We start from the raw sequence: 141,874 nt of genomic DNA, 5'->3' as shown, positions 1-141,874 counted from the left end.
TGAATGATTTGCAGCTGATAGTAGCTGAGTTGATTATATTTTAATAGTCTGTAGAGTACAAATCAGTTTCTACTTATTTGGGGCCTTGAGTGTGAAATAGTATAATCCACACCTGATCCTGTCCAAGTACTAGATGAGGGTACTGTCATTAAATGGCATTTACATAGTATTTGCTTCCAGGGAAGGCATGAGTTTTTATGGTGGGGGAAAAAGTTTTCCTGTTGGTTAGAAGATAACTACCTTTTTTGTGTTAGTAATTTATTTATTTAAGTCAACTAGATCTCCTTTAGGTTTGTTTTTTGTTGTTGTTCTTGTTTTTTTCAGTTTGTTTGTAAATGATATCCTTTAAAGATCTAGGAGGAGTAGACTTGGCTGGTAGGGTAAGAAATGTAATGTCTTAAAAACTTTCTTACCCTAACCTTATAAATAGTTACACTTAAGTTATTTTATCTCAATTAATTCTTACAGGTAAGTGATAGTGTCCCTGTTTTATAAATGAGGAAATGAAAGAGAAATGAAGTCACTTGTCTAAAACCACACAACTAATAAGTGGCAAAGCAGGACTCAGCCTCAAAGCCCACGTTTTTAACCCATAGATGATATCGCACCCAACCCCGTACCGCCAATGATGGCGATGCTTTTCAAGAGTTCTAACACTGAAGAACCACAGAGTAGTTTTTACATAGTTGGAGTGGTGGAAGATTGAGCCCTCACAAATTATTTTTACAGTTTGGAAACAGCGTAGAGGAGATTTCTGTCCTGCCTGAAGTATCATCTGTGAAAAAGACATGCAAGGCTCTGTGCCATAAATGTAATGTGGGGGAATCGCGCTCCACGGTTAATAAAGAGCCGCCCAGGTGACACTTCCACCACATCATTCTCTGAAGCAAGGACCTGGGTCATGAAGGGGCACCCTGGAGCAGGGAGCGTTGAGGCCACTGAAAGTGTTTGCCAGACCACGTAGAGGACAGAGCTTTTACAGATTTAAATGAAAATGTGATCGTATTTTTGTTCTCTTTCTCCATTTTCAGGGGAAAAACTTTCTTCTTTTTATCTTTTCAGGTCTGCCCAGAACAATATGACAAAGGCAGTAGATGCATTTAGTAAGTATTTTCTGTATCTGAAATGCAGGAACTGTTCAGGAACAACTTCAACATTTGCCTTTCCCCCTTTCCCTGGTAACTTCGGATTGACAATACCCCAGTATTTTCATGTTTCCAGGTGTGCCGCTCTGAAATATGCTAGTCTTCTCAATAAGTATCTCTGTAACGTGGGGGGTGTGAGGGATAGAGGATAATTCCGTGCCCTACCTGAGCACGTGTGTGAGGGGGGCCTGAGGAGGAGGAGGCAGAGGGTTAGGAGTTTACCCGAGGAAGTGAGGACACAGACCATTTTTTCATGCATCGCTTGTCACTCCTCAGAGCAACGCAGGAGCTGGGGTGACCCAGTAGCGCATAAGGCCAATCACGCTCATCTGTTGAGGGTTCTTCCTGACTAAACCTCTCGATGTGCTTTATTTTCTTTTGTTCTCACGACAATTCTGTGAGTATCATGTAACACACACGTATTATTATCTCCATTTTATAGAAGAGAAAACTGAGGCTTAGAGAAATCGTTTACCCAAGGTCAAACAGGGCATTCCTTTCTTGTTATCAGAGGCCTAGAAAGCCACGTTGGCTTCTTTGGTGAACATGGAGTCAGGCAGAGGGAGGCTGATGAGCTTCAGGCTTGTGGGATGGTTCGTCCAGCCTTGGTGAGGCTTGATGCAGCCCCCCTGCTCTATTACTGAACCCCTCTCTGGATGTCTCTTGATATTAGCCAGACTCAGGATGTCCTTCCTAGGCAGTTGTACAAACTTTGCCTCAACTTCTCTGTAAAATGAGACACTAACGCAGTTAGGGCCTCATGCCTTTTATCACGGAGCTGGTTGGTTACTTGGTGTAGGGTTCAGTAGTAACAAGAAACTGGGCTGTCAGGTTTGAATGGGGAGAAAGAAGGCAGCGGCCAAAGAAGACAAGGCATATGAGGTGCTATAGGGCAAGAAAATTTAAGTTTAGGTGATGGTTCCTGGCAGCTAGGGAGCAACGTGACGTTATGAGGCGGCAAGGAAGCCGAAGGCAAAGAGAGGAAGGAAGAAGACTGTCCAAGCGTTCTAGCCTGTGAGCCGGTGGTTCATTTATTAATTAATCACGACGTTCCTTGGGTTGGTACCATAGTAGGCATTGTACAGAAAGGGTCTTGCTCATGTAAAAGGCACTGAGTCCCTCAGCTGGGTGCATATGTTTAATGCGATTCTGGAAAATTTCAATAAAACTTTCTTAAATTTATTTTTCGGTCCTGATGAAAGGTTCCTAAAGTTCATCTGGAAGAATAAACGTCTGTCAGTAGCCAATATAATTTTTTAAAAGAACATTCCCTAATAAATATCAAAACCTGTTGTGAATCCATTTGAAAACATTGGAATACAAAGAGCAGTGGAACTGAAGTCTAGACCCACAGTGGGATATGGAATACAGTAAAATAGTCTTAAAAAGCAAGGCCAGACAGCTGACTGCCTGGAAAAGAATGTAGTCTTACACTAAAATTCCAGGTAGATTAAATGAAACTGTAATAGTAACTGTAAGAAATTAATTTGGTAGAGGAAAGCCTTTCACGCAGGTTTGTCAAACAGTAAGGGAAAAGAATGCTCTTTGGGGGACTTCCCTGGTGGCGCAGTGGTTAAGAATCCACCTGCCAATGCAGGGGACACGGGTTCGAGCCCTGGTCTGGGAAGATCCCACATGCCGCGGAGCAACTAAGCCCGTGCGCCACAACTACTGAGCCTGTGCTCTAGAGCCCGTGAGCCACAACTACTGAAGCCTGCGCGCCTAGAGCCCGTGTTCTGCAACAAGAGAAGCCACTGCAATGAGAAGCCTGCACACCACAATGAAGAGTAGCCCGCACTCGCCGCAACTAGAGAAAGCCTGTGCACAGCAACAAAGACCCAATGCAGCCAAAGATAAATAAATTTAAAAAATAATGTTAAATTTAAAAAAAAGAAAGCTCTTTGGTTACCTAAAATATAAAATTTCAGTTTCTCAAAATCTAATGAGTTAAAATGGCAGGGAAAATATTTACAGTATATGATAGTTATGAACCAGTAAGAAAAGCATAAACACTCCAGTAGAAAATAGTTATTTTATAAACAAAGAATTATTATAAGCTAAGTATAAGAAATGCAAATTAAGTTTTCTATCAAATTTCAAAAGATAAATAATTCCTAGTATATGGGGCATAGGTACATGCCTAAGACCACAACGCTAAAAATATACACTTGTATTACTTTTTTTTTTTTTTAAATTAATTTATTTATTTATGGCTGTGTTGGGTCTTCGTTTCTGTGCGAGGGCTTTCTCCAGTTGCCGCAAGCGGGGACCACTCTTCATCGCGGTGCGCGGGCCTCTCACTATCGCGGCCTCTCTTGTTGCGGAGCACAGGCTCCAGACGCGCAGGCTCAGTAGTTGTGTCTCACGGGCCTAGTTGCTCCACGGCATGTGGGATCTTCCCAGACCAGGGCTCAAACCCGTGTCCCCTGCATTGGCAGGCAGATTCTCAACCACTGCGCCACCAGGGAAGCCCTTGTATTACTTTCTGAAGAATGATTTGTCAGTAAGTATCAAAAGCCTTAAAAATGTTTATACCTTTACCCCAGCAATTCCACTAATAGGATTATCTTCAGGAAATAATTAAGAATTTTGGCCAAGATTTAACTACTGTTTATATTAGTGAGAAATGGAAATAATTTAAATATTCAGCTACAAGCCCTATCCAATAGATTACTGTAGCCATTAAAATGATCACTACGAATATTAGAAAATGTTTGTTATGTGAAAATAAATTATAAAATACTATAAATAGTGGAATTTCTTTTTAATAAAAAAAAGCATAGAGAAAGTCTGGGAAGAGACCCATTAAGGTGTTAGATTATAGTTATTTTCCTTAATAGAATAACTTTATTGAGATGTGGTTCATAGTATACAGTTCACCCATTTAAAGTATATAATTCAGTGGTTTTTAGTATATTCACAGAGTTGTGCAACTGTCACCACAATCAATTTTAGAACCTATTCAGGGAGTTCCCTGGTGGTCTAGTGGTTAGGATTTGGTGCTTTCACTGCCATGGCCCAGGTTCAGTCCCTGTGTGTGTGGCCAAAATTAAGTTAAAAAAATAATTATTATTATTAGTTTGGCCACGCCATGCTGCTCGTGGGATCTTAGTTCCCCGACTTTGGGTTGATTTTTCATTTTCTTGATGGTATCTTTTGAATCACAGAAGTTTTAAATTTTTGATGAAGTCTGATTTAGCTATTTTATCTTTTGTTGTGTGTGCTTTTGGTGTCCTAGAAGGCTTTGCCTAACTCCAGGTCACAAAGATTTACTCCTGTATTTTTTTCTAAGACTTCTTTAGTTTTAGCTTTTACATTTTGGTCTGTGATCCATTTTGAGTTAATTTTTATGGATGTTGGGATGTAGGAGTCCAACTTCATTCTTTTGCACGTGGAGATCAGTTGTCCTAGCACCATTTGCTGGAAAGACTATTCTTTCTCCCATTGAATTGTGTTGGCACCCTTGTTGAAAATCAATTGACTGTGAATGTAAGAGTTTATTTCTAGATATATGCCTATCCTTATGCCAGTACAATGCTGTGTTGATTATTGTAAATTTGGAAATTGGAAAGCATGAATTTTCAGCTTTGTTCTTTTTCAGGATTGTTTTGGCTATTATTGGTCCCTTGAATTTGCATATGAATTTTAGGATCAGTTTGTTGATTTCTGCAAATAGATTATATTGGGTTTCTTTTTTTTTTTTTTTGATAAACGATTTTTTAGAGAAGTTTTAGGTTCACAGCAAAATTGAGAAGAAGATACAGAGATTTCCCATATATGCCCTGCCCTCACCCACGCATAACCTTCCCCATTATCATTGTCCCCCACCATAGTGGTACATTTGTTACAATCAGCGGACCTACAGTGACACATCATTATCTCCTAGAGTCCATAGATTACATACATTAGGGTCCACTCTTGGTGTTGTCCATTTTATGGGTTTGGACAAATGTATAATGACATGAATTCACCAGTATAGGATCATACTAGATTATGTTTTAAAATTTCTTTTTATTAGCTAAATCTTCTGATTAGTCAAAAGCAGATACGCTTTGCTAATGTAATGTTTTTAATTAAAAATATTGTTTTAAACTTTTTGATCATGTTTTTTTTCTGGAAGTATGTGAAAATGATTGGTGAAAATATCTTATTGCTTTTAGTTTCACTTTATTTTAGTGAAATTAGAGAAGAAAAAAAAAACTATCCTCTTTTGTATATGGAGAAATTCAGGACAGAGTGTTTGTGATTTATGTGAGTTTCCTAGTCATCCGTTGAATAGGAACTAGAATCTGGATCCTCAGGCCAAGCATGAGCTGTAGGGGCTACACCACCGCCTCCAGGGCTGAACTGAGGCCTGAGCGCTCCTGCTGCAGAGCTGGCCGCACCAAATAATGTCTCTGTTTGACTGGAGAACTTTCATTTATTTCCAGGCTGGTTCTGATTTGGGGTGGATTTTGGTTTTGTTCCCCCCCCCCCGCCACCTTTTTAAAAAATCTGGATCCGCTATTAGTTTAGGATCCTAGATAAGTGGCCTTAAATTATGAAATGTGAGCAGGTTCAAAAAAGTTAAAATGTGCAGTTTTTAGAAACGCATTTTCCATTGCAGATTTCAACTAAGTTGAACAACATAAAAATAAACATTAAGGGGATCAGAAACAAATAGGCAGAACTGAAGTTTCAGTCCTCAGATCCAGAGAGAGAATCTCAGGAAGCGGCATCTCAGCTTCTGGTGGTCAAAGAGCTCCGCTGCTGATTCTGACCTAGAGTCCAGTGTTAAAGCTGCCCTGTGACCGTTCCTTAGGGAAGTCAGCACTTTGCCAACTGCTGACTCTTAATAGCCTAGCCTTTAATCAAGTCTGTTGGAATATTCTGTTGTTTTGTTTGGTTCTATTTCTTTTCTCTGTTTCATGTTTTGTTTGTTTTCATGAGAGCTGAAGAATGTGTTAGAGAAAACACAACTCTAGACTATATTTACATAGTTGAAATCAACATTTTTTTTATAGGGCAGATTTAGTTCATACCTTAACCATTTTAATCTGAATCATTAACCTCTGTCCCAATGTATTTGTTTATTGGCATTATTGACAAGAGGTGTTTTGGTTGAATGAATATTTTAGAATTTTTGTTGGATTGATTAAAATCTAGTTAAGTACTCCTAAATTTTTTTTTCCCTTTTTTATAGAAAGGTCTCTTAAGTTATGTGTCACCAAGGAGATGCTCCTTCTTAGCGTTACAACTGCTTATACAGGTAATGGGATTAATTATGGTTTTGGTTTTCTGTGGCTGCATAATTACAGCAAGGGTTGAAAACAGCAACTGTGTTACTTTCTCACAATTCTGTGCATTGACTGGTCTCAGCTAAATGGTTTTTCTGAGGGTCTCGTTGGGGTCTCTTGTGGCTGCTGTTAAAGGGTGGCTGAGGCTAAAACTTCCAAGGAAGTTTCATTTGCGTGTCTGAAGGGGTCTGATGCTAGCTGGGTCTCAGATTTCTCCTTGTGTCTCAGCAGCTTTGTGACCCCCCCTCCCACATTGGTGAAAGCAAATCATAGGGCCAGCCCAAATTCAGTGTGGGAGGATTCTACACAAGAGTTTGAAAACTGGGAGGCCTGGTTCATCCCAACCAGTGATTTTAGGGCAAAATAGAACACCACAGAAAATAATCATGAGTAAATCTGTGTAACTTGGCATGAATTAAGATAATTTTTAATGAAATGGAATGAGTTCTGTGGCTTACAGTGATAATGTGATGTGATAATAGGTGGAATACTCTTAGATCTTAAGGAAATCTGTTTCCTTGTAAAAATTGCTCTAATGTGCCAATTATTACTTTTGCCTTTACACTTGACCCTTGAACAACGAAGGGACGGATTAGGGGTGCTGACCTCCCCCGCAGTTAAAATCTTCATACAACTTTAGTCAGCCCTTCGTGTCCGTGCTTCCTCATCTGCAGATTGAACCAGCTGTGGATCCTGTAGTGTGTATGGACCCACACAGTTCAAACCCGTGTTGTCCAAGGTTCAACTGTATGTGCCTCATCGGTATAAACGTCTTATTTTTAGGTCAAACAGAATAAATATTAAACATCCTCAAAATTCAGTTAAGGTTTTGTAGCATTAAGGAATCAGGTCTTCTACTCATTTGCTCTCAATTTTCTACCCGAATTTTTTGAATTTCTTTTGCTAGGACAATGTGTTTAATTAAAACTTTTGACTTTAAGCAAAAGTGGATAGTAGGTATTGGTCTTACAAATGTATATCCCTGTTCCCTTGGGAAGCTATTAATAAGGATAATGGACACTTTAGTTTCGCTGTTACAAGTTTATGTTAATTATGTTCTCTGTTCATCCCCTGTCTGCGCAGAGTGACCATTTTTAACATAAGGATGTCTTCACTTATTTGAGTTGTATGCTTTTATCTGAAATATGTGACAACTGCCATCTTGTGGCTAATTCCATGTCATCAGTTATGTCACGTAAAATTATGCTGTGCTTGGGGAGTAACATTTCAGCCTGTGTGAATTTTGTTTTATGCATGTATAGCTCAAATACTACTAGACATGAAGGAAAACCAGGAAAGGGAGACTGTGCATTTTTTTCAATACTAAATCCAGTGCTTCCCAATCCATGGTTGGTTGAATCTGAGGCTGCAGAGTCTTGGATATGGAGGGCTGACTATGGGACTTGAGCATCTATGGATTTTGATACCTAGGGACAACTGTAATTTAAATCTCATTTTTTTCTAAAGGTCTGGAATTGACTTTCTTCTCTGGTGTATATGGAACCTGTATCGGCGCTATAAATAAATTTGGAACAGAAGAGAAAAGCCTCATTGGACTTTCTGGCATTTTCATCGGCATTGGAGAAATTTTAGGTTGGTTTAAAAAAAAAAAAGTTTTTGCACTAAATCAGTTTGTTATAGAAATTTTAAATGTACTTCACCTCTCTGTCCTTGAATTTCTGTTTCCTTGTTTTTTAAAAAAAAATTTTTATTTATTTATTTATTTATTTATGGCTGTGTTGCGTCTTCGTTTCTGTGCAAGGGCTTTCTCTAGTTGCGGCAGGCGGGGGCCACTCTTCATCGCGGTGCGCGGGCCTCTCACTATCGCGGCCTCTCTTGTTGTGCAGCACAGGCTCCAGACGCGCAGGCTCAGTAGTTGTGGCTCACGGGTCTAGTTGCTCCACGGCATGTGGGATCTTCCCAGACCAGGGCTCGAACCCGTGTCCCCTGCATTGGCAGGCAGATTCTCAACCACTGTGCCACCAGGGAAGCCCTGTTTCCTTGCTTTTATACAAATGGGTATGTCTTTTTTTTTTTTTTATTATCACTGTTCTAAAACTAAATTACAAAACATTTGCCAAATAATTCAAGACAAAACCATAAGTAAGAAAACATATGGTCTCTCCCAGCTTTTCCTCTTAAAATACTTAGGGAAGGTGTATTAGAATTCCTGAATTTTTTTTTTTTTTTTTAGTGTGTTAGTTTCTGCTTTATAACAAAGTGAATCAGCTATACATATATCCCCATATCTCCTCCCTCTTGCGTCTCCCTCCCACCCTCCCTATCCCACCCCTCTAGGTGGTCACAAAGCACTGAGCTGATCTCCCTGTGCTATGCGGCTGCTTCCCACTAGCTATCTGTTTTACATTGGGTAGTGTATATGTCCATGCCACCCTCTCACTTCGTCCCGGCTTACCCTTCCCACTCCCCGTGTCCTCAGGTCCATTCTCTACATCTGTATCTTTAGAATTCCTGAATTTCTTATTCTCTGAATCTCTGACACCAGTTGGATGTGCAACAATACAGTTCAATTCTGACACTCCTGGAGTTAGCATCGGACTCCGCAGGTTCAAGGGTGCAGTCCTGCAAGACCAACCTTACTTGAGACATTAGTCGTTAAGTCCTGGGTCCCAGGCTGCCTTCCCTTCTGTCCAGCTTGGCTACACATTCAAGGGTTCCCACAACACCCCTGGAAAATGCTATACTTACTGTTAAAGTTTATTATAAAAGATGCAAATGAACAGCCGGATGAAGAGGTACATAGGGCAAAGTCCAGAAGGGCCCCTAGTGTAGGAAGCTCTGTCCCCATGGAGTCTGGGCGTGGCACCCTCCCATCGTGTGGATGCAGTCATCACCAGGAAGCTCTCCCTAACCTGTTTTGTAGGGATTTATGGAGATCTCATTATGTCACATGGTTGATTAAATCATCCACCATTGGTGATTGGACTCAGTTTCTACCCCCTCTCCCCTCCCCTGAGATTGGGGGGTGGGGCTGAAAGTTCCAACCCTCTAATCAAGGCTGGGTCCTTCTGACAGCTAGCCCCCATCCTGACTATCTAGGGCCACCTCCAGACCCCCTCAAGGATCACCTCATCATCATAAACTCTGGTGTCGTTGGAAGGGATTAGTTAAGATAACTAGAGACATTCCTTTCACTGAGAAATTCCTAGGGTTTTAAGAGCTCCATGCCAGAAAGTGGAGAGGAGAAGAGGACAAGGCAAAGAGTAAATCTCTTTTTATTATACCGCCAGGTATTCCTTATTCAGCAATGATCCGTTCAATACTTGCAGTATATTGGGTGTTGTGTCACATATGAGGAACTTACCAATTCAACAAATATTTGTTGTGAATCCATTGTATGAACAAAACATGGAGCTTATATTCTTGGGGAAGAACACAGACGATAAAAAACATCAGAAACTTAGAATGTCAGACAGTGATAAACACTATGGAGAAAGCAGACTTTGGTGTATTTTTGTTCCTTAATTCAGCGGTCCCCAACCTTTTTGGCACCAAGAACCAGTTTCGTGGAAGACAATTTTTCCATGGATGGGGGGGTGGGGGGATGGTTTCGGGATAATTCAAGCACATTACATTTACTGTGCACTTTATTTCTATTATTATCACATTGTAATATATAATGAAATAATTATACAACTCACCATAATGCAGAATCAGTGGGAGCCCTGAGCTTGTTTTCCTGCAACTCGATGGTCCCATTGGGGGTGATGGGAGACAGTGGCACCTGACGTGTGTTGCTTATGTCCAGTCTACTCCGTAAGATGCAGCTTAATTGTCACGTGCCACTCACTGATGGGGTTTTGATATTGAGTCTTCAAGCAACTGATTTATTATGGTCTCTGTGCAGACAGACCTCTCTGCTGATGATAATCTGTATTTGTAGCCGCTCCCCAGTGCTGGCATCACCGCCTCATCTCCACCTCAGATCATCAGGCATTAGATTCTCATAAGGAGCGCACAACCCAGATCCCTCACATGCACAGTTCACAGTAGGGCTCATGCTCCTATGAGAATCTAATGCTGCCGCTGACCTGACAAGAGGCAGAGCTCAGGCAGTAATGCGAGCTGTGGGGAGCGGCTGTAAATACAGATGAAGCGGCCAGCCTGCTGCTCCCCTCCTGCTGTGGGGCCCGGTTCCTAACAGGGCACCGCTACCCCTACCCTAATTTATGGCCAACACCTGGCGTGTGTGTGTGTGTGTGTGTGTGTGTGTTTGAGCATGTTAATACAGTTACAGTAATTATTTTAATGTCTTTGCTCATTCTGACGTCTGCAACTGTTCTGGGGTAGTGTTGTTGTTTTTTTTTCTTTACAACTTTATCGAGATATAATTCACATGACGTATAGTTCACCCATTTAAAGTATACAGATCAGTGTTTTTTAGTATATTCACAGGGTTGTACAGCCATCACTGTAATCTAATTATAGAACATTTTCATCACCCTTCTCCAGGAAACTGCTAATCTACTTTCTCTATAGATTTGTTTATTCTGGACATCTTGTGTAAATGGAATCATACAATATATATGGTCTCTTGTGTCTGGCTTCTTTCACTTAGCACAGTGTTTTCAAGATTTTTCCATGGTGTAGCATGTATCAGTACTTCATTTCTTTTTCTTTTTCTTTCTTTATTTTTTACTTCATTCCTTTTTATTACCAAATAATATTTAGTTGTATGGATCTACTACATTTTATTTATCCATTTATCGTGTCACAGACGTTGGGGTGGTTTTCGCTTTTTGGCCGTTACGAATAATGCTGCTGTGAACATTTGTGTATACTTTTTGTGTGAGCTTATGTTTTCATTTCTCTTGTATGTAAACCCAGCACTAGAATTGCTGGGTCATGTGATAACTCTGTGTTTGACTGATTTGTCTACTTATGATGGGTCCTATTTTCCTGTTTCTTTGCATGCCTGGTTATGTTGTGGATACTAGCCATTGTGAACTGTACCTTGTTGGGTGCAGGATGTTTTTTGTATTCCTGTTAATGTTCTTGAGCTTTGTTCTTGGATGTGGTTCATTTACTTGGAAACAGTATGATTTTTTTTAGGTCTTGCTTTTAAAATTTGTTGGACGGGATCAGAGTAGTGCTCAGACTAGGGCTAATTATCTCTCACCCCTGAGGGAAGACCCTTCTGTGTACACCCAGTGCCCGTGAATAATAAGATTTCCAGTCTGGCTGGTGGGACCAGGCACTCTTCCCTGCCCAGGGCAGGGCACTAATACCTCTAATCCTCTTGGAAGTTTCTTTCCAGGCCTCTGCTAATTTACTCATGTCCTGTGCTGATCAGCTGTCCTTTCTTATACTCTGTCTTGGGAACTCAGGCACCTTATCTCTCCAGACTCTCAGCTCTGTCTCCTCAACTCAGGGAGGCTGCGGGCCTCCACCTGCCTTCCCTCCTCTTCTCCCTTTCCCTCCCTGCAGCCCACAGCCTCTCAGTCAGCTGGGGCAGGTGTGGGCCTCACCTCATTTGTTTCCTGTCTCTCAAAGATCACTGCCCTTTGTCGCCTGATAATCTGCATCTTCAAAACCATTGTGTCATATTTTTGGTACTTTTCTTTGGCGGGGGTGGGGGGGTGTGGGTCACCTGTGTGCATTTTGTGATCTGTTTTGTCTTGTCTATTTTTAGTCCATTTGCGCAGCCATGGCATTTTTCTGCAGTAACTACCTTCTCCTTCATTGGCAGCTCCTGGTCATGGTGATGTTTGGGTTTTTTGGAACTGTTTCTTTCTTCACTGTGGAGTGGGAAGCTGCTGCCATTGTAGCCCGGGGCTCTGTTAATAACTCTGTTTCAACAGTTATTTCTTATTTTCTATATTTGTGCCTTCTTTCTTTCTTTCTTTTTTGATTAAATTAGCTATTGGTTTGTCCGTTTAATTTATTTTTTCAAAGAACTAAGATTTTGATAATATTAACTTGGCCTTGGGTTTTTCTGTTCTCTACTTCATTGATTTTATAGGTGGAAGCCTCTTTGGCCTGCTGAGCAAGAATAATCGTTTTGGTAGGAATCCGGTTGTGCTGTTGGGCATCCTGGTGCATTTTATAGCTTTTTATTTAATATTTCTCAACATGCCTGGGGATGCCCCTATTGCTCCTGTTGAAGGAACTGATAGCAGTGCTTACATCAAACCCAGGTACAGTGACTCTCCTTTTTCTAGTAATTGAAGGAAGGGCGGGAGGTAGAGGATGGCTAGGAATTTAGAATGGAGCAGTTACTCCTTTTCTGCAAGTCTGTTATCTTTATAAGGTCATCTGTCAAGTGTTAATGGAGCCAGAATGAGTTTAGATAGGAATCCATAGAGAATCCCAAGTTATGTTTCTAATTGCTGGTTTTAACCTTTCTCCCCACTAAATCTTTTTCTTGATCTGTGAAGGAGCACATAAGTATCTGATTTGAACTTTATATCTCTGCCTTTCAACCAGTGAAATCTCTAGAAGTTTGGGCCCCGAGGAAGAGCAAGCAGGAGCAAGGGGTGATCTGCCTGCTGGGCCGGCCACCCAGTTCTCTCACAGTGTCCACAGGAGTTTTGAGGGTGTCATTTTATTGCACTCAACTCTCAAAAGTCATTGTAGATGTGAGTGTTTATGTCTAGATCCACAGTCCAAGAGCAGCTCTGCCCCGCACACAGTGTTTGCTTCCCCAATAGTTAGTAGACCAGAGTTTGCTAGACTGCGAAGGTGAGTGCGTTTGAGCGTAAATTCTGACTTTGTAAATTCCAATATTTATTCATACTTGTTTCATAGTGTTTAAAATTTGAAAGTAAAATGCTTTTGTGGGTGAGTTGTTTTTACATTTTAATCAACTCTAACAAATATTGTTAATGCTCACTCTAAATTAATTTTGTTTTATTCAGCAAAGAAGTTGCCATCTTCTGCAGCTTCCTGTTGGGTCTTGGAGACAGCTGCTTCAATACCCAGCTGCTTAGTATTCTAGGTTTTCTCTATTCTGAAGACAGTGCACCAGCCTTTGCAGTCTTTAAATTTGTGCAGGTAACCTCTTCTTCAGATTGTGTTTAAAGCAGGGTCTATTTTTTTTAGTGCTTTAACTTTGTTTTCTTAATGTTTCTTAAATGAAAGTCAAGGACAACCTTTAAAAGGATTTGTGGGACTTCCCTGGAGGTCCAGTGGTTAAGACTCTGCACTTCCAATGCAGGGGGTGCAGGTTTGATCCCTGGTCAAGGAACTAAGGTCCCACATGGTGCATGGTGTGGCCAAAAAAAAAAAAAAAAAAAAAAAAAAGGATTTGTGATTAGAGTTAGGAAGCAATGAGTAGTGTGATCTTTTTTGCCCTGTGACTTGTATAAGAGATTTTATGTTCTGGTCTCTCTGTGGCTCAGACTTCCTTAGATACCAGAATTCATAGTATACACATATAACAAGAGTGTTTCTCACTGTTCATGCACATTATTTTATAACTCCTGTTTTTTACAAAATACTATTTTAAATAATAGCTTACTTGATTGTTCCCAGCTCTCAGCAGGAGTTTGTGGTGCATGTTTGTGAGCTAGTGACCAAGGAACTGCCATCTAGATGCAGAAAGAGCAAGGAGCAGTGCAAGGCACAGGAAGCCTGGGGTCAGAGAGCGGTGGGGCTCTTTGTGGAGCGGCTGGGTCACCTGTGTGCATTTTGTGATCTGTTTTGTCTTGTTTATTTTTAGTCCATTTGCGCAGCCGTGGCATTTTTCTACAGTAACTACCTTCTCCTTCAATGGCAACTCCTGGTCATGGTGATGTTTGGGTTTTTTGGAACTGTTTCCTTCTTCACTGTGGAGTGGGAAGCTGCTGCCATTGTAGCCCGGGGCTCTGACTACCGAAGTATTTGATGAAGGGTGCCCACGAGAGGAGGCTGCCTCCTCAGACAGCTCGGCTGGGCGGTAGGGCTCGGTGCAGGAGGCCCGCTCTCGTCTTCACAGTACATTGGAGGATGTTTAGGATGGAAAATCAGAGATTTAAGACTGCTAAATCTGCCAGAGTTGGTATTCAAGTTTACAGATGTTAGTTGTTTAAAACTGGTGGAATAAGGGAGACTTGTACTGTTGATTATGATTGTTCAAAGATGTTGTTTTTCACTTCGTCTGTCTCGCGTTCCTTGTGATCATGTTATAAATGTGTAAGTGTTTTCTTCTCCCCCTGTTCTCTGAACGATCATGCTTTGATTGAAACTACTAGGCCAAAAACAAAAAAAAAAAAAAAAAGAAACTACTAGGCCATATGTCATATAAAGACTCTTGCTGGGTATGGCGTATGTGTTACTATGTAATAAAAGGGAGCATATGCCACCCCACGCGTGTCTGGGAATGACATTTAAATAAATCGTGATGCTGAAATGGAATCTTTGAAAAGATTTGCACATTCTTTCTCTTTAAATGTTTTTGTTTGATAAAGTTTTTTTACCTTGTAGTTCATAGCAAGGGGGGGGCGCTAATCAAGTATTATGAAATGAGGTAAAAATTGTCTTAAGTTTTAAAAACAGGAATCTAATATTTGTAAATGAACAAAAACACATTTACTGGGGGAGGATTTTGCTAGTAATTTTCCTGGAGGATGCAATGCATTAAAAAAAACAAACAAACCCCAAAACATGTAGTGAGGTCTAAGCTATGGTGGCAGGCTGCCGTCACTTACGTATCTTCTTACAGCAAACACCATTCCATAAGCATGTCTGGGAATAGAATGTAACTATTTGGGGAGATGTTTAAATGGAAATGTTAACTTTAATCCATAAGAGCTTAAAACAATAATTTTAATTGAGGTATAATTCAGACACCATAAAATTCACCATTGTAAAGTATACAATTTAGTGTCTTTTTAGTACATTCACAAGGTTGTACAACTGTCACCATTATCTTTTCCGAACATTTTCATCATCCCAAAAAGAAGCCCCATGCCTGTTACTAGTCATTCCCCATTCTCTGGCCTGGCACTCACTAATCTACTTTCTATCTCTATGGATTTGCCTGTCCTGGACATTTCATATAAATGGGAAAGCTCACTTTTAAAAGTCATGCCTAACTGTACAAATGAAGGCTTTTATGGCAAAGTAAATTTAACCAAGAAGACAGACAATATTTTGTTTTCCATTGTTTTTAAAAAGCTGCTTAGAAATTTACAAATTTTATGGAGTGTGATTTTCAGACTTGATGGCAATTGTGGGGAGTCGGAAAACTCTGTAGTTAGCTGGAACCCTTAGAGAAATTTCATTTGTATGGAACACTAAACTCTTTTGCCCCAAGTTGTAAAGTTTTGGTTTTCTTTCTTGAAGTTGAGATAAACTCAGTTGTTAGTTGATTTTATATAAATAATTTGTAAATGCTATTTCAGAATTAATAACAAATGATTTTATTATCTCCTTAAGCACATTATTGTGTACCCAGCTGTGTTAGTTTTCTATCACCACCATATGACAAATCACCCCAAAACTTAGCCACTTAAAACAGCACCTATGTATTTTCTCACAGTTTCTGTGGGTCTGGAATCTGGGCGTGGCTGAGCCAAGTCCTCCAGCTCAGGGTCTGTCACGAGGCTGAGGTCAAGGTGTTGGCTGTGTTCCCCCGGGGGGGGGGAGGACCTGCTTCTCAGCTCACTCGTGTGGTCCTGGACAGGAGGCAGTTCCTCCCTCGCAGCCTGTTGGACTAAGGGTCTTAGTTTCTCATGGCTGTCCTCAGGCAGCTGTCCTCAACAAAGAAAGCAAGTGAGAAAAGCCAAAGGCAAGTGCCAGCAAGTCAGAAGTCACCATCTTTTATAACTTAATCTTGAAAGTGACATCTCATCACTTTTGCTGTATTCTCTTTACTAGATGCAAGTCACTAGTTCCTGGCTGCACTCAAGGGAGGGGGCGGGGGTTACACCAGGGAGTGAGTAGGACCAGTAGTGGATCCCCAGCACCATCTCACAAGGCTGCCCGTCTCACGTGTCGGCTGGGAACTGGGTCCTGCACTCCCATGTTGCTCATTCTCCCAGGCTCGGGCTCCCTTTGCTCATGATGGATCTGCAAATCTAGGCAGCAGAGGTTAAATAGCCTCTGTCAATGCCACTGAGTACATTCACCCAGGGCAGCTGTAGCCTCTTACCACCACTGGTAGGATTCCTGGTAACTTGTCAAAAGGGAAATGAAATGGAGTGAGGTGAGTCTGTCAGGAACACAACTTCCAGACTGCCTCCCTCCCATTGCTGTGTGTGATGGTATTCACTGTAAGTTCTGTACTCACATTTTGTGTTTTGAGGGTTTTGTTTTTTACTCAGTTTTTGTGTCTATAAATAGTGTTGACCTTGGTGAGCTCTTTATTTGACTGGTAACAGTAAGCTCATCTTTTAAATTTGTATCATTATTTGAGTTTAAAATGAAATATGAAATAAAGAGTTTAATTTTTATGTTCATCTTATGTACTCTGTCAAATAATTTATCTTCATGCCTCTAGGTAAGTAAAAGTCTTCACTTTGTCTCACATGGGTGTGTGTGTGTGTGTGTGTAAATATGGGTGTGCTGCTCTTTTACTGCAGATTTCATATGGTATGTATTGAAATTTGGCTTAGCCCTTGAGCAACCTTTATTGAGTCACAGATGTTTTTCTCTGTGTGAAGAGGTTTCCCTCCCATCCCCTATTTTATTCCCGTACCCAAAGGCTTGAAAACCTTAAAACCTAGGCTTTGGCTGTTTATACCGAGGGTTTCTTTCCTCTGGGAGTTTTGGCTGGTTGTTTGGTTGTTGATTTATAATACAGAAATATCCCTTGGAAATTTTTAAGTTCTCAAAATACAGAAAAGTTGCCAATTAAACAGAAAAAAGGTGTTGGTGAGGATATAGAGAAATTGGAATCCTTGGTAGGTAGGAATATAAAATGGTGCAGCCTTTATGGAAAACAGCATAGTAGTTCCTCAAAAAACTAAAACTAGAATCACCATACGATCCATCAGTTCCACGTTTGGGTATATACCCCAAAGAATGAAAACAGGGACTTGAAGAGATATTTGTACAATCATGCTTGTAGCAGCATTATTCACAATGGCCAAAAGGAGGAAACAACCCAAGTGTCCATCAGTAGATGAATGGGTAAACAAGGTGTGGTCCATACATACAATAGTCTGCTGCATGCTACTTAATAGGGGCAGAGCCGGCGCACACTTAGCACGCGGCAGTTAGCGCGAGACCCTGAGTGCGAGACCAGGGTTAGAGGTCCCGCTCAGTCAGCCTTGTTGGGGTCCTCAAGCAGAGAGTACGATGAGAGCTGATGGAGGCCTTCTCCCTGGGGCCGTCCGGCCTTGGGATGGGCGGGTGAGGTGGGGGCCCGAGGACAGGCTGAGGGCTGGGTCCCACAGAGCTCCAGAGCCCTCCCCTCAGCTGCCTGCTGGCTGGGACCAGGCCTTGAGGCAGCAGCGAACCTCTCCCCCATCCCTACCTTGGCAACCTGACGGTGGCGGCAGTCTCCATGGGTCACAGACCATGGAGGCCTCAGCACCTGGAGTATATGGACATTGCCATTAAGGTAACAGCTTCAGGGAATTCCCTGGTGGTCCAGTGGTTAGGACTTGGCGCTTTCAATGCGGTGACCCAGGTTGGATCCCTGGTTGGGGAACTAAGATCCCGCAAGCCGCGCTGTGCGGCCAGAAAAAAAAAAAAGGTAACAGCTTCAACCAGCTTCAGCCTCTCAGTTCAAGTTTCAAAAATTGGTCCAGCTTAGATCCGATGTCTCCCGCTAGGAGGTGGCCAGAGGTCAGGGTTAAGTTGCAAGGACACTGCACATCATTACTTCAGGTCCACCTCTGTGGCTGGGGCTATTCTCAAAGAAGGGCGATTGTTTGTGAGCTGGGACTTCACCTGATGGGTATTTGCTACAACATGTATTCCTATCGATCCTATACAACTGATTCCCTCCAGTTTAAATGAGAAGCCTGAGTCCGGCTGGGTCCTGGGCCCCTGGCTCCCTCAGTGATGATGGCTGGGCAGGGTCTGGGGACCTGGTCCTGAGGGCACTGCCAGATCTGCCTCCTCAGCCAGGCCTGGGCACTGGGGGGAGGACCCAGACTGGGATGCTGGACGAACGCTCCCAGGCAGGGTGACCGGCCTGCACAGGGACCCCCTCCTCTCAGCCAGGGCCTGGACCTCAGAGGGTGAAAGTTGAGCCTTGGGACCGTGCCCTTTCTTGTCAGGACAGAGAATAACATTTGTTTTGGTGAAGAGTTACAGGAACATCGTGATCTGACCATGACCTGACCTCAAGAGCAAAGGATCTGACACCAAGAAGTCTGCAACAACTAACCACGCCCCTCCCTCACCTTTCCTATAAAAAGGCTTTGCTGAAAGCTTTTGGGGAGTTGGGGTGGTTCTTTGTTTGTTTTTGCCCGCCCCGCACGGCTTGCAACGTCTTAGTTCCTTGACCAGGGATCCAACCTGGGCCACCGCAGTGAAAGCGCCAAGTCCTAACCACTGGACTGCCAGGGAACTCCCAAGTTGGGAGTTTTTTTTAAGGCATGATTCACCCGTCTCCTTTCTCTGCTCCAAACTCCAGCGTTTTCGTATTGTTTGGCCTCACGGTGCATCAGGCACACGGACTTGGTTCGATAACACTACAACATGGATGAGCCTTGAGGACATTATGCTAAGTGAAATCAGCCAGTCACAAAAGGACAAATACTGTATGATTTCACTTATGTGAGATCCCTAGAAGAGCCAGACTCATAGAGACAGAAAGTAGAATGGTGGTTGCCGGGGCCTGGGGGGCTGGGGGGAAAGAGGTATTGTTTAGTGGGAGTAGAGGGTCAGTTTTGGAAGATGAAAGAGTTCTGGAGATGGATGGTGGTGATGGTTGCACAACAATGCGAATGTACTTAATGCCACTGAACCATACACTTAAAAATGGTTAAGATGGTAAATTTTATGGATAAAATTTTCATGTATTTTTTTTTAAGAATGATTTTACAATTCTTTTTTATTTATTTATTTATTTATTTATTTATGGCTGTGTTGGGTCTTCATTTCTGTGCCAGGGCTCTCTCTAGTTGCGGCAAGTGGGGGCCACTCTTCATCGCCGTGCGCGGGCCTCCCACTATCGCGGCCTCTCTTGTTGCGTAGCACAGGCTTCAGACGCGCAGGCTCAGTAATTGTGGCTCATGGGCCTAGTTGCTCCGCGGCATGTGGGATCTTCCCAGACCAGGGCTCGAACCCGTGTCCCCCGCATTGGCAGGCAGATTCCCAACCACTGCGCCACCAGGGAAGCCCTCTTTTCTTTTTTTTAAAAGAGCATCTTAGAAAGCTCTGAGAACAGTTCTGCCTGTTAGAAGTCAAGGCACAGGTATATGAGTTTTTTGAGAAAGAGAGCTGTACATTTAATGACATATTGTTGACAGTTTACACAATCCAGATCTGAGTGTCATCATGGCGGGTGGGTCATGTGGCCTCTTACAAGATAAAGATGGAATGTTATCTTTTAAGGAATTGCCTTGTTGATGCTAGGAGAATGCTGCTTTTTTTGATTGAGCAGGTATTTCTGCTGCTGGGGGAGGTTTGCTCGATGCCTAATGCAGATACACAATGCACAGTAGTGGGGAAAGAGGAGGCCCAAGGGCAGAGGAAATTTTTTATGTTTAAATTTTTCTTGTCTTGCCATAAAATATGAATTTTATTTCACGGTTGCATTTCCTTGATGACATATGACGTGGAGCATCTTTTTATGTGCTTATTTGCCGTCTGTATACCTTCATTGGTGAGGTGTCTGTTAAATTCCTTATTCTTTTTATATTTTGGATAACAGTCCTTTATCAGATGTACCTTTTGCAAATATTTTCTCCCAGCCCATGGCTTATCTTGTCACTCTCTTGAGTGTGATTTCTTTTTGTTGATCCATAGTATACTAAATTTTAATTACTAAGTACATTACGCAGTATATTTTTGTTAATCTGGTAAGCCAAGAAACTACATTTCATAGTGGCTTTCAAACTTGAGACTATTTTCAACTTTGTGTACAAATGGTCTGAATATGCCATCAGCTCTTCCCTGGTGCATCTGGTTGTGACCGTTGGTTTTCTGAACTGCTATTGAATCTGGAAGGTTTGTTGTTTTTTTTTTTTTTTTTTTAATGAGGATCTTGAATCAGATGCGTATGTTTGATTGATTGATTGATTTTGGCTGTGTTGGGTCTTCGTTTCTGTGCGAGGGCTTTCTCCAGTTGTGGCAAGCGGGGGCCACTCTTCATCGCGATGCGCGGGCCTCTCTCGTTGCGGAGCACAGGCTCCAGACGCGCAGGCTCAGCAGTTGTGGCTCACGGGCCCAGCCGCTCTGCGGCATGTGGGATCTTCCCAGGCCAGGGCTCGAACCCGTGTCCCCTGCATTAGCAGGCAGATTCTCAACCACTGCGCCACCAGGGAAGCCCCGGTTTGTTGTTTTCATCACGAGTAGTTCTGCCCTAATTATGTGTGAACTGAGATGGATAATTTAAAGGAAAACCTGATCGCCATTTTAGAGACGTCACATCCAAAAGAGGCTCATTTGGGCATTTCTTTTTTGACTTCATTTCAATGCATTGGTCTTCCTTTTTTCTTTTCTTCCGTAAAACATTGTCGGATATTCCCAATTCTTCAATCTTCTTTGTTTATATTCTAAGCCTGTTTGACTTCTTTTTAAAATTGGTTTTGTTCTATTTTACATTTTAAAAGGGATCTTTTGGGGTAACTGTCACATGAACTGAAAAGCAAAGTCTTTGGATGACGCATCTCGCAGACACTGGGAGGGAAAAAGCAGATTTTTTTTTCCTCTACTTATTTTGTGTGGTTACAACCATTCAAATAAGAGAGGAGCCAGTAAATCTTTTCAGTCAGTGTGTTGGGTAAGGGGACTGTCGTACAGATGCTACTGTCAGAGAGAGCTGCGCTGGGGGTCTGGGCTGGGTCTCCTCCTGCAGGTGGGTCTCCTCCTGCAGGTGGTTGCACCTATAACTACGCTGTGTGTGCCCAACTCTGCAGGAAATTTGTTTTGTGTCCAGAACTTTATTTTTTAAATTCATTCATTTTTGGCTGCGTTGGGTCTTCGTTGCTGCGCGAGGGCTTTCTCTGGTTGCAGCGAGCAGGGGCTACTCTTCGTTGCGGTGCGTGGGCTTCTCATTGCGGTGGCTTCTCTCGTTGCAGAGCACGGGCTCTAGGCCGCAGGCTTCAGTAATTGTGGCGTGCGAGCTTCAGTAGTTGTGGCTGGCGGGCTCTAGAGCGCAGGCTCAGTAGTTGTGGTGCACGGGCTTAGTTGCTCCGCGGCATGTGGGATCTTCCCGGACCAGGGCTTGAACCCGTGTCCCCTGCATTGGCAGGCGGATTCTTAGCCACTGTGCCCACCAGGGAAACCCCTGAGCTATTGTTTCTTGACTGCTTTTCCTTTATTCCTGCATTTCTTCACTTCCCTAATTAGTAAATGCTTGAATCTGCTCTTTGGAACTCGGGAAAGGCCCAGGAGACTAAAGCCTTTTTCTACAAATAAGAAACGGGGGACACAGAAAGGCCTTTGTACCCAGAAGGGCCCTGCAGGGTCCCGCTCCATTTCACTTTGACTTAGTGTTGACTGAAAAAGAAATGTACAACCTAAAAGTTGAGAATTATGTTTTATTTGGTGGACTTACTCAGGTCTTAATCCTGGGATGCAGCCTCTCAGAACTGAGGGACGGTTATGAAGAGGTCAGGGAGGAGCCAGGATACATAGGAGTTTTTGCAAAAAAACGCAGGTTGTCAGAACATCAAAAGATGACTGTTAATTAAAGAGAACCAGACATCTCAAGTTAATGAATTTAGCACTTTTCTATATATGGGAAGATGCGAGAGTCTGGGCTTATTGCAATTTTTCCTTTGATATACACCTTAACTATCTGGGCCAGTATCCTGTTTATCTCCATCCTGAGCTCCCCTCAGGGTGCACCATGGGGTGCCTGCCGTGGCTGATGGGTTGATGGCCACATTCTTTGTCCATTTTTTTTGGCTTGTCCCATAATTTTGGAGGATAAGGTAGATTGTGTTTGGTATACAGTCAGTTTTCCTTCCCGAGAGATCAGCTCTATCATCTTATTCCTTTCTGGATCAGTGTAATCATTGAAACTAGCAAAAAAGTGAAGAGCCCAATACAGGGCATGATTATTATTACTTTTTAAAAAATTTTTTTTTCTATTTCTTTATTTTATTTATTTTTTGGCTGTGTTGGGTCTACGTTGCTGCATGCGGGCTTCCACCAGGGAAGCCCTATATTTCTTATTATGTCACAGCCAGTATAGGTCTGAGCTACATGGTGACCCTTGGGAAGTAGGTAGCAAGTAAATAATTATTGCTCTGTTATGATTTTGAAAATATGAAAACATAATAGATTCAGACTGGCAGCCCTGAGATCTTAAGGTTTGGACATGGAAGGAACCTCAGAGAATATTTAAAACCTAGAACACGGATACAGAATATAAAAGTCTTCATCATTTCCAATTAGAGCACAGAACCACACCTCTGTGTCCTAAATTTTGGTGTAAACTTATCCCACCTCAAACCTGTCTGTCCAAAGCTTAAAAATCACCAAAATCTTCCCCCATGATTTTTCTTGCTTTCCTTCTTGCTTTTCTAGCCACTCCTGTAGCCTTACGTTTTGTTTTCTCTTTTTAATAAATATCTGACTAAAAGGCTTTTCTTGGAGTCAAAGTACTGAGGTAGTATCCTTAAAGGAGGTAAAAAGTTCAAAAGCTGGCTTATGTGTCCAGTAAGACATCACTTATTCTGGCATAGAGAGGGAAGAATTGCCTTAATAATGCCATAAATGCCATAAATGGTCTTTACGAAATTCTCTCCAATTAAACAGCCTTTTCCTCTGTGCTGTGGTCTTTAAATTGGCCAGGTCATTCATCTGTGGGTAATAGCCAGCTCGCAATGGACTGTTGCTGCTATTAATCTTTTTTTTTAAGAAAGAAAATCACACGCATAATAACCTGTTTGAAAAAGCCCCTTACTGGGACATCATTATTTGTTTTCTGGCCGCAGAACAATGGATGCAGTGCACAGCTGTCTGTATGCTTCCCTTAACGCTACCGGACAGATTGGCTGCAGTGAAAGAACCTGAGATGTGTTCTATGCGTCAGAGCAGAAGGTACTCATACTTAGAATCTCCTGCATTTGTGCCTGTATAAATACCATCCCCACCTCTAATGTATGATAGGATGATGGGTATGATCATGCTGTGCAACGACCAATGAGAATTATGAGTTTAAATTTAGTGGTGAGCAAGAATAAATAAGGAAATATTGCCTCTTCCAACATTAAATACATTCCATATTGGTGAAAGTTAACCTGAAAAGGAAGAGAATTAAACTGCTCAGGTGAAAATGACAGGAAGACACTGTTCTAGGAAGACATTGAAACTGACTCAAGAAGAAATAGGAAATCTGGAAAGACCTATAACAAATAAAAAATTTAATTAGTAATTTAAAATCTTCCCTCCCCCCACAAACAAATCCAGGCCCAAATGGCTTCACTGGTGAATTTTATCAAATATTTAAAGAAGAAATAATACTTATCCTTCACAAATTCTTTCAGAAAATAGAGAAGGAGAGAAACACTTTCCAACTCATTCCATTAGGCCAGTATGACTCTGATACCAAAGTCAAAGACATCACAGAAAAGAAAACCACAGTCAACATAGAGGCCAAAATATTAGGAAACTGAATCCAGAGAAAACAAACATATAAAAAGGATGATACACCATGACCCAGCAGGATTTATCCCAGGAATGGGATCAGTTTTGTCAACCAAAAAATTATGCAGGAGGCTGCAAATAAGAAAATAGTTTGGGCTTCCCTGGTGGCGCAGTGGTTGAGAATCTGCCTGCCAATGCAGGGGACACGGGTTCGAGCCCTGGTCTGGGAAGATCCCACATGCCACAGAGCAACTGGGCCCGTGAGCCACAATTACTGAGCCTGCGCGTCTGGAGCCTGTGCTCCGCAACAAGAGAGGCCGTGATGGTGAGAGGCCCGCGCACTGCGATGAAGAGTGGTCCCCACTTGCCGCAACTAGAGAAAGCCCTCGCACAGAAACGAAGACTCAACACAGTCATAAATAAATAAATAAAAGAACGTGAATTTCTTTAAAAAAAAAAAAAAAAGCAAACTGGGCTATTCATTTCAAAAAAAAAAAAGAAAATAGTTTATTTGGGGGAGGGGGTCTTAAGAATTGTAGTTCGGGGGCTTTCCTGGTGGCTCAGTGGTTAAGAATCTGCCTGCCAATGCAAGGGACATGGGTTCGAGCCCTGGTCCAGGAAGATCCCACATGCCATGGAGCAACTGGGCCCGTGTGCCACAACTACTGAGCCTGCGCTCTAGAGCCCGCGAGCCACAACTACTGAAGCCCATTAGCCTAGAGCCCATGCTCTGCAACGAGAGAAACCACCGCAATGAGAAGCCCATGCACTGCAACAAAGAGTAGCCCCTGCTCGCCACAACTAGAGAAAGCCCACACGCAGCAATGAAGGCCCAAAGCAGCCAAAAATAAAATAATTTATTAAAAAAAAAAAGAATTGCAGTTCAGGAGACACAGATTCGGGTAATCCGGAAAGAGTGTTCAGGGAACAGAAGGAGTCAGGGACTTATGAAGACAAAAAGCCATGAAGCTGTTAAAAGTTGCCTGGCGAGAATTGTGATTCACTCTGACCAAGTCAGAAAATATTTGTCCTTAAGGAATCACAAGTTGTTTTAGGGTAGGGGTCTAATTAGTAGATATGCTGTCATGAGTTATTTTAGGGTAAGTGTCCGATAAGTATTTTGAGTTTCTGGCAGGCATTCTGGATGACTCCATCAGGTCAAAGGTTAGATTCCATCCAGCCTGAGACGTGCATAAGTCACACTTCCTTAATAGTCTCCCGGCTCCATTTGAGAGTGCTCTCTTAGCAATACCAACTGAATTTTGATTTTCCTTTCACAGTTTAACGTCCATTTTCCTTTCACAGTTTCAGTTAATGTAATTGTGTCATTTTCCAGCACCAGTAACTCTTCAACACCCACTGGTTGTCCTACAAGTAAATTCAATTCTGACACTAATTACCCAGAGTTAGCACAGACCCCTTAATTTGAAGGCTGTCTCACAAGACAGCCCTCAGTTCTGTTGCCAGCCACAAATCTCGGCTCTCCCCAAGGCTCTGGCACTTCTGACTGGCTGACCACAAATTCAGGGGCTCCCACATTCCTCCTTCAGATTTGATAATTCTCTGGAACAACTCACAGAATCAGAAAAGCACTATACATACTTTAGCAGCTTTATTATAAAGGATGCAACTCAGGAACAGCCAAATGGAAGAGATGCACAGGGCAAGGTGGGGTGGGGCACAGAGCTTCCATGTCCCATCCGAATATGCCACTCTCCCAGCACACTGAGATGTTCACCACCATGGAAGCTCCCTGAACCCTGTTCAAGAGTTTTTATCAAGATTTAGTTATGTAGGACTTCCCTCGTGGTGCAGTGGTTAAGAATCCGCCTGCCAATGCAGGGGACACGGGTTTGAGCCCTGGTCCGGGAAGATCCCACATGCCGCGGAGCAGCTAAGCCCGCGAGCCACAACTACTGAGCCCACGTGCCACAACTGCTGAAGCCCGCGTGCCTAGAGCCTGTGTGCCACAACAAGAGAAGCCACTGCAATGAGAAGCCTGCACACTGTGATGAAGAGCAGCCCCCGCTCGCCGCAACTAGAAAAAGCCTGTGGGCAGCAACGAAGACCCAACGCAGCCAAAAATAAATAAATAAATAAATTTTTTTAAAAAAGAAAAGATTTAGTTATGTAAGCATGGTTGATTAAATCACTGGCATTAGTGATTGATTCAATTTCCAGTTCCTCACCCCTCCCGGAGCGGGGGCTGAAATTCTAACTGTCTAATTACATGCTTCGTTCCTCTGGAAACCAGCCCCCATCCTGAAGCTATTTAGGGGCCCCAAGAATCACCTCATTAGCATAAACTCAGGTAGGGTCCAAAGGGACTCATTAAGAATAAAGACACTCCTAGCACTCAGGAAATTCCAAGGATTTTTAGGAGCTCTGTGCCAGGAATCCAGGACAAAGACCAGGTGTGTGTATATATATTATTATACCGCAGTAATGCATCATATTAATGGAATAAAGGACAAAGCTATATGATCACTCACGTCGCAGAAAAAGCCCCTGACAAAATCCAACACCATTCATGATTGAAAACAAACAGAATTCCCTGGTGGTCCAGTGGTTAGGACTCTGTGCTTTCACTGCAGGGACCTCGGGTTCGATCCCTGGTTGGGGAACTAAGATCCCGCAAGCCGAGTGGTAAGGCCAAAAAAAAAAAAAAAAAAAGAAAAAGAAAAAACAAACAAACAAAAATATAAACACCTCTCATTAAAGTAGGAACAGAGAACTTCTTCAATGTAACAGGAGCATCTATGGAAAAGCCCACAGCTAACATGCTTAGTGGTGAAAAAATGAATGTTCTTTCCCTCAGATCAGGAGCAAAAGAAAGGCAAAACGTACACTTTCGCCACTTCTGTAGTAAGACAAAAAAAAAAAAAAGTCATCCAGATTGATAAAAAATAAAACTGTCAATCACAGATGACATAATCTTGTATGTAAATAATCCCAAGAATACACACACAAACCTACTAGAACTAACAGGTTAAGCAAAGTGGCAAGACACAAGCTCAACATACAGAAATCAATTGTATTTCTATATACTAGTACTGAGCAATCTGCAAATAAAATTAATACAATTCCATTCACAATAGCATCAAAGGAATAAAATATTTAGTAATAGACTTAACCAAAAAATGTAATTTTTGTTTGCTGGAAACTACAAAGCGTTGCTGAGAGAAATTAAAGTTCTAAATAAATGGAGGGAAGTTCCATGGTCATGGATTGGAAGACTCAGTATTGTCAAGATGGCAATTCTCACCTCATTGATTAGAAAATCAATGCAATCGCTATCAAAATCCCAGCTGGGTTTTTTTGTGTATGGGGAAATCGACAAGTTGACTTTAAAATCTATAGGGAAATACAAAGGACCTGGAATTGGCAAAACAATTTTGAAAAAGAAAAAGCTGGAGGTACTTTCACTTTTTTATTTCAAACTTACTGTGATGAAACAGTCATCAAGACGGAGACTGTTGGCATGAGGCTAGATCAATGGAAAGTAATTGAGAGTCCAGAAATCCTTACATTTTTATGGTCATCAGATTTTTGACAAAGGTACCAAGACAGTTCAATAGTCTTTTCAACAAGTGGTGCTGGGACAATTGGATATCCATGTGCAAAAGAAATGAACTTAGATACTTTGAGATACTTCTCACGATTGCCTCGGATAGACTGCTCTGCACAAGTACTCATCTGTCCTTTTGGTTAGAATATTTATGGGAAATGGGATTCAGGGCACCGAGAGAAGATCTGTTTCAAAGAGCACAGTGGGGAGTGAATGAACACGGTATCTATTGATGCAATTCGTGCTGGGCCATTAAGTATTTATCTCAGTATGCAGATCGGATTTGTTTTCAAGATCTTGGGTCTCTCCTGCCTTTGTTGATATCTTCAGGCTTATTTTCCTTTCTTCGGCCAGGCCTGTAAGCATGCATCAATTCCTGATCTAAACCAAGAGTAACCTGGGGAAAACTTGGGCGTCAAGTCTGACTCAGGTCGACACTGGCAATGAAGGGATACTTAGGCAGTGCTCACATTTACAGAGCGAGCCTCACACACCCACAGGACGGGGTCAAGCAGGACTTTTAACTAGGTCAGATCTGAGGGATGTACATTGACACAGTGTTTCATCCTTGCTGAAGCTCAACGTGCCTCACCCCAACTGCAAGGAGCAAATCTTATTCCTGTTATCATGTGTGGATGCAAATACTCAACCGGGTCAAGAGCCAGTCAGCAAAATTGCAGTTAGGACTCAGGCCAGCTCTGTCAAGTTCAGGTGTGGGCTATATCCTTTCCCTCGAATTCTCTGTGGGTCAGGCCCTGAAGCCGTTTCTGTTGCCTGTGCTTTTTTGTGTGTTTGTTTTTGTTTTTTTGGCCGCGCCTCACAGCTTGTGGGATCTTAGTTCTCCAGCCAGGGATTGAACCCCGGGCCCGCTACAGTAGAATCGTGGAGTTTTAACCCCTGGACCGCCAGGGAGTTCCCACTGCCTGTGCTTTTGAATGAAAATAATTCTCCTGCAGCCTTACCTCTAGAATAAGACTTCACATTTATATAACCTGATTTTGCAGAGCCCTTGCAAGGACTTCTTTTATTTATTTAGCTATTAAAAACTTTTTAAAAATTGAGGTATACTTGATTCACAATGTTGTGTTAGTTTCTGCTGTATAGCAAAGTGATTCAGTTATACATATGTATACATTCTTTTTTATATTCTTCTCCATTTTTTATCACAGGATATTGAATATAGTTCCCTGTGCTATACAGCAGGACCTTGTTGTTTATTCATCCTATGTATAATAGTTTGCATCTGCTAATCCCAAAGTCCTATTCCATCCCTCCCCCACCCCACCCTCCTTGGCAACCACAAGTCTGTTCTTTATGTCTGTGAGTCTGTTTCTCTTTTGTTGATAAGTTCATTTATATCATTTTTTTAGATTCCACCTATAAGTGATATATGATATTTGTCTTTCTCCGTCTGACTTCACTTAGTATGATAATCTCTAAGTTCATCAAGTACTTCTTAATGGAGACTCCCAAGAACTCAGTACAGAAGTTAGGAGAGAGGGGTCAACATCCCCATATTGTGGCTTACAACTGAGCTCAGAACTGCCCTCCCAGGAGGACAGGGAGGTGGCATGGCCAGCTCAGAACAGGCTTCTTACAACTGCACTTGACCCCACTGCCTCTCAACAGAGCCTTTGCCCAGTTGCTCACTAAATTCTAGTTGTGTTAGGGGAACCATTGCCCTGGCCAGGTACCATAGTAACCACTTGCATGAGTTATCTTAAAAAGGAGGTCCTGGTAAGGAACACGGAACTAACAAGCTACCACCAACCAGAAGAATTCAGGAAAGGTCAAAAGGAGAGAGGAGACTCCAGTCCATATGTCCTACCAACCTCCCAGAATCCTTCTCGCTGGAATCCATCTTGGCTGAGCGATGCATATGCCACCAGGAAGGACCCTGAGTCAGACTATGGGCCAAGCAAGATGATTGGCCAGAGACAACCCGGAAACTAACCCCATTACCATAAAACCCGAGACTGTGAGCCACGTGGCAGAGCAGTTCTCCTGGGTTCCCTTACCCTCCTGCTCTTTGCCTGGGCGCCCCTTCCCAATAAAGTCTCTTGCTTTGTCAGCACGTGTGTCTCCTCGCACAATTCATTTCCGAGCGTTAGACAAGAACCCACTCTCGGTCCCTGGAAGGGGTCCCTCTTCCTGTAACAGTTGGATTAACTAGAATTCTACAAACTGAATTAAGAGCATATGGCATCTTTTTTCTTTGATCCAGTCTAAGAGAATTTAGTTAGTGCATCGGAGCAGCTTGTGGAAGCATTGCTTAATCAGGACATGGGGAATAATATGCCCCATTGTGCAGCCTGGGTTTATTGAAGTTCCAGTAGTGTTTGGGATATTTATTACCAGGTGAGGAGAGTGGGTTAGGAAGATCTCAGAAGCCTCTAGGAGGGAGTAAATTGTTTAAATATCCCATGTGCCTCTGAAATTGAAGCACAGGGCTGAGATGCTAAGTGGGTAAAGTGGGCCTGCGGGTCCCAGCTCTTGCTGACTGTCTCATTTGTCTCTCTCTCCAATATTATGCTCCTCTGTGCAGATTTCTCACCACTTGTCTCTCTGTGTTATTGGAAACGGCAAGGTATCCACAGTAAAGCCAATTTAAACCCAGTAGAGTCTGCAAGCATTAACACTTATGCTCGAAAATGGGGAAAATGATAGAGCCTGCTGCAGGAAGGTCTCATCGCACTGTTTACCAGTGTCACTGGGGGTGAAGAGATGAAAAATGGCCTGGGGGGGTGGCAGAGTGAATTTCATTCCATGCAAAGAAAAACGAGATTAAAAATATTTCAAGGCAATAAAGTACCTTCAAGTGCCTGCACTGGGCAAATAAACCAGAGTCACAGGTATTGGGAAAAATCACAGAATGGAACAGGGTCTGTGCAATGTGGAGGACTTCAGTGACCGGCCATTTGTGAGGTGGGAGTCATAGGGATTCACTGTCTTCCGGGTGGGGGAGGGGGGAGTGCCTCCGAGTCGCCGGGGGCCTCAGCCCTGTCGCCATGGTTTCCAGTCTCCTGGGTGATCTGAAAGCATGTCTCTTTTATTCTGCCTAGTTCCCTCTTTTGTGGCCCAGCTTGCTCTCGACCTTACCCTTTTTTAGATTTCTAGAGTGGGTTTCTTAGCCCTGACCCCTTTGACATTTGGGCCCAGTCATTTCTCTCGTGGGGTGTCCTGAGCATGACACAATGTTGAGCTTCTGTGGCCTCTACCCCCAGGGTGCCCGCAGCACTCCCCTCCTCCAGTTCTGCCAACCAAAAATATCTCCAGGACTTCCCTGGCGGTCCAGTGGTTAAGACCCCGAGCTTCCACTGCAGGGGGTGAAGGTTCGATCCCTGGTCAGGGAACTAAGATACCCCATGCCATCCTGTGCGGCGCAGCCAAAACAAACAAACAAACAAACAACAAAACAAATCTCCAGACATTGCCAAATGTCCCCGAGGGGGCAAAATCATCCCCACCCACTCCTGTAGAGAATCTCTATTCTAGGAGGTGGCAAAAATTAGCTGAGTCTGAAGACTACTGAGGCATTGAAAGGGACTGCCTTGCTCAGAATGGGTCAAATCGACCTCTTGGAGTAAAATCATCTCCATATAAATGACCACTTAATGGTGTGGTTGTTGCGGTAGACAGAATAATGGCCACTCAAAGATGTCCCCATCCTAATCCCCCGAATTTGTGAAAATGTCACCTCGCACAGCAAAAGGGATTCTGCAGCTGTAATGAAGTTAAGGATCTTGAGATGGGAGATTTCCCCCCATGCTCTGTGTGGCTCCCGGGTAATCACAGGGTCCTTGCGAGCGGGAGGCAGGAGCTTCAGAGACAGGGAAGGAGAGGTGATGTCAGAAGCAGAGGTGGGAGAGAGATTGAAGACGCTGGCCTTGAAGGTGCAGGAAGGGGCCACGAGCCAAGACATGCCTCTAGAAACCGGAAAAGGCAAGGAAATGGACTCTCCCCAGAGCCTCCAGAAGGAGCGCAACCCTGTTACTGACTCGGGTCCTTGGACTCTTTTTTTTTTTTTTTAAATTTTTATTTATTTATTTATTTATTTATTTATTTATTTATTTTATTTTTGGCTGTGCTGGGTCTTCGGTTCGTGCGAGGGCTTTCTCTAGCTGCGGCAAGTGGGGGCCACTCTTCATCGCGGCGCGGGGACCGCTCTTCATCGCGGTGCGCGGGCCTTTCACTATCGCGGCCCCTCCCGCTGCGGGGCACAGGCTCCAGACGCGCAGGCTCAGTACTCGTGGCTCACGGGCTTAGTTGCTCCGCGGCATGTGGGATCTTCCCAGACCAGGGCTCGAACCCGTGTCCCCTGCATTGGCAGGCAGATTCTCAACCACTGCGCCACCAGGGAAGCCCTTTGGACTCTTTAATGAATAGAAACTGATAAGAAACCTGACAAGGAATTCAGGCAAAGCTTTACTGGGACTTGTGCTGCAGTGCGAGGGAGTGAAAACAAGTAACAGGTGCCCTTGCGTGCTCCTGAGGGTGGGTGAGCTGGTCCCTTAAATGGGGTGAGGGCAGGGGTGGATCGGTGGGTCGGGCTGGAGGGGGGCTTAGGTGGCCTGTCCGTCCCCTTGGTGGTGTCGTATGCAGGGATCACGCAGAGGACCCTGCTTTTGCACCCGGCACCTCAGAAATGGCAGTGGGTTCGTGGCCTTTTTGTATCTTATTGTTCCTAATTGCCCCAACTGCACATGCACTGCAGTTGTTTTTAGCCCCTTGTAGTTTCTTTGTATTCTGTTGTTGCGGAGACGTTTGTTCAGGTGTAAGCAATGCAGCCAAGGGTCTCGGGGTCCCAGCCTGTCTCAGCCCTGTTGACACGCAGCGAGACCCGTTTCGGACTTCTGACCTCCAGAGCTGTAAAATAATAAACGTAGGGTGTTTGAAGGGACTAAGAAACGAACGCAGCGGGCATTGGTTGTTTTTCCTCAGCTAGACAAGGCTCCAGAGAGGGGGAGCCGCGCCCCGTTTCCTGCACTCCCACAGCACAGTGCTGTTTGCTGGCGAGGGGAAGTTGGAAGCAGTGTTTTCCATAAACTTTGAGATGAGGTGAAGCCCTCCTCTTTCCTGCAGGGGCTCACGGGAGCGGATGGCCTGGGCATCGAGGCAACCCCTAACGCATCAGCGGGGATGACTGCCTGCTGGAAGTCAAGCTGGGAGGTAGTGCAGACCCGGCCGACCCGGGAAGTCCGTCTTGAACCCTCAGCTCTCCGTGGCGCCTCAGTCACGCACATCCATCAGCCAGCGTCCCGCTGGGAGCCCCGCGGACTTTTCTTCTTGAGGGTTGGCACCCGGGGGGTGTCTGTGAAATGCAGGTTGGACAGTGCAAATTTGGGGGTCTTTTTTCCCATTTACCGTGGGGAGTCGGGTTGTGCAAAAACTGACTGATTTCATACATTCATTGTTTCACTTAGCAATTTTTTTTTAAAGATTTTTTTAATAGACCTAATTTTGTAGAGCAGTTTTAGCTGACAGCAAAATTGAGTGGCAAGTACAGAGATTTCCCGTATACCCTCTGCCTCTTCACACGTACAACCTTCCTCACCATCAGCATCCCCACCAGAGTGGGACATTTGTTACAGTTAATGAACCGACGCTGACACATCATTATCCCCCAAAGTCCACGGTTTACATCAGGGTTCACTCTTGGTGGTGTACCTTCTATGGATTTGGACAAATGTACAGTGGCGTGTGTCCACCACTATAGTAACACACAGAGGAGTTCTGCGGTTTTCCTTTTAATGCAGATCGCAGACCATGGGAAATACTTTGCGTGTCAGGATCAGCTTGCTCAGTAGAGGCTCGGTGTAATCCCCATGTAGCTTCACTGGGCACTTATAACTTTGGCCAGTTATCTATTAAACGTATATTGTTTGTTATGAGGAAGAGCAGGTGAGAGAGTGCTGCCAGGTCAGTGTAAAATCCTCCCAACTGCATGGAAAATGTTTAAGTCATGCTCGCTTACTGAGATACATTCAGCAAACACCAAGCACCCACTACCATACATTAGGGAGCAAAAGCCACAGAGCTTGGTCCTCCTACAGTTTCCAGCCTACACAGGGTTGTTTAGGGAGCTTGGCAAATCTGTTAACTACAGATGAGGAATAAGACAGGATTTGCCCAGATAATACAACAGAACTTTCTTAGGAAAGGATGGAGTTGGCTTGTAGGTCCTAGCGGGTCCTACAACAAGCCAGTCCAGGCAAAGCTTCAGACGTCAGACCACGGGGTAAATGACCCCTCCCAAACTTCCTTCTGTCCCTCCTGGGATTTTTGCTCACTCCTATGGGTGGGTGAGGAAGTTGACAAATGAGAAACCCAGGTTCTGGTCCCTGCTGTGGGTCTTTCAGTTGGCCATGGGCTCTCTCAAATTGAGTTTGCTCATCTGAAAAGGAAGGTTTGGACACGATGGCCTCTGGGATTTCTATTAGCCAGGACAGACTGATTCTCACGTGGATGGGGGCCCTGCTAGACCAGGTCCACCTCTGTTTGTTTCCATGTCCTGGTCAGTCAGATACCACCAATCCTCAGCTAGAGCTTCAGATGAATTCCAAATGCTTGGGCAGAAGTTTCAGCCACGGCCCTGTGGTCCTCTAGTCCTGCACTGCTTGCCAGATCAAGTTCCAGGTGTAATGCATCTCTTTCTAGCCAGGGGGTGAGTAGGAATTACTGTGCTGGTTTTGGAGTCTTGCAGGAAAGAAACGTCCAGGAAATCAGGCTGTGTCCTCTTGTGCCCTGCAGAGGGCGTCCTGCTCTTGCAGTTGGCCTGCGTGCATCCTGTAGGTAGTTGCCTCCTTTTCGTGTGGCTGAGGCCCAGGGCTGGAATGGAAGAGGAATGGAACTGACATAGTAACTTCCGATGCAATTTAAACTTGGACTCAGCCCCTCAAACGAAGCTTCTGCTGCACTGTTCTGACTTCCACACTTGTGCCTTTCTCCTCTGGCTGATGTGGAGACATCTGTCCTTGTCCCGTGGCCTACATTCTGATGTTCCTATTTAAACCCCCGAGTTCATAAATTGTCCCTATCTTTTGTTTCCTCTTTGAAAGGCACTGAGAACTCAGTTTGTGGAAAATGAGGTCCACTCCTACTGGACCTTGTATGATATGTTTTTAGGCAAAACCTCTTTACAGATGTTACTCTTTTGAAAGCGGTTCTGCCTAAAAACATAACATACAAGGTCCAGGAGGAGTGATTCATTTGGTTCCTGTTGCCCTTGACCTAAGAAGAAAACACAAACAGGAAAACTGTGAATTAACAGTTAAAACCAATGTATAAATTCATTTCTAACCAAGCGCTAGAATTCCTAGAAAGTACAGTAGAGGGACTTCCCTGGCAGTCCAGTGGTTAAGACTCTGTGCTTCCACTGCAGGGGGCATGGGTTCGATCCCTGGTGGGGGAACTAAGATCCCGCATGCCATGTGGCATGGCCAAAAAAAAAGAAAAACAAAAGAAGGTACAGTAGAATATATATATAATATATATAATATACATATATATATGTATAGCCTTAGAGCCATTTAATACCGCTGCAGGTTGCCATGACGAGGGTAGGGGCCGAATGGTGGCACAGAGGAGGGGCCCTAACCCGTTGTCACGGGACTTCCTTAATGCGGCGCAGTTACAGCTGTGGGGGAGAGGAGGGCGGACGCAGTGCCGTTTTCCCAGCCCTCTGTGCTCTCTGTGGTCCCCTGTGCCTTCCTCCATGAGCACAGTATGGAACTCTTAGGCTGGCTCCAGGGGTCATTTGTCCCTCCCTCCCACATCCAGGGGACACCTGTCATAGCTTCCCTCAACACTTGCTGTCAGAAACACACAGCTGCTGTCTAACATCTGCTGCCCTTACCGGGACTTAGATGAATTTCCCTGTTTATTTTTCCGAATGAGCTAGTTACCCTTCTGTAGTGGGTTAAATAGTGTCCCCACCAAAAGATATGCCTGTCCATATCCTAACCCCTGGGAGCTGTGAATGTGACCTTACTTGGAAATAGAGTCTTTGCAGATGTGATTAAGGTGAGGATCTCGAGATCATCCTGGATTTGGGATGGGCCCTGAATCCGCTGGCTGGTGTCCTGATAAGAGAAAGGAGAGGGGGAATGGAGACCCACAGAAGGAAAGGTGATGGGAAGACGGAGACGGAGACTGGAGTGATACAGCTGCAAACCAAGGACACCAAGGAGCGCAAGAAACTCCCAGAAACTAGGAGACAGGCCTGGGAGAGCTCCTCTCTCAGAGGCTCCGAAGGAACCAACTCTGCCCATACCTTGATTTCAGACTTCCAGCCTCCAGAACTGGGAGAGAAGAAATTTCTGTCGTTTTAGACCCCGTGGTTTGGGGTAACTCGTTATGGCGGCCCCAGGAGATTAATACACCTCCTCCCCAAGCCCTGACCATTTCAACAAGGGTGTGTGATGGCTCCCTCTTATTTTTTAAATAATAATTAGGTTGTGCTGGGATTTTAGTTGTGGCAGGCGGGCTCCTTAGTTGCGGCTGCCTCTCATTTTTGATTCTCAGTTAAACCATCCCGTGTTTTTGAATAATTTACATTTCAGGACTTCTCTCTTCTGGGCCCCTCTGCCTTGGGCCATGGTAAACCTCATGGGTACAAAGTCTCCTCCCTGACTTCAGCCGGCTTTCCCACCAGGTTCGCTCTGCTGACCACCGGTGGGGCCGACTGGGTGCCTTTTCTCTCACCTTCACCTGGGCGGGCTGCTTATGTTCTGAGGCCCAGTGGCGTATGTCATTAGCTGAAAAGAGTCTCAGAAGGCTAATGATGTTTTCTCCTGCTTTGTCCTCTCTTCTCTGTTGATTTCCTGAAAATAGACTACCTTTTTTTTTTAAAATTTATTTATTTTATTTATTTTTATTTTTGGCTGCGTTGGGTCTTCGTTGCTGCACGTGGGCGTTTCTCTAGTTGCGGCGAGCGGGGGCTACTCTTTGTTGCAGTGCGCGGGCTTCTCACTGCGGTGGCTTCTCTTGTTGAGGAGCACGGGCTCTAGGCGCATGGGCTTCAGTAGTTGTGGCATGCGGGTTCAGTAGTTGTGGCTCGCGGGCTCTAGAGCGCAGGCTCAGCAGTTGTGGCGCACGGGCTTAGTTGCTCCGCGGCATGTGGGATCTTCCCGGACCAGGGCTCGAACCCGTGTGCCCTGCATTGGCAGGTGGATTCTTAACCACTGCACCACCAGGGAAGTCCCTGTGAGTCTGTTTCTTTTTTGTTATATTCACTAGTTTGTTGTATTTTTAGATTCCATATATAAGTGAGATCATACAGTATTTGTCTTTCTCTGTCTGACTTATTTCACTTACCATAATACCCTCCAAGTCCATCCACGTTGTTGCAAATGGCAAAATTTCTTTCCCCTTTTTGGCTGAGTCGTATTCCATTGTGTGTAGGTATAAAATGACAGAAGTTTATCTGCTCACTGCTCTGGAAGGCAGACATCAAAACCGAGGTGTCAGCAGAGCGTGCGCCCTCCGAAGACTCTAGGGAAAGGTCCTTCCTCACCTCCCCCAGCTTCTGGAGGCTCCAGGTGTTTCTTGGCTTGTGGCCGCATCACTCAATCTCTGCCTCCCAAATCTCCCTCTGCCTTTCTCTCTCTCTTTCTCTTTTTTTTTTTCTTTTGGCTGCACTGCAGGCTGGCAGGATCTTAGTTCCCTGACCAGAGATTGAACCCACACCCTTGGCAGTGAAAGCGAGGAGTCCTAACCACTGCACCACCAGGGAATCCCCCTGCCTTTCCCTTATAAGGACAGTTGTCATTGGATTTAAGCCCAACCTGATAATTCAGGATAATCTTATCATGAGACCCTTGATTTAATGACATCTGCATAGAGTCTTTTTCCAAATAAGGTCACTCGCACAGGTTCCGGGAAGTGGACAAATATTTTGGGGGGCCACCGTTTGGAGAGTGAGTGTGCTTTGGGGTGCAGCTGCAGCTGTGTTTCTGAGACGTCCTTCCCCCCCCAGGACTCTCTGAAAGGTGGACTGTCTGATGGCCTCTCTCTCACATCTGCAGGCTCTCCCTCCACCCCCAGCATATTTTCCTCACCTTGTAAACCGCTCCCAGTCTTGAACACAAAACAAACTGAAGACCCTTTTTCTCAAGACCACCGTCCCTGGAACTCCATTCATCCCATTTTCCTCAGCTCCCAGACGGCCCATAAAGACAATCCATGTTCCAGGTCTCACACCGTGGGCCTCCCGCCGGGCTCTGCACGTTCTGAATCTGGGCCTGTCTCCGGAGGGGCTCCTGTGACCATGACCGTGGCTGCTGGATGGAGCCCCTGGGATCCTCCATCTCTTTACCACGTTTCCTGGGTTGGAGCCTTACCCTCCCGCTGGCTCTGTAACAGCTCCCAACTGGGGACACGTGGGCCAACCAGGGGTCTGTGCCAGTGGAGAGTGGGTCTCAGCTCGACCCCTCACTAGCTGCCTGTTGATTTTGAGCAAGGCACCTCTGCTCTGGGCCTTGGGGGCTTAGCTGGCCGTGGAGGCCATCGGATGGTGGAGGTTGAACAGGACCAATCGGCAGGCGCGCGGTGACTTCCATGGCTAGGGGCTCCTCCAGGGGAAGGTGAGCAGGACTTCCCTTCTCTCCCAACTCTGCTCTGAGGGTGAGACAACGGGGTGGGGAATGAGGCCCAGGGTTTCTGAAGCCCCAGGACCTCTTGCTCAGCACAGCCTTGTCCTTTCAGTATGGCTGAGGTTTCTTCCTGCGAATCTCCGTCAGCAGCCTGGAAGGGCCCGGCTGGCAAGCGCTGGGGAACGAGGCACCACACCTGCTGTTTCCTGGCTGGAGAGAGGGCGCAGCTCTGCTGATGAAATTCTACGTGGATTAATTAAAATGGGGGAAAGCATTTCATTGTTGGATCTTGTTACGGAGGTACCAGAGCCTCTTTTTTGGTGGTGGTGGGGGAACATGCTCCAAGCCTAGGTTTGTTTTGTTTTCTTTTTTCTTTTGGCCAGGCTGCGTGGCTTTCGGGATCTTAGTTCCCTGCCAGGGATCGAACCCGGGCCCCGGACATTGGAAGCTCAGAGTCCTAACCACTGGACCACCAGGGAAGTCCCAGCCTGGGGGTTTATTGTGGGGGAGAAGCCGGTTGCCTCAAAGGCTTTGATTGGCTTCATCTCAGGAAGACTCTGGGATACTCCCTATCTCACCAGAGGTGTGGTGTTAATCCTTAACGCCAGAAGGGAAGTGCCTTCACGGGGGAAGTCTGCAGGGGGACGCTTTAGAAAGATCCCCCCATGCACCGTGGGCAGCCTCACATTCCTTTCTTTTTTTTTTCCCAAAGACGAGGGCCGTCCTCCAGGGCAGCGTCCCCCAGAGAGAGCAAGAAAGGAGCAGGCAAGACAGAAGCCACAGAATTCGTGTAACCTAATCTTGGACATCCCAGCACTTTTGTGTTTTCTGCTTGTTAGAAGCAGGTCCTTCGGTCCAGCCCACACTCCAGCAAAGACGATTCCACAGGGACACAGAGGTGAGGACCATGGGGCCATCGTGGAGTCTGCCTACCAGTTCACTGCCTGTGGGAACGAATATGTGTCAGGCGAGTGTGATTTTGGTTCCGTGGGAGCTACGAACACCCACAGATTTATAGGTCAGGAGCATCCTCTTTCTGGCTATCTGGAAGAGATAGGCCCACTCGGTGGCCCATTAATTTATTTGACTTTATCATATTGTACACTTTGCAAACCACTTTGCTTCTGTCTGTGATAGAGCATCCAGTTAAACTCCACAAATTACAGATCTGTGTAAGAGCAGGTAGCTGCATGTATAAGAAAATGCCAGGGACTTCCCTGGTGGTCCAGTGGTTAAGACTCTGAGCTCACAATGCAAGGGGCCCGGGTTCAATCCCTATTCAGGGAAGTAGATCCCACATGCTGCAACTAAGACCTGGTGCAGACAAATAAATAAGTAAATAAATATTAAAGAAAAGAAAAAGAAAATGCCAGCTCTCAAATGTCAGCGTGAAAAGTTGTTTGTCAACAGTTGTAGGTTTGCAGATTGGGGCTCTGCCTGAAAAATGGGCAGGGTGAGACTTCATCCTCTAGGGGAGCTCGGCCAGACCCACGTTAATGCAGCCACAGGATCGTGCTTACCCTGGAGAAATCAAGGTCCTAGACAGCGGTTTCTCTCCATTGCCACTTCTGGTAGAAATGACTCGGCAAGGCTCAGCTCTGGCTAGAGGGGACCACCCCACCGAATGGGCCAGGCCAGCTCCTTAGGCCACTGGGCAGAGAACTGGGGGAGGGTGAGCAGGAATCAGGACACTCTCTTCCCTTTCCTGAACAAGGACATATTTTAGAATCCTAGGAAATTACAGGGCACGTGGTCCCATTCCATTCAACTAAAGGGGGCCCTGGAATGACTACTTTTGATCGGGACCTTCGGCCAGGTCCTACTTTTGCTTCTTTATCTCTTCCTCCTCCCATGATCTACTGCCCTTTGTGGGGAGCCCCACTCCACCTGGCTCTTCCGGGCGTGTGATGTATTAGAAAGTGCATGGATGTGGGACAGGACAGACCCTTCAGGATCCTGGCCTCATGACTTCCCAGCTGTCAGACCTCAGTTTTCCCGTCTATAAAATGGGGATAATATCACCTACTTCGTAAGGTGGTATGAGGATTAAATCATCTATGCGAGAGGTTGGCAGAATTACAGACATATCACAGTCACGTGAAGTATTGGACTCCTCCTCTCTCCTCCCATCCCCCACGATAAAACAAGAAAACCAGAGCTTTTCTTCTGATATGGAATGCTGACTGTTTATGTGGGCTTGCTGTGGAGGGGCATTCCTTTTGTTCGGCAAGTGTGGGGAGTGGAAGAATGTGTATGTGTTGGCGAGGTTGGGAGGGTAGCTCACGGGGATGGAAAGGACAGAGTGCTGCTCTGATTCGCATTTCATCCTAGGAGTGTCTCCTTGCAAGTGATGATGGTAGGGATGCAGGGCATTGATGGAATCCCCTCCCTGGTGGCGGCCCCAAGCAGCCTCCCTGGTCCCTTGTGGGGGGACAGTGGCAAAGGAGCCTTAAGAGTGTTACGGACTGAACATCCCTGTCCCCAAACTCACAGGTTGAAGCCGCAGCCCCCAGTGTGATGATAATGGGAGAGGGGGCCTTTGGGAGGTAATTAGCGTTAGATGAAGTCACGTAGATGGAGTCCTCATGACGGGGTTGGTGCTCTTACAGACAGAGACATCAGAGCTCGCTCTCTCTCTCCACCATGTGAAGACACAGCAAGAAGGTGGCTGTCTACAAGCCAGGAAAGGAGCTCTCACCAGACCCCGACCATGCTGGCACTCTGATCTTGGACTTCCAGCCTCCAGGTCTGTGAGAATATAAATTTCTGTTGTTGAAGCCCCCAAGTCTATGGCGTTTTGTTATGGCAGCTGAAGAGAGAGCCCTCCAAACTGCCCCTCTGGAAGCTTCTGCCTTGCCCGGTGGCAGCTCAGTGTAGTTACAGGATGTCATCTGTTGGAGGCGGGGACCCTTGGATGGATGAGAACGCATCCTTCTTAGCAAGAGGTTGCTTGTCGTTCAGCAGAGGTCGGGGGTGAAGGACAGTATCTGATTGGGTCTCGTTCAGCAGAGGTCGGGGGTGAAGGACAGTATCTGATTGGGTCTCGTTCAGCAGAGGTCGGGGGTGAAGGACAGTATCTGATTGGGTCTCGTTCAGCAGAGGTCGGGGGTGAAGGACAGTATCTGATTGGGTCGTAGTCCTTGACATTTGGTGGCCTCCCATGATTGAGAGAAGGGCACAAAGGTCGATTCTGAGCCAGGGCGAGGCTAAATAGGAGTCTTTGGGCAGCGATTGGATTATGTTCTTCCAACGGCCAGCTGCAAGTTCTGTTCCTGCAGAGAACTTGAGAGCCTCTTGGGGGGGCTCAGTCAGGGAGGAGAGCCACCCATCTTGGATCGAAGAGAAGTCCTCCCCAGCCTGGGGGGCTGCCCTCATCACTGATCCCTGTGGCTTCAGCAAGGACCCCCAGAGAGTGGTCTCTCTGCCCAGCCCCTGTCATCCCAGGGCCTCAGCCTGCTGAGCCCTGGGGGACATCGCTCCCCACTCCCACACGGCCACATCAGCTCTGCACCTCCCCCAGAGATGTTCCCTTTGTTGCTAAATTTATTTTTGCCTTGTCTGTGCCCAATTATGCTTATTTTCTTCCATCGCTTGCCTCTGAGCAGGGGCGGAGAAGGGAACAAAAAAGGGAAACTGATTTGCTCTCATTGTGTCCATGGAATGCACATTTTCTTTGTGAGATTTAAACATCTGGGGGGTCTGAGCTTTGAAAGTTTGTCTTAAATGGTCTAATTGCTTGATCTCAATCCTGGCTTGGCGTCTTGCATTTGGCATTTCCTGGATTTGAATCTGGAGAGACAGTGGGGGGGGGCGGGGCGGAGGGGGGGGTTGCCTAACTGATGGATATTTTTAGCACATCAAAGTTTGCTTTTCTGGGTCAATTCTGTCCTGGCTCATCACCACCTTCCAACCTGTGGTATCCAATCTTGTCACTTCCCATTGCCTCTAGGACCTGGTACGAGGCCACTCCAGTGCTGCTGAATTAACTACAGGATCAACGGGGCAAGCCTGACAGTGTCCCCAGGGAAACCAGGGGCGCCGCCCAGCCCTGTGCCCAGGGAAGGGGATGCACGTTTATCGAGCTCCTGTTTGTACCAGAGACTAGGGACCAGGGGCTTCATTTCAGTCACCTGTTCTCAAAGTGGGGCCCTCACAAAGCTCCAGGAATTTTTCTTTACACAAGCTGACCAAATGCAGAAACAGACATGAGAATCCAGCTGGCTTTGGTTAAGCCAGACCTTAAAGAGATCTGCACTATTGTAAAACGATGCCTTTCTTTGCACAGAAATTGTGTTGTTTTGGAAACTGGAGTTTTTGTCATTAAAAAATGTTATTTATGCTAACATGTCATTGCTTTTTTTTTCTTGGCCACGCTGCACGGTTTGCAGGATCCTAGTTCCCTGACCAGGGATTGAACGCGGGTCCCCTGCAGTGAAAGCACAGAGTCCCAACTATTGGACCACCAGGGAATTCCCTATTATTGCTTTTTTTTTTTTGGTTGCGCCTCCCCACATACGGGGATCTTAGTTCCCTGACCAGGGATCGAACTTGCAGCCCCTGCACTGGAAACACGGAGTCTTTTTTTTAAAAAAATAAATTTATTTATTTTATTTATTTATTTTTTGGCTGTGTTGGGTCTTTGTTGCTGTGCGTGGGCTTCCTCTAATTGAGGTGAGCGGGGGCTACTCTTCGTTGTGGTGTGCGGGCTTCTCACTGTGGTGGCTTCTCTTGTTGTAGAGCACGGGCTCTAGACGCACAGGCTTCAGTAGTTGTGGCACGTGGGCTCAGTAGTTGCGGCTTGCAGGCGTGGGCTCAGTAGTTGCAGTTCGCGGGCTCTAGAGCACAGGCTCAGTAGTTGTGGTGCACGGGCTTAGTTACTCCACGGCATGTGGGATCCTCCTGGACCAGGGCTCGAACCCGTGTGCCCTGCATTGGCAGGTGGATTCTTAACCGCTGAGCCACCAGGGAAGCCCCTGGAAGCACGGAGTCTTAACCACTGGACTGCCAGGAAAGTCCCCACCCTATTGCTATTTTTTAAGTGAGTTAATAGATTAAAATTGAGATTTCTCAGTTTTAATTTCTAATATTGTAAATATTGATCAACCATGCATATAAACAAAAGTTCTCTGGGATCTTCAGTAATTTTTAAGAGGGTAAAGGAATTCTGGGACAAAAAAATTGGGAACCGCTGACGTAAGTGACATCATTTAATTCTCCAACCACTCTTTTTTTTTTTTTTAATTTATTTATTTTTGGCTGCGTTGAGTCTTTGTTGCTGCACGTAGGCTTTCTCTAGTTGTGGCGAGCGGGGGCCACTCTTTGTTGTGGTGCCCGGGCTTCTCATTGCGGTGGCTTCTCTTGTTGCAGAGCACAGGTTCTAGGCACGCGGGCTTCAGTAGTTGTGGCACGCGGGCTCAGCAGTCGTGGCTCGCAGGCTCTAGGGCGCAGGCTCAGTAGTTGTGGCGCATGGGCTTAGTCGCTCCGCGGCATGTGGGATCTTCCCGGACCAGGGCTTGAACCCGTGTTCCCTGCATTGGCAGGCAGATTCTTAACCACTGCGCCACCAGGGAAGCCCCTCTCCAACCACTCTTAAGGGAAGCAGTATTATCCCCATTTCACAGATGGAGAAGTTAAGCCTCTGACAAGTTATTTACCCAAGGTTTCACAGTAAAGTGGCTGAATTAGGATTGGAAAAAAATACTTCATTAAAAACAATAGTTAATACATACTAACTGAAAAAAAACTGGAAGATAAAAAAATTTAACCCATCATAAGTCTGCTGTTCAATATTTTGCAATATTTCCTTTGTCCCCAAACTTTTTAAAAAAAATAAATTTATTTATTTATTTTAAATTTATTTTTGGCTGTGTTGGGTCTTCATTGTGGTGCGTGGGCTTTCTCTAGTTGTGGCGAGTGGGGGGCTACTTTTTGTTGACGTGTGCAGGTTTCTCATTGCAGTGGCTTCTCTTGTTGCAGAGCACGGGCTCTAGGCGCGCAGGCTTCAGTAGTTGTGGCACGTGGGCTCAGTGGTTGTGGCTTGCGGGCTCTAGAGCGCAGGCTCAGTAGTTGTGGCGCATGGGCTTAGTTGCTCCACGGCATGTGGGATCTCCCCGGACCAGGGATTGAACCCGTGTCCCTTGCATTGGCAGGCGAATTCTTAATCACTGCGCCACCGGGGAAGTCCCTGTCCCCAAACTTAATTTACGTAATTTGGATCATTACCGTCGGTGTAGGATTTGAACCCATAGGTGGGTCATAGCGACAAGCTGAGGTTGTGTCTCTTTTTTTTTTTTTTTAATAGGGAGCATTTTCTTTTTTCAAATTTTATTTATTTATTTTATTTATGGCTGTGTTGGGTCTTCGTTTCTGTGCGAGGGCTTTCTCTAGTTGTGGCAAGTGGGGGCCACTCTTCATCGCGGTGCGCGGGCCTCTCACTATCGCGGCCTCTCTTGTTGCGGAGCACAGGCTCCAGACGTGCAGGCTCAGTAATTGTGGCTCACGGGCCCAGTTGCTCCGTGGCATGTGGGATCTTCCCAGACCAGGACTCGAACCTGTGTGCCCTGCATTGGCAGGCAGATTCTCAACCACTGCGCCACCAGGGAAGCCCTGAGGTTGTGTCTCTTGGAGGCAGTGGTGGGCAGCTGCGGTGAGGAGGTGGCTTCTGCCTTTGTCTCCTCCTGTTTTGAGAGTGTTCAGGGAAATCCCTGGAAGTCCAGTGGTTAGGACTCAGTGCTTTCACTGTTGAGGGCCTGGGTTCAATCCCTGGTCGGGGAACTAAGATTCCCACAAGCTGTGCAGCAAGGCCAAAAAAAAAAAAAAAAAAAAAAAAATTAAAATAAATAAATAAATAAATAGAGTGTCCAGGAATAGGTCCTGTAGACTGTGTGTTACAGGCTGAATTGTGTCCCTCCAACCCCAGGGCCTCAGGCTGTGACTGTGTTTGGAGACAGGGCCTTTAGGAGATGATTAAGTTAAAACGAGGCCATTAGGATGGGCCCAGACCAGTGTGACTGTGCCCTCACAGGAAGGGGAAGCGTGGACACGGAGAGACGCCAGGGATGCGTGTGCTCGGAGGAGACCCTGTGAGGACCCAGCAAGAAGGCAGCATGTGCAGCCAAGGAGAGAGGCCTCAGGAGAGACCAGACCCCCGACACCTTGACCTTGGACTTTCAGCCTCCAGAACTGTGAGGAAATCCATTTCTGTTGTTTAAGCCCACCGTCTGCGGTACTTTGTTGTGGCAGCCTGAGCAAACTAGCACACTGTGTCTTATCCTCTCTTTGGGAACAGGAGCACGAGTGGGGTGGGACCTTCAGACGACCCAGGCTGTTTCCCACGAGGGGGATCTGCAGGGTGAGGGGCACAAACCCACGAGAAGCAGCAGAGACTGGGCCTGTGAGCCCCTCCCAGGCCCGGCATCCTGGGGCTCCGCTTGGCCTGCCTCAGGCTGGGGCCGCCACCTTCACCCCGAGCTCACGGGGTGGGGAAGCAGCTCAGACCCTTCCAGGGACAGACGTCTGCTTCCGCGGATCTGACCCTGCGGAAAGGACCCCGCTGGCCTGGACCCACCGAAGAAGAGCTCAGGCCCGGCCTTGGAGGTGGGCCAGCGCCAGTGAAACCTGTACCGAGAAGAAGCAAGAGAGCAAAGTGCCGCTCAGCACACTATCCAGGGAGTGAGCCCAGAGGTGGGACAGGGCGCCCCCTCCCCTTGCTGACTCCGGGCCTGTGCTCCGTCCTCTGGGCTCCACGTCTCAGGGACACCCTGGAGAAGGCGCAGTCAGGCAGCTCCGTGAGTGGCCGCCGAGCATTACCAGTGGTGCCCAGGCCTGAAGGCCCCGCCCCTCCGCCTTAATGAGGACATGGACCTCAGCATCCTTCCCGCCTCCTGGTATCACCCTTGAGCTTGCTGCCAAATCTGGCTCCCTGTGCACCTATGCCGAATAACAATACGGAGACGGAGAATTGGAAGAGAAGAAATAGAGAGGCTTTTTATTTTCTTTGCCAGGCAAAGGGAAGACACAGTAGGCTAATACCTCAAGAACTGTGCCCCCGCTCCTTGGGGAAATGGAGAAGATTTTATATGTGGGGCTCACAGTCTGGGGCATGTGATAAAGGATCAAAAGTAGTGAAGGTCTTGCATTTCTTTTCTTCTGTAGATTCATGGCCAAAGCTGGCATCAGGTGGCTCATCAACCGGGTCTGGTGTTCCTGAAGTCATCGGCCCGTGACCTTCTTTCTGAATGATGAGTGCTACAGGGGAGTGTAGGGGGAGAAGAAATGCCAGGTGCAAAGGGTAATTTGTATGGCGTCAGAGAGTCATCAGCTTTGGGAAGGACAAGTCTAGCTACAAGTGTTTGTTAGTAGTAACAACTAAAGAATAACCAAGATTGCTTAACTCTTTCAGGCCTGTTTATGTTGTTTCCTCAGCCTATTCATTGTTTCCTTACTTTTCCTGGTTATCAGGAGAGGAAAAAAACCTCATTTCTATTTTTTTTTTTTGGCTGCGTTGGGTCTTTGTTGCTGCGCATGGTCTTTCTCTAGTTGCGGTGAGCGGGGTCTACTCTTCGTTGCCGTGCGCGGGCTTCTCGTTGCGGAGCACGGGCTCTAGGCATGCGGGCTTCAGTAGCTGTGGCATACGGGCTTAGTTGCTCTGCGGCATGTGGGATCTTCCTGGACCAGGGCTTGAACCCATGTCCTCTGCACTGGCAGGCGGATTCTTAACCACTGCGCCACCAGGGAAGTCCGCATATATTTTTTCTTTATCCTTCATCTGTCGATAGACACTTAGGTTGTTTCTATACCTTGGCTATTGCAAATAAGGCTGCAAGGGACGTGGAAATACAGATAATTCCTCAAGATAGTGATTTCGTTTCCTTCATGTATATACCCAAAAGTGGGATTGCTGGATCATATGGTAATCACATGGAAATTTTTAATTTTTTAAGGAACCTCCATACTGTTTCCCATAGTGGCTGCACCTGCTTACATTCCCACCAACAGTGCACAAAAGCTCTCTTTCTCCACATCCTCACCAACGCTATCTCTTGCCTTTTTGATGCTAGACATTCTAACAGGTATGAGGTGATATCTCATTGTGGGTTTGTTTTTCATTTCCCTGATGATTAGTGATGTTGAGCTTCTTTTCATGTACCTGTTGGCCATTTGTATGTCTTCTTTGGGAAAATGTCCATTTAGGTCCTTTGCCCATTTTTTTTTTCCTTTGCCCATTTTTTTTTTTAAATTAATAAATTAATTAATTTATTTTTGGCTGTGTTGGGTCTTCGTTTCTGTGTGAGGGCTTTTCTCTAGTTGTGGTGAGCGGGGGCCACTCTTCATTGCGGTGCGCGGGCCTCTCACTATCGTGGCCTCTCTTGTTGTGGAGCACAGGCTCCAGACGCGCAGGCTCAGTAGTTGTGGCTCACGGGCCTAGTTGCTCCGCGGCATGTGGGATCTTCCCAGACCAGGGCTCGAACCCGTGTTCCCTGCATTGGCAGGCAGATTCTCAACCACTGCGCCACCAGGGAAGCCCTGCCCATTTTAAAATTGGGTTATTTGGGGTTTTTTTGCTATTTTAAAAAATATTTATTTATTTATTTAAGCTGTGCCGGGTCTTAGTTGCAGCACACAGTATCTTAGTTGCAGCACGTTGGATCTAGTTCCCTGACAAGGGACCAAACCCTGGCCCCCTGCATTGCGAGTGCAGAGTTTTAGCCACTGGACCACCAGTGGTGGGAATAGCTGGGAATAGTGGTGGGAAGTCCCTTTTTTAGCTATTAAGTTGTATGCTTTTCTTGTTTTTTTTGGTTATTAACTCCTTATTGGATACAGGGTTTGCAAATATGTTCTCCCATCTCATAGGTTGCCTTTTCATGCTATTTTAAAAAATATTTATTTATTTATTTGATGGTTGATGGTTTCCTTTGCTGCGTAGAAGCTTTCTTTTTTCTTTACGTAGAAGCTTTTTAGATTAATGTCACCCCACTTTATTTTCTCTTTCGTCCCCTTTGCAGCATGCCGTTTCTACGAGGTTGTCAGAATATCAATCAGTGTCCGGTCAGGGCAGGAGCGGCCAAGCTTGGCTCCTGTTTCCTTGAGCGTGGCTGTCCTGGATCATCTGTTCTGCGATGAGAGAAACAGGAGCAGCGCTGGTGTGGAGCTGATGGATGGCTTCCAACACCCTCAGGCCAAGGCGCTCGCTGGGACTCTGAGTCATGCTGCTGCCACCGCTCTGCTCTCTGTGTCCCAGTCATGCCTGCCGGCAGCTCTCATTGTTGGAGAACTTCTGAAGGTCACTGCCAAATCCTGATGCCCTAACTGCATTGTGGGTCAAGGTGAGAAGCGAGGTGAGTCTTCCCCTTGGACAGTGCATGGCCCAGTAGACACCCTCAGGAGGGATCATGGGTGCCTAAATGTATTACAGGGAGGAAGGATGGGGGATGGATGTGGAGACAAGTCACCAGGAAGACCTCTCTTGGGACAGATTGGAATCTACAGCCCTGGAAAAGGGTGTGACATGAGCTGGGAAGGCCTGGAGAGGGTGGGTGTGGTCAGGGCCCCAGGGCCTGGAGCTGCCCAGTTTACTACGGGTGGGGAGCAGGATTTCTGCCCTGGGGCACCCCTATCCTAACCATTCTGGGTGGCCCATCACCAGCAGACTGTGTAGGCCGTGCCTGTCTCCTGGGATGTTGGGCAGTTCTCTGAGTGTTTGACTCCCTACAACGCCTCTCCGGGATCCCATTCAGCACTACAACCCTCACCCAGGCCAGCCCCTTCCAGTCTTCTGTGACTGTTATGCTGAAGGAGTTCTGAGTTTTCAGATTATTTGTAGCCAAGGTAACCCATCAATATAGCACACACTGATTCCTGTTTTGGATGGAGACAGTTTTTATTGGATTTCCACTTAGTCCCCATCTTTCTCTTTGGTTCCCCTGTGTCTGGGGTTCCTGAGGCTGCCGCCACATTTGGTGATTCACTAGGACTCACAGGTCTCAACACAGAGTTGTACCTAAGACTAAGGTTTATTACAGCGAAAGGACACACAGTAGGATCACCAAGGGAAAAAGATGCAGGCGGAGTCAGGAGAAATCTGTGCACAGGCTTCTGAAGCCCGTCCCCACTGCCTCCCGTGAGGGGGCACGGAGCGTGCTCCTTCCTCAACAACGGAAATGCACTTACACGTGTACTGTGTGTCTGCCCTGGGACGCCCATTGCAGACTCAGCTCCCAGGGTTTTCACTGGGGGCTTCTCACGGGGACATCTATGCTGAGCAAACTTCAAAGTTCCAGAGTCCTCTCAGCACGGCAGACCCTCATCATAAACCACATCGTTTGGACAAGCAGTGCAGGCACGGCGAACCTGCCTGATTAACAAGGGAAGGGAGGGACGGTTCAAGCGCCACATGACCAGATGCCAGCTCTGAACCAACTTTTTTTTTTAGAGTAAAATAAATGGGGTTTTTATTCACTCAAAGTTTTCTTTTTTTTAATTGAAGTATAGTTGATTTACAATGTTGTGTTAGTTTCAATCTATTCTTTTTCAGATTCTTTTCCATTATAGGTTGTTACAAGATACTGAATATAGTTCCTTGTGCTATACAGTAGGCCCTTGTTGGCTGTCTATTTTTAAATTTTATTTATTTATTTATTTTATTTTTTGGCTGTACTGCACCACATGTGGGATCTTTTTTTTAAAATTAATTAATTAATTAATTAATTTTTGGCTGTGTTGGGTCTTTGTTGCTGCGCGCGGGCTTTCTCTAGTTGCGACGAGGGAGGTCTACTCTTCGTTGCAGTGCACGGGCTTCTCACTGCGGTGGCTTCTCCTGTTGCAGAGCACGGGCTCTAGGCGCATGGGCTTCAGTAGTTGTGGCTCGTGGGCTCCAGAGCGCAGGCTCAGTAGTTGTGGCCCAGGGGCTTGGTTGCTCCGCGGCACGTGGGATCTCCCCGGACCATGGCTTGAACCCATGTCCCCTGCATTGGCAGGCGGATTCTTAACCACTGTGCCACCAAGGAAGCCCCCACATGTGGGATATTAGTACCCCTACCAGGGATTGAACCCATGCCCCCTGCATTGAAGGCTTGGAGTCTTAACCATTGGACTTCCAGGGAAGTAGCCAGTTATCTATTTTGTATATAGTAGTGTGTATATCTTCCTAAGCTCCTAATTTATCCGCCCCCCCCCCCCCCAACCGGCCCTGCCCCGCACCAGCACCAATTCCCCTTTGGTAACCATAGGTTTGTTTACTATGTCTGTGGATCTATTTTTTATGTAAGTTCATTTGTATAATTTTTTTTTAGATTCTACATATATGTGATATCATATGATATTCGTTTTTCTCTGACTTACTTCACTTAGTATGATAATCTCTAGGTCCACCCATGTTTCCGCAAATGGCATTATTTCTTTCCTTTTTATGGCTGAGTAATATTGCATTGTATATATGTACCACATCTTCTTTATCCATTCATCTGTTGATGGATAGTTAGGTTGCTTCCATGTCTTGGCTATTGTAAATAGCGCCGCTGTGAACATTGGGGTGCATGTATCAGAACCAACTTTGCAAGCAAGCTGTTCTAGAGACAGTGGCCAGGACGTAGTCAGGCCCTCTCAGGTGGCTAACTCCTCCCTATAAACAAACAACTGTACCTCGGAATGGCTGTACTCTCAGCTCCTCTCCTCTGCCATCAGCTGTGACCCCAGTTTCCTGGCTCCCTGCCGTGGAACCTCCATTGTACATCATATGTTGAATGGGCATTGCAGCTTCTGCTTTGAAAAGCACCCCCCCCAACCCAATACACACTAGTTATTCTTCCATCTTCACTGCTGACTGTTAACTTAGAGCCATATTCACACCATTTCTACCACACTGGACAGATTTTTCTAACTCATACCTCCATGAGGGGGTCTCAACTTTGATGGTTTGGCATCTTCCTTGAGGGAGGTTCTAGCCTGTGAGAAAATGACCCCCTTCTGGCTGAATACCTCTTCCAGATGCTTTCCACGAACCTTCAGTGGACAGAGCCGGAAGTGCCTGTGTAGTTATCTATGACTGTGTGTTACAAACAGTGCACAAGATGGAAGGAGATGCAAGCTATTGGTACTCTAGATTGTCTCCATTGGAGTGGACAGGGTAGCTGGGGTGGGGGGAAGGGTGGAAGGGAAACAAAGCACTTTATATCCTTGGAGATCCTTTACAATTTTGTACCATATGCAAGGATTACTTTTTCAAGCAAAATTTAACTGCAACGAAAAAGAGGAGGAGGAGAGGGAGAAGAAGGGGAAGGAGAAGGAGAAGGAGAAGAAAGACCACAGCAGCACTGTTCACAAGAGCTGAAAGGTGGAAACAACCCAAATGTCCATCGACAGGTAAATGGATAAACACAGTGAGGTCCCTCCATATAGTGGGATATTATTCAGACATAAAAAGGAAGGAAATTCTGATACTATATGCTACAATATGGATGAACCTTGAAAACGTTATACTAAGTGAAAGAAGCCAGACACGAAAGACCACACAGATATTGTATGATTCCACTTGTATAAAATATCCAGATAAGGCAAATCCATAAAGACAGAAAGCAGATCAGTGATTCCCAAGGATGGGAGGGAGGGAAGAATAGGGAATAAGGCTTAGTGGATGTGGGGTTTCTTTTGGGGAGATAAAATGTTTTGGAGCAAGACAGAGATGGTGATTGCACAATGAACTGAATGTACGAAATGCCACTGAATTGTGTATTTGAAAATGGTTAATTTTGTATTATGTGAATTTCACTTTGATTAAAAAAAATAGAATATATGCCAGAAAGATTCTGCTCAGCAGGAAGGGCTCTGTCCATATACTGTGGGTTCTGGAGGGACGGGGTCCTGGGGCCCGGCTGAGTGCACGCTGTGTCCCGTGCCTCTCATTGCCTGCTCTGCATCTGGCTCTCCCGGGTGCCACAGGCGAAGTGGGAGTACGTGAACAGTACATCTCTACTGTGCAGGTTAAGCGTAGTGATGCACCACATACAGACCCAGCTAGCAATCAACAGAAATGGCACTTAGGGGCAAACTCCGACCAGTACCCTGCAAATAACTGTGTTTTCAAAATGCACAAGGAAATGACAAAATCTGCTGTTAACCTCAGGCCTGCAGCATCTCCAGGCTGGGCAGCTGGCAGATGGAAAGCGCTAACGGAGGAGTCTGGTGAGTCCAGTCTACCACGAGCCCCTGGCTCCGCGCCTGCGTCCTTAGGAGCCAGGAAGAAAGATCATGTTCATCTGCATCCGTGAGGCTGGAGGACCACACCGGGCCTGGTTGAGAAACCAACCATATTAGGACAGGGGCATCAGCACCCGGGGACAGAGGCTGCCAGCTGGGGTAAGGTTTCCTGCCATCAGGGTTGGGGTCCTAGCTGTTTGGGGAGAGACGGCACCAGGGCCTTGGGGCCTCCCTGGGAGATGGTAACACTCATTCCCTGAGGACTGACCGGAGGTGCCAGGCCCCGCCCTGAGCCCCTGACCCGCATCGACTCTCGCCCCTCTCCCCCAACCCCCCCGCGCCGGCCTCTCAGGACACCCTGTCACGTGGTGGAGGGGACCAGAGCTCAGCTGGGCGGGGGACGTGCTCTGGTCCTCACAGCCGGCAAGTGGCAGTGCCAGGATCTGGACCCAGGGTTTGTTGACTCAGAATCTCAGCTTTACAAATGACATGATGCTGGGAGTTCAGGGTTAGGTCAGCGTGAGGATGGTGACCCCTCCCCCAACTATGTGCAGGTGGAATTTCCATACATTTCAAACATCCCAAGTGAATCATCAAAAAGCCAGTGAAGGCCTTTTGGAAGACAATGGTTCTGGGCCAGCAAGGGGTCTTGGGCAGCCAGATGTCAGAGGCTGTCAGAGGCTGTCAGTGGCCTGGGTAGCTCAGAATGGGGAGTTCGGGGTCAGCTCCGCTGTGTCTGGGTGGTAGCTACCTGTGTCGGCTCCATTCTTTCTTCAAGTCAAGAGCTGTCTTGAAGGACAAAACCGAAAAATTTCACCATCTGGGTTTGTTGAGCTCCCCCCTTTCCACCTGAGGGCAAGTCTAAGATTGGGCTGACCACACCTGTGGGACAGGTGCCGACAGGTGGGACTGGGTACAGCTCAGGAGCAGGGCAGGATTCTCTGAGACATCTGAGACATCTCATCGTGTTCCTGGAAAGTCACACAAAATACCTCTGACTTCCATGAAGTGAGAGACTGGGACCAGGAAGGGGCGCACTTCTAGCCCCCCATCTCCCCACACCCCTCCACCCTCACCCTCTACACCCCACCCCATCCTGGCCCCCCAGCCGCCCTGGGCAGAAGCAAGAAGGAACAGGCTGCGGGGATGGGGCCCCGTGGAGAGGTGGCGGCCTGGCCTCACAGGGGGTGGGAGGGGGTGTGTGCCCTCTGGGGTCCTGTGAGAGATTTCATGCAGGGGTGACAAGTCGCTTTTCCCCAGTGTCACCTCACTGGGCCACAGCTTTCTCAGATACTCCAAACAAGACTCAATTCATTATCATCTTAAAAATGGATTTATTAAAAAAAAAGCCCTCAGCTCAGAGAACTGCTGGGATTTGGGATGACTGATGGCTTTATTAGCTTGCTTCAATTTTATATTTATGGAATTAAACCAGCAGCCAAGGGGCACTTAATTAAGATTCTTCCTCATCAGTTGGAGAAGAGAAGATGGCGGGGAGACAGGGCTTGTAACCCATATTCTAGGAGGAAAGTTTTAAGTACTTGCAATAACATGCTGGAGACCCTCGGTGGGGGGGCTTGGTGGGTCACAGGCCGGGAACAAGGGCTGTCTTCACGCTGGGAATCCTGGGGCCTGGTCCCCGTCCTTCACTTCTTAAGCATTTGCCAGTCAGAGCAGCATTTATTTGGTGTCTGGTCCACAGCGCCCTCTGTGCTGTGTCTGCAGATACACAAGAGCACAGAGCAACCAGGGAGCTCGGGCTTGGAGACGGAATCTGGGTTCAAATCTCGGTTCTCCCCCTTACTAACTGTGTACTTGTGGGAAAGTTATTTCATTTATTAAAAATTGAGATATAATTCACATAAAATTCACCCCTTTTGAGTGTACAATTCAGTGGTTTAGTATATTCGTAAGACTGTGCAAATATCACCACTATCCAGTCTTATATATTTTCATCACCTCAGAAAGAAACGCCCTGCCCATAAGCAGCCACTCCCATTCCCCTCCCCCAAGCCCATAGTAATCATTAATCTACTTTCCGTCTCTATAGATTTGCCTGTTCTGTACTTTTCTTATAAATGGGATAATACAATATGTGACTGGCTTATTTTACTTAGCATAATGTTCTCAAGGTCCATCCGTGTTGTAGTGTGTCAGAACTTCCTTCCTTTTCAAGGCTGAATAACGTTCCATTGTATGGATGGACCACATTTTATTTTTTCCTTCTTCTGTTAGTGGACATTTGGGATGCTTCCACCTTTTGGCAGTTGTGAATAACACTGCTCTTGAGACCCTGCTTTCAATTCTTTGGGGTATATACCCAGAGGTGGAATTGCTGGATCATATGGTGATTCTATTTTAATTTTTTGAGGATCATTCCTTCTTAAGGCTGAATAAATAGCATTCCATCATAAGGACACACCACAGTTTATGCATTCATCCATCAATGAGCAACTTGGGGTTTTTACACTCCTTGGCTATTCTGAATCATGCTGGCAGTACACAAGCCATGTGTACTGGCTTGTGTCTGGCTGTGTGCTCTTGTTTCTCTTGGGAACAGACCTAGGAATGAAATTTCTTCATCCTTTGAGTCTCAGTGTTTGTTCGTGAAAAAGTAATTGTGACCTTGCAGGCTTAGTGTAAATTGATGAGACACGTACCTGGTGCAAGGTGGGTGCTCAAGAAATGGGAGCTAATAATAACAATGATTGTATCTTTCTCTGTGCCTGAATCTAGTCCTTGAGGAGCTTATAACTTAGTAGGAAAATAAGACAGGCAAAAATCAGCACTTACTATGTATCAGGCCCCGTGAGAAGTCCTTAGGGGCAATCCTCACTCTTTATTTATTTATTTAACCATTTAAAAAATTGAAGCATAGATAACTTACAGTGTTGTGTTAATTTCAAGTTTATAGCAAAGTGATTCAGTTATACATACACACATATTGGGTTGGCCAAAAGTTCATTCAGGTTTTCAGTAGGACTATATATATATATATATATATATATATGTATTCTTTTTCAGATTCTTTTCCGTTATAGGTTATTACAAGATATTCGGTATATTTCCCTGTGCTATACAGTAGGTGCAATCCTTACTTTAGAGATGAGGAAACTGAGGCTCTGAGAGTAATTTGCCCGATTAAGGCAGGGATGGGGCGGCAGGATTGGAGCACAGGCCCCTCTAACTCCAGACTCCTGCAGTGAGTGAGGCAGTGGCTTGTAGGATCTTAGCTCCCCAACCAGGGATTGAACCCGGGCCACGGCAGGGAAAGAGCTGAGTCCTAACCACTTGACCACCAGGGAAGTCCCAGAATGAGGCAGCTTCGATCTGGGGCTGAGAAGACCACCACCCCCTACCCTGCAGACATTGCTGCCCTTCAGGTGCACAGGTGAGCATGCAGGGCAGGGGCCAGGCCATGCCCTGGGAGCTATGTGAATAGCACGGGGAGGCTGACCTTGGGGGTGATACTCAGAGTGAATGGGGATTTGCACAAAGCAACCAGATTTGGTGACAGTGGAAAGTAGGGAAGGTTTGGGGCAAGAACTCTTTGGATGGCGTGGGAGTGAATACTTCATGAGAGGAGGGGGCCTGCGAAGTAGAAGTAGGGTGCAGAAGGCAAAGTGAGAAATGGCCCCAGCTGACGACATGTCAGGCTGGGCTTGGAAACTGGGGTCCTTAGAACCAGCCCTTCTACTTTTCCCTGCCCAAACTTCTCTACTGGATGTAGCTTGTGTCAGATACTGTCCAGGACATTTGGGGCACATTGGTAAACAAGAGATAAAAATCCTTCTCCTAGCCGGGGGAGTGCATCTTCACCCTCCCTCATCTGCCTCCTCCTCAAACCTCTCAAGGGACCTAGAAGGGATCATGGCTCTCCCACCACAAGCTGGGGCATGGGAGGCAGAGGCAGAGTGGGACTGATGAAGTGGGGAGGGACCGCTTTCCACACCTGCCGGGTGTTGGGAGGTCCTTGCCTCTCAGTAGGGGACGGTCCCACATGGGGTTGGATGCCAGGAGATCTTGCTAAAAAGGGACAGATTCCAAAGTGGTCTGAGGCACAACCCAGTGAAACTTGAAATCCTGCATCATCACCCTTGCCTGAATGGAAACCAGAGAGGGGAGCCTTTGGGCAGTTGCTCTTTTGAGATGATCCAGGGGTATCTGGGGAGAAGAAGGGGGAAATCGAGGCAGCTGGGTGGCTTCCCATGTCCCCCAGCAGCTCTTGGAGGGAGGGAGCTTTCTTCCTGGGGGCTGAACTCTTTGGAGGACAGCTGCTCATGCCTGCCCCCCAGGACCCCTGGACCAGGGTTTTGAACACAATGTGTGACATAGGTTCTGAGGTCTGCTGGGCTTGAGATTGGAGGCTGGATCTGCAGTGATCCCTTGAGCAAGATACTTCACCTCTATGAACCTCTGTTTCCTCATCTGTGAAGTGGAGATATGAGCTTGTGTGCGGGGAGCATCAACCTTTGCAGCGCCTGGCAGTGGTGGCTCTAAAAAACGGTATGTCAGTTTTCTATTGCTGCTATAACAAATAACCACACACACGTAGTGACTTAAAACCACACAAATGTATCAATCATTTTGCTGTTCTGGAGATCAGGAGTCCAAAATGCATCTCATGGGGCTGAAGTCAAGGTGACAGCAGGGCTGTGTTCTTCCTGGAGGCTCTGGGGAGAATAAGCTTCCGGAGGCCACTTGCATTCCTTGGCTTGTGGCCTCTTTCTCCATCTTCAAAGTCAGAGGTGGCCGGTTCAGTCTTTTTCACGCTGCTTCCCTCTTCCATATTTAAGTACCCTTGTGATTACATTAGGCCAACCCAGATAATCCAGGATGATCTCCCTATTTTAAGGTCAGCCGATTTACAACCTTAATTCCACTTGCAGCCTTAATCTCCTTTTGCAATGTTACATAACATATTCACAGATTATGGGGATTGGGACATGGTCATCTCTGGGAGACCATGATTCTGCTCACCCCAGATGGCTGCTCCCGTACTCCTGCAGTGACCTGTGATGCAACTGGGGAAACTGTCCAGAAAGAAAGGGGGTCTTTTTAAAAAAAATTTTATTATTTATTAGTTCCCCGACCAGGGATCGAACCCGTGCCCCCTGCAACCAGGGAAGTCCTGGGGGTCATTTGTTTCAAGTTGCCCTGCTAAAGAAAATTTAAATAAAATAGCCATATAGCTGTGGTGACATATTTAGAATCCCTGAGTCATTTCTGGGCACCTGGTAAGTGCTCAATAAATGGAATCTCAAGGTCAAGTTAAATGAAGAGCTTGCCTTTGTCTCCAGCGCTGGGATGGGGTCCACTTGGGAGGGTCCCCTGTCTAGTCTATCCTGGGCTTCCCTGCCCATCCACACACATGCACAGACACAGACACAGACATAGCAGCTAACTTCCCTGTAGAACAGGGAAGTACAATGGCTGTGTTCCCTGCTCTCACAAGCTGTGCGGCAGAATGGCCTTCTGTCATAAATAAAAATAAACCCCAGATGCTGCTTTTCAATCGGAGGATTAGCCTAACTGTGAAACAGAAAGCATGAAAGATGAATTGGAGCAATAGCTCTCCCCACTTCTCAGCTGCCCTGCCCGGCTCTAGGCTGCGTGCGGCTGCTTGTTCCCACCCAGCGAGGTTGCTGATGATTTGTGCACAGTGTCAGTAAACGCTGTTATGACATTATTAATGCTCCGCTCTCCGACAAAGGACAATGGCCTATTGCCTCTTAATGTGCTGTCTGCTGCGGCAGTCGGAGCACATTAAATGGGGATTTCAAACACCGTAAACCACATGTTTCTTTCTCTCCTCTTCCCACCCCAGGCCGCTGTGAGCTCCAGAAGCAACCTTGAAGCCTGGGGCAAGTGGGTGTGTACTCAAAGCTGTGATGCCCCAGGAGACTCCAGGGGGGCCCTCGAGGGGGCAGGGAGGTCCCCAGGGAGCCCCTAGAACCACTAGGAGTCTTGACCTTCCTGGGGGCAGCACTCTGTCTTTGCTGCGGGGAGGGGGACCTGGCCTCAGGGAAGCTGGACTTGCTGCGTGGGCAGGGCTGGTGGGCTCCCTGCTCTGCCCTTGGGTGGCATCTGCAGGAGGGCCCAGATGGCAGACCTCCAACGGATTTTATCGGTCTTGCAGTGTTCTAAAAATATTGAGTCTGCATTTTAAAATTCTGTGGCCACACGTGAGAAGCCCAGTTTTCTGACTCCCTTGAAATAACTGGGTCCAGAGTCACACAAAGCAATGGCGGCACGTCCCCTCAGGGACCTCCAGTCTTTGGCATTCTCTGATCACTCCAGCCCCTTTCTACCAGGTCCCTGAAGTAGGTTGAACAGTGCCCGACCCCCCCCAATTCATGTCCATCTGGAACCTGAGAACATAACCTTATTTGGAAACAAAGTCTTTGCAGATGTAATTAGTTAAGATGAGGTCATTCGGGATTAGTGTGAACCCGAATCCAATGACTGGGGTCCTTACAAGAAGAGGAGAGGACACAGAGAGGCACACACAGAGAAGGTCACACAGAGACGGGGGCAGAGACTGGAGAGATGCAGTTACAGGCCAAGGATGCCAAGGAGCGCTGGGCCCCGCCCGAAGCCAGCAGAGGAGCACGTGACAGTCTCCCTCAGGGCTTCTAGAAGGAACTGACTCTACCAGCACCTTGATTTAGGACTTCAGGCTTCCAGAACTGTGAGAGAAAAAATTTCTTTTTCTTTTTTTGCCACATTGCACGGCATGCCGGATCTTAGCTCCCCAACCAGTGATCGAACCCAGGCCCCGTGCAGTGGAAGCGCCGAGTCCTAAACACTGGACCGCCAGGGAAGTCCCGATAATACATTTCTATGGTTTGAAGCCCCCCCAGTCTGTGGTTGCTTGTGACAGCATCCCTAGGAGACTACTATAGCTTCCCTCCCTTCTTTGCATGGCCCACCAGCTAGGTATTTTGAGTACGACGCCCCTGAGCAGTAGTACATCACCCACTTTCCCCAAATTCCTTCCCTGGGGCCCTGCTCCCCTTTTGGACAGAGGCCCTCCCCTGCCTGGCCAGGGCCTCCTCCTGGTGCTGAGCTTCTCCTAACCCCTCTAGCCAGACCATCAGGTCATGCAGAGGGCAGTGGGAGAGAGCCAGGAAGTGCCACATTTAGAGCACCCAGGCTGATGCAGGGTCTGCACCCGACCCCCACGTTGGGCTAGCTTGTGGTTCTGTTTATAGCCTCAAAAGAGAAAAACAGTAGAAAGGGGAGGGTTTGGGAATCTGGTGTGACCCGGCATCCTGGGTCCTTGGATGTACCCCCCAGCAGAAGTGGCCCCTATTCTCCTCTCATTTGTTTAGGGTCACTCTGCTTCTTATCTGAAGGCTGTGGGTACGTATCTAGACGTGGGTGTTTCTCCAATGGTTCTCCACCCTGGCCAGCTATGTGGGCATAACCTGTGGCATTAAAAAACAAATGTGACATTGTAAAGCAATTATACTCCAATAAAGATGTTAAAAAACAAAACAAAACAACCCAAAAAAAACCCCCAAATGTGCCAGGAATTCCCTGGCGGTCCAGTGGTTAGGACTCTGTGCTTTCACTGCCGAGGGCCCGGGTTCAATCCCTGGTCGGGGAACTAAGATTCTATAAGCCGCACAACATGGCCAAAAAAAAAAAATGCCCAGGGCCCATCTTAGGTACCGAATCAAAATAAGGACTGCATTCTGCAGGTGATTCTGCTGTGAGTCAGGGCTGAGAACCACTGGCCTATAGGCCAGGGTCTTGGTTTGGGTTCCCCAGAAATAGATTCTGAGACAAGGGTTCAAGTGCCAGTAGTTTATTTGGGAGGTGGCCTCAGGAACATGGATGGAGGAGTGGGGGATGAGGCAGGGAAGGAAGGAAGCCAACACGGGGTACATGACAGAGCCGGTTCCCGCTGTGGGCAGAGGGAGCTCAGGGAACTCTGGGAACCGAGTATCCCACCGGAGGGAGAGGGCGCCCTTGAGGGCTGCTTCCAGGGCATGAACTCCCTGATACTTCTATCTTGCCCCTGCATGTTCGAGCATATTCTCACAGCCAGGAAAAAAGCCTCAGGCAGCGTTGCATGTATTCTCAGTGGCCTGCCTTCTGGCATGTAGAGGTGAATGCCCGGGGAGTAGGACGAGGCACCAGCAGCGGCTGCTACAGGTGGACGATAGCAAGAAAAATCATAACCACCTGCTGGGAGGGCTCCAAGGTGCCAGGCAATTCACGACCGGCAATTCACAAGTTCTCTCCTAATGTCTGCAGCACAGCGGAGAGCAAGCAGGGCCACATGCACTGAATTTCGCCCCAGACAAGAGGCTGGCAAAGGGGAAATGGACTCTGAAAGGAAGAGGCAGCAGGGTGGTCTGGTTCAGTGTCTTCCACTGTCTGCCCCAAGCCTCCCTGCCTGGCTCGAGCCTGCAATGGGGTACCCTCTCCCGCCTTCTGAAATCTGGCTTCCGGCCGAGAGAAGGCCGCCACACCAGACATGGCTGTGCCTTTGGGGAGACCCCCATCTTCTCCCTTCCCTTTTGGCCTAAATGCCAACCAGGAGCAAATGTGACCCCCTGAACTTACGGGAGAGGTGCACACAATGGGAAGGGGCATTTCATGCCCGAGTGTAGACGTGGCTTTTGCCCTGGCATCCAAGGCTTCAGTTATTGCCTGAGTGCGTAGCAGATGTGGGTGCCCCGGGATAAGTGGGACCCCAGCAGAGACCCGCCCCGCCCTCAGAGATCTCCTTGGCCAGCCTGCCGTGATGCCCAAATTACCCGTCACCGTTTGTCACTCTGTGGCACGAAGGCCTGGTCAGCGTGTCCTTGTTCAATGTACATTGGCTACCTAGCTGGAGTTAACATATTAATCCGCCAACACCCATTCACCATCGGTTTTCATATCAGCGGAGAGCAAGGCGATGAGGTAATGGAACATGGGACAGGTGAATTTTGATGAGGAACGAGCAGGAAAAGGCGAACAAGAGTCACAGCTGGTGAGAAATGGCTCACAAGGGGCTGGGAGGTGGGCTAGGCGGGCAGCGAAGGGGCTGGGGGCCGGGGACCTAGTTGGACCAGGCAAGGACCAGATGGACCAGAAGAAAGGTTTTGTCTTGTGGAAGGACCCTCAGCGTCATCCATGTCATTAAAAAAATAAATAAATAAATAAATAATTAATTAATTATTTTTGGCTGTGCTGGGTCTTCGTTTCTGTGCGAGGGCCTTCGCTAGTTGCGGCGAGCGGGGGCCACTCCTCATCGCGGTGCGCGGGCCTCTCACTGTCGCGGCCTCTCTCGTTGCGGAGCACGGGCTCCAGACGCGCAGGCTCAGTAGTTGTGGCTCACAGGCTCAGTAGTTGCGGCTCGCGGGCCCAGTTGCTCCATGGCATGTGGGATCTTCCCAGACCAGGGCTTAAACCCGTGTCCCCTGCATTGGCAGGCAGATTCTCAACCACTGCGCCACCAGGGAAGCCCCATCCATGTCATTTTACACGTGGCCTGAGGCCTTGGGCTCTTCCTAACCTGGCCCTTCCGTCTGTGCCTGGCCAAGCTGGTCTGGCAAGTGCTCTTCCTGAATGAGCAGCACCCTCAGATCCAGGCCTGGCTCTGGGAGCTGCCCTGCCTCGGGTGCTCACAGGGGCCGCTGACCCCTCTCTGCAGTGGCAAACACCTCTCCAGAGTCAAGAAGTGGAGGGAGAGTGGGGTGGGGGTGAAGGGGGGACGTGCATGCTTTATAGAGTTGGAAGGAGCATTAGTGAACCTCGGTCACTCTCATTTCATAGCAGAGAGACCGAGGCCCGGGAGTCCCCCTGACTCTCAGGCATCACCCACTGATCAATGGAGGGTCTGAAACTAGAACCCAGACCCACAGAGCGCGCCACTGCTTCTGGGATCAGTGGAAGAGCCTCAGTGTCACAGGCCGAGTTTGAAACCAGAAAGCAAAGGGGAGCTGCTGCAGTTTCTGTTCAGAGAGGGCCAGAGGATGGGCGAAGGTTGCAAAGCGAAATCACTGTGGGTGTGAAGGGGCCATTGCAGAAGCCCACTGCGGCGGCAGAGGCAGCGACGGCGACCGGAGGGAGGGCCCTGGCACCGGGCGGAAGGGGGGATCTCCTCCCAGGGCCGACCTCCTCTGTGCTCTGCAGGAGCCGAAGCAGCCCTCGGCTCTCAGAGCTGGTGGCACCCGGGATGCTTCCGAAATCCAGCCCGGGGAAGTTGCACAGCTGGAGGGAGGCTCAAGGACCCCCGCCCTCCGCGCCGCCCGCCCACCGCCCCCGGCGGCCCGCCCCGGGCCGGGAGAGCGCGCTGCTGGGCCGCAGCCACGAGGTGGCGCCTGCGCGCCGAGGAAGCGCGGCGGCCGCTCCTGGGCCGCCCCAGACGCTGCTTGGCCGCCTCCTCCGAGGAAACAATGCGGCGCCTCCGGGCGTAACGCGGCGCGGGGCCGGACGCCGGACACCTGAGCGCGGGCAGACGAGCGAGCGGGAGGCAGGGCGGGCGCGGGGCGCCCTTGCCCGGAGCCATGGGCGCGGCGCGGCGCGGGGCCCGGGAGCGGCGCGGCCCGGAGGCGCGGGGGGCCGGGGCGCGGGCCCGGGTCCGCCTCTAGCCGGCACCGAGGGCGCGGGCCCGGGGATGAGGGCGACCGCGGCGGGGAGCCCGTCTGCGCGCCGCGGCGCCGTCCCGCCCAGAGAGCGAGCCCGAGCAGGCAGACGCGCGGCCGGCGGTCTGGGGGCGCGCCGCCTCCCGGCCCCCAGAATGTGAAGCGGGGAGGGCGGAGACGCAGAGACGGCCCGGCCGGGCGCCCTCGCCGCCCTCCGGCAGCCGCGCCGCGCTCCCCTTCCCCTGCCCGCCGAGGCCGCGCCGACCCCGCGGGCCGCGGCCCGGGCAGCGAAGCCGCCGAGCTCCCGCGTCCCCCGCGTCGCTCGGACCCGGCTTCGGCCCGCAGCGGGTTCGTGGCCCGGACGTGGTAGGAGCAGGGCCCGGGACGGTGCGTCCGGCCTCGCCCGCGGCTCCTCGCCCAGACAAGTTTGAACAATGATCACAGTCAACCCCGATGGGAAGATAATGGTCAGAAGATGCCTGGTCACCCTGAGACCCTTTCGGTAAAGTTGTTTCCCGGTTGGCGCGGGGAGGTCTTTTTCTCCAAGGGGGGCGTGGGTTGGGGTGGGCGAGGTCAGCCCCGGCGAGAGTGCCTGTCCCAAGGCTGCCTGTCCCGTTAGCAGAGGGGGCGGTTTGTGCTCCAACCCTTGTTGGTGGCTAGTGGGGCTGGGAGAGAGATGGAGCTGGGGTTCCGGTTCGGGTGGGGAGGGTGTGTAATTCTGGGACGGGTACCGAGTTTGGTCTAGGTTGGAGAGGACTCGGGATGCGAAGGTGGGAATGGGGGCAGAAGTCACCTATGTTGTGGTCCTGGGCCCTGGAAGTCGCCCCAGCCAGGGTGCCCCTTCCCTGCCCCTCCGGTCCTTCCCCACCTCGCGGACGGCCCAACCCCCGCGGCAAAGTTAGCGCTCTGTGCGGGGCGGTACCCCCACCTGGCGGGCCAGTGGCGCCCTGAGTCGGCCCGCCCACCCCCTCTGCCTGTCCCACCCCCTCTGACCCCGCCTTCTGCGCGCACTCCTCTCCGCGGGGTGCGGGCCTCTGTCCAACGGGAGGGTCCCCGAGATTGCGGCAAGGACCCCCTCTAATGGGAATTCGATCCCCGATCGCGGGCCTTGGAGAGGCTGGGGCAGGGGCGGCGCTGTGGGGCGGAAGGGCGACGAGAGCGTGGAGGCGGGATGGAAGCGAAGACCGATCCCCCCACCCCAACCTCGGCGGTCAAGGCCAGGCAGGGCTACGGCCGTCGGGGTCTGCCTGGGCTCTGCTAGCCCCACCCCAGGGGCCCCCAGAGCCCGGCGGTTCCGGGGCAGCTCCCGCTCCTCCCAAGCGCCGTCGGAGCCGGGCCTGCAGCCGGGGTTGGGTAGGGGCGCTAAGCGATGGGTGCCCAGCGGAGTCAGGATGCCATCTCGCCCAGGGGCTGAGCGGCGGAAGGCGCCGAGGGGGCGGCGGGGCCCGGGGCGGGGGACGGGGTTGGGCCGCACTCGGGATGCGGCCACAGGTGGGGTCCGGGCGCGGGAGGGAGCCCGCGAAGGCAGGAGCTGTACAGGCAGAGGTGCCCGAAGTTTGGGGGGCGGGAGGAGCCAGATTTAAGGCCCTCCCCTCCAGACCTGAGGCGGAGACCCGGCCCCTCCCATGCCCCCCGCTGGTTTTCCTTCTGATGGAAAGACCGTGGCTCACGTGGCTGCCGCCCCGCCATTGCCTCCAGCTATTGGATCCTCCTGCGCAGGGTGCAGGGTTGAGGAGACAACCTTTAGGACGGCAGGGGTCAAGCTGGACCACCAATGTCCAGAGGATTCGAGACGACCGTAGAGCTGGGGGTCCCCAGAATAGAGCCTTGGGCAGGTGATTGGGGGTGTCAGGAGCCCCCACGCCCTAAAGTTCCCATGGGAAGCAGGTGGGAAGCTAGCATCTCTGGAAAGGGCCTTGTTCCTCAGGGGAAATCCTCAAATCCCTAGCCAACCCACACCGTCCTCAGCCCTGTCTCTCCCACCCAGTGTTGACCCCTCCCTCCAGGCCGTGGGAAGCCCAGCCTCTGACCCCAGCTTGGCTGGACATTTCCCGGCACAACTGGAGGTAGCGGCTGGCGCCAGCACCATGGACAGCGCCAGCTCCCTAGCGCTCCTTCCTTTTGGGTCCTGCCCCTGTGGCTCTTTCAGGCTCTTTTCTGAAAGCAGGATGCAGAGGTGGGGTTGCATAGGTTCCCCTCCCCACCCCCAGGTTATGTAACTTCCTCTCAGGGTATCCCTAGGCTTCCCAGAGACCCACAGCCACCAGTGAAGTCTTCAAGTCCCCTTCAGATTGGAGGGGGGGTGTTTACGACCTCCAACCATATCAGCCCTACTCCCAGCTGCCCTTGTTAAATCCTCAAGGGCAGCTGGGAGCCCTATTCCCGATGGTTTTCCCAGAGCCTCTGGCAGGGTCCTTATTCCATAATTGCTTCTGGAATGTTGCTTGAATGGATGCATGGGTGGACGAAACCATTTGAACTTGAATCTACTGTTAATGGCCCCAGGATTGGGTCTGGCAGACAGAGACGCAGATGAGGTGTTTGGGGCTTCAGGTTCTGGGCCAAAGGCCTAGATATCTTTCTCGCAGCAGGTTTTTGGACACTGGCAGCTCAGGTCCCCAGCTCTAAATACAAGTACCCCATAGCTGGGGAAGGGGAGAGGGAGTGGGGACAAGAAACTTGGAGAGACCCATCCTTGTTCTCAGGCTGGGGGGACAAACTGCTGATTTCCCCCAGGATCTTCCTGGATGTGTGACCACCCTCCCCCTACACTGTCCTTCTGGCTGCTAGCCTGAGACCAGCCTGACTTTATCTTGGGGATCCCAGGGCTAGAGTCCCACCCCCAGGCTTGGTGGAATTCAGTGAGGGGTCCCTGGGAGGTGAGGGAGCAGTGTTCCTTGTGCCATCTCCTGGGAGAAGCTCCCAGTGCCATCTCTGGTTTTGGGTTCTGCCCCCTTCTCTGATTTAATCTCTAACAGCTTCCTTTAAATATGGGTTGGGAATTTTGTTGTGCTTTTATTTTCTTCTACAATTATGTGTTTTCTTTAATGAATCAAATTTTAATTAAATACTGCTCTGCCAGTTTCAAATAATGAAGATTAAAATGCATAAACAAGTCTTGCATAGAGATACAAACAAATGTGGGGTTTGAGGATGGAGGTGGAGGTGGGAAGGCTGGAGGTCTCTGGCATGATTTGGGGGGCCCCCATGGTGAGCCTGGCTCCACCAGGGATGGGGTTCCTCACCCTGACCTGGGGGGGGCTCCCCTTTCAGCTCTGCCAGTTCATCAAGTCCTCGGGTAGATTCAGAATCCCAGAACAGCCGCCACCTCTGCTGCCCTAAGGCTGTGCTGGCCCAGAATCTAGTACGGAAGCAGCAGGAGCCTGGGGCCAGACTTGAGGGTGGGTTCCCTGCTGTCCCCCTGGGGATACCTTAGTTCTTGGCACTTGGGATGTAATCAAAAACTAGGTGTTGAAGTATAAACAGTCGTGTTTTGGCCAGCTCCCCTGACCACTGTGACGGCACACACTTGTATGACACCCCAAGCACAGGTGTTGGCTCACTCTGAGCCGTGGTGTAATCTACCGTGTGTCTGCCTGGCGAAGATGTGGATAGGGGGAGTCTGGACACAGAAGGCAGCCACAGGACCCTGCCCTTCTAGATCTTACCATCTGGTAGTGATGGGAGCCCTTCCCCACCCCCTGCCCTGAACATGACTAGGATGTGTTCAAGCTGGTTGCTGCAGCAAGGCCTGTGTACACAAGTGCTGATCAGGGCCCAGGTGATTGATGGGCTCCAGGTGGGTTTTGTCTAGACCAATTACTTTCCCTCTGGCTGGCATCAGGTCCTGCTGTTTTCTTCTATACCAGTTGTTCTCAAACTTAAGCGTGTATCAGGGTTACCTGGAAAGCTTGTTAAAATGCACTGCTTATCCCACCATCAGAGTGTGTGATTCTGTAAGCCTGGGACTAGGGCCCAAGAATGAGCATTTCTGATATGTCCAAGGTGATGCTGATGCCGCTGGTCTGGGGACCACACGCTGAGGACCTCTGCTGTCAATGAGCCAGCTTCCGTCTGGAGGCTAGAACTTGCCCAACCTTATACCTTAAGGATGCCTCACTGCCCTGCATGGTTTTGCGTGTGGCCACTTCCTTGTAGTCCAGCTCTCTTTATCCTGTGTGATGGGAGACCTACTGGTCTGGGAGCTCAACCCCTTGGTCTTTTGTTCCTCCATCCATCCATCCCTTCCTCACTCATTCATTCATAGGAAACCCTTACAGGATAGGGGTGCATGTGCTGACCTAACCCTGACCTGCCCTATTGCTCTCCACAGGCTTTTTGTCCTGGGCATCGGCTTCTTCTCACTCTGCTTCCTGATGACGTCTCTGGGAGGCCAGTTCTCAGCCCGGCGCCCGGGAGACTCCCCCTTCACTGTCCGCACAGAAGGTATGTTGGTGGGGAAAGGGGAGTCAGAAAGGGGTGCAGGGGTTTGGGGGTCAGAGGAGAGGAAGCCCCCCCAGAGAGGGCTCTGTCTTGGGCATCTGGCCACCTCGTTGATGGATGTGTGAATGGTGGGGGCCTTGCACACTGCTTTGGCTCTTGTCCTGGCTGTGGTAATCAGGCCTCTCAGGCAGGAAGGGCCTTTGAGCCAGGGTCTCCCAGGCATCAGAAGAGGCTGCCTGTGTTGCTTCTCTAGTGGGGTGGTTTGAGGTTTCTGGATATGACACCTGTCTCTCTGAGATACACATATTCTGTACCTTCGGCCCAGGCACAGGGGAGAGGGCAGGCCTGCCGTGGGCTCACGTGTCTTATCTCCAAGCTCTCTGGTCCTTCATTCTTGCCCACGTGATACTTACAAGGCAGTGGAATGGAGGTTCAGCGCATGGGCTGTGGGGACCACATGGACCTGGTTTGTACCCTGGTTCATCATTTACTAGCTGTGTGCCATTGGCCACATCACTTAACTCACCTTCAGGGAAGGAAAGCAGTGACCGTTTTCAGGGGTTGGATTAAATGGGCTCACGTGGCATGGGGTTGTGATGGGGTGGTGGCCTGGGAGACCTCCTCCTGAAGGTGGGTCCCGCTCCCCCCTCATCCTACTCAAGGAAGAATGGAGAACAGTTCAGAACTGCTCAGTGTGTCATGGGGGTCTCCCAGTAACCGTGGGAAGGAGACACATGGTGGGGAAACTGGGGCAAAGGGGGCTTCTGGAACTGTTCAGGGGGCTGCTCTGTGGGCTTTCCCCTGCCCCTCTGGGGAAGTCTCCGTTTGAAGTCCACCTTCTCAAACCCCCAGGCCTCATCCGGCTCCCCTCTTCCCAGCAACGGATAAACGCTCCAGTAGGATGGGTTGTCATCTAGGGTCGCTGCTCCGAGGGGCACTTACTCTGCCATCTGGTGTCTCCTTAGATTCATGCCTTTGGTTTAACACGCACTTCTTTAAATTTGCAACAGCTCCCAGCAGGAATTTCACATTTATTAGACGTTCTAGCTTGAATGTAAACGAATCTATCCCCTCTCTGACTCACAGAGATCCCTCGATCTCTCGGAGCCTCCGTTTTCTCCTCTGGTAAACGGGGCTAACAACACCCTCTTCCCCAGGATTGTCATGAGGGGGTGTGAAGATAACGTATATGAAGGGTCTCGAGCAGCTTCTGGCAAATACTGTGAGCTCTGTAAACATTTACTGGATGTGGTGAGTCTGAGATGGGGGCATTGCCGGAAAGGATGTTTAGGGAAAAGAGGACCAAGGAGGTACCGGCGTCTCTATGTGGGAGACCCCTGAGGATGGGGGGGTTGCGGCTGTGAAGGTGCACTTGAGGGGAAGCTTGCGGAGGTGCGGAGGGAGGTGGAGAGTGGGGGAGGGGGTATAGGGAGCGACGCTCAGGCTACCTGGGTGCCACCCCTGGCAAGGGGGCGTGTCTGTCTGGGTGGGCTGCTGCAGGGGGCTTGGGCAAGCTGACCTTCCGCAAGGTCAGGGCCCCAGGAGGTGGGAATCAGGGACTGGGGGAGGAGGGGGTATGGCTGGGCTCTGTTTCTTCTGTTCATCTGCCTGCGGAGGCGGGGGATGGGGGCCCCATCCTGGCAGGGTGTGGGCCCAGTGCCCAAAGGACCGGGGGCTTGTGGGGGTCCTGCCATGCTCTGCGCTGTGCAGTTTTGCCTGGCAGATGGAGAAAGGGTCCAACTCCAATCTAGATGTTGTGTCTAAGGTGTGGGCAGAGCCATAGAGGGCAGAGGACTTGCCCAGGGTCATGCAGTTAGACTAGAGGCGTGTGTGTGTGTGTGTGTGCGCGCACGCGTGCACGTGGCTAAGCTTCCTGTCGGAGTATAGTGTCCAGAAACTGAACCCATCCATGCACCAGCAACCTGGATCAAGAAACAGAGCGTGATCCATCCCCAGAAGTGCCCTCAGGCCTCCTTCCACTCACTACTTCCCCAAGGACTCTGGGACCCTGACTTCTAATAGCACAGAGGAATGTTGCCTGGTTCTCTGAATTTATGAGAATGGAATCCTATGGCAGGTGTTCCATTGCGTGCCCCCCTTTCTCTCGAGAGTACATTTGTGAGATTCATCCGTCTCGTGGTGTGTGGTTGCAGACGTTTGTTTTCACTGCTGCACAGCATTCATTGTGTAGATACGTCACAATATATTTATCCGTTCTGCCCCGGGGCGGACATTGGGCTGTTTCCAGTTTGGGGCGTTTGTGAATTGTGCTGCTGTGAACATTCCAGCACATGTCTCTGGTGGACACATATGGGCATTTCTGTTGGGTGCACCTGGGGGTGGAGTTGCCGGGTCTCCTGTGTGTTGTGACATTAGTTCTCAGACCAAGTGTTTTCAAGTCTTTTCACACCTCCCAGGCCCCTGTGCTGGAAGCTTCGTGCCCGGAATATGAAGTCAAGGCCAGGAGGAGGAGCTAGACAAGGAGGGAGCCCTCTGAGAGCCCCTGGGAACTGACCCCAATTCGGTTCACATCCCAGGTCCCACTGTCCCCTCGATTTTTTTCATGCCCTTGGATTAAGTTGATTTGCTTGGACAGACCCAAAGCAGAGACTTGGAAAAGCCCTAAGTTGACTCTGTGGGTTTAGAATCCCGATCCTGTAAGAGATGACCCCTCAGATGAGAACCCCACCCCGGACCTGGGGTGGCCCTGCAGACAACCTAGGAGGCGCCGGCATTTCTACCTAGGAGCCGCCCAGGGAAGGATGGGGTTGGAAGTGGGGGACGGTTGTGAAGGGGTCTGGGGAGCGATACTGGAGGTCACAGTGGGGGTTGGATGTTGGATAATGTTTATTCTGGGGGGGTCTGTGAAGCCCCAAGGCAGAACCAGGAGAAGGAAACCCACTAAGGGTTAGAAAAAAGATTTAGAAAGAAAAATCCTCCATTGGTCAGTAAAACTGTCTGAGTACAAATAGGGAAATAACCTCTCCTCTCCTTGCCTGTCAAGCCTGCGAGAACGTGAAGGACATGGCTTGGAGGGGAGGGGCAGGGTGAAGGGTTTTCTCTAAAGAGCAGAGAGCCTTCCACAGCCTCTTTCGGACTGTGGTCTCCCTGGGGAGGCTCTGGTTTCCCCTGTGGGCCGGTTCCTATTTTGTGATAAAGTTCTCTAGTTTGGGGATAAAAATGTGACAGACATCTCATTGTATATTCTGCACACTCATCTTAAGATTCAGGAGAGCAGGAGACTGAGCAGAGAATCATAAGTGGGAGGACGGCTAACCTAAGTCCCTCCTGCTGCAGTTGGGCCCAGCTTGGGCCTTGGGGGAGGATTTTTTTTTTTTTATATGCTCCCTCTCCAGTCCTCCCTCCCCACCCCAGTCCCTCCTCCTTGCCTCCTGCCTCTGCTTTCCTGCTCTTGTCCTAAGAGGAACTTGCTTCCCTCCTAATGAGAGGGGACTTGAACTTACGTCTGAGGCCTCTTTCCTGGGGTCCCCGCAGATCCCCCAGAGCCTGTGTGGCTGTTCCTGGCTCTCTGTCTTGTCTTGAAGTAGAGGTCAGAGGCTGTCTCCGGGGAGAGGGCTGCAGGCCACAGGTCCTTGCTTCAGCGGCTTGTGTCCGCCCTGAGGTTCCCCCGTGGACTGGCCCTGCCGGGCATCCCGGACCCTGGCCAGCCTTGGAACCTGGGGAATATCAGAGACGTAGTTCCTTGCTCTGTGGTTGGCTCTGGCCCTGGATCTCGGTGCTCAGGGGGGTTTTTCTTCTCAGAGGCTGGCAGGGGATGGGTGAGCCAGGGCCTGGCCTTGTCTCCCACGCTGCCCAGAGCTCCCGTGGCCTCAGCTGGTTCCCGCGTTGGCCGTGTGCAGAGACAAGTGTGCGCTCCTCCAGCTGTGCAAACACCGAGTCCCAGCCCCCTCTCAAGTGACGGGGAGGTCTCTTCTGTCTGGCAAGGCGGGGGCTCCTTCAGTTTCCAGGAACCAGTGGGAACGGGTGGCGAGTGGGGACAAGAAAGGGGACAAGGGCAGACAGGAGAGAGAAACAGAGCACGTCTGGGGAGGGATTGGGGCCTCGGTGGGTGATAAAGCACCCCTGTCGATATATGTGAGGACCATTTGTATCTCTCAGCATCCCAGCTTTCCTTATTTATATGGAAATATGGAGGGAACCTGTGTGACTTCTGCGATGTGTCACTGGGGCCTCACGTGAAATACATTTCAGTTTAGCCGCCGCTGAGAGCGGTGCGGTGACTCAGGGCAAAAGCCATGTCAGGAGGCTGCTCTGCTGATGGTCCTGGCCGGCCGTGGCATCGGGGAGCCATCATGCGGCTGAGCGGCTGGACTGGCTGTGTGTGGCCTGCTTCCCTCCCGGGACCCACGCCCTGCCTCGTCCAGGGCAGAAAATGTGCCTAGTGTCCTGGAGCTCCTCAGGAAGTGATGGGGGCGGAGGGTTGGTGGGGGGCTGTCTCCTGAGGTCTCAGGAGCTCCTGGACTCCTGCACCATCTGCAGACAATGGGAGTGGCCCCCGAGCCCCAGGTGCTGGGAGGGTATCTTGTGGCCTTCGTCCAGTCTGATGGAGGTGGCCTTACAGACCCATGTGAGATCTGTCTCCTTAGCCCCAGTCTATAAGCCCCAGGTCTTCTGGGGTCCCTCTTTCTGTTGACTTTTTTTTTTTCTTTTTGGCCGCACCATGTGGCATGCGGGATCTTAATTCCCTGACCAGAGATCAAACCCGTGCCCCCTGCAGTGGAAGCTCGGAGTCCTAACCACTGGACCGCCAGGGAAGTCCCTCTGTTGACATTCTTAAAGAATTGGCTTCCTCCCTTGTATGAAGGGCAATCCAGAACCCCCAGATATCTCCAAATACTCTAGGGGGCTTATGTTTCCCTGGTCACCTCTTGCTCTGATCCCCTGCCTCTACTGAATTATCCTACTGGATGTCTCCCCTCCTGCCTCCTCTGTGTCCCCTACACTGACCTAGTGGGAAGGACACCCCTTCCTCCCTAAACCCTCCACAGGGGTGGGGGCTCGGACCACTGCTCAGCACAGCAAACAGATGACAATTCTCTCTTTTACCCCTGCCTTTCGCAGCCCCCCCCCCCACCGACGCTTCCCCACGGGTCATCCCTATGGCAGCGGAGCTTCCCCCATCCTGCTTAGCCCCTCTGGGTCGTTGTCCTGCCCCCTGCGCATGTCCGCAGGCCTTGTCCTCTCTCCTGGTCTCCTAGGCTGGGCTGGGAAACTCCAGTCTTCCTAGCTGAATATGCAGCGTCATTTAGGTTTCTCTCTGTCTCATTGCTCCGGGCTTCTAGATGACGCTCTGGCCCACCCAGGGGTTTAGCAAAGCAAAACAGAGCTCTCTCCCTAAGGAGATTCTGACGGCTTTTATAGGAACACTTCTTTCCTTTTCTATTACCCTGATCTCTGGGGGCAATTAGGGGAAGAGCGGAAACCGGAGTCCCAGGCTGTAGACCCTTGGGGCTCAGTAAGTCAAACCCTCGCATTCTACCGGAGGGGACAGGGACGCTGAGGCCCAGAGAAGGAAAGTGACATGCCCCTTCCCCCATCTAGTGGGGGCAGAGCAGGTCTGGAGTCGAGGCTTCCTGACTCCCACTCCGGCCTCTCCTGGGCCACAGTGCTGCCCCCAGGCTCTGTCTGGCTCTTGGGGCTGCTGTAGCTCTAGGGCAGATCTTGCAGTTACTGGCTCCATCAGCTATTTTGCAATTTTTGAAATGGGATGGGGGTGGGAGTGGGGGTGGGGTATGGTTGTCAGCGAGATCTTGGGAGGGGCGCGGACACTGAGCCCAGAGGGGAAGAAGGGAGCTTGGGATGAGCCCGGAGAGAGGGCAGCCGGCAGCCGTGTGTCAGGGCAGGTGCCAGGCCTGAGGCATCGTGGGAACGCAGCGCCGCCCCCGGAGCAGTGATGTGGCTTGGCACTGCTGGAGTGCTGTGTCTCAAGTTCCAGCTGCCGCCCAGGCCCTGTGGTCCAGCTGGGCCTGAGTGCATGGCTGGGGGGCCTCTCAGGCTCTGGCCTGAGGATGTTCCCAGCCATGGCCTCACTCTCCTTTTTTTCATCCCACTCCTCTGGGGAAGGGGCCACCCCAGCCTGAGCTACGAGCCATCAGGGCAGCCCAGTGAGGCCGGCCAGGCTGTGCACTGCACAACTCCAGGACATCCATCAGGTGGCCCACAACACGAGCGGCTCCCCTGGGGCTGTGCAAAGTGCTGCCAGGCCAGATCATCTGATGGGCTCCTATTTTTCTAGCTGAAATGAAGGGAACTCCCCTCTTGTTTTACTCTGTGCTCCAAGCACTGGTTGAAAGCAAGGTATTGCGTTTGAATGACGGGCTTTGGGGGGTGTCCTCAGGATGAGAGTGATTTGAAAGAGTCAACTGTTGTCCCCAGCTCTGTGGAGTTGAAAGAGAGAAGGAGCTATTTATATCTTGCTTTTTGATTGACTAACGGATTGAGGCCATGAGTGAGTCGGGAGGGGCTGAGTGGTGGGAGAGACCTCAGTTTTGCTTCATTTAACAGTATGGTGAAATTTCGTGATCCCAACTGAAAAATCCATCCAGTTTTCTGAGGGGAAAGTGGGAAGACCATTAGCTCTTTCAACTACTCGGGTGGGAGGGGTTGGAGACAGTTTCTTTCCTTCCTTCCTTCTGATGCCCAGTTTCTCCAGTACCCAACCCCACCCTGTGTCTCTCCTCCGCTTCCTCTGCTCTCCCCACCCTTGGCCCCCACCCCCCCATTCATGCCCATTCTTTTCTTCGGAGCCAGGGATCCAGGCTCTTTGAGGAACCTGCAACTCCTCCCTGCTCTGGATTTGATGCCTGGCTGGGTCCCTCCCACCCCCAGCTCCCCATGGCCTCCCATCTGACCTCAGGTGGGCTCAGCTGGCAGGGGAACCCAGCCAGGAGGTGACTTGGTGTGAGAAAGCGGTGGCAGTCACTGGAACGGGCCTGGTGCCAGGGGATATGGGGGACAAGCAAAGCAGAAATGTCACAAGCAGCCCTGGCGACGTGCAGCCTCTCTAGGCCCCCCTCCTTGGCTCAGTCCCAAGCATGGAGCAGAGGAGACCGGCCCCCTCCTGCCCCCCTCCCCACTTCTCTCCCCCCCCGTCTCTGCCTCTGGCTCTCAGTGGCCAGCCGTGGTCTCTCCTGCCCCGCTCCTGGCACCTTGACATTGGATTGCAGACAGGGCCTGGTGTTATTGCCTTGGGTTTGGGACACTGAGGCTGAGAGCAGTATGACGACTCCCTTGGCCATGTGGCCATGCAGGGGGTGCTGGCGGAGGCAGGTGAGAGGCCAGGTGTCCACTGTAGCCCCTCTCAGTCTGCTGGGCCCTGACCCTTTCCTTCCTGAGAAGCAGATGCTGTTGGTGTTCACGTCCTCAGCCCTCACGATTCCTGTCACGTGCTGGAGACGGCTCTGCCACCCCACAGCAGGTGGAAAGTACCAGAACATGGCCGTCCTTGGGAGCAGCCCTTAAGCAGTGACTGGCGGGAGGTGGTGTGCACATGCCTGGCCCCCTCGCCCCCCTGGGGAGAACTCTGAGGCCGGTTCTACACCTGCTGGTTTCCCCAGGTTGATGACATGCCCTCTCTGGGCGGCCTCCCTGTCCCTGGGTCACCTCCCCACTTCCCTTCACCTCCCAAATAACGACTTGCCCTCAAACCCTTGTCTCAGGGTCTGATTCTGGGGAACCCCACCCAAGGCACCCCCGGACACCCCCGGCCCTCCAGCAGCCTGGGGAATCCCTGTGTCCCCATGGATTCAGCTCATTTATTAAGAGTGGCTCAGAGCTTGGCCCCTGGGGTTTGCAGGCAGCCTGGTTGGGGCTTGCAGTGCCTGGAACCGAGCACCTGTGGATGGTTTGGAGGGGCTGCTTAAAACCTTCACAAAATTTAATTGAAAAGGAAGGCAAGGGCTGCTCTCCCACACTGGCACATGCGGTGCTAATGATCGGGAGTGATTAGAAAGGAAATTGTGGAAAGTCTCGGGCTGGTTAATGGGATCTTGGTTGAAGCACCTCGTTTTAATTTAATTTTATTCTTCACAAGGTCTCCCGGCCCCTCAACCCTGGAGTTGATCTCTGGGAACCCAAAGACCGGGTTGAGAGTCAGGACAAATTCACAGTGGTTTTTCTAGGGTGGTGTCTGGGGGAGTGGGTGGGGACGGGAGGTGGCTGGGGCCCCGAACCCCTTGAACACGGGCTCACAGCCTGTGCATCCGAGCCACGTGAAGAGCAAGCAGAATGCAGGGTCCTGGGCCCCATGCCCTAGAGATCTGAATTGGCAGATCTAGACAGCGAGGGCCCAGGAATCTGGAGTTTAACAGCCTGGCCAGGAGATTCAGGTGCGGGTGGATGGTTGACCACACTTTTAGAAACCCTGTTTTACAGGTTCTGTCTGGAAGTTGCTGTTGGGGGGTTTTGGGGTTCCTCTCCCACTACTGGGCCTTCCCTGTCTTCTCACAGACCTGAGATTATGTCTAAAGCCAGATTTTGCTGGTGACAAAAACTGAGGCCCAGAGAGGTTAAAAGTTCATCCCAATGTCACACAGCTGGTAGGGAGCAGGGTGGGCCCAGGCCTCTCCGGATTCCTGTCCTGCAGGGGGGAGCAGGGGGGCTCACTATCCTGACCCCTCCCCTTCCCGAGAAGATGGGGGTGGGGCTGGGGTCTGAGCCACCCCGCCAGATACCAGGTGGTCTCAGATGGCCTCTGGGCTGCTTGGGCCGTGTCTGACTGCACCCACACTCTTCCTGCAGTGATGGGTGGGCCGGAGTCCCGCGGTGTCCTCCGCAAGATGAGTGACCTGTTGGAGCTGATGGTGAAACGCATGGACACGCTGGCCAGACTGGAGAACAGCAGTGAGCTGCACCGGGCTGCCGGCGACAGGCACTTCCCTGTGGACAGGTGAGGGGGCCCCGGGAGGGAGAGGGGCACCCCACTGTGTGCTGGGCTGGGAATTCGGCCTCAAAATGCATTTTATACACACACACACACACACACAAAATGCATAGTGTGTGGTTTTTATAAATCTTCCCTAAGTGGCTTCCCATTGTACATATGTTGCCCCTGCTTTTTTCACTCACTGTGGTGGTTTTGAGCTCTGTCCATGTCTATGGGCATGTGTGGATATGCACGTGGTTGTGATGGCCATAGTGATCATCTGTCCTCCTCCCATGGACATGGGCCGTTTTTTTTTAAATTTATTTATTAATTTTTGGCTGCATTGGGTCTTTGTTGCTGTGTGCAGGCTTTTTCTCTAGTTGCAGTGAGCAGGGGCTACTCTTTGTCATGGTGCACGGGCTTCTCATTGCAGTGGCTTCTCTTGTCGTGGAGCACGGGCTCTAGGTGTGTGGTCTCAGTAGCTGTGGTGCATGGGCTTAGTTGCTCCGCGGCATCTGGGATCTTCCCGGACCAGGGCTCGAACCCGTGTCCCCTGCATTGGCAGGCAGATTCTTAACCACTGTGCCACCAGGGAAGCCCCGACATGGGCCATCTTTGCAAGAAGAATTTCCTGGTTTAATCATTCTAAATATTCCCCCACTGAGGCCAGATTGTGCAAAGTTCCCCAAGGTTTTGTGCTGCAGCCCCACGTGCCTCTGTGCAGCCCCAGGAACCCAGGTGGTGCATCTTAAGTGTCGGGTTCTCCTGAATCCCAGAGAATGAGGGGGCGTGAAGTCAGGGCCGTCCCAAGCTGGGAGTCCTGGCCCCCAGACTTGGATGTGGAGGGAGGAGGCTTGGACCCCACCCATCCCAGGGGGGAGGCACTCTGCACCTGACCTTTTAGATGTTGAGGTTCTTGATGAGATGGAATTGCTCAGTGTTTTCTAACTGCTGAAAAATTAGTTTGAAACCCACACTTGTACACAATTTTGGAAAAGCTATACCTCGGCCAGTGTGATTTGCTAAAAGTGTTTACTGCTGAAAAAAATATGTTTGAAATCCACACTTTTAGACAATTTGTGGGAAAGCGATACCTCAGCCAATGTGTGTGATGTAAAAGCCAAAGTTCCAGGCATTTCTGAAGTTCGGTGTTGGGCAAAATCAAAGCAAGTGATGGTGGTGAGTCCTGGTCATTGAGGGGCCCTGGCTGGGTGGATCCTGAAGCACAGCCCACCTCTTTGGTCTAGTGGGGGATCCTTTGCCCCATAGGCTGCCTGGGCTGGACTACTGGCCGTGGGTCCCAACTCAAACAGGCCTTGCTGATCGAATGTTCTGGATGCCCAGTCAGGTCAGCCGATGTCAGCCTCCCTGTCCTCATAATGGGCACCATTTACTGAAAGCTCACCTTGTTGAGTTACCTCCGTGATCCTGTCAATCCCACAGCCACCTTATGGGGGGCTTTAATCCCCGTTGCATAGAGGAGGAAACTGAGGCACAGAGATGTTCATGAACCTGCTCAAAGTTGCACAGCTGCTGAGGAGCTGGGGCCCAGGTCAGATGGCCCCAGAGCCCCACCTTTCTAACCAGTGTGCTCTTGATGGCCGTTCATTAAATATGCGGCTACGTAGGGGTTCATTTTTATCCCTTTGCAAGACTTTTCATATCGATTAATTCACAGCTCAGGGGAAACAAATCCTTTGTTAGACCTTTGCTCTGATTTTTTTGTTTTGGAAAATGTAGGCACTAAAATTACAGTCCTGGAGCCTGGGATTAAATGCAGTTGTGGGTATGAGGAGCCCACCTCAGTGCCTGGCTCCAGGTGGGAGCTCTTCGCCTGCGGGAAGTCGGGGCCCCTGGGTGGGCTGTGCTGCTGTGTGCTGGGTCCCCGGTTAAATGCTCTCACCCTCCAGGGACTGAGCATCTGACAGAAGAAACTAAAGGGATCTGTCTGCTCATGAAATACGTCTTGGAACCTACTAAGCACCAGGCACTGCTCCCGGGGCTGGGGACACCGTGATGAGCCTTGTCCTCATTCCTGCGGGGAAGACAGACAGTAACTGAGAAAAAGAAAGAAATGAGATAAAGTCAGATACTGAGCCATGTTCTAAGGATGAGGCAGTGGGTGACTGGGAAAGGGGCTATTCAAACAGGGCGGTCTGGCAAGGCCCTTGGGGGTTGGTGATATTTGAGCTCAATTCTGCACGATGGGAAGGAGCCAGCCACGTGAGGAGCTGGGGGGCAGAGAATTTGAGGTAGAGAGAGCAGCAAGTGCAAAGGCCCTGGGGTAGGAGCAAGCTTGGTGTGTTGGAGGAAAGGAACCAGTGTGAAGGCCAACCTGGCGGAGCGTGGTGGGGTCTGGGAGGGGTCAGCTGTGGTGAGTAGCATTGGGATACTATTCTTAGAGCTGCGGGGAGTCTCTGGATTAGCGGGGTGGGAAGAGGGGAAGCAGAGGGGCCAGTGGCAGAGACAGGAGATGGAGGCAAAGCTCCTGGGCTCCCCTGGACCCCCCCCGGAGGCGTGAGACTGCTTCTTCTCCACGTGCACAGGGCGATTCTCTCCCATGCTGCTGTGTCCCCTCTGATTCAGCCCCTCGCCCCCCTCTCATCCTTTCCACTTTCCCGGCTGCCCCAGCTGTGCTCCCACCTGTCTGGGCTGCGGATCCAGCCTCTGTCCGCAGGTCTGTTCATCAGGGTGAGGGCAGAGGGTCCGGGCCTGCCTCCTTGGGCTGGGAGTGCTCCTGCCAGCATATTCAGTGTCTCTGGTTTCTTCCAGTCCTGGCCTTCCCTCCCTCCCATGCTCTGCCCTTCATCTCCACCCCCTCCAGCTCCATCCCAGGAAATAGCAACAATCTATCATGACCAACAGAGCCCATCAAACCCCAAGGGCAGAGCCATAAATTTCAGGGACACTGTTGCTTCTGGTTTCAGGGCGAGAAGCAGTGGGTGTGTCCAGGGCACGCTGAGGCTGCTTGCGCCCACTTCCCGTGTGCACAAACACCGCAGCCCTCTCCCCACCTTATCCCCCTCCGGGCTGTCAACATGGAGCTGGCGGGCAAGAATCCTGCAGACACGCACCCTGCTGTGTTTCTAGCAAACTCTTCAGTGACCTGCACTTGGATTTCTCACTTTACAATTATCTGTGGCTTAAAAAAGAACAACCTCCACTGCCCTCCTTCTGCCCTTTGGAAGCTTCTGGGCTGTGCCTCCCACTCATGGCTGGTTTATCCTCAGGGAAAACAAATTTGCCTTTTTTAGCCTAGGAAAACAAAATTTGGGATTATTTGCAGATTTGTTGCAAATGGCATCATATTATGTATCCTAAAACCAAATAGTAGTGATCTCTGAATTTTCCATAAGGCTTCTCTGCAGCGGCAAATACGGCCGGGATTTGAGGCTGTCTGCGCTCAAGCCAGTCCGTATTTGTTGAGTGCCTACTGTGTGCGGGGTCTGGGCTGGAGCGTCAGGAATGAGTGGAGAAGACCCAGGAGACAGAAGTCAGAGAGCTCTGTCCTCAAAGAGTGTCCGAGCCTCTTAGGGAGAGAGAGCCAGCACCCTGTCCCTGTGCAGAGGAGACGGCAGGAAGGAAGATACATCAAAATTCCTGTCTGTGGGTAAGGAGTTGAGGGTGTTTTTCCCAATTTTTTTTTAAGCTTTATTTAAAAACTCAAAAACTCTTCTAGACATTCCTGGCCGTCTCTGTGCTGGCGGGGCCAGGTGCCGGGAAACGTAGCTTCCCTGGGGTTCTGTGTGTGAGGGTGGGGAGACGTTACCGGTTAAGATGACTTCGGGCTCAGTTTTGAAAGATATGCCTCACTTCTCTCAGGCCCTGTGCTGGGCCCAGCCTCTGGATTTGCCCCTTCCTAACAGGACAGATCTGGGAGCGTGTCTGGCTCCTGGGTTGGGGAGAGGCCAGACTGGTGGGGGTGGGGGGTGGTTGCCGGCTGGGTGAGAAGGTCACTCCAGGGCAGACACCTATCAAATGTGACATAAGTGTGAAGGGTTAAACATCCCTAACAAAGACAGAGGTTCTCAACAGCCAATTATATGCCATTTGTAAGACAGGCCTAAAAACAAATGACTCAGAAACTAAGAATAAAAGGAAATGTATCCAGGACACACAAACGGAAAGAAAGTTTAGATGGTAATGTTTATAGCAAACAAAGCAGAATTTGAGGCAGAAGAACATTCAACAGGACAAAGAATTCAGCCTCACTAATAATAAAAATCCCACCCTTAAGAAATGGTTTAACTTATCAAACTGACAAGTATGTTTTAATTATAAGACTTTTATCCTTGAGGGTACAGCCAAATAGACACATGTACTTTGAAGAGACTTAAAAGTACTACTATTAAGAAGACAATAGGAAAAGGGCCAGTACAGTAGGGATATCCGTGATGGAATAAAATGTAACCACTAAAAAATATGTTTTAAAAAATATTTACTGACTGGCAATGTATTTATTCATACAGTCTAAGTAAAAGAGGCAAGATACAAGGCGTATGTAGCAGGATCTCAATGTGTCTTAAATAGAATAAACATATGAGATGTTAAAAAGGAAAATCCTCCAGGGGAAGTCTGGGCCCTGGGGTGTGAGTGGGGGCTCCGTCCCCCGTAGTCCGGATTTGCCCCGCCCATGGGGTACCACTCCCTTCCCCAAGTGATGAAACCACACGCAGTCCAACTCCAGCTCTCTTCCTATCAATAGTGGGAAGACATCTATCTATCTACATCTATCTATCTAATATAAATATATATGTGTACACGTACGTGTACATATATTTCTTGGTGCAGGAGAGAAGGAGTCCTCCCTGCTCTTAACTTGGGGAGGGGCAGGCAGGTCCTTAGTCATCTCTTGGGAGTATTCACAGCATCAGGACCTCTGATGGGAATGAGGAAGGGGCTGAAGCAGAGGAGGAGAGCAGTAAAAATGCAGGGAAGGCTGGACACCAGGCTGGGGGTTTCCTGTGTCCTGTGTGGTGTGCGTGAGAGGTAGACAGATAGGCAGACAGACAGACAAACCCAGAAAGCACACATGTCCTGTCTGTGGTGCTTGTGTTTCTGGCTGTAGTGTTTGTGTCTTGGTATGTGTGTCTGAGGGCACCTGTGAGCGCGAGTCTCTGTGTTTTAAAAGGAAAGCGATCAGTTTCATAATAAAATAACAACTCCCAGCAAGCATGCTGGCTGGGTGCACAGAAATCAATATCTCATTAATTGAATGCAACCCTCATAAATCACGGGAGGAACTCGAAATTAAACCTCCTTCCCGTGGCTTCCTGGAGAGTTCACGCTCAGGGCCAGGGGACTGAAGGCTGGAATCAGCGATGGCCTCGTGGGGCTGGGAGGAGGGGGCCGAGCCTCAAGGGGGCCTTTTGGGGGCCTGGCCTGATGGGAGGTGATGCCTGGAGCTGGTGTCCTGGGGGGAGGTGGCCACTGGCTGCCAGCTGGAGCCAGAGCTCCCGGCTTGGCTCTGGCCCCTGGCACCTGGCCCTGGGTGGTGGAGGGAGCAGAGTCTCCCGAGGCCACTGGGTGGCCTGTGGTGTTGGTGTTGGTTGCTTCTTCAGGGGACCCTGGGCCAGTGCTCCGAGGCTGGCTGCACCTTGGAGGCCGGCTGGCTCCAGGAAGCCACTTACGCCCGAGCGGAGGGGCTGGTGGCCAGTCTGTCAGCGTGAGTGAGGGATGCTCAGGCAGGTGTTTGAGGCTTTAGAGAACCATGAATGCTTCAAATACCCCAGGGGGGCTCCCTGGGGCTGAGGAGTGGGGTGGGCAGTTAACCAGGGGCCTGTCTTGGCCTTCTTTTACTTTCCAAGTAAGAATTGATCATTTTGGTGGAACGCCTGGTACTTAGTATGTGTGCACAGAGGCCCAGGGCTCACAGTCTGAGCATGTTTAGTTATTTTGCAAATACAGTGGGAGGGAGCAGGGCTGGCACAGAGCACCAGTGTCTGAGCCTCCGCCCCGTCCCCAGCCTGCAGTGCAACCCTGGGAAATCATCTTACCTTCTCTGGGCCAGTTTCAGAGCTGACTGAAGTAGCAGTAATAATGATTAATGATGAGAATAATAAAAGCGGCTACCCCCTACTGGGTACATATTATGAACTTTGACCTTGGCCAGCGGCCCAATGAGGAAGATCCTATCCAGGTCTGCATTTGACAGATCTGAGGGAACTGGGCTCGGACAGGAAAAGGACTGGCCCAGGTCTTAGGGCTTGAGGGGTCCGAGCCTGCCTGCCTTGTCTGCACTGCCCGTGGTGCTGAGAGCCGTGCAACCACGTGACTATCACATTGGTGGGGGAGGGGTGCGAGGTGGAATCTTCGCCCGGCTGAGAGGATGGCGGGACCCTTAGGGCTGGCGTGATAATGCAGAATGTCCCCAGCTTTTCTGCCCCTGCCTGGCACCTACAGATTACAGGTTGGGGCCAGAGAACCTCACTTCTCTTGCTGGGGTGCTCGTGGGGCCCCTCCCACACTGGCTCAGGAAGAACCTTTTGCTACTGGAGGAAGTGCAAGACCTGGGCCAAACCTGCCTCAGCCTGGAGCCCAGGCACCTACAGAGTCCCGGGCCTGGCGGGGGACAGCGCAAGGCTGATCCCCTGGGCAAACTTGGGTGGGACCGGGGGTGACCCAGTTTAACCAATAGCAAAATAATATTTTATGACTGCATTGGCATAAAGATGCATATAGTAACATTACATATTAAAACCTTTTCTTTGACCTGCAATTGTTTCCCGATGTTTAAAGAAATGGAAACACTTTCGCAGACCCCTAAAAGCACTATGGGCCCTGGTACTGAACTGCCTGGGCCTGATGGAGAAGCCACCCCTGCCACCACCCTGACCCCATGGTGACAACACTGTTAGCTGCAGGCAGCTGCACACCATCTCCCCAATCCATCCCCCCTTTTTCTTTTCCACGGAAGCATTTCCGAAGTCATAGATGTGCTGCGGTGAGGTCTCGCGACATCTACTTTGATTGTCATTTTAAAAAAAGCTTCCCAGGGAGAGAAGCCTAATCCTATATTATTTGAAAATAGAAAGTGCTGTGCAAATGCTAAGTCCAGTATAATAATAGTGACGCCAAGTAATTCTGTTTTGAACAAGTTGAACTTGTTAAATCAGACAGATGCCATCTGCACTGTTTTAAAGCCGGGGCTGGTGATATGTTTTATGCAAGAAATGCTTATCAGATGAAAATTGCTGAATCTCCCCAAAAGTAAATTGCTTTGCTCCGTAGTTAGACTTATGAGACTTCCTCTCAGGGATGGGGTGACCACTATAGGTAGGGAGTGAAAGCATCTCAAGCATTTATTGAGCACTTACTGTATGCTGAGCACTTGACAGTCAGCCTCATGTTTAATCCTTGCAATTAATCACTCTGTGAGGTAGTTGAGATTATTCAGATTTTATATGAGCTAACCCTGGGGTTCAGAGAGGTTAGATAACTTGCCCAAGGTCACACAGCTCTCCAGTGGAACCAGGATTTGAATCCAGGACCTCAGACTCTGGGGCCCTTTCTTGGTCCAATAAGTCTCCGAATAATGTGGAGAGTCATGGACCTAGAAGTGTGAGGAGTCAAGGGCTTCCCCCCCCCCGCCCCCTTGCTCTTCATCTCCAATGAAAGCAGCAGCAGGATGGGGGCTGGACTTCTGCAAGAGGAGGATGGGTGGGAGATAAGACGTTCCTGACAGCAGGGTGGTGGGAGAACCTGGGCTCTTTTTCTGTAATGGATTAAAAACCGTTTCCCCTCAATTCTGCAGATGGTGATTGTGTTCGTTTCCTAGGGCTGCCGTAAAAACTGACCACAAACCAGGCGTCTTAAAACAACAGAGATTTATTTTCTCTCCATTCTGGAGGCTGGAAGTCCACAATCTAGGTATCAGTAGGGCCTCACTCCTTCTGAAGTCTCTGGGGGAGGATCCTTCCTTGCCTCTTCCAGCTTCTGGTGGCTTCACGTGTCCCTGGCTTGTAGACACGTCACTCCAGTCTCTGCTTCCATCGTCACGTGGCCTCCTTCTCCCTGGGTGTCTCCACACGGCCTTCTTATAGGGGCACCAGTAACTGAACTTAGGGCCACCCTCCTCCAGTGTGACCTCATCTTAACTAATCACCTCTGCAGTGACCCTGTTTCCAAATAAGGTCACATCCTGAGGTTCCAGGTAGATGTGAATTTTGGGGGGACACTATTCAACCCAGCACAGTGATGGAGCTCTGGGCACGTGGCCCGTGTGGGGCAGTACCAGGCTCCACTTATGAAAGCAAATCCCTGTTCTTGAAGGCGCAGGACTCCTTTGGGGGTTTTAAACCAGCCACCCATAACCACCCCCAGGCATGGGGGTGCTCAGAGAGGTGGATGGAGCAGAGCCTGGACGGAGAGGTGCCTTCAGGAAGGCTTGAAGTGAGGTGGGGTCCCTTCCAAAGTTTCCAGGGACCTGGCAGGACCCCCACTGGTCCCAGACAGGGGTTACTTGTGCCCTAAGGTCTCTGGTTAGAAGCTGGAGGTCACGCAGTCAGTCCTTCTCCACCTGGGAGCCCCTCCTGTTGGGCCTCGGCCGCCCGTGCTCTGGGCCAGCCCTGACCCAGCAGCTGTCAGGTCTGGCCTTCTGCCCTGTGGCCGCCTCCCTCCATCACCAAAATGCTCCTTCCAGGAGGTGCCGTGTCCATCCTGTCCCTGGAGGTCAGTGGGGAAAGCATTCCACGACCCTCGTTCAGAATTTATTTCAGAGCCCAGTGGACATCAAGGTCATCAGTTCCTTCTCTGCTGCAGCCCAGGCATTGTCAATGGGTGCGTATCACCCCCTAAAGGGTGAAAATTGGCTCTTGTAATTTTAGCTACTACAATGGTTTGTGGCCCTCCACAGGCTATAGTGTGTAAACAGATCTGCAGAATATCCCTGGAGTTGACATTTCAAGGGGGGAGGCTGAGAAGGGGAAACAATGTCTAAAGAGGCTCCTTAAGGGAGTAATAATGAGAGAAGGTTGAGAAACAATGGTCCAGCCCAAATCCCTTCTGCTGCAGCTCCAACCCCACCACCACAATAATGATCGCTAACACAGACAGGGCTGTTTTCACGCAGGCACTGCTGTTCTGTGTGCCTTACACCTTTCCTCACTGAGTCCCCCAGTGCAATGAGGGAGGTGCCACTATCTCCTCCATTTTACTTGATTTTTTATTTATTTTTAAATTTTTATTTATTTTTTTATTTTGGCCGTGTGCACGGCTTGCAGGATCTTAGTTCCCTGACCAGAGATCGAACCCGGGCCCCCTGCAGTGAAAGTGCGGAGCCCTAACCACTGGACCACCAGAGAAGTTCCTTTCTCCTCCGTTTTAAAAGATGAGAGCTGGAGGCACAGAGAGGCTGAGTGACTTGCCCAGGGTCACACAGCTCATAAGAGGCAGAGCGTCAGCTCACTTCCTTGTGTGTTACTGTAAATTGGAGATGAGCTGATTGTCCTCTTCCCTACAGCATTCCTTGACAATCTGAAGACCAAGGAGAAATATTGCTACTTCCTGCCTGAGGACTTTTTTGAGCAAAAGAAACATCATCTTATATGTCTTTGCTCATTCTTATTTGTAATTTCATAGAAGGTTGTTGAAGGTTGAATTGTGTCTTCCAAAGGGATATGTTGACCTTCTAACCTCTGGTACCTATGAATACGATCTTATTTGGAAATAGGGTCTTGGCAGATGTAATCAAATTAAGAGGAGGTCATACTGGATCAGGGTAGGCCCTGCTCCAATGGCTGGTGTCCCTATAAGAAGAGGAAATTCGGATACACACAGAGGAAGGCCAAGTGAAGACAGAGGCAGAGACTGGAGTAATGCATCTACTAGCCCAGGAACGCGGAGGACTGCTGGTCCCAGCCAGAAGCTGGGACAGATGCTCCCTCAGAGCCTCCAGGAGGAACCAACGCTGTCGACACCTTGATTTCAGACTTCTGGCATCCAGAAGTGTGAGAGAAGACATTTGTGTTGCTTTAAGCCCCCCCAGTATGTGGTCATTTGTTACAGTAGGAAGTGAATAAAAGGCAAGGCCATTTTCCATTAGAGTTTGGAGAGGGTGGACTGGACTGTGTGTGCACATGTGTGTGCACATGTGTGTGCACATGTGTGTATGTATATGTGCGCGCACATGTGTATATGTGTGCATATGTGTGTGCACGTGTATATGTGTGCACATGTGTGTATATGTGTGCACACATGCGTGTGTGCGTGCACGTGTGTATATGTGCATGCACGTGTGTATATGTGTCCACATGTGTATATGTGTGTGCACATGTGTGTACACATGTGTGTATATGTGTGTGGAGGGCTCGTCTGTCACCCCCTTCCTGTCACCTCTGCCTTCTGTCCCCACCCCCATCTCCATGTCTCCCATACCAGTTGCCTTTCTCTGTGGATGGGGCCACGCCCTTCCTCTCCTTACAGAAAGTAGAGGTGGGGGGAGGCGGGGGGGCGGCCCGAGGGGCACCACTGTGCCTCCTCTGGTGAGAGGTGGGGTTTACAGACCCCAGAGGAGCCCAGGTTGGAAAAATCCTCCTTCGTATAATTCTCATTATGTGCGGCAATAAAGACCTTACAATAAAGTCCTTGTAAAGGGATAAATGGAGCTTAAACGGGGCCTGCGAAGCCAGAGGAGGTGGTGAAAATCAAAGGAAATGGAATTATTGTCTTCAGAAAAAGTAAGCAGCTTCCTGGAGAAGGGCCTCCAGAGCCTTCCTTGCTCTGAGACCCACGTGCCAGCCGAGTGGGATCTGTCTCAATAGAAGTTTTTGCAATGAGATAAATACTGCATCTGATGTCTAATAAACTTCTCTGAGAGGGGAGTAGTAATCAACACCAGGAAATAAATTCTCCAAAAATAAAGGCAGCACGAGTATTGATGATGGGGTGGAGGGCTGTGAAGTTTATGGCACTAAACTCATTTAAGATCCTGGGAAGAATTCATTCTTGGGAACCCAACAATAATTTACTAGAGGTTTAATAGTTGGCAAGTCCCCAGGCTGCTCTGGGTGGAATTTACTTTGGCAAGATACAACTCCTCTGGGAGAAAATAGAGAAACAGACTCAGAGCAGCCGGCTGTGCTCAGGAAAAGGGCCTCCATCACCTGGAGATCCCTAGACAGATCTTGACCAGGCTCTTGAATGGAATTCCTCTGCCCGTGTCAGCCTCAGGCACTGCCCTTCACACGTGTGCAGACACGCCTGGCACCTGCAGATGTGGGCTTTCCCAAATGCATGCCACGTGGGTGCGCTGATGGTTAGCGAGCCCCTCCAGCCCAGGCTGGGGCAGCAGCGGCTCCACTTCCTGGCCTGACTTTACCCATCGCTACCTTTCCGTTTGGTGCGGGGCGGTGTCTGGGTGCCAGGGGCCCTGCAGTCCCGCTGCCTTTGCTGGCAGGCTGAGGCCTGCCCTGCCCGGGAAGGAGCCCGTGGCAGGCTCACCTTGGCTTCTCGCACTTAGGCTACCCTCCGGGGCCGGCCTCATGGAGCGGATCCAGGCCATAGCCCAGAACGTCTCAGACATCGCCGTGAAGGTGGACCAGATCCTGCGCCACAGCCTGCTCCTGCACAGCAAGGGTGGGGGCCGGGGGCACCCCTCTACTCCCAGGAGGCCAGAGTACAGGGTGGGACGTCCGGGGCGGGGCCCTGATTTCTCCCCACGGCAGCTGCCCTGGCTCCCGGGGGCCCTGTGTCGGGCTCTCAGCGGGGTACCTCAGGGTTCCCCCCCACCGTCCCTGGGTGGCCCCTTCCATTCCTCTTGATATGGGGGCATCAGGCTGGGAGGCCCTACCTCTGCACCCGTCAAAAAGTCAGGAGTACATTTGGGTGGATGCCCGAGGTCTGCCCGTCCAGAGAGCTGGTTCATAGCCATTCAGACCAGCTCCGCACTGGTTCTGCACCCCCTAAGGAGGGTGGGAGTGTTGGAAGAGGGGACACCCCAGGCACAGGGACCCCCTGGTGGTGGCCTTTCAGGGGAGAAAACTCAGGCCAAGGGCAGAGTGGGCTCCTGCACTGCCCCACCCCAGACCAGCCCACCTACCTCGCTTTCTCTACTGGGCTCCTCCTTGGACCCAGGTCCTCAGCAAGGTGACTTTCTCTCCCTGCAGTGTCTGAAGGCCGGCGGGACCAGTGTGAGGCACCCAGCGACCCCAAGTTCCCTGACTGCTCAGGGAAGGTAGAGGTGAGGCCTGGGCCTGAGGGTGGGGATGACCAGGGGCCCCTCCTCCACGGAGGCCATACCCCAGATTAGCTCTGGGATTCTGCTCCTGGCAGGGATATCCACCATCAAGGGCCTCTCTGCCTGACCTCTGGACCCTGAACCTGGCACTAGCTGGCAGAGGCCCACCTCAGGGAAACCACTTCTCTGCTTGGGCCATCTGCCTGGGGCACCAACCCAAATGTCCCAGGATGGGTCATGTTGCAGGGTTTTCAGTACTTTCTTACAGCAGACAAACTATTAAGTATACATATGGCATCACAGCAGCCTGATTCCCAACGAATTCAGACAAGGTGTGGACCTCATTCTCTCTCCCCCTCCCTCCCGGCCCAGCTGACCAGCTGGATGGAGAGAGCCCCTCCCTGTCCCCACCTCCAGGGTCCCACCTCTGGCTGCATGAAGTCTGTCCATCCGGGGAGCCAGTCCACAGGCATAAAAGCCAGGCCCCCTCACTGGTGCTGAAATCCCTAAGAGCATGGGGTGTTGGCATTGCAGACCCCTTCCTTGGGGACCAGGTGGGGGTCACTGTGGATGAGTCCTGCCCTGGCCGCAGCCCTGGCCCCCCGCAGAGGCTGCTCCCTGACCTTGGCTTCAGCTGAACCCTGCTCTTGGTTACGGGTGGAGGACAAAGGAAGAGGGGCCAGCCAGGCCCTGAGCTGCTGCACCTCCACTGTTGCCCCTGGAACCTTGGCCGCATGTGTCCTGGACTGGCCTCATTCCCCCAGGGTCCTTCTCTTTCTGGGCCTGGGGGATGGTGGTCCTGTCTGGCCTTCCCTGAGGTTCTCAGCAGCCAGGACACAGGGCTGGGTCCTAGGGCCCTGGTCCAGTCTCTCTTCTCTGCTTCTAGCCTTGCTGCATCTTTAGGGTGGGCCCCAGAGACCCTGTCCTGGGGGACCTCGGGGTCCCCAGGGACATGCATGCAGGGGGCTCACCGAGGGTGCACATGGGGCTGGCGCTGGCTCCTTGGCCCAGGCTGGCCCTCTCCACAGTGGATGCGTGCCCGCTGGACCTCTGACCCCTGCTACGCCTTCTTCGGGGTGGACGGCACCGAGTGCTCCTTCCTCATCTACCTCAGTGAGGTCGAGTGGTTCTGCCCCCCGCTGCCCTGGAGGAACCAGACGGCCACCCAGAGAGCCCGCAAGCCCCTCCCCAAAGTCCAGGTAGGTGTGGGAGGTGAGTGGGCCGGCACGGGGCTGCCAGCCAGCTCTGCCAGGTGGGTGGGCTGGTCCCAGCCCGCCAGCCTGCGGGTGCCCGTCCCAACTTCTGCAGGATGCTGCAAAGCTGAGACTGCTTAAGGGGCCGGCTGGGGCCCTGGAGGTGCCCCCTTAATGCACTGGAATAATGGTAATAATAGCTGTCACTCATTGAGGGCTTCCTGTGTGCCAGACACTTTATTTGTACTTAAATCTCACAGCAGTCCTTATGCAATCGCATTTAATAGATGATGGATCTGAGGTCTGGAGAGCTGAGTTAACTTCTTCAAGGCATATAGTTACTCTGGCTCCACTGAAAGGCGGCCTGGCTTCCCTGCCCTTGGAGCCCCGGCTCCGACCACTACCTACTGCTTCCTTGTCGCAGCTGGGATCCTGGGAACTGTCATAGCTGACCCCCTCACGAAGGGCTTGGGACAGGTGGCTGATTGGAGCTGGACCAGGACAGACCAATGTGGCTGGGGAGTGAGTGTTGCGGGGAAGAGACCTGGACTTCCTGACTGTGGGAACTGGTGGGCCTCTTAGAAAAAGTGGGAGGGGCTTCCCAGGTGGTCCAGTGGTTAAGACTCCGCGCTTCCAACGCAGGGGGTGCGGGTTCGATCCCTGGTCAGGGAACTAAGATCCCACATGCCGGGCGGTCGCAGCCAAAAAATAAAAACAAAAAACAAGAAAACAGGAAAAGTTGGAGAAGCTAGAACAGGCCCAGCCTCACGGGGAAGGTGCCGGCCCCTGTGCCCAGGGCAGTGGGTGATGGCGGTGTCGTGGCTGCTGGGTGGAGGATTAGAGAACTGAGGTCTGGGCCCTCCTCCAGGCAGTTTTCCGGAGCAATCTATCTCACCTCCTGGAGCTGATGGGCAGCGGGAAGGAGTCTCTAATCTTCATGAAGAAACGTACCAAGCGGCTCACGGCCCAGTGGGCACTGGCTGCCCAGCGCCTGGCGCAGAAGCTGGGGGGCGTCCGGAGGGACCAGAAGCAGGTACCTTATCCTCTACGTGCATTGAAGCAGCTGAGCTCAGAGAGCTTAGGAAGGGAGCTCAGGGCCTCAGGCTGCCAAGTGGACACGGGGTCTACCCTTACAAAAGTTTTATTGCATTTATTTGAATTTGAGCCGCGGGCAGGGGGAGGCAGAGTCTGGATAGATGCATGTGGTAGCCCTGGCCCTTTTCACGTCTGGGGCAGAGTGACACCCCCTCCGCCTTAGGAGTCCTGCAGTCTGTAGACATCTTGTTCTTGTCAGGCAGAAGAGTCATGGCATTTGCCTGGAATGTTGGGAATATTGTAGCCTGTTTGGGGGAAGTTCCTTGGTTCATTGGTTCATCCATCTGTCTGTCCATCCATCCGTCCATGCAATAAATATTTACCTGACTCTCTCATCACCCTGTTTATTTCTTTCAGAGTCCTTATCATTTCATGAAATTATCTCTTGTCTGTGTTTACTGTTGTCTACCTCTTCCATCTGGAACCTAAGCGCCTAGAGGGCAGGATGTGACCGTCTTGTTCACCTGTGTCTCCAGCGAGGTCACTCTGCCTCTTGGTCCCTCCGCTGTGCTCTGGTGCCAGAAAGCGCCCTTCCAGGCACAGCCTGGAGACAGTGTCTTCTGCTGGCCGGGTCTCCCTGGGGGTGGCAGGGCTGAGGGCTGCTGCTCCTCTGTGCCGACCCTCTGTGTCCCCCCCCCCACCCCCAGATCCTTGTCCACATCGGCTTCCTGACCGAGGAGTCTGGGGACGTGTTCAGCCCGCGGGTGCTGAAGGGCGGGCCTCTGGGGGAGATGGTGCAGTGGGCAGACATCCTGGCTGCTCTCTACGTCCTGGGCCACGGCCTCCGGATCACAGTGTCCCTGAAGGAGCTGCAGAGGTGAGTGCCAGGGGAGGGGAGGGGAGGAAGGGGAGTCCCTCATCACCCAGGAGCTCTGCGCTCCTGCTGTTGTCGGATGGTGACATTCCTAATTCCCTCCTCCAGCTGCTCAGTCTGCCTCCTGCCCTTCCGTCCTCAACGCTGATGCCTAGTCATTTTGGGGGATGCACCAAGGGCGTGTATTTGCATAGTGCTGTTCAAACAGGGTCCTGTTCCCCATCTCGGGGCTGACAGGGGTCCTAGTGTCTGTGCTCAGGGACTGACCAATACTGGCTTGTGGAGTTGAGCCACGTCATGGCAGATGGGGTCCCCTCTGCCTGCTGTCCTGGTGGACTTGGTGCAGCCTCAGGGGGTCCTCTTCTGGAACGGGGCTCCTTCCTGGGCCTGTTCTGGGGGTTGGGGGCCAGGAAGACCTGGAGGGTGGTGAGGTGGGCCAGCGACGCCTACCCCTTCCAGTGCTTGCCTTTCCAGGGTCCCTCTGATATTGTTGGAGGTGGGAGACTAGTGATTAGACTGGGTAGGATTTTGTGTGTGTGTGTGTGTGTGTGTGTGTGTGTGTGTGTGTGTATGATGGGGGTTTATTTTAACCACTGTATCTGTGGGATGTAGAAATATGTAAGATTTTTCTTCTTTTATTTATTAATATTTATTCTATGATATTTGATACATACAAAAATATATGTACCGTATGTCATGAAGTACAAGAATGGAGTGATTGCCCAAAATTCTGCCATCTACCTTTAGAATGAGAATATTACCAGGGCTCTCATGTTCGCCTGGGGACTCCTCTTGCCCATCCCTCTGTCCTGCCCGCCGCCCCCTACCCCACCGCCCCGGCCCTGGAGGAAACCTGGAACTTGGATTTTGTGTTTATCATTCTTTTGCTTTTTTTTTTTTTTTTTTTAAATTAATTATTTATTTATTTATGGCTGTGTTGGGACTTCGTTTCTGTGCGAGGGCTTTGTCTAGTTGCGGCGAGCGGGGGCCACTCTTCATCGCGGTGCGCGGGCCTCTCACTATCATGGCCTCTCTTGTTGCGGAGCACAGCCTCCAGACGCGCAGGCTCAGTACTTGTGGCTCATGGGCCTAGTTGCTCCGCGGCATGTGGGATCTTCCCAGACCAGGGCTCGAACCCATGTCCCCTGCATTGGCAGGCAGATTCTCAACCACTGCGCCACTAGGGAAGCCCTCTTTTGCTTTTTATTATTTATTTATTTATTTATTTATTTTGGCTGGCCGTGAGGCATGTGGGATCTCAGTTCCCTGACCAGGGATCAAACCCCTGCCCCTCGCAGTGGAAGCTCGGAGTCCTAACCACTGGACAGCCAGGGAAGTCCCTCTTTTGCTTTTTTAAAAAAAAACTAGTTTTTTTTTTTTTACAAATTCATGTATCAATAAACAATATATTGTTTAGTTTTATTTTCGTTTGGTTTGAGCTCTGTAAAAATGACATCTGCTGTCTGTAGCCTCTAAGACTTGTTTTCTCCACCCATTATTAGGTTTTAAAGATTTCTCCACATTGCTGCCTGTAGCTCTATTTCATTCATGTTCAGTGCTGTATGATATTCCATTGTGCGAATGTACCATAATTATTTATCACTTTTTCCTGTGTGGACATTTTCCCCTGTTTTTACAAGTTATTATTTTTTTTAATTTTATTTATTTTTTTGTCTGCATTGGGTCTTTTGTTGTGCGGTCTTTCTCTAGTTGTGGCGAGTGGGGGCTACTCTTCATTGTGGTGCACAGGCTTCTCACTACGGTGGCTTCTCTTGTTGTGGAGCACAGGCTCTAGGCATGTGGGCTTCAGTAGCTGCAGCACATGGGCTCAGTAGTTGCAGCATGCGGGCTCTAGAGCGCAGGCTCAGTAGTTGTGGCGCACGGGCTTAGTTGCTCCGCTTCATGTGGGATCTTCCCAGACCAGGGATCGAACCTGTGTCCCCTGCATTGGCAGGCGGATTCTTAACCGCTGCACCACCAGGGGAGTCCTTTACAAGTTATTTTGAATGATGCTGTGGTGGACATTTTGTACATGTCACCTGGTGTCCCTGGGTCAGAGTTTCTCTTGGGTATAGACTGAGTTTTTTCTTTGGTATAGACTTTGGTGCACAGTTGCTGGGACTTAGGGTGTCTGAAAATTCAGCTTGACAAGAAAATGCCAACTGTTTTCCTAAGTGACTGTACCAGTCCAGTCCTACCGTGTGTAGGTTCCCAGTACGATGCATTCTTTCCCGCATTTAGTGTCATCGGACTTTCTCATTAGGGGTGTGGAGTGAGTGGTATTGTAATATCTTGTTATGGTCTTAACTTGTATTCCCTGACAACTGATGAGGCTGAGCAGTTTGTTATATTTTTGGCCCTCCTTCTTTCCTCTTGATGAAATGCCACTTCATGTCATTTGCTCACTTTTCTGCCGTGTTGTTTATCTTTTCCATATTGAGTTGGAGGAGTTCTTTATATATCATGGGTATAAATCCTGTGTATATTATATGTGTTTTAAAATCTTCTAAGGCTAATTTGTGGCTTGTCTTTGTAATTTCTTTATGGTCTTTTGTTTTGTTTTAAGGAACAGAAGGTCTTAATTTTAATGTAATCAAAGTTATCAAGTATTTTCTTTACAGCTTGCGATTTTGTGCTTGGTGAATTCCTATTCCTTTCACTGGCATTGGGATAAGATTGTCTTAACTTTGTGCCAGGGCATAACTAAGGAAGGCCTCTGAGTTGTTTGCCTGCAAATGAACTTTTCTCCATCAGCCCGTTAACTTACTCTCAGGTGGTTTTCAAGCTAGAATGTGATTCCTCTCCAGAGCCCTCCCACCAGCTGGATGGTCTGTTTGTTCTAGAAGTCTTTCTCTTTTTCTGATTGGCATTTTGTCCCGACCACGAGTGCTGATGCTGTGTAGCGTGGACGTGTTGGAGAGAGGAGGATGCCGATGGGGACAGAGCCATCGACAATCCTAGGTCGACAGGGTCCAGGCAGCACTGGCCTCGGGCAGCTAATCAGCCTCTGCAGTTTTCCCCTGCGGCTTAAAGTCTGCCAGTGACTCAGGTAGAACTTCTTGTGACCTCAGTCGGAGAGAGAGTAGGGGGAGAAGGAGGCTGAGACTGGGGTGTGCTTTGAAGGTTTACATCCCCATGGCTTGAAATTCACCCCTCTGGAGTCATCCTTTTAAGTTGATGCGCTTGTCTCCAGTAGGCCTAGTAAAGACGGAAAGTGCCTTCAGAGGGGAACGGAACATGTAAGTGTGGATGTGGAAGAGGGTCCGCTTTGAAGGGGGAGAAGGCGACAGGGACTGACGCAGGGGCTGCATGGTTGTGGCAGCGTTGCGAAACCCATCCCAGCTGGGGGGGCAGCAGGTTCTGGGGGAGGAGGTGCCACCTTGAAATAGCACCTCTGCCCCATCTGTGTGAATGTCACCAGAGTGGGAAGGAACTAGGCTGGGAGCTGTCCCCGTATGCCGGTGCTGAACCGTCAAACTAGCTACCCGGTGCTGGGAGAGGGAACCGGCAAGTCCCTCATGCTGGCTCTCACCCTGTGGCATTTTGTTGTCAGACAAGCTGTTCCCATTGTGCGGGCCACTGCAGAGCGGTGTGCCCTCTCGCTGCCCACCAGCACGCACTGCTGCTCGCTGAGCTGTGCCCGCCCCTGCTCCCTCCGAACAGAGAGCTCAGGAGATGTGTCCACACTGTGTGTGGAGCAGAACACTGCAGAGGCAGCTAACATTCGCAAATAATGAAAAGAGGTGTCTCGCCCTGGCCTCAAAGCTTCCTACAGGAAACTCACATGGGGTGGTGGCGGGGGAGGAGGAGGGAGGAGAAAAGGGACCCGAGGTGTGGGAAGCCAAAGAAGTCTTAGGCAACTTAGGATGGTACAGCCAGTGCTGTGGGAAGCCAGACCTGCCTCAGGGAGAACAGCAGGCAAGGGTCGGGGAACCCTTGTCCCCTGGGTCACCAGAGACCCCAAGATGCAGTGGGAAGAATCCCGGGGGTGGGGACTGTCCAGAGCCCTCATCCCAGGCTCTGCCACACACAAGTCCTCTGTCAGTGTGAAGCATCCTTCTATCAACACCACGGACCTAGCTCCACCTCAAGGGTTAGATGAATTCACGTTTATCAAACAGCGCTGAGCTGGATTCCTCCCTTCTGACCGTGCACCTTCTGGGGCCAGAGAGGTGAGAACTTCCTTCCTTTACTGTTCCCTCAGGGAATGGGAAGGCTCCCATGCATTTGCGACAGCCCAACATCACACTTAGAGAACCGTCCTTCCGTGAGAGAGCAGGTTATGACAAGTCTCCCTAAGAGGCAGGAATTTAACTCAGTTGTTCTGCTTCTCAGCCCGTGCTGGGGTGTCTCCTCTTCCAACCTGGACCCTCAGTCCTTACCTGCCCAGAGTACTTCCTCTTCCTCTGGCCACTCTGGGCCCAGCTGGAGCTGAGCCTGTGGTCAGTGAGGTTGCTTTTGCCCATCACAGGGCCAGAGCAGTGAAGATGGGGGTCACTGCACTTGGGAGGCCCTGGTGAAAAGTGCCAGAATCTGAAATATGCCCCTGCTGCCATTTCTTTCACTCCACACATGCACCCACATACGTGCATGCATGCCCCTGTGCACAACCACACATGCACACCCTTGTATGTGCACACCCCATGCATGCACACACATGCACACCCCTGCACACAGGTGCACGCCTCCACACACACGCCTCCACACACCCTTGCACATGGACATGCACATACCCCTGTGCCTGACATGCAGCCCATGGCCCACTCATGCACACACATGCACACAGGCACACCCCCAATGCACACACGCACACACACCCCCCACAGAGAATCCATATCTTTCCACCAGTGTGTCACTTCCTTCCAAGCCTGTACGGATCTGAAATTCCCAGAAGCAGGGGCTCTAGGGAGAGGTCGCCCCACCTCCGCTTTGCAGTGTGTTAAAGGGGCAGGCCCAAGGCTGTGCCCAGACAGCTCTGCCCTTGGCTCCCTGTGGGGTGTAGGCGCAAAGACTCTTGCTCAGACAGGGCAGAACTGTGTAAACAACTCAGCCACCTCAGGAAACAGTCTCAGGAAGGCTCTTTCTAAATCTGTTAGCAGGTACAATTTAAAACAACTAAACGAATAAAAATTTAAAAAAAGAAAACCACCTTCCCCAGGAGACATAACACACTTATATCTATAAAATTAACAGCACCCGCTGTGTTGAAATTCGTTTCAGGTGGGAATTCTTAACCCTGGCTGTAGCCAAACCGCCTTAGAAATATACCGACCTTTGGGCCCCACTCTTGGCGTCTCTGATTTAATTGATCTGGGGTGGCGCCGGGTATCAAGTCTTCAAAGCTCCCCCAGGCAATCTATGATCTAATGAGCAGTGACCGTTGGGAAGTAGAAAAGTTGAGGCTGTGGCTTTTCAACGCCCCCCCCCCGCCCCCGCCCAGTCTGGGTAGCAGGATAGCTGTGGGGTTAGGACATTGCAGAATGTGTGCACGGGCCCCAGGAGCAGGATTAGGGCCTGGGGTGAGGGCTCAGCGCCTTAAAGATGTGTGGATTCCTCCCGAGCCTGCATTTGCACACTTAGAAGCGCCAATGTTACCCTTGGTTGCAGGGTGAGGGTCAAGTGGAGGGACAGGCCAGGCAGGCACTCCTTGGAGGTGGCCCAGGTAGCGGGGCCTCTCGCAGCCCGCCCAGGACATCCGTGCGAACCTCTGCCCTGGAATGTACTTCATGCCACGCCCTTTCCTGGATGTACTTTTTCCTGGTGACAGCTGTCGGCTGGGGCTATGAGCTCCTCAAACTGATTCTTTGCTGGAACCACCCGGACGCTGCATAAATGCAGGCCTTTCCTTGCGTGGAGATTAAAACACAGATGTGATTTAGTTTGCTAAAGTTGCCATAGCAAAGTACCACAGACTGGGGGGGTTTAAACAACAGAAGCGTATTGTCTCCTAGTTCTGGAGGCCGAGATCAAGGTGTTGGCAGGGTTGGTTGGTTCTGAGGGTGTGAAGGAGGATCTGTCTCAGGCCTCTCCCGTAGCTTCTGGCGGTTGTTGGTGATCTTTGGCGTTGGTTGGCTTGTGGAAGCATCACCTCTATCTTTGCCTTTATCTGCACATGGCATTCTCTCTGTGTATGTGTCTGGGTCCAATTTTCCCCTTCTTATAAGGACACCCGTCAGATCAGATCAGGACCTACCCTAATGACCTTATTTCAACTTGGTCACCTTTGTAAAAGCTCTACCTCCAAATAAGGTCACATTCTGAGGTTTTGGGGGTTAGGGCTCCAAAATATGATTGGCGGGGGGTGCACAATGCAACCCATAACGAGATGGTGACCATTTGAGCCTAGAAAGGGGTTGTGGGCAGAGATGCCATTGAATACAGGCATGGCACTGCCATGGGTTCTGCGGGAGGTGGGATCATCCGGGGGCCCCCGCTCCCAGCCTTGTGAAGCTGTCCCACGCAGGTGGCACCAGGGTAACGTGAAAACAGGTCAACGGGATGTGAAGATAATCCGAATTCTGAGAGTCGCAGCTTGGCTCCTGCCATAGAACGTCTCCCTGGGCTGGCAAAATGCCCCGCGGGGGGAAGACAGCAGGACAAAGACGCCGCCTGTACATTTGTTGTAGTTCATTCACAGATGTTCACGGCAGATGTCTTGGCCACTGACTCAACAACGAGGCTGGACGGATGAGCCTCTTTTCTCTGCTCCTCGTGTTTTGGTGTTTTAATTAACCGACTCACTGGAGTGATGTTTGGGGCAATGCACAGAATCTACATCTGGCTTTGCTGCTGCAAGTTGTTTCCGGGGTGAGAGCGGTGGCGTGCAGGGACAATGGGCCCTGATCAGACTGTAGCTCGGGCATGTCAGACAGTCTCGCCCGTGCCCTGCGCGTGAGACGGGAGGAGAGATGAAGCCAGAGCTCCCGTCAGCTGCATCTGAGACATCCTCATGGATGCCCGGATCCACGGTGGGCATTCTAAAGTGAAGCCTTTCCCTTCCTGCCTGCCCAGAATCGGCTGTGCTCATCTATTTTATTTGCATAATTTCAAGCATCATTAATAGTATATTGGCACGAGGAGAAATTACCAAGCTCTTCCTCCCTGCATGAGTGAAATTGGGTTTAGGAGAAAATTAGTTGACTTAACTGGGAAATAATGAAAGTTTGAGAAGAGAATGTTTAAATAAGGAGGACGAGGAGGGGAAGCTCGGCCCCGGCCCCTGTGGAAATCGGTCTCCTGGCCTTTTTGTCTGTTCAGTGTTTGTTCAAGGGAAATACTGGGGAGGGTCCCCGGAGAATGACGAAGGCAGGGACCACGTCCTGTCCCTCGTGCTCAGCCCAGCTTGACCAAGCTGCAGCCAGTAAACCCTCTGAAGAGCCAGTCCAGGAAGGCCTCAGGGTTTGAACCCATTCAGATCTGTTTGTGACTGGCTCAAACTGGCCTGAACTAGCCAGCTTAAGGCAGCCACTGGGGGGATGGTGCTGCCATTCTCTGGAGTGGCGGGAGGGGAGAGAAGAGAAAAGCACTGATTTTGGGGGGCACACGGGGAAGACCTTGAATTTGGGTTTAGACACGTTGAATTAGAGGTGCCCACGTGGAGGCAGCTGAGTGATGGGCCGCGGGGGCTCAGAATGGAGACAGCGTCTCGGCAGCCGCTGGTAACTGAACACAAGCATGAATAAAATTGCCAAGTGATGGGGAAAAGGCCTGAGAGCAAAGCCTTAAGAAACAGCAACACTGAAAGGCTTCTTGGGGAGAGAGGTGCTGGCAGAGGGGACTGAGAAGGAGTGGACACCCATGGAGAAGATGCTTCTAGAAGGAGGGTGTGGCCAATGATGTCACATGCTCACAAAAACTAAGAAGGAGACTGAAAAATGTCCAAAGCATTTGGTCACATGGGCGTCACTGTTGACCCTAGAAAGAGCCATTTTGGTTGATTTGTGGGGACAGAAGCCAGAAATCTGTGGGTTGTGGAATGAGGGGGCTGCTGAGGAAACCAGCAGCGAGTTAGGTTCTTCTCCAAGGAGTTCAGCTGTGAGCGGGAGGAGAGAGAAAGAGAAGTGGGGGGACAGTGGAGCCGTAGATGGTGTGTGAGTTTCTTGGGGCTGCTGAAACAAAGCACCACAAACTGGGGGATTATTGTCTTCCAGTTCTGGAGGCCGGAAGTCCGAAATCAAGGTGTCGGCAGGGTTGGTTCCTCCTGAGGCTGGTGGAAGACTGTTCCATGCCTCTTCTAGATGCTGGGAGCCTCAGGCTTTCCTCGGCTTGTAGATGTCTGTCTTCTCCCAGGGTCTTCTATTGTGTCTGTCTCTGTGTCCAATTTCCCCTTCTTGTGAGGGCACTAATGACCTCACCTTAACTTGACCATCTGCAAAGACCATTTCCAAATGAGTCACATCCCAGATACTGGGGTTAGGACTTCAACATCTTTTGGGGAGAATACAATTCAACCCGTAACAGAGGTTTGCATGTTTATTTTTCAAGATGGGGGAGTTGTAGCGTGTTTAAATGCTGTGTGAAGGAACCAGAAAAAGGAGGAGTTGAAGCCACAGGAGGGAAGATAGTATCATGCATGGTGGCCCGAGAGGATGGCCCCCAGGAGGAAGGAGAAGAGGGCAGGATGTGGTGGGGGTACCGATGGGGCTACAGGGATGGAGGCAGGGGTTGGAGCATGCCCACTGATGCTTTTTATTTTATCTTTGATGTAGGAGGGATGAACATCTGCTGGGAGTGAGGTGGAGGGGGCGGGAGGTGTGAGGAGAGTGGACGGGACCAGAACACCCTGTAGGCCGCCCTGGATTTGTGATGTGTTAGCCCTTAGCAAAGAGGTTTGAACTAAATATGGCAAAATCTTATGACTTGACACGGCTGGGAAGTGGGAGCACAGGTATTCATTATATCATTGTATTATTTTCTGTAACTTTCTGGATGCTCGAAATATTTTATTGTTCAATTAGAACAGGGGAGGCAGAGCCGCATCCAGCATCTGCTTGGCACTTAGCAGACCCTGTACTCAGTGGTTCTTTCTCCCCCACCTATTCCCAGAGGAGGCATGAGAGGCAAATGACTAATTTACACTAAAACACTGCATCCCCTCTCCCTTCTGGTTTGTTTGTTTGTTTGTTTGGCTGTGCCACGTGGCTTGCAGGATCTTAGTTCCCCAACCAGGGATCGAACCCGTGCCTCCTGCAATGGAAGCGTGATGCAACCCGTGCCTCCTGCAATGGAAGTCCTAACCACTGGACCGCCAGGGAATTCCCGCCTCTCCCTTCTTTTGCCTTCTTCCTCCTTGGGTTCCAAGGAGGCATTTAAATCCGCATAGCAGGATCATGTTTGGTGTAGCTGAACACCGAGGAAGATGAGGGCCTCTGCTGCTGGGGGCCCAGAGCCTCGCTGGTCCCTGCCCTTCATCCTTCCCCGGGATTCAGGAGGGATGATTCCCTGCACCTCCCACTCCATGCTGCTCTGAGCCACAAAGAGTGGGAGTCTGTCTCTTGCAAATCAAGGCCCCTAAGGCTTGACCTTGGCCCGTAAGTGTGACCTCACGGATGTAGTGGCCTAGGCACCTTTTCCAGCTCTGGCCTGGTCCACATTGGGGCTGGGAGGTTGCAAAGGAAGAGCGATTTAAAAGAAATCACAGGCCCTCAGGAAAGGTCCGTGCAACCCAAGTGGGGTGGGGAGAACTTGGGGGGAGTCAGAGAAGAAATGAAGAGAAGGGCTGGCTTCTGAAGGCTTTTGAAGGAAGGGTAAGGAGGTGGGATTCCTTCCGGGGGGTGGCGGGAGGGATGCATCAGTACATCTTCAAATCTCAGGAGCCATGGGTTCTTGTAAACAGAGGTGGGGTCCTGAGCAAGAGGAGGTCTTGTCCCATGGCGGCTGGAGAGGAGGAAGGCAGACAGTGGGATGAACTTCCTGGAGACTGAAGTGCCCCCCACAGGAGGGATAAAACTCCATTGCTCTGGGCTCAGAGCAGGGACAGGGCCAGCCTGGGACTCTTTTTGTTCCTAGTGAAGCTGGCAGAAGCATAGGATGGTACCAATAACACCTAGCACTCCTTCTGACTTCCCTGAAATCATAAAAGGGCTCTGGTCAAGATCTTGGAAGCCAGACTGTTCTTTCCTTGGCTGTTCTGGAACGGACCCAGATTACCCTACGGTTCGTGGCGGCACTCCAGGGCTGTGTCTCTCCTTTAACCCAAGTCCCCCACAAGGCTTGTTCCAGTGGGATTGAGAGCAGAGTCTCACCCATCTTTGTTTCCTCCATGGGTTGGTTCCTCACAAAGGTTTGTGGAGCTGGATAGAACAACGAGAGCCCCTAGGACCTGAGAATCCCCGGAAAAACTGAAAACCAACATCCCAGTGGCAGGCCCCACCCCAGAGCGAAGAGGTGGCACCTCTGGGACCGACCTGGCCATCAAGAGCCAACACGGGCTTCGGTGACCCTAACCTGCACCCGGGCCTGAGATGCACCTTCACTGAAATCCTGGCTTGGATGAGAGAAGCCTTGATTCGTGCTCAGCATTCACGTGCATTGTTACATAAATGGGGGAAGGAGGCAGGGGACAGCCAGAGGGATGTGTTCCCGGCCCGGCGGCCCCCAGGAAGAATGAGTCTGTCGTTTCATCCAGCTCTCCTGGGAGCAGCAGCCATAATTTTAGCCCTGAGTTTGCTTACTAGGAGGGAACGCTGGGGAAGAAAGTGTCGGCTTTGGACCACAGACCCAATGCAGGCCGCCCAGTTCCATGTCCGAATCCTTCTGCCTGTGTTTCCTTTGGGTTTTGGCTGAGCAGTGGCTTTTCCTTTGAACTCCCTTTCCCTCTGAGCCCTGACTCCACTGGGGACCTGACCGTTCTCTTTAGCTGTGATCCCCGACCCTCCGAGGGCACTGGGACACCTGCCTTTTCGGGAGACGGAAGCTGCGGGTGAGCCCATCGTGAGGGCTTCGTAAGGCTGCTTTCGTTGGCTCAGGAAGGTCAGCTCACGCTGGGCAAGAGAAGAAAACCCTGCAGGAGAATTTAATTCCTTCCTTGTTAGTGATCCTAACCTACCTGCTAAAGCAGCTCGTTAGAAACCCAGTTAACTTTCTGGGTTTATTTCTCTGTGGTCCTCACGCTCTGGGGAAGGGGCGGCAGCTGCTCTAACAATGGCCGTGAGAGAGAGACGGGGGCAGTGCCTTAGCGCTCAGGGGGTGGGCACCGGACGGGGTCAGAGGGTTAGCAGGCCCCAGAGGAGACAAAGGTCATGGGCTGCCCAGGCGGGGTGCTCCCAGTAATGAGATGGATCCAGGGAAGCTGAAGTTCCCCACGGGCACTTAGCGCCTGGGGGCAAAGATCTTTGAGCGCTTGGTAAGGATTCTTTTTAATTAGGTCCATCCCACACAGAGAAGACAGAGAGGGAGAGAGAATAGTTTGTTCCAGAATTTGAGCACTACCTGGGGAGATTATTTCTAGCCACAGACCAAAGGCACAGGGAGAAATAAAACCGGAGAATTTTTAGCCTAGAACCGTGGAGATTTGTCCATGTATCATGGAATGGGAGTGGAGGTGGACACCAGAGCGATTCTGTGTCTGTGCAAGGTCACCCAGCAAGTTTGTGCTGGAGCTGACGCCCAGGGATGCTCTTCACCGTGTAGAACTCAGCATTTTGATTCCTAGCTGAGGTGTTTTTTTTTTTTCTTTTGGGCGTAGATTGTATTTTTTCTCTGCCTTGTCCCATTTACCCATTCACCTTTTGATCTTTTAGCAAAGAGTAACAGCCATCCTGCTCTGGCTATTTGCTGAGCCCCTACATTGTGGGGGGCCCTGGAGAAGATGGGGACATGGGTGCCTTTGGGAGACAGAGTGCTGGGCATGCACTTGTGTGTCTGGGCACGGACACCGTGATTGTGGACAGTTTGGTTTTGGCTCTTTAAAAAAATTGTAGTAAAGTACGTACAATGTAAAATTTACCATCTTAACCGTGTGCGGTTCAGTGACGTTAGGTACATTCACATAGTTGTACAACCATCCCCCCCATCCATCTCCAGAGCCTTTTCCTCTCCCCAGACTGAAACGCTCCCCATCCCCCACTGCCCCTGACAGGTTGGCTTTCAAGGGTGGATTAATCTGGGTTGGGCACCAGGACCATATGACCAAGTGACCTGTAGAAAGGCTCTTTTTCCCTAGATCACCCCTTCCCACACCCCCTTCATCTGTATTTAGACTCCCACTCAGGTGGCCTGGGGACATTTGGAAATTCATTCCAACCACCCAATTTGGCAATTGCACGGAAACTTCCCAAGCGTTGGGGGTGGTAGTGTGCGGGCAGGGGAGGCTAAGTGGGTGCATCTGAAGTCCCCTCATGCTGAGAGGCTGCTTGTGCCCCTCTCACCAGGGCCAGGGGGGTGGGGAGGCTCTGTGAGCCCCTCCCGACACAGCCCTGGGCTAAGAGTTGGAAGAGAAGTGAACTTGACATTGGAATTAGGAAGATGTCTGGACAGGGGCCTTTTGAGGAGTCAGCACGGAAGGTGGAATTGTACAGCTGAGCCTCCCTGGGCACCTTTGTCTGAAGGTTGTCAGGAGACAGCGTTTTTCAATTCATGTCACTGCTCCAACCAACCACTTAGAGTAAAATTGCCCATAAAAGTGAACTTAAATTACAAGTGATAAAACCACAACCCCCTCTCCCCTCGGCTGACCCTCTCTGCTTTCCTCGGGAGGAGCTCAGATTCCTTGTGACAAGAGTAATGAGGAAGCTTCAGATACATTTCCAGTGCAGTCACCGTAAATTGAAAATCTTTGTTTTCTAGGGCTGGGGGGACCGTGGGCCTCCTTGTTAACTCCTCCTGGGAAGGGGACCTGGCGTCTCTGGACCAATTTGTCTCTCCTCCTCTTCTTCCTGCTATGATGTCCTTTTGGGACCCGTGGGGCCACTTGTGTCCAGTCCAGACCAGGAGGCTACTCAGCTAATAACCCTCGGCGACGCCCATCAGCCCTGGGCCCCTCTCACTCACCCACCCCCTCTCTCCTAACATGCTTTTCTTGACCATATTTTCAACCTTTAAACCAGTTCTTCCGGGGGGAGGGGGAGGGCAGGTACATCTGGTTCATTACCTTGTTAATTCGTTCATGAACACAATACTTATTGGGTCAGATCCTGTCCCAGCTCCGGGCTTTCAAAGATAACCTGGCCCTGCCCTGGAGGGGCTCCGGTTGTGAGGAGGTGACTCAGGGCAGTGCAGAGGGATGGTAGGGAGGGGAGTGGGATGCTGGGGCAGGCGGATCGAGGGAGAAGGGCGTCTCACTCTGACCAGAGGTCCAAGGAGGACTTCCTGGAGGAGGAGGCAAGGTTTGAGTCCAGGAGCAGGAGGTGAGAAGTCTCTGGAGAGGATCAGTTGGAGCCAGGGATGACTGACCAGGTGGACATTGTGGAAAGATCTCTCTAGAAAAGAGTCAGGCAAGACAGGAGGGAGGCAGAATGGAGAGGAAATTATCTCAAGATTCTAGCTGAAAAATGACCGAGACCTTAAGTGAGAGATGTGTGTGTTGGGGGTGGGGATGGGGTAAGGAGTTGCCAGACTCAGAAATTCAGAAGGTGAACCTTATGACTAAAGTAATAATAATCAACGGAACTTTCACTCTCCTTGCCCCACTTGATCCTACCAGGAACCCCGTGAGGTAGGCATTTTTATTTGTCTTTTGCTGATAAGAAAAATGAAATCCCTAGAGGCTTATGGCCCCTCCAAAGTTAGCAACAAAACGGACTGGGGCCCAATCTCTGCTGGCAGCCCGGGGCTCCAATTTCAGATGTCACTGTGGTCCAGTGACCCACCATTGTGCTGTCTGATGCCCGGTGGCCCTGGGGAGGAAGGAGAGCTCAGTGGGTGGGAGTGTGGGCACTGGAGCCCACTGCCTGGGTTCCAATCCCAGCTCCACGCCTTCCTGGCTGTATGATCCTGGGTAAATGACTAAACCTCTCTGTTTCCTAATCTGTAAAGAGGGGAGCAGGATGGGAATGGGTCTGATCTCATAGAGTAGTTGCCCAGATGAAAGGAATTGAAGAATTGATGAGTTGAAAGCTCGTAGAATGGTGCCTGTGTTCAAAATGGTAGCCATGAAGGTAAGGAAGACGACACAGGCTCTAGGAAGTCAGTGTGGGGTCATTTTCCCAGAAGAGGGCTGTGACTTGCTCATCTGGCCTCTCAGTGGCCCTGGTGTCTGGGGCTGGGGCCAGGGGTGGGGTCAGGGTTGAGGCAACCAAAGGAAGCCCCCATGACTTTGTGGGCACCACCCATGGCCACAGAGGGACAACATGTTGCCTGGTAACCAGCCGGAAAGGCAGTGTGGGAAAATCAAGCATGTGACTGGTGCAGGTAGCAGCAACTAGACCCACCTACGGTTTATATTTTCAGAATCGTCTTAATTTTCCCAGACCCAGATTCCATGAGGGAGGAGCCGCCACCCCCTTCCTCACTTCTGCAAGAGGAATCATCACTTTGTCTTTCTATTTGCGGTTCTCAGTTGAGTGGAGGAAGTGGGGAGGGGGACCAGGGTCTGTCCTAAACCCGGAGCTTCTATAGCCCAGGACAAAAACGATACTCCATCTGACTGGAGGACTTTGGGGTCCAGCCACACTGGAAAGAAAACAGGGATCCTACAGCGGAGAATGTAAAACCTGCTCGACACTTAAAAATACCACCAAATATTTCATGAAGTCTCCAGGTTGTGGGAACTGTTTCCTGTGATGGCTCCAGACCCCTGGGGTCCTGGGCTTATTCCCCTTTGCTTTCTGAGTAATTCAGCAAAAAAGCTGAAGAAGCACGCCCTGCCTTAGAAGCCCTGGGTTTGAGAATCCTGTGTGGCCGTCTGGTTGGAAAGAGGGACTCATTGGAGGGTTGGACGGGTGGAGACGGGGGTGGGGGGGGGGTGCTTGGCCATTTTTAAGTTTATAGATAAGAAATGGGGAGAAAATGGTTATAAGATTTTTGCACTCCTCTCTCCCCACTTAGCAGCAAAGGTTCTACCACTGGGGCAGCCAGCATGGGGAAGATGAGTGAGGCTGGTTGCACTGGCTGGGGGAGGGCATGCCCTTCTCTGCCGGCCACAGGCCAAGCCCTGATGCCTTGATCCCCGTCGCCCGAAGCTCCCCTTGACATCTTTCCATCATGGCCTTGTCATCAGGTTATCATAAACATCGCTGAAAAGGCCGCGTTAGGGCAGTTTGCTCAGGGGACAGTGTTTACCGAGCCTCTGTGGGTGTCTTGCTGAATGTGAGCGAGATAGTGCAGAGGCGTCCAGGTGCTCCTTTTCCACGTGGCTTGAATTGTCTCAAGGAGCTGGAGATGCGACCCAGGGAACTGATGATAACCGTGGCCTTTTGCCATGTGGATCCCTGAAGGGGCTCCCTGGGAGGTCTCGTGGATGCCTTCCAGCATCTGGACCACGAATCCAAGGGAGGCGGGAATGGGGGAGGTAGGCAGCTGCTGGGGGGGCTTCCCTGGGGGCCAACACTGCTCCCTGCCTGGCTCAGCCGCGCAGTACAGACTTGCTGAGTCATTGATCTAAAAGCCTCATCACCTCTGCAGGGGGTGTGTAGTCAGGCTTAGCAAAGGCTCCCGGATGGTGGGCAGGGACATCCAGGACAAAGTTCACGCTGGCACTGGGGGGGCCAGACAGGGGGCTTTGAGCCTGCCTCCCGGGAGGTAGACTGGGCAGATGGGAGGCCGCGTCCTTCAGGCTCCAGTGAGATGATCCAAAGTCTCCACCCTGGGTCACCAGTGGCAGCCCTGTTCCCATATGAAAGCCTGCGAGTGTGACCCAGCAGGCAGGGTCTGCCAGTGGGGCAGGGCTAGGCATCTCCGTGGGCCAGGAGCCAGTCAGCAGAGCGGGATTATATCTTCTGGGGCACAGGTTTGGGGACCCTTCAGCTCCTAACAAATGCTGAAGCTGTGCTGAGGACCTCGGCGGGTGTTTATGGCACTTTGTGAACATTGGGTAAAGGTGCCCCCTCTGGGTGGACACAGCCCTGCAGGGATCAAGTTTGTGCAAATTAACAGAAGGTGCTCCTTCCTTCTGGCAGGCAGCCCAGGCCAGGTACAGTCTTGGCAAGCTAGCCGGGGCTGGATCTCAGTCCGATTTGCCCCTCGTTGGAGTCTCTTGTGCAGTGAAAAACCTATACAACCGTACATGGCTGCCCTGTTTGCTTCCTCTCCAAGAGTTTGCCAGGATTCATGCACTGGCCTCACTTTCCTTTACAGTGTTCTCCCTGCCACTTATTCTGGGCTATAGGAACCAGGGTGGGCTCCAGGTCCCCCCAACGCAAGCCTTTTTGGGAAGAGGGGTTTTTGCTGTCTGTGGGTCCCTCTCAGGGCTCAGACTCTGAAGGGTTCTTCTCTCAGTAACTTAGGGGTGCCGCCAGGCCGGGGGAACTGCCCGCTCACCATGCCCCTGCCTTTCGACCTCATCTACACCGACTACCACGGCCTGCAGCAGATGAAGCAGCACATGGGACTCTCCTTCAAGAAGTACCGGTGAGAGGGCAGCGGGAAGGTGGTGATGGCCCATGGCAGCCCCCGGGGTCTGGCTGCCGGCTGGTCCCCAAGGTGGGGGATTGCACTTTCCCAGGTTCCGCGGTGGAGAGAAGTCTCCCCCTCCCCCACTGCCTTCCTTCTCTGACAGCTCTGCCTCCTGACTAAGGCTGACTCAGATGACAATTAATAAACCACAGCCAGGTGATCCAGGCACCTCTGCTGCTGGACAGGCTGGGGGGCAGGGTCAGAGCTGACCCAGATGGAGGGGGCAGAGGAATTGCAGGGAGTGGTGGAGGGGAACAAGGCAGGTAACAGGGCGTGACCTCTGTGTGTGGGGACCCAGCAGCCCCCTCCCCACTCCCTCCTCCACCCCACCCCCTCCAGGGCAGGAGGAAAGACAATGCCATAGCTCTGTCTCTCTGCAGCCAGCTGGGTACGGGGTTTAATTTAGCACAGAGAGCCCTGCTATTTATTACGTTTGCTCTAGTCTCATTGACTATCCCACATGATTTTATTAGGAAAAAAAAAGTGACAGGCAGCGTTATTGCCTTTATTATTAATGCGTGTTCTCCATGCACTGGGGGCCTCTTCCTGCCATCCCCGCCTCTTCCGGGGGAGGAGTGCCGACCTCAGCAGTCTGGACAATTCTGGGTCACCGGCAAGGACTCTGGGTGAGGGAACTCCTTGTAGGGGCATCTGAGTCTCAGTGGTTTTCTTCAGGTGCCCACTCCGGGGTGGCCCAGATGGAGGGAGAGGTTCTGGGCTTTGGCCCATTGACAGCAGCCTCAATGGGCCAAAGGGTGGGACAGAGCCTCCACCGGCTGGGAGGCCCACCTGAAGTGGCCACACTTGCAGGAGACTTTGAGGCACGATGGGCACGATGGGCCCGTGGCAGTGGCTGGTACCCCTGGGGCCCTGCTCTTCTGCGTCTCAGCCCAGATAACCCAGGCACATCCTGCGGGTGTCAGGCTCCTGGGCAGAGGGACTGTGGACTCCCTGCCCAGGAAAGTAGAAATCGTACAAGTGACCCCTGGGGCAGTGGGGAGGGATCCCATTCCAGGCTGGGCCTCCCCTTCTAGGCTCCCTTGGGGCAGCTGTAAAAACTAACAGTCTCTGAGTTAGTGGTCCCTGGTTCAGGTGTATCACTAAGACCCTGAGACAGTTATCCCCATTTGACTGATGGGGAAGCTGACCCAGAGAGGTTAAGGCACTTGCCCGTGGTCACACAGCCAGCTAGTGTCTGAGCCCAAGCCCTGACCACACATCACACTACCCTGACCAGCCACCTTCAGGTTACAGAGCCCACGGCTGGCACAATCCCAGCCCAGGGAGACACGGGGAGGTTGGTGACCCTGGTTCCTGATCCCGGGGGGGTGGACAGGTGCCGCATCCGGGTCATCGACACCTTCGGGACAGAACCTGCGTACAACCACGAGGAGTACGCCACGCTGCACGGCTACCGGACAAACTGGGGCTACTGGAACCTCAACCCTAAGCAGTTCATGACCATGTTCCGTGAGTGTCCGGCCGCTGGGCGGCGGTGGGGGCCTCTCCGAGGTGGCCCGGGAGGAGGCAGGTCCCATTCCTTCCTCTCCTTCCTTTTGGGGCCTGTGCGGGGAGGGGAACACACCCCCTTGGCATGTCCCCTTGGACGGGAAAACCGCGTTCCCCTCTCTGCAAATGTGTGAGCCACAGAGGAAGCCTCTGGTGGTGTGTAGGGAGGGGGCAGCCTGGGTGCGGGGGGGAAGCATGGTGACCTTTCCAACACCCGGAGGACGCAGCCTTTGTCCTCCTGGAGCACACGTTGCTCTCTTGCCCTCGAGAGCGGCTCAGCCCAGGGTTCCAGAACAAAGAGGGTTCCGTGGCCTTTGAGAAAGAGAGACATTCCAACGTGGAGGGAGACTTCAGTGAGTGGTGAGGGGGCAGCATAGGGAGGCTTTCTAAGCAGAGGGAACAGACGTAGTGAAGATGGATATGGAAAGAACGGAAGGTTCTGGAAATGCAAATGCTCCGGGAGGCTCCAGCGTTGGGGATAATGGGAAGTAAGGCTGGGGGTGGGGTGGCTGGGGCCCCTGTGGGTGACGGGCTTCGGGCAAGGGATGCCATTCGAGCTGAGCTTTCACGATTTTTAAAAAAAATTATTTAATTAATTTATTTTTGGCTGCTTTGGGTCTTCGTTGCTGCGCGCGGGCTTTCTCTAGTTGCGGTGAGCGGGGGCTACTCTCGTGTGCAGGCTTCTCATCGCGGTGGCTTCTCTTGTTGCGGAGCACGGGCTCTAGGCGCGCGGGCTTCAGTAGTTGTGGCCCGTGGGCTCAGTAGTTGTGGTGCACGGGCTTAGTTGCTCCGCGGCATGTGGGATCTTCCCGGACCAGGGCTCGAACCTGCGTGCCCTGCATTGGCAGGCAGATTCTTAACCACTGGGCCACCAGGGAAGCCCGCTTTCGTGATTTTTAATGAGACTTTAAAATATATACACACTGACCTCCCCTCTTACATGCAGCGTGCTGAAAATAATTTAACCTTTTCTTGACAACTCAGGGTCAATGCTCTATCTCTCTGGTGTGGGGCCTGCCCTGCAGGGCCGGCAGAGGTGTGCAGAGCCGCGTCCCCTGCTGAGTGGCCCCTTCTCCTGTCGCTGTTTGGTGTGGCGCCTTTTCTCCTACTTGGGAGACTGTCAGCTGTCACTTTTAATCGTCGTCAAGCTATCTGCATCCAGCAGCATCTTGGATGTCTAATTGGCGGCTCTTTGAAGGCTGTGGGTCAGAAAGCCGGATAAGCGCCCTCGTTAGGATTGTCTCTAAATTAAGAGTGAGCTTGGTTCCAAGCAGGGTCCCGAGGAACTTGCTCGTAAGTAAAGTAGCTGATCTCTGCTGAGCCTGTCAAATGAATGCATCCCTTTTGGGTGCTTAGGGACTGCTTTTGTATTACTCTTCAGGTTCTAGGCTGTATTAGAGGCAGACAAGATTTCTGAATAATACATGAGTAACGGCTTGATTGGATCCCAGAAGGTTGGGAAGGTGGAAAGTTTCCTTGGAGCCCAGATGAGGAAACTGAGGCCCAGAAAGGTGGAATGTCCTGTCTGAGGCCACATGGCTCTGTGGGGACCAGACTCCCTCCCCGTAGCCCGTTGCAAGGTTGTATGAGGCTTCTCCAAGAGAAGAGTGACTGTCCTAACGGGTCATCTGGTGGCGTTGTGCTCCCAGCAGAGTGATCGGCGTGGGATGGGTCCTGAGGAGATTTCTGGAGGGAAAGGAAGCAGGGGTGGGGAGTGGTGGTGATGCTCTAGGCTGTGGAAACAGCATATGTGATAGCAGAGCAGAAAAAATACCATCGAGGATCTGGGAGCAGAGGGGTGGGGTCTTTTAGCAAAGATTCCTGAGTTTACATTGGATATGGTAATTCGAGGTTCACTGTAGGTTCTTGAGCTAGGGAATATCATGGAGAAATTTTCTTTTTCTTTTTCGTCACGCCGGGCGGCTTGCGGGATCTTAGTTCCCTGACCAGGGATTGAACCCAGGCCCTCGGCAGTGAAAGCATGGAGTCCTAACCACTGGACCTCCAGGGAATTCCCCCCCTGCCCCAATTTTTTGAGATACATTATTCTGGCAGACTGCAGATGGCCAAAGGGACAGTGGTAGAGGACGGGGAAGCAGGAGATGGGTTAAGAGCCCTCTGCGATAATCTACACTGAGAAAATGAGGAGTTGCCCTGGGGTAAAACCCACTGGATCTAGAGTTCCAAACCTGGCAAACTCCTACTCATCCTCCAAAACCCCATGTCAAATGTCTCTTCTTTTTACTGTCACTTTCACTGATCCCCTTATCTATTCCAGGCAGAATGTTTTTATAACTCTTAAACCTAATTCTGTTAAAGCATACATTGAAATAGAGTTATTTGCTTATACATTTATTTCCACTGATAGATTATGTATGAATCACTCAAAAAGGAGCCACTGACTGATTTATCTTTATTTCCCTGGAGCCTAGCGAGGTCCTCAGAAAAATGTTAATTGACTGAATCAATTAAAGAAAGAGAGAACAAGAAACAGACTTGCCTGTCTTAATGATATACCAAGTCCAGGAAGGAATTCATGAGCAGACCTCTTTCCCCAGCTATTGATAGCTGGTTGATTTCCCCAAAGAGCTAACTGGGAGGCTGGCTGCCTCGCCCCGCCCCCAGGAGCTCTTTGCTTAATGGTCCCTGTTATTTTAGTTGGTTGCAATACTTCGCTGTCCCACGCCCACTAGTTTAGCAAATTGTTCTAAACCTGTCCCTTCTGGTGGAGTTGGTGGAATGAGATTTTCTTCATCTCTGAGAATAGGGAGGAAATGGCGAATGGGAGAGAGACCTGGGTGCAGCCCAAGCTAGAGCCAGAGGGTAGGGACAGAGGCCAGGGTGGGGCTGGGCAGGCAAACTGGGTCAGGGAGGGTCTGGTCTGCCCTCCTGGGGCCTCTCCCTGGCCTGGCAGAGCCTCCTGAGACAGGAGAGCTGCCTGAGCTCTGACCATCACAGAAACAACTCCAGGCCTCCAGGGCCCCCCCTTATGCCTCTGAAGCCCTAGAGGAGAGATCATTTTGTTCTGCAGCCCGTCTTTATAGTGGTCGGATTTTCAGACTCAAGAATCCGTGAGCTTTCTGGGGCACTTCGACAGAAAACCACCACTTCTTCTAAGGTGCACCAGATATTGATTATAAGTTTTGTGGGTATTGAGAGGGATGGGTAGACATATTGTGTTAAATCTACACATTTGATTAAAGTATGCATCCCAATTTCAGACGTGCTAAAATGTGAAAAAACGTGCATCTGAAATGAAGAAACAGGGTGTTTGGCATCGGGGCTGTTCTGGGAAATCAAGGATGTATGGCTGTAACCAACCTACTCCCCGCAGCCTCTCCCACCTGGGAAGGTAGAGTAGGTTTAATTGGGTTCCATAAGCATTCTATTCAAGGTCCTCTACGTGGAGGGGAGGGATCATGTGACTTGCAAACGGATGGCACTTGTGCCTACACCTCTACCCTGTGCCACGGCAGACAGAGCTAATCAGTGACATTCCTGCAGCGTGGCCGAGGAACTGGAGCCCTAGCTGAAACGCATTCCTTGCCCCTGGTGTGCTCGGTTCTGGGAGGTGAGGCAGGGTGCGATCCGCGCTTTGCCGGAGACCAAACCGCAGTGGATGGGGCCACAAGGGAGGGCACGTGGGCCCCAGAGGAGGCTTCTGGGAGGAGAGAAGGTGACGTGTGAGTGGGGCCCTGGAGCGGAATAGGATTTTCTCATCCTAGAAAAGGGTGGTGGGCGCTCCAGGCAGAGGGAAGGGCAGGGCAGAAGCTGGCAGGTGTGAAAGGGAAGATGTTCCGTGCATTTGTGAGCCAGCCGGCCGTGTGCCGGAGACACAGACAGAGCTTTTGCTCCCATGGGGCTTAGATTCTGATGATAATACACAACCAAATCAATATATACTATCGCATCTGGTCAGTGAGTGCTGGGACAAAAAATAATGCAGGGAAAGGAGACAGAGTGGGATTGGGGTCAGGAAAGACCTCTCAGCAGGGCCTTGTGAGCAAAGAGCTGCGTGGAGAGAGGGCTGGGGAGGTGGTAAGAGATGCCGTGGGAGGGGGCCAGGGCACTGATGATGGGTGGATGCTCTCCCCGCCCCAAACCGGACCCCTTACCTCCCAGCCCCCTTCCCCATCCTTGCCAAACAGGGAACCCTCTGATGGGACTGGGCCGGGTAGACCCAGGGCGTGCCCTTGGCTGTCTGGTAACCCTCTTCCTGACCTCGTGGTCTGGCTGCAGCTCACACCCCGGACAACTCCTTCATGGGCTTCGTGTCCGAGGAGCTCAACGAGACGGAGAAGCGGCTCATCAAAGGCGGAAAGGCCAGCAACATGGCCGTGGTGTACGGCAAGGAGGCGAGTATCTGGAAGGTGAGCCCCGCTGACCGCAAGCACCAGCCCTCGGCCCCCAGGGGCTCCCAGCCCCAGGATTCGGCTCCCATCCACCGCCCCCAGCACTGGGCGACGGTGGAAAACGGCCCCCACTAATGGGTCAGAAAAGAGGCCTCTAACTGCCTTTGGAAATACCAGCCGGGGGCTCATGCCTCACCCCTCTCCCTGCTCCCACGCTTTGCAACAAATTCAAATGGCTTAACCTTCCACCCTCCCTCGGGTGGATCAACAGACACTCTAACCCCGCAGAGGGGGTTTAGGCTAGACGTGGGGATTCTGTGGGATGGGAGGCAGTGGAGAAGCAGGAGAGGACTAGGAACTGGAACCCCATCTTCAGGGCGGGGGGTCCCACGAGAAGCCCCACCCGCATGGGAGGGTACCCACTCACCCGGCCACTGACTTGTTCTCTCTCCTCTTTTCTCTCTGCCCCCCTGGCAACGAGGCAGCTCCAGGTATGCCGCGTGATCCCTTCGCCTCCTGCCCCCCTCTGCTCTCTATAGGGTCTCCCCTGGGGGTGCTCCCGAGGCGGGCTTTCCGGGGTTTGTGGCTCCTGTGGATGGACCAGACCAAGGTGGGAGGAGGGTGATGGGGACAGCGGGGTCTCAGGCTCTTCCCGGGGCCCTCTGAGGGGAGGCAGGCCCTGGAGGTCAGGGTCCAGCTCCGCGTGGCTCAGGGCAGCTCCTAGGATGGGCTATTGACCTAAGGCAGGCGGCATGAGGCTAAAGGTTAAGAATAAAGATGCTGATCGTGGGGAACATTGAGCAGCCCCTGTACCCCATGTCGAGACTGTCACATGACCATCTTAGTTAATGATTCTCATGCTGTGTTGATGAGGATTAAGTCCAGCTGTCACAGAAAAGCCCTGAATAATAGTGATTGAGGCAAGATGGAAGTATGTCTTCTTCTCTGTTGACAAACTCTGGAGGTGTCAGTCCTGGCCTGACACCTGGGGCTCTTCTCCCCTGGTTGACCCGCCCTGTTTAGTTCCCACCCTGGTCTTGCCTCATCGTTTAAGATGACCACAAACAGTGCACAGTCATTACATCTGCCCTCCAGCTGGGAGGGGGTGGGGGAGGAGGAGGAGGGGGAAGAAGAAGGGGCAGGGGAAGGTCAGGTTTAGGGACATCTCCTGACCGTTTTATGCGCATCTCTTCCCCATATGGCCCTGTGGCTAGGTCTCGGTCCCATGGCCATGCCCAGTCTCAGGGGATGCTGGAAGTGGCTGTGCCCCCGGCAACCAGGTGCCCAGCTCAGCCCTGGAGTTCTGTGGCTGAGGAAGGGGGAGGAAAGCGATATTATGGGACATCTCATGGTCTGTGCCACAACAACCCTATGAGGTCATAGCCATGGCTAACACTGGTCCATCCAGAGCTTACTATTGCCAGGTGCTCGCATATATTTTCTCACTTGACCATCAACTATGAGGTTAGAGTGACAAGCTAGTTAAGTGGTGGGGCTGGGATTTGAACCCACATCTAACTCTAAGAGCCAGAACACTTAACTCCGACTCTACATAGCCTCCTCGGTTATGACGCCTTGGATAGAGGCAGAGAGAAGCTCTGGATTAAGCTGGACTACGGGTCCAAGCCCTGGCTGAGACATCAGTGCCCACTGCCAGGTGTGGGGAGAGGGGCGAGGAGTCATCCTCATTTGATGCCAAACGAGCTGGCTGCCAGGATGCCCGGGGTGCTGGGCAAGGGAGCGAGCACAGACGGTGTCTGCTTGTACCAGAAGATACTGTTAAGAAACTGCCCCAAGAGAATGAGAGGTTATGAGGACTGGGAAGAGAACAGTTGTATCTCTAGCTCAGGAGCTTCTGGGATAGCCAGGAGCAACGCTGTACAGCAAGAGACCTCAAAGCAGCTGCTTCCAAAAAAAGACATCTTTGCTCTGGTCTTTGTGACCCAAGGAAGGCAGAGGTGGCCGGATGAAGAAAGGAATGACAGCAGCATCCTGGGACAAATGCCATCTAGAGTTCAGGGGACCAGGTGGCGAGAAGCGGAGGAGGGAGGAGGGTATGAGGTCGTCACATCCTTAGGGGAGCGGCAGCTGGGATCAGGGAGAGGGTTTTGGTGAATGCTGTGCCGAGGAGGCTTGTCTTATCCTGGGTCCCCAGAGCCGGAGGCTAGGGCTTAGATGCCGCTGTTTTAGGAGAGCCTGTCCCAGGGAGCGGGAGTGAGGGATGCGAGAGAGGCTGCTTGTCCAGACGCAGCAAACCCAGCCTCGCTGTTGGAGGAAACATTCCAGACATAAGAAGTGCTTCTGGGGGAGCTAAGGTAGACTTTTCAAACTGCAACTTGGCTCTGGTTGTTTTTCTTTTTTTTTTTTCTCCTCAGGTTTACTGAGGTATAATTGACAAAGAGAAATTGTATGTATTTAAGGTGTACAGCATGATGGCTTGATAAACATTTATATTGTGAAACGAGTGCCACAATCAAGCTAATGAACACATCCACCGCCTCAGTTATCATGCGTGTGTGGTGAGAACATTTAAGATTGACTCTCTTAGCAAATTTCAAGTATACAATATAGGTTTATTAACTATAATCACCATGCTGGACATTAAATCCCTGAATTTATTTATCTTAAAACTGAAAGTTTGTCCCCTTTGACCCATATGTCCCACCCCACCCCCCTGCCCAGCCCTTGACACACACCATTCTACTGTTTCTATGAGTTTGACTCTTTTCGATTCTGCATACTAGTGAGATCATGCAGTATTTGTCTTTTTTTAACTCAGAGTCTTGATTAGCCTTTTAAATGAAGCAGAATAACATAGAAACAATAGAATAAAAGGATATCAGAGGACTTTATATGTATTAAGAGTAATTATTGTTTTGTAAAACTTTAAGTTTTCATACATAAATACGCACACGTGTATGATTAGGTGAAAAAAAGTTGCTCAACAGTGCATGTAACGTGAACCCATTTGTGCACATATGTGTGTGTTTTAAAGAAAATGTACATCTGCTTATAATGCGTAAAAGATCTGAGGAAGGCACACAAGAAACTGTTAATAATAGCTGCTCTGGTCATGGGATCAGGAAGTTGAATGGGGGCTTTGGAGACATTTTCTTTTTTTTTTTTTTAACATCTTTATTGGAGTATAATTGCTTTACAATGGTGTGTTAGTTTCTGCTTTATAACAAAGTGAATCAGTTATACATATGTTCCCATATCTCTTCCCTCTTGCATCTCCCTAGAGACATTTTCTAAACACTTCACGTCCTTGATTTGATTTTTTTCTAGGGCCATAATTCAGTTTTTTTTTTTTTTTTTTAAAGGATTTTCTTATTTATTTATTTATTTATTTATTTATTTATTTATTTATTTATTTTTGGCTGTGTTGGGTCTTCGGTTCGTGCGAGGGCTTTCTCCAGTTGCGGCAAGCGGGGGCCACTCTTCATCGCGGTGCGGGGACCGCCCTTCATCGCGGTGCGCGGGCCTTTCTCTATCGCGGCCCCTCCCTTCGCGGGGCACAGGCTCCAGACGCGCAGGCTCAGCAATTGTGGCTCACGGGCCCAGCTGCTCCGTGGCATGTGGGATCTTCCCAGACCAGGGCTCGAACCCGTGTCCCCTGCATTAGCAGGCAGATTCTCAACCACTGCGCCACCAGGGAAGCCCCAATTCAGTTTTATAATAAGTAGTCCTTTTAAAATTTTGGTGTGATTACTGATATTGTTTGGCTTTGAATCTACCATTTTATTAGTTGGTTTCTTTCTTTTTTTTTTTTTTTACCTGTTCCATGTTCTTTTTCCGCTCATTTCTTATCTTTTTACATTGATATATTTTAAAAAATCCACCTTCCTTTAGCTAATTTTACTCTCATATTCTTTTGGTTCTGATCTTCTTAATATTTTTATACTCTTTAGGCTACCCTAAAGGTTATAACACGCACCTTTGACTTATCAAAGTCTAAGCCAATACTTTTACGTTTCATTGGGTTATAAAAGAACTTTAAAATGTTTTATTTCTATCCGGCCCCAACTTATATGTTTTATGGTATTTTAATACTCTCCAAATATTTTATACCCCACGATATATTATTATTATTATTGTTGTTGTTGCTACTGTTGTTTTGCGAAGTCAATATTCATTTACATTTACCCACATTTACCCTTTGTATTGTTCTGTGTTCCTTCTTACATCTCTGAGATTCCATTTGGAATCATTGTCTGTCTCCAGAAGAAACCAACTTAGTCTGGGACTGCTGTTTTTGATTTTCTAAAAATGTCTCAGAGGATATATTCATTATGTACAAATTCTAGCTTGTCCTCTGCCTTCTGTCATTTCTGTTGAGAAGTCAGTGTAGGTCTGATTGTTCCTTTAAAGGTAATTTCTTTTTTGTGTTTTCCTTTGCCTGCTTTTAAGGCTTCCGTTTGGTTTTCAGAAGTTTTACTATGATAAGCCTCAGTGTGGTTTTTTGCTTGTTTGTTTTGTTTTGTTTTGTTTTTATCCTGAGTGGAGTTTGTAGATCTCTTTGGATCTGTGGTTTGATCTTTCACTAATTTTAGAAAACTCTCAGCTACTCTCTCTTTAAATGTTGCTTCTGCCCCAATCTCTCTCCTGTACTTCTGAGACGCTATTTACACAGACATTAAATCTTCATTATATCCCCTTGTCTCCAACATTCTTTTCTGCAGTTTCCATCCTTTAGTTTCTCTATGCTTCATTCTGGATGTTTTCTTTTGTTCTTTCAGTAAGTGAAGTTTCTCTTCAGCTGTGTTTAATTTGCTGTTAAATCCATCCATTTAGTCTTTAGTTTCTGCCACTGTGGGGTTTTTTTTCCATTTGATTTCAAATTTTATCTTCCATCTCCTAGACTATATTCAGCATATTTACCTTAAAGTCTGTGCCTGGTAACTCCAGCATATAGATCTCGTATGAATCTGTTTTTATTGTCATGTCTCTTGGGTGTTGATCATATAGTCTTGTCTCTTTATGTACGTGATTTTTTTTTTAAAATCAAGGTATTTAAATTTTTAAATTTAAAAATCTATTTTAATAGCTCTATTGGGGAAAATTGACATGCAATACACTAAACTTGTTTAAAGTGTATAATTTTATGGCTTTTGACTTATGTGAAACCATCACCACACTCATGAGAGAGAATAGATCCACCACCCCTGAAATTTCCTCCTTCCCTTTGGCATCTCTTCCTCCTATCTCTCCTCTCCTCCTCATCTCCAGGCAACCAGTGATCTGCTTTCTGTCACTATGGATTAGTTTTCATTTTCTATTAATATAATTTTATATAAATGGAATCATATGGTATATACTCATTTTTGTCTGGATTTTCTCACTGAGTATAATTATTTTGAGATTCCTTCATCCTGTTGCATGTAACGATAGTTCATTCCTTTTTATTGCTGAGTAGTATTCCATTGCATGGATGGACTACACTTTATTTATCCATTCACCTGTTAGTGGACATTTGGGTTGTTTCCAGTATTTGGCTATTACAAATAAAGCTGTTATGAACATTCACGTACAAATCTTTGTACACACATATGCTTTCATTCCTTGTGGGTAAATACCTAGGAGTGGATGGCTGGGTCATATTGTAGAACTATGTTTAACGTTTTAAGAAAAGTGGTTTTGCCATTTTACAATCCTGCCAGCAATGTATGAGAGTTCCAATTCCTTTACAAATTCATCAATACTTTGCATGGTCAGTCTTTCTAATTTTAGCCATTTTAACAGGTGTGTGGTAGTATCTTATTGTGGGTTTAATTTGTAATTCTCTAATGACTAAGGATGTTGAAGATGTTTTTGTGTGCTTATTTGTCTTCCATTTATCTTTTTTGGTGAAATACCTTCAAAAATGTTGCCCATTTAAAAGATTGGGTTGTTTATTTTCTTATTATTGAGTGGTTAGAGTTCTTTACATATTCTGGATATAGGTTCTTTAACAAATAGATGCTTTGCAAAACTTTTCTCCCAGGCTGTGGCTTGTCTTTCTCTTAACAGCATCTTTCAAAGAGCAAAAGTTTTTAATTTTAATGAAGTCCAGTGTTTTCTTTTATGGATTGTGCTTTTGGTGTATCCAAGAAATCTTTGTCTAACCCCAGGTCACAAAGATTTTTCTCCTATGAGTTTTATAGTTTTAGGTTCACATTTAAGTCTGTGATCCATTTTGAATTAACTTTTATATATGATATGAAGTATGGGTTGAAGTCCTTTTTTCCCTTCCCTTTCCTTTTTTTTTTTTTTTTTGCATATAGAGTGATCCATGACTGTTTGTTGAAAAGACTATCCTTCCTCTACTGAAATGTCTTTGCATCTTTGTCAGGATTCAATTGACCCTACATGTGTAGGTCTATTTCTGGACTGTCTGTTCTGTTCTGTTGATCTGTCTCTCTCGATGCCAATATCACACTGTCTTGATTACTGTAGCTTTATAATAAGTCTTGAAATCAGGTGATATAAGTCTGCCCAATTTCTTCTTCTTTTTCAAAGTTATTTTGTCTCTTCTAGGTCCTTGCATTTCCAAATGAGTTTTAGAATTAGCTTGTCAATTCCTATTTTAAAAAGCCTGCTGGGATTTTGATTGGGATTTTATTGGTTCCTTTTGCTTTTCTTTTCTTTTCTTTTATTTTTGAGAAAAACTACCTCTAGGTAGTTCTGGAAAGTGAATATGAAAAACTGTAGAAATAATTTGAGGTCAAGCATGATGCTCTCTTCTTCCAGAGAGGATTTACTTTTTTTTTTTTTTTTTAATAAGTGGGCTGCAACCCCTAAAGACCTTTGCATAGAGCTTTTTTTTTTTTAAATTATTTATTTTATTTATGGCTGTGTTGGGTCTTCGTTTCTGTGTGAGGGCTTTCTCTAGTTGTGGCAAGTGGGGGCCACTCTTCATCACGGTGCGCGGGCCTCTCACTATCGCGGCCTCTCTTGTTGCGGAGCACAGGCTCCAGACGCGCAGGCTCAGTAATTGTGGCTCATGGGCCTAGTCGCTCCGCGGCATGTGGGATCTTCCCAGACCAGGGCTCGAACCCGTGTCCCCTGCATTGGCAGGCATATTCCCAACCACTGCGCCGCCAGGGAAGCCCCAGGATTTACTTTTATTCTTAGATTACAGCTGGGGCCCTAGCAATCCCAGATCACCTCAACCAATGATAGTGATTGAGACAATTTTAAAAGGATTCAGCCCCTGCAAGAGCTGCTCTAGTTCTGGTCCGCCCTTTCTTCCAGGATGTAACTCCTCAGAGTTCCAACCCAAAGTGTGGATTTCCGTCAGGGCTCCCCATCTTAGGCGGGCCCCGAACTCTGACTTTTGTCTCCCAGGTCTGCTTAGCTGCCTAGATGCTGCCCTTGGAATCAGCAGGTGCCCCCAGGAGGAAAACCAACCCCAACACTGGCCTCAGCAATCTCTTTTCCTCCTTCTCCCAGGTCTTGGCCTTGTAATTCTTCATTCTTTGTTAGATTTTTCAGGGCCTTCATAGATGTTTTTTACATTTTCCTGTTTTTCCTGGTCATTCTCAGAGGCAGGGCTGATCTGCATTACCCAAAGTGGAAGGCCTCCTTGTGAAAAATGTATACAGTTTGAGTTTCAAAATGTGAATTGTTAACAATTATTCTGATGTCCATTGATAATATTCTTCAAGAGCTGTGGTTTGTAAAGTAAACCTGGGCTGGAGCTCCTGGTGGTCTGATCTCATGCTGGCCGGCGGGACGTGAGGAACCATGAGTTCTTTTCCTCTGACCCATTGGCCTGTTGGGAACTAATCCTTCCTGAAGAGAGCCCCACGCCCCACCCTTCTCCGTGATCTCGAAGCTACTTTCCCCTCCCTCTCTTCTGCAAGCCTCAGAAAAGCTCTAAAAAATAGAACCCGGCAGCCGATCCCATGCTTATTCCTGTCGAGGTCCTACACTGACCACAGCTCCCAGCTCAGGGCCCTGGCCGTAGGGTCAGATGGGTGCCCAGATGCTGAGGTGTTATCTATTCACCTATGCTCCATGCCTCCTCAGAGGTCCTTGGAGGTCATCAGGGATTCAGGGGAGGCCAAGTAGCTCCAGCTGGATACAATTAAATGTTGGTCTCCATAGGAGACCTTTGGAAAGAAAACAAGTCCATGGCTAAAAATAGTCCGGAGGCCTCTGGTCTAATCCAACCTCTGTAACTCATAGATAAAGAAATTGAGGACCAGAGAGGGCAGGGGCCTCCTCAGGGTCACACAGCTGGTTAGGGGCCAACCTGAAACTGGCCCCATGTTTTCCGACTTCCTGACCAAGGGTGTCTCTTCAGCTGGCTCTGCCGTCTGAGGTTGGAGCAAGGCTCCCATCCCCTCCTCCTCCTCTTCCAGGGGAAGGAGAAGTTCCTGAGCATCCTGAACAAGTACATGGAGATCCACGGCACCGTGTACTACGAGAGCCAGCGGCCCCCCGAAGTCCCGGCCTTCGTGAAGAACCACGGCCTCTTGCCGCAGCCTGAGTTCCAGCAGCTGCTGCGCAAGGCCAAAGTGAGCCCCACCCCATCCTCCATCCTCACCCCAGCCCGGCCATAGTTGTCCAGGGGGTGCCCATATGTGCCTGCAATGCCTGTCATGCCTGCCACCATCACTTGTGGCCCCCTTTACGTGTGGACATGCCCAGCACACTCTGCTGCCCTGAGCCTCATGTCTGGGCCTCTTAGGGGCTGGTCAGAGCTGGGGGCGGAGATGGGGATGCCCATCAGGCAGGGGAGGCCCCACAGTGAAAGAGACCTGAGTGGGGCTCAGTGATGGTGAAGACGAGTTGGGCTGCCCACCTGCCGCCCCCCCACCCTTAACACCAGTCCAGCCCAGCTGACTCCTGGACCTGGCTTTCAGAGCCACTGAGAGGGTGGAAGGGCAGGCTGGGGGCAAAGGGACGGTGAGCAGCCTGGCTGGAGTTCCCTCGGGCCACTAGTTCTGACGAACTGCTTCTGGAATTCCCTGAGCTGTGTCCCTGGAGCGTGATCCTGCTGTTGGGCCCTGAAATGTCAGCTAAGGCTGGAGGGTCTTTAGCCAGCTGCCAGGTCCTCTCCTGTTCTCACCATAACTTATTTCTTCAGGCCTCTTGGGTGGGTGGGTGGGTGGGTGTGTGTGTGTGTGTGTGTGTGTGTGTGTGTGTCGGGGTGGAGAGAGGGTATCTTTGTGCAGTAAGCAACCTGAACAACCCTACATGGCAACCTCAGATTCAGAAGCACTTATTGATCACCTTTCAGGGGCCAACCCTATGAGCACTCCTAGTACAAGTCAGGTACTGAATGAATGTTTTTTGGGTGAATGAGTAAAGGTCCTTTGAGGTCAGCTGTAGGAGTGGCCTGAAGCCTTCTAAGCTTGGGAACCCTTGTTCTTTTCTCCTCCAGAATCATAGCCTTTAGAGCAGGAGGAGGCCATTGATATGACCTAACTAGACGTCCTGATTTCACAATGGCTGAGGCACATAGCTACTCTGGGCTCTCTGCTGCCCCAGCTGCCTCCTGTGAATGTCCCAACCCCAGCCTTGCTCCCAGCTTCCTGGGGCTCCTGGGCTGTGATACCCAACCTTCCCTGACCATTGTGCCGCCTCGGTTCTGCAGCTCTTCATAGGCTTTGGCTTCCCCTATGAGGGCCCTGCCCCGCTGGAGGCCATCGCCAACGGCTGCGTCTTCCTGCAGTCTCGCTTCAGCCCGCCCCACAGCTCACTCAACCATGAGTTCTTCCGGGGCAAACCCACCTCCAGAGAGGTGAGTGGGAAGGGCCTGGTCCCACATCGGGAGGGTCTGAGATGGGACCCCTGCAGTTCCTGGAAGGGGGAGACTGAGACATGGGGTGAAGGGAGAGATGGGACAGGTGGGTGGGGGGCTCCTGCTCTTCACGCAGCCCAGCTTGGCAGGCAGAGGGAGAAGCGTCCCGTCTCTGTGCCCTGGCTAGGTGTTCTCCCAGCATCCCTACGCAGAGAAGTTCATTGGCAAGCCCCACGTGTGGACCGTCAACTACAACAACTCAGAGGAGCTTGAAGCGGCCATCAAGGCCATCATGAGAACCCAGGTGAGACTCGGATCCAGTTGGGACCACCAATATCCTAGACTTTGGGTCTTTGCTATAATTAGAAAAATATGCTCCTCTCGGTGAATTCAGACTTGCAGGCCTGGGTTGGCAACTTGGATGCGTGTGTGTTTGTTGAGGGAGTGGGGGGAAAACCTGCCTCTGTGCTGTGAGCAACCTGCACAACCTTACACGGCAGCCCTGGATCCAGAATCATTTATCGCGTGTCTCTGGGGGCCGGGTCCTGTGAGCACTCCCAGCACAGGTTAAGTGCTGAGTAAATGTTTTCAGGATGAATGCGTGAAGGTTCTTCGAACTCCGCTGTCTCTGTGGTCTTTTAGCAGCACCTCTCAGACTATAATGTGCATACAAATCACCTGGGGATCTTGTTAAAGCTCAGGTTCAGAGTCAGCAAGTTGGGTGGGGCTGAAGCGCTGCATTTCAAACCAGGTCTGGGTGGTGCTGCCTTTGCATAGCAAGTGGATAGAGCATTCTGCGTTGCCTCTAGCAAGCGTGTAAGTGTTGGTGGGTGCGGGCGGAGGGCAAGGAGGGGTTTGTGCAGCTCCTCTCCTCGGTGGGCACCTCCGTGGCTTCTGATGGCTCTCTGTGCGTGTGCGCTCTCGTGGGGCCTTCATTTTGAGAAGCGGTTGGACTGTGTGAGCACGGGGAGGGGCGGCTCTGCTTGCTGTGATCCCTCTGGACCCATTTCTTGCTGTAGCTCGGACACCAGGCTGAGCAAAAAATCCCACTCCTGTCAGGTCCCCTTCTCTGCCCATCACCAAGGTCACCGAGCGTGCCCTCCCTGGCGGGGGGCTGGGAGTGGTTGTGCTGCTCTGGGCGGACTTGTGGCAGAATCAGAGAGCATTAGGCTGCTGGGGCAGGGGCCACCACAAGGGAGAGCCCTGCCCAGGAGGACACACAGCTGTCTGGGGAGCTGGGGACACTGCCGGGCTCGGGGCAGAGGCCAGCGCGCATCGATGCCCCATACGGTCTTAAGGGCTTAGCTTTGGGTCCAGAGCCCTGCTGGTTGTCCTGACCGTGAGGCAGGGTTGCATATTTTTTTAAATTTGTTTTTGGCCGTGCCATGCAACTTGCAGGATCTTAGTTTCCTGATTGGGGATTGAATCCAGGCCCCGGCAGTGAAAGTGCCAAGTCCTAACCACTGGACCGCCAGTTTTTTTTTTTTTTTAATTATTTATTTATTTGGTTGCACCAGGTCTTAGTTGCGGCAGGCGGGCTCCTTAGTTGCGGCTCCCCGACTCCTTAGTTGTGGCATGTGAACTCTTAGTTGCGGCATGTGGGATATAGTTCCCTGACCAGGGACTGAGCCCGGGCCCCCTGCACTGGGAGCTCAGAGTCTTAACCACTGCGCCACCAGGGAAGTCCCTGCATTTTTTTTTCTTTTTAACACCCTCCTGCATCCCGTGGATCAGCCCCTCCCATTCAGCACTCCCAGCCTTAGCCCACCCCCTCAGCAAATGACCCCAGAAAATCCCTGCCCACCCTGCCCACTCCCTTCCTCTACCCACCCCACCCTCGTCCTTCCCTCCTGTCTGGGTGTGAGTGTTTCTCTAGTGAAAGTACCAAGGAAACTGCTGTGTCACAGCCTAGGTGCCTCTCTGGTTGTGGCAGATGCGGCCAGGTTGACCCGCGAAGTGGCTGAACCCCTGGACCTCCACCAGTGGTGCAGGGAGAGCCCTCCACCCCCTCTTAAGCATCCGCTTAAACAAATCCTCCTCTGCTGGAAGTTCCTCCAGGTCCCAGACTGAGATTGGGTTCTTCCCGGAGCTGACCCCAGGCAGGGATTTGAGCACAAGTAGTTTATTTGGGGGGTGATCTCAGGATGGAAGGTCCTGGGGTGCCAGTGAGTCAGGGTGTGTTATCAAGAAGGTTACCCCTGCCTTCAGGCACCTGGTGCTCAATGCCAGCGGGGACCTCCGAGAGGTGGGGTACTCGCATCCCGCATTGTCCTGAGAAATGAGGAAACCGGGGTGTTTTTCCCCCAACTCCATCCATCGCGGGCTGAGGCTGAACGGGGGGGGCCAGGTGTCAGCTCTCAACACTGAGCTGAGCAAGCTAGAGAAAGCCCCCCAGCCCCCGACAGACGGTACGGGGGAGGGCGCTGTGGGAAGCTGCCCTGGGGGACCCCCATCCTGCACTCTCTTCCTGCTCCCTCTCCCCACCCGTTGCAAAAGCAGCCCTCTGGGGCTTCCACCCCAGGGGGGCAGGGGCGGGGTGGGAAGGGGACCAGGAAGGCTTTTGTCCACCCCCAGGCCTCAGGTCTGGCTCCACCTTCAAGATCCCTCGTGACTGAGTGAGCGAGATCCCAGCCCTGTGGAGGGCCACGTTCCCCGCTGCAGACCTAAACAGGGGTGTATGTTGGGGGGCGTCTGTGCGTGTGAGCATGATCATCTGTTCACGCGTTATTTCTAGTTGGACACACGAGAAATTGATAACAGTGCCTGCCCTGGGGAAGGGGCTGGGCATCTGGGGTCAGAGGAGAACTTACTTTGCCTTGTTTTCTCTTGATTTTTTAAAACGTGAACATCTGTTTAATTGTTAGTTAATTAAAAATCAATAACAAAAGGGTCCAGGAACCAAGGTATTGCAAATTCATCAGGCTGACTTGCAGCTGGACCCCAAACCAGCCCGTGGTCCCCCTGCCTTTAGCCATCCCCCGCCCCCCCGCCCCTGACTCTTGGGCAGTTAACCCTTTACCCAAGAATTGCCTGGGAGGTGTTTAAAATGCAGATTCCTGGGCCCATCCCCAGCTCCTGATTTAAAAGGACCGGCACGGCCTTGGAGTTTGCGTTTTAAACAAGCACCGTGGGTAACTCTGATCATCCTGTTTTAGAAAACTGACTTAGAGACAGCTGGCAGGAACTGAGAGAGCGAATGAGGGCCAGCATCAGGGGACGCAGCTGCTGCAAGTCATGGGGCCTTTTGCAGGGTGAGGGAGGAGGAGGGGGTGAGAGAGACCTGAGGCACCAGCCCAGCTGTCCCCCACCCAGCAAGCAGCGAGGAGGCTCCAGGTGGGGGTGGGTTTGCCCTCGGTCTAGGGTGAGGCCATTCGAGGTGAGAGGAAGGAGGTGGGGGGGGAGGGATGCCAGCACTTGCTCCCGCCCTCTTCCACTCATTATCACAGGCCAGCAATCCCGGCAGGACCAGCACCTGCCATTCTGTCGAGACGGATCACCGTGCACACCTGTAATTAGACCTAATGGGGGTAATTTCCAGGCAGGCTGGCTCCTCCGGTGGGAGAGCCACGGCAGGTGGCTGCTGTGAATGGTCCCCTCCGTCGCACGGGTGGAGGGGGGCTTGGAATCACCACGTGACGGGCTTCAGACCACGCGGGGATAACTCGCTGGTTGCCGCCAGGAGCAGGCAGAGTGATATTTGGAGGGGAAATCTTTTCTCTGGGGGGTTTATTTATAACCAGCACTTGAAGTCTTGGACCCGAGGCGACTGGGGATCCCCTGGGGCAGCAGCCGGCGGCCGGGGCCTCGGTGGCCATCCGCTGGGGTTGGGATTGGCTGTGTGGAGCTCAGGGCTGGAAGGGCTGTGCTGGTTGATGGGCTGTGAAGTGGTGGCTGGATGTGGACCTGGGGATTCTCTGGGACCCCGGAACTGCCCCAGGATTAAGGACACCTGCTCACAGCGTAGGTGAAGTCAGAACCGGGGCAAGGTCAGATGGGTGGGGCCTTGTCCCGAGAATCAGTCCTGGTGGCAGCTGCTGCTTCCCTGAGACCCTCCTCAGCTTGAAGTCGGGGATGTCCCCTTGGCCAGAGGGCCCAGGGTGGACCTCCAGCCCTTCGAGCTGGGGTCTACAGGAGGCAGGACCCAGCGCAGCCTGATTGGGTTCTGACACACCCATCTCTGATGAGGAGAAAGGACTTGGGCAGACCAGCAAGATTTCACTACCTGGGCTGAAACTGCCTGATTTCTGGAGCTGCTGGCAGGGAAACGGCATTAACAGGAGGCGGCTGGGCTGGGTATGGTGCCAACACACATGTTGGGGAGTGGGTGGTGGGGTCAAAGGCTAAACTAGACCTTCCTCTGAGTCTGAGATGGACCATCTCCCATGTCACCGTGATCTCGCCTCCCGCCCACCTGGCCGACAGTTTCCTCCAAGGAGGCTGTGTGCTGGGCCACCGAGCGTTGCTGTGAACAGGGAGGGGGTGGCCAGGTAAGAGGAGTGGAGAGGAGGTGGGGGTACTGCGCTGGGGAGGCGGCCTCCTCATCACCTCTTCCGTCCCCCTTGCTCCTTGTGCCCCAGCTACCAAATCCATATGCTCCCGTTGGCCCCGGCGTGCGCTGTTCTGTAACTCTGATATTTAGACTGACGGTATGTGGCCTCCGTTTGGGGGCACCTAGTTCATGTAGCTGCCGGGTGCCTGGTCTGGGCAGGAAGCTTTACAAATGTCATCTCATTCCATCAGGCTGGGAGATGCCCTGTGTTGCTTTGCGTGAAACTTCCACATCTTGGGCAGAACACAGGCAGAGCTGGGGATGCTTTTTCATTCCATGACTAGTTCCTCAGTGACCGCTGTGTACCAGGCATTGTGCCAGGCACCAGGGATTCAATGGTGAACAAGTCGTGGTCCCACAGCCCATGGGGCTTATGACCTGAGGGAGACAAGGGATAAATCAGAAATGATGACACAGGCACCAATTCTCTACTGGGGAAGTCTGGGGTGGGTGCAAAGGAAAGTGGTCCTTTAACAGGAGTGGGGGTGGAGCTCTGGGTCTGCTTCCTGGAGGAGGTGATGTCTAAGAGGGGAGGGTGCGTCCGGTGGTTGGCTGGGGAAGAGCAGGCATCACAGCCGAGGAGGGGATGGAATGCTGAGCTTTACGGAAAGAGGAGAAGCTCCGTGGAACTGGGAGGGGGCCAGGGAGGGAATGAGCTATCGTGAGCCCCCCGAGGGCCACTGAAGGGCGCACCGGGGAGCGGGCATCTGCGTGGATAGGGTGGTCGGCTCCCTGGGTGCAGGCCGTGAGAGCCTCCAGATCTCTGCGCCCAGGCCCGAGCAGCCAGGTCTGGGGAGGCCCAGGGCTTCTCCTGCCCCATGTGTCTGCCTGTCTCTCGCACAGGTGGACCCCTACCTGCCCTACGAGTACACGTGTGAGGGGATGCTGGAGCGGGTCCATGCCTACATCCAGCACCAGGTAGGTGGGTCCCCCGCTCTCTGTCTGTCTCTCTAGGGGCCAAGCTGGCTCCAGTGTCTGAGGACCCACCTCTGCCCAGGGTGCAGCGTGCTTTAACCTCCAGGTCCTTCTCCAGTCTGTTTCCTTCCCCGCGGGGTTGGAGATGGGCGGGGCCAAGCAGTACTGCTCAGAGACCAGGCCTGGGGCGCCCCTGCCCTGGGCCCCCAGCTTGAGTCCCAACCCCCATATCACAGCACAGAAACGCAAAGACTCATTTTTCATTTTTATTACACAGTTGTTTAGAAGTTTAGTAATGAGTAGGGAAGACCCTCCCCCCAGCAACCCCTACCCACAGGATGAGTTGGGAGTGAGGTATTCCATTTCCCCTCTTGACACTGCTTTCCTCTGGGCAGGACTTCTGTGCAGCCCCAGGCCCTGGCCCCCCAGGGGCCCGAGCCCTGGAGAGCCCCTTCATCCTGGCCCCCAACGCCACTCACCTCAAGTGGGCCCGCAACGCCAGCTTGGCCCCCGGGGCCTGGCCCCCAGCACACTCCCTCCGGGCCTGGCTGGCCGCCGCTGGGAGGGCCTGCACAGACGCCTGCCTGGACCACGGGCTGATCTGCGAGCCCTCCTTCTTCCCCTTCCTCAACAGCCAGGACGCCTTCCAGACGTGAGTGAGCCCCGGCCCGACCCGGCCCAGCTGACCTCACCTGTAGCTCCTTTGCTCCCGTGGCCGCCTTGCCCCCGGCCCTGCCAGCAGTGGGGGCATGCAGTGCTTTCCAGTGAGTCAGGAAGGATCCAGAAGGGACCTTCCGGGCAGGTATCCACAGCACAGCTGCCCACTCTTGGCAAAGCCTCTGCCCCAAACCACTAGGGGAAGCTCCCTGCCCAGTCCCTGACCTCGTCATCCCTCCCTCAGCCCCCTGCCCAGCCTGTCTGGGCATCTTCTAGGTCCAGGCCACAGAAGCTGCCCCACGTTCCTCCTGATGGGCGAGCCTGGGGCCCCCGCCCTCCTGCCCACTCTCCTCTCTCACAGCAGTGGGGAGAAGGAGCTTCAGCCCAGCGTTTGTCCTGGCGCCTCCTAGAGACATCTCCCTGGGTCTGGAATGGGATGGGCCAGGAAGAGGGAGCGGGCAGTGCCAGGCTGGGGCGGCCCCCACCCCGCACGCTGAGTGACCACCTCTTTGGTGCCCACCCAGGCTGCAGGTGCCCTGTGATGGCACCGAGTCGGAGATGAACCACCTGTACCCGGCCTTTGCCCAGCCGGGCCAGGAGTGCTTCCTGCAGAAAGAGCCTCTGCTCTTCAGCTGCGCCGGCTCCAGCACCAAGTACCGCCGGCTCTGCCCCTGCCGAGACTTCCGCAAGGGCCAGGTGGCCTTGTGCCAGGACTGTCTGTGAGGGCGCCCACCCGGCTGGCCCTCCCCGCCGCAGGAGAAAGCACCAGCAGATTCCGAGCTCCAGCGACCCGCCCTACCCGCTCAACGCCCCCAGGCTGGAGCCTCCTTTCTTGGCCCGGATGTGGGCCGAGCCGATGATAGGTGCGCAGGTCTGGGGAGGGAGGCAACTCTGCCGAGTGCCTGGTGCCCGCCCTAGGCAGGCTCCTCGTTCTCACCCCGAGGGCTTGTGGCAGCGTCGTGGCCAAGCAGCTGGGGGTTGGCGAGAGGGTCCCACTGGCCCGGGAGCAGGTGGTCGGAGGCCCCTCGCTTTGTGCAAGACCAGATCTGGACCAGATGGAGTGAGGGCCTTTGTCCTTCTTGGGCTCAAGGATGGGGCCTCTGGGCGTACGATAGAGGAAGCAGGGTGATGCTTGCCCAGTGGCCCACTGGAGGGTCCACAGAGTGGGGAGTGATGCGTGAGGGGTCAGCCTTGTCCCTGTGGAGTTGTTTGGGGTGTGGACAGAAAGGGCCGGGGACTGGGGGAAGGCCAGGCTGGGGGACCCTGTTCATGCCTCCTCCTTAGCCCCACCCCTCCTACTTTCCCAAATTCCCCCTCCTTTCCACACTTGGGCACCACAGTTAGGGTTGCAGGGACCACTTAGACCCTGGGTTGAATTGTTTCCCTCTTGCTTATTCCAACTTTCTTCACTTTGGGCATTTCCTGAAACCTATCCCAGCATGACTGCGATTCCAGACCGTGGATTTGTTTCCAAAGCCTCAGTCCCCACCCCAGCCTCTGAGAACAGGCTCTAGAATCTACCCTGCCCCCACCTCCTAAGCATCGTTTGTAGGCTTGGGATGAAGCTTCAGCCCCATGGCACATGTGGCCCAGTTCCTGGATGCCCAGGCCTTCTACCCCCACGTAGCCACCCCTGCCCCATCAATGCTGCGTCCGTGTCCCTAACCTCCAGCTTCCTCCGGCCTCAAACCTCCTCTGGATCCAGCCGTCCATCTGTGTGGCATGCCTTCCCCTTCACCCTGAGCGCTGCCTGAGGAAACAGATCGGGCCGTCAGAAACACTGCCACCCCACCCCCGTTTTAAATCCCACTCCCTTCTAGGCAACCCGCCCCACCCACCTAGGCCTGCCCCTCCTCCCTTCCAGGGAGGCAGCCGCAGGGCCCTGAGTCCAGAGGGCGGGGCCTGAAGGTGGATACCTCCCATCAGAGAGCCTTCTAGGCCTGGGCAGCTCCTGTGGCCACAGAAACTCAACAGTCACCAAGGACCTGACCTGTCGGGGGAAAGCAATAGAGATACTCTTTTCTCTCTCTTTTTTTTAAAGATTTCTTGAAATAATAAATATTTTATTGGGATGTGAGGTGCAGAGGAGGAGCTATGCTATTTCTCGTCTTTTCCTGGGATGCCCAGGCCTGGAGGAGTGAGGGGGTGTGAACACCCTGGGTGGGGGGGTGAATATCTGGGGCCCCCGGGCCCCTCCTCCACATTGTCATTCCATCTACAAAGTTGGTGCTGTGTCAGGCTGCCTAAAGGAAGTCACTGCGGGTGCCAGAAGTCCACGGCCCCTCCTGCCACTCCGGCACTGTGACTCCAGGGACCCTGCTTGACCAGCAGGGCTGGATCCAGTTCTGTTCACCTGGGGCTGGCCTCTGCTGGCTGTGGTTGCTGTGAGGTCAGAGAACATAAACGCATTTTGATGAGACCCTGAGCCAGGTCGTCATAAGAAGACTGACTAGGGGAGGGAGATCAAGATGGCAGAGTAGGGGCTTCCCTGATGGCACAGTGGTTAAGAATCCGCCTGCCAAGGCAGGGGACACGGGTTCAAGCCCTGCTCCGGGAAGATCCCACATGCCACGGAGCAACTAAGCCCGTGCGCCACAACTACTGAGCTTGCACTCTAGAGCCCATGAGCCACGACTACTAAGCCCGTGCGCCACAACTACTGCAGCCTGCAGCCTAGAGCCCATGCTCCGCAGCAAGAGAAGTCACCGCAATGAGAGGCCCGCACGCCACAATGAAGAGTAGCCCCCGCTCGCCACAACTAGAGAAAGCCCGCGCCTAGTAACGAAGACCCAATGCAGCCAAAAATTAAAAAAAAAAAAGATGGAGTAGAAGGACACAGAGCTCACCTCCCGCCACAAACATCAAAAATACATCTATATGTGGAACAGTTCTCCCAGAAAACCAACTGAAAGCTGGCAGAAGATCTTTCACAACCAAAGCTGTAAGAAAGATCTCTTTGTAACCAGGTAGGACAGAAGAAAAAAAAAAAACAAAGCAGGATGGAAACTGGGCCCCTGGGAGGAAGCTCTGAAAGAGGAAAGGGTCCTTTGTCTTGGGATCCCCCTTCGTCATTTGGGAGGCCCGCTGGGGCAGACAGGGAGCTGGAGTGGCCTGGACTTTACTCGGGAGGTGTGTGTGGGTGCTGACTTGCTGCCAGGCAGGGTAGAGAGAGACCAGCACCGACAGGTGCCACGTCTCCACACTTCTCAGCCCGAAACATGCTCCTGCTAATATGCACAGTGGCTGGGGCTTCAGCGGACAGACCCAGGGAGAAGACTTGATTTAGCTGTGTGGAAACAGCCCAAAGGGCCTGGAATGTGGTCTGGGCATCACTGTTAACACATGCAAGACGGGGCGCGAGTCTGCCATAGAAGACCCCTGCTGTCAGCGTGCTCAGGTGGGGCGTGACTACAGTGGCCATGGGCTCTGAGTGCATGCACTGCGGGGCAGGGCTGACATCTGAGCCTATTATCAGCACTCCCTCAGCAGGGGCAGGTCCAGGGGCAGGTCCAGCAGCAGCCGACTTTGTTGGTAGGCACACTGGGTGGCGGGCAGCATCACAGAATTGCATGTCCCCTGTGGGTAACCCCTGGGGAGGAATACACAAGGGTTCTTTTCCCAGCGGGAGTGCTCCAGTCCCACCTACCTGCCCCCAACATAGCTGTGACAACCACAGAGCAAAGAGGAGGACCCACCCAACATCCAGTGCAGGCTCTGGTCACCACAACACCAAACACACCCCCTATCAAAGGGACAACAGCCAGCACACCCTGAGGAAAGATGTGGCAGACATCTGTACCAAAAACAGCCCTCACGCCAAAAATATTGGACTCACACAGTCTATACCGGGTCACTCCCACGTAAAAACAGCCCTTAGAGACCACAGTAGAAAACTGTTTCTCCTAAATTCAGAGACAAAGAATTTAAGTCAAATGAAAAAGTAGAGGAGCTACTCCCAATTAAAAGAACAAGAGAAATCCCCTGAAAAAAACAAACAGTGAAACAGACCTCTTCAGTTGACCAGACCCCAAATTCAAAAAGGAGGTAATAAAAATGTTAAAGGAATGAAGAAAGATTATTGATAGAAATATAGATCACTGTAACGAGGGACTAGAACTATAAAGAGGAACCAGTCAAAATTAGACAACTCAATTGCCAAGATAAAAACTGAGCTAAAGGCAATGAATAGCAGATTAATAATGCAGAAGAACAAATAAGTGATCTGGAAGATAGAATAATGGAAATCACCCAATCAGAACAGCAGACGGAAAGGCAAATTTAAAAAGAATGAAGGCAATATACGAGATCTATGGAATAATATAAAATGTGCCAACCTACACATAATAGGGGTTCCAGAAGGAGAAGAAAGGGGGATTTAAAATGTATTTGAAGAACTTATGGCTGAAAACTTCCCAAACCTAGAGAAGGAAACAGTTATCCAGGTACAGAAAGCACAGAGGGTCCCAAACAGATGAACCCAAACAGACCCACACCAAGACATGTCATAATTAAAATGGTAAAAGTTAAAGATAGAGGATTCTAAAGGCAGCAAGAGAAAAAGTGTCAGTTACAAATGAACCCTCATACGGCTATCAGCTGATTTCTTTACAGAAACTTTGCAGGCCAGCAGGGATAATATATTCAAAGTTCTGAAAAGGAAAAATCTGCAACCTAGGATACTCTACCCAGCAAGATTATCATTTAGAATAGAAGGAGACACTAAGAATTTCTCAGACAAGCAAAAACTAAAAGAATACAGCAATACTAAACCTAACCTAAAAGAAATATTGAAAGACCTTCTCTGAATAGAAAAGAAGAATCAATAGGAAAGGGAAAAACACAATAGGAAAGGCAAATATATCAAAGGACTGAAGATCACTTAAATAAGCCAGTACATAGATTAAAAAATAATCAAGGGGGCTTCCCTGGTGGCGCAGTGGTTGAGAGTCTGCCTGCCAATGCAGGGGACATGGGTTCGAGCCCTGGTCTGGGAGGATCCCACATGCCGCGGAGCGGCTCGGCCCGTGAGCCACAATTGCTGAGCCTGCTCATCTGGAGCCTGTGCTCGGCAGCGAGAGGCCGCGATAGTGAGAAGCCCGCGCACCGCGATGAAGAGTGGCCCCTGCTTGCCACAACTGGAGAGAGCCCTCGCACAGAAACGAAGACCCAACACAGCCATACATACATACATACATACATAAAAAAAAAAGAATGTAAGCAGACAAGAATAGCATTAAAAAAATAAATAAATAATTTTAAAAAAAATAAAATATTTTTGTAAACGTGATTACAACTATAATTAACAGCAAAGGATAAACATGTGGATGTAAAATAGGACGTCAAAGTCACAAAATATGGGGGAGAGGAGTAAAAAAATGTAGATCTTGTAGAATGTATTTGAACTTATATGACTATAAGTCTACAGCAAGCATATATAGTTATGGGTTAACATACTTGAAAACCAGGGTAACCACAGATCAAAAACATACAATAGAATCACAAAACACCAAAAAGAAAGGAACTCAAGCACAGTACAAAAGAAAACCATCAGAACACTAAAGGAAAAACAAAAGAAGAAAAGAACAAAGAACTGCAAAATCAACTGGAAAACAAGGTTTAAAATGGCAATAAATACATACTTGTCAATAATTAAATATCAATGGACTAAATGCTCTGATCAAAAGACATGGAGTGGCAGACTGAATAAAAAAACAAGAACCTACAATATGCTGCCTACAGGAGATTCACTTTAGGGTGAAAGACACACAGACAGAAAGTGAGGGGATGGAATAAGATATTTCATGCAAATGGAAATGACAAGAAAGCAGGGGTAACAATAATCATATCAGATAAAATAGACTTTAAAACGAAGTCCATAAAGAAAGACAAAGAAGGACACTATTTAACGATAAAGGGATCAATACAAGAAGAGGATATTGCACTCATTAACATAGGCACCCAATATAGGAGCATCTAAATATATGTAACAAATACTAACAGACATAAAGGGAGAAATTTACAGGAATACAATATTAGGAGACCTTAATACCCCACTGACATTAATGGAAAGATCTTCCAGACAGAAAATCCATAAGGCAACAGAGGTCCTAAATGACACAACAGTTGGACTTAATTGATATCTACAGGACACTATACATTAAAAAAAATACACATTTTTTTTCAAGTGCACATGGAACATTCTCTAGGATAGACCACAAAGTAGGATAAAAAATAAGCCTCAACAAATTTAAGAGGATAGAAATTATTTCAAGCATCTTTTCTGACCATAGCACTATGATTATAGGCCAATATCTTTGACGAATATAGATGCAAAACTCAACAAAATATTAGCAAACCAATCCAATAGTATATAAAAAGGATCATACACCATGATCAAGTTGGATTCATTCCAGAGTCACCAGGATGATTCAACATATGCAAATCAATGTGATATGCCACATCAACAAAATACACAAACCACATTATCTCAATAGAGGCAGAAAAAGCATTTGATAAAATTCAACATCCATTCATGATAAAAACTCTTATCAAAGTGGGTATAGAGGGAACATATCTCAACATAATAAAAGCCATTTATGACAAACCCACAGCCAACATAATACTCAACAGTGAAAAGCTGAAAGCCTTCCCACTAAATTCTGGAACAAGACAAGGATGCCTACACTCACCACTTTTATTCAACATAATATCCAAAGTCCTAGCCACAGCAATCAGACAAGAAATAAAACATATCCAGATTGGAAGGGAAGAGGTAAAATTGTCATTATATGCAGATGGCATGATATACTCTACATAGAAAACCCTAAAGACTCTACACAAAAACTATTAGACCTAATAAATGAATTCAGCAAGGTAGCAGGATACAAGATTAACATACAGAAATCTGTTGCATTTCTTTTGTCTTAAACATTTATTTATTTATTTGGCTGCATTGGGTCTTTGTTGCGGCATGCGGGATCTTCATTGCAGCATGCGGGATCTTCATTGTGGCACTCATTGCAGCGCACAGGCTCTTTGCTGTGGTGCACAGGCTTCTCTCTAGTTGTTGTGTGCAGGTTTTCTCTTCTCTAGTTGTGGCGCGGGCTCCAGAGCACATAGGCTCTGTACTTTGTGGCACGTGGGCTCTCTAGTTGAGGCGCGTGAGCTCAGTAGTCGTGGCACATGGGCTTAGTTGCCCTGTGGCATGTGGGATCTTAGTTCTCTGACCATGGATCGAATCCACATCCCCTGCATTGGAAGGCAGATTATTTTTTTTAAATTAATTAATTTATTTTATATTTTGGCTGCACCGTTAGTTGCGGCACATGGGATCTTCGTTGTGGCATGCAGGATCTTTCGTTGCAGTGCATGGGCTCTTCTTTGCAACATGCGGGCTTCTCTCTAGTTGTGGCGCATGGGCTCCAGGGCACATGGGCTCTGTAGTCGTGGTCTGCAGGCTCCAGAGTGCATGGGCTCTGTAGTTTGCAGCATGTGGGCTCTCTAGTTGAGGCACGTGAGCTTAGTTGCCCCGCAGCATGTGGGATCTTAGTTCCCTGACTAGGGATCAAACCCACATCCCCTGCATTGGAAGGCGGATTCTTTACCACTGGACCACCAGGGAAGTCCCAGTTGCATTTCTCTTATTTACTTATTTATTTATTTATTTATTTATGGCTGTGTTGGGTCTTTGTTTCTGTGTGAGGGCTTTCTCTAGTTGTGGCAAAGGGGGGCCACTCTTCATCGCGGTGCGCGGGCCTCTCACTATCGTGGCCTCTCTTGTTGCAGAGCACAGGCTCCAGACGCGCAGGCTCCGTAATTGTGGCTCATGGGCCCAGTTGCTCCATGGCATGTGGGATCTTCCCAGACCAGGGCTCGAACCCATGTCCCCTGCATTGGCAGGCAGATTCTCAACCACTGCGCTACCAGGGAAGCCCCCCAGTTGCATTTCTTTACACTAAAAATGAAATATGAGAAACTTAAAAAAAAAATCCCATTTAAAAATCCCCTTAAAAATAAAAAAAGTACCCAGGAATAAACCTAACGAAGGAGGTGAAAAATCTATATGCTGATAACTATAAAACATTGATAAAGGAAATTGAAGATGATTCAAAGAAATGGAATGATATCCCATGCTCTTGGATTGGAAGAATTAATATTGTTAAAATGGCCTTACTACCCAAAGCAATGTACAGATTTAATGCGATCCCTATCAAATCACCCATGACATTTTTCAAAGAACTAGAATAAATATCCTAAAATTTGTGTGGAACCACAAAAGACCCAAAACTGCCAGAGCAATCCTGAGGAAAAAGAACAAAGCTGGAGACATAGCCCTCCCAGATTTCAGACAATACTACAAAGCTACAGTAAACAAAACAGCATGGTATTGGCATAAAAACAGACATACGGATCAATGGAACAGAATAGAGAGCCCAGAAATAAACTCACACACCTACAGTCAATTAATCTTCGACAAAGGAGGAAAAACTATACAATGGAAAAAAGACAGTCTCTTTGGCAAATTGTGTTGGGAAAGCTGACAGCCTCACGTAAATCAATGAAGTTAGAAGACTCCCTCACACCATACACAAACTGAAAATGGTTTGACCTAAATATAATACATGATACCATAAAAGTCCTAGAAGAGAACATAGCAAAACATTCTGACATAAATCGTAGCAATATTTCTTAGATCAGTTTCCCAAGGCAAAATAAATAAAAGCAAAAATAAACAAATGGGACCTAATCAAACTTAAAAGATTTTGCACAGCAAAGGAAACCATAAACAAAATGAAAAAACCTATGGACTGGGAGAAAAAAATTGCAAACAATGCAACCGACAGGGGGTTAATTTCCAAAATATGCAAACAGCTCATGCAACTCTATATCAAAGAAGCAACCTAGTCAAAAAATGGGTAGTAGACCTACATAGACATTTCTGCAAAGAAGACATACAGATGGCCAACAGGCACATGAAAAGATGCTCAACATTGCTAATTATTAGAGAAATGCAAATTAAAACTACAATGAGGTACCAGCTCATACCAGTCAGAATGGCCATCATCAAAAAGTCTACAAATAATAAATGCTGGAGAGGGTGTGGAGAAAAGGGAACCCTCCTACACTGCTGGTGAGAATGTAAATTGGTGCAGCCACTATGGAAAACAGTATGGAGGTTCCTTAAAAAAGTAAAAATAGAGTTGCCATATGATCCAGCAATCCCACTCTGGGCATATATCCAGAAAAGATGAAAACTCTAATTCGAAATGATACGTGCACCGCAATGTTCACAGCAGCATTATTTACAATAGCCAAGACACGGAAACAACCCAAGTACCCATCAATAGACAACTGGCTTAAGAAGAGGTATATTGGAATAATACCTTGCCATTTGGAGCAACATGGATGGATGTAGAAATTATCATACTAAGTGAAGTAAGTCAGACAAAGAAAGACAAATATTATATCATTTATATGTGGAATCTAAAAAATAACAAATGAATTTATTTACAAAACAGAAACAGGCTCACAGACATAGAAAACGAACTTATGGTTATCAAGGGGAAAGGTGGAGGGGGGAAAATTAGGAGTATGGGACTAACAGATACACACTACTATACATAAAATAGATAAGCAATAAGGATTTACTGTGTAGCACAGAGAATTATATTTAATATCTGTAATAACCTATAATGGAAAAGAATCTGAAAAATATGTATACATATATATAACTGAATCATTTTTTCTGTACACCTGAAACTAATACAATATTGTAAATCAACTATACTTCCATTAAAAAAAAAGACATATTTCCTGAGCATTTACTGTACTTCACACACCGTGCTGAGAGTTTGATACACCACGATTTGTCATTTTATGTGCTTAGCCATCCTATCAGGTAGGTACTAATCTATCCCCATTTAACAGTTGAGAAAACTGAGGCACAAAGTTTAAGTAACGTGCCCAAGGTCACACAGCTTATAAGCAGTGAGATGGGATTTGCTATAAAGCGAGGATCAAATGACCCAACAGAGGGACAGCCCAGCATGGCGCCCAAGCCACAGGATGTGTTCATGGTTTTACATAATCCTGTGTTTGAGACACTCCCCTAGCCAGGGGTTCTCCACGGGGGCAGTTAGCTCCCCAGAGGACACCTGGCACTATCTGGAGATGTTTGACTGTCATGACAGGGGCAGGGGAGTAGCCTACTCCTGGCGATCAGTGGGTAGAGGCCAGGGATGTGGGTCAACCTCCCACAGTGCACAGGACGGCCCCCACCAACATGAACGATCCGGCCCAAAGCATCAGCAGTGCCGAGGGGGAGACACCCTGTTCTAGGCCAGCGGTTCTCAAACTTTGGAGGGCATCAGAATCACCTGAGCCTGAGGTTATTAAAACCCAGGCTGCTCTCACCCCCAGAGTTTCTGATTCAGTCGGTCTGGGGTGGGCGCTGGGAATTTGAGTTCTTACCAAGGCAACGCTGCTGCTGCAGGCCCAAGGCCCACACGTTGCACACCACTGGTCTAGATCAAGTGGGTACCAGTAGCTATTTTACTTATTTTTAATAGAATTTTAGTTTGCAATTCCCTGGCGACATGGGCTGTGGAGCATCTTTTCATATGCCCACTGGACAGCTGTATATCTTCTCTGTGAGGTGTCTGTTCAGGTCTTTTGCCCATTTTTAAATCGAGTTGTTTGCTTTCTTATTGTTGAGTTTTGAGGCTTCTTTGTATTGGAGACTACATTTGAATTCTCTTAAAATGTTAATGAGGTGGATGGGTGGGCTGGGGGGGGGCAGGTGAAGCTGGGCGGGGCAGGTGAAGCCGGAGGGGCAGGTGAAGCCGGAGGGGCAGGCAAGAGAAAGAAGTCAGGCCCTGGGAAGAAACTGCAGCCCGGACACAAGACCAGATGCTGGTGCCAGGAGGCCCTTCCTCCCTAAAACCGAAGCTGGCCACCCCCTGCTTGACCCCTACCACTGCTGAAATAGGCACGGACCGGCCTCACCACCACCCTGCAAGGCGACTCCATTCTCCCCACTCACAGGTGAGGAAGCAGGTGTGATGAGTTCCCGCCCTAGCCTTTGCAGTCACCTGGGGAGCATTAGCCATCCCCATGTCCAAGGCTAATTAAACTGAAATCTCTGGGCGGGGGCCAGGCATCAGAATTAAAAAAACAAAACAACCAAAAAACACTCCGGTGTTTCTAATGTGCGTCCAGCGTGAACCACCGGTCTCCCCATCATGCCTGGATGGCTCCTCCCTGCTCCCTCACCTCCCAGCCTTGTTCCCATAGACTGTGATCAGGTCGAGGGCGCTGGAGGAGGCCTCCTTTGAAGGCTTGCGGCCCCCCCTCCCAGTCCCCACCTGCAGCCCTCAGGCCAAACGCAGCTCCTCCCTCCAGCCCAGGGCTCGGGAGGCGGCCAAGCCTGGGAATGAAGAGGGAAGAGGCTGGGTCCAGCCTGGGCCTGGAGCCAAGAGTGCACACAGGCTCCAAGACAGAATCCTGAGATCAAGGGCAGGAGAGAGAGTGCAGGGAGGCTGTTGACCGGCTTGCTTGCCCAGAACCAGGAAGGTGGGAGGGCTGCCGAGGGGCAGGGTCTCCTCTAGTCTCTGCAGAGCGCTGAAAGGCATTCCCAACTCCAGTTTCTTCTCCCGTTCACCAAGGACCCTCTTAGCTGGGGCTGGGCCTGGCAGATATGCCTCCCGCATGTCCCGGCACCGCAGCTGCAGCCCCTGCCTTTAGCTGACTCAAAGTCCCCTGAAACCCCATGTGTTCCTCCTGCCATGTCTGGGGGAATGAGCCCAGGGCAGGGGTGAGGTCTCAAGAAAAAAGGCCCACCCACACCCCCTGCACCGGGAGCACAGAGTCTTAACCACTGGACCGCCAGGGAAGTCTCGGTGGCCCACGGGGGTCACGCTGGTTCCTCCAGTATCTTATCCTAGTAACCTTTAAAGTGGTCACAACATTTCCTTAATTGGGGGGGTCT

At 50.2% G+C, this 141,874-nt stretch overlaps 2 protein-coding genes across 2 annotated transcripts in view; both read left to right on the top strand.

The window, feature by feature from the left end:
• MFSD11 (major facilitator superfamily domain containing 11) overlaps positions 1 to 16,821 on the top strand; it is a 24,911-nt gene extending 8,090 nt beyond the window's left edge. The window contains exons 8-13 of the mRNA XM_007185758.2: positions 1,063 to 1,103; positions 6,328 to 6,393; positions 7,889 to 8,014; positions 12,405 to 12,579; positions 13,300 to 13,435; positions 14,103 to 16,821. Of these exons, the coding sequence (XP_007185820.2) occupies positions 1,063 to 1,103; positions 6,328 to 6,393; positions 7,889 to 8,014; positions 12,405 to 12,579; positions 13,300 to 13,435; positions 14,103 to 14,267 (709 nt within the window). The 3' untranslated portion in view covers positions 14,268 to 16,821. The remainder of the gene's footprint in view (positions 1 to 1,062; positions 1,104 to 6,327; positions 6,394 to 7,888; positions 8,015 to 12,404; positions 12,580 to 13,299; positions 13,436 to 14,102) is intronic.
• A 46,215-nt stretch (positions 16,822 to 63,036) lies between these two features.
• Positions 63,037 to 131,979, top strand: MGAT5B (alpha-1,6-mannosylglycoprotein 6-beta-N-acetylglucosaminyltransferase B). The gene is made up of 17 exons (XM_007185760.2): positions 63,037 to 63,523; positions 67,355 to 67,467; positions 76,225 to 76,372; positions 87,807 to 87,922; positions 88,453 to 88,526; positions 89,552 to 89,722; positions 90,585 to 90,749; positions 91,459 to 91,628; positions 108,000 to 108,131; positions 109,513 to 109,646; positions 113,925 to 114,055; positions 122,383 to 122,538; positions 123,621 to 123,767; positions 123,955 to 124,071; positions 129,160 to 129,234; positions 129,627 to 129,883; positions 130,413 to 131,979. Exons 1-17 carry the CDS (start codon positions 63,456 to 63,458, stop codon positions 130,609 to 130,611), a joined length of 2,373 nt encoding a protein of 790 aa, XP_007185822.2. The 5' UTR covers positions 63,037 to 63,455; the 3' UTR covers positions 130,612 to 131,979.
• Positions 131,980 to 141,874: the final 9,895 nt, after the last annotated feature.

The sequence above is a fragment of the Balaenoptera acutorostrata genome, chromosome 20 (genome assembly GCF_949987535.1).
Source record: "Balaenoptera acutorostrata chromosome 20, mBalAcu1.1, whole genome shotgun sequence".
NCBI classification, from domain to species: Eukaryota; Metazoa; Chordata; class Mammalia; order Artiodactyla; family Balaenopteridae; genus Balaenoptera; species Balaenoptera acutorostrata.
This window is presented reverse-complemented; position numbering and strand designations above follow the sequence as displayed.

Bases quoted from the DNA above. Each gene is read 5' to 3' on its own strand.
- MGAT5B (XM_007185760.2), top strand. From the start codon at position 63,456: ATGATCACAGTCAACCCCGATGGGAAGATAATGGTCAGAAGATGCCTG. The intron at 67,468-76,224 runs GTATGTTGGTGG...CTCTTCCTGCAG, and splicing joins CTTCACTGTCCGCACAGAAG to TGATGGGTGGGCCGGAGTCC. The intron at 124,072-129,159 runs GTGAGACTCGGA...TCTCTCGCACAG, and splicing joins AGGCCATCATGAGAACCCAG to GTGGACCCCTACCTGCCCTA.